The sequence below is a fragment of the Lissotriton helveticus genome, chromosome 3_1 (genome assembly GCF_964261635.1).
Source record: "Lissotriton helveticus chromosome 3_1, aLisHel1.1, whole genome shotgun sequence".
Lineage (NCBI taxonomy): Eukaryota > Metazoa > Chordata > Amphibia > Caudata > Salamandridae > Lissotriton > Lissotriton helveticus.
In genome coordinates, this window is record NC_136061.1 from 242,644,932 (window position 1) to 242,789,110 (window position 144,179).

Sequence of the window (144,179 nt, forward strand, 5' to 3'; positions counted from 1 at the left end):
TAAAAGCGCGCTGTATTGTGTGTCCTGAGTGTTTTGACCCCTTTCTGTTTATGTCTGAAATGAGCTCAATGTCTGTTCATGGTTTTTCTTGATGTTTTCAGTCTGTTAAGCAACATTTTGTAAGCATATTCTTGGGTCTGTTGCTAAATAAAATTGTCCTTTTTAGAAAAGAAAAAAAAATGGCGCAAATTTTTTTGTCATGTTTCAAGTTAGGCGTCTGTGCTTCGGCTTATAAATGAATGCATCTAAAATGATAGGCAAGGGATGAAGCTCGCTTTTATATGTGGAATTATCAAAAATAATTGGGTTGATTAAAAATAATTATTAAATTATGAAAAAGAATTATTAAAATTAAGTGCTACAAAATTCGTTTTTTACTATTCATGAAGCTTAATGCTCATACTATGACATCCTAGCATTAAAATTTAATTTAAGTTGTGCTATACCGCATAATGAGAACATTAGCATATAGAATTTCACTTAGCGCAGGCGTAAAAAACTCATTTTTCTAAAGATTTACATGGGATATGTCTGATTAAAAATCTCTGTAATTTGTAAAGAATATTCTGAGGATGATTAATATACTGGAAATCAGATAGGAAGGATGCACAACTATGGATTACTCAGAGGTAGTCACCCACTGGCGGTGATATTTAGAATAGGTTTGCTGGTGCTCCGCAAGGAGACGTCGAGTGCCTAACGGCGTCAATCATAATGCATAAAGAAGTGAGGCAAGAGGGTCTCTAGCTTCATCCCTTAGCGGGCACACATGTTCATTGTCTTTTATGCTGAAAAAAGACTTCCATACAATGATTTTGCTTTCAAATCTCTTTGTATTTCATAGTAATTTTTGATTTTTCATGATAATTTCATATGCACTTTAATAGATGATTTTCATTTCAGGCAATGTCTTTGAAAATGTCCAATGCATTTCGGGCATTAATAACATGCCCTTCATCAGGGAATTGACACTGTGAAACAACAATGTAAATGAATATTAGTGAAAATAATGTCTGTGTGACAAGCTAAGAATAAACACATCAACATGTTACTGAAGATTATAACATAATATCTAGTAAGCGGTCTGTGAATAAACAATTGAAAACTGCATGGTATTGTGTAAATACTGAGAGGTTATATCTGTCTGTCGGGGTAAGGGGCAAGGCAAACGGAGTGGTAAAAACGATGTGTCACTTACATGCCTGTTCGTGACGAATAATTTGGTTCTGTGAAAATACAGTGAAAATATGGTCAGTGCAAGCTGCTTGGAAACTGAGCGTGCGGCGCTCTGAAAATAAGCTGTGACGCATGTCTGTGACTGACCTGAGATAAGATTAGGAAGGTTTTCGATCCGTGTTGTCGTTTCTGAAAACGCCGGCACAGATGAAATCTGGTCGCGTTTAGATATTTTAAAAAGTTCCGCTCACGTGGTACATCACGTGATTTGAAAGGGTGAAAAGACTAACGCGGTCTGTTATGCGGATCGTGGTGATTCGAACCATCTTGGGGAAATGGTAAAGTGAATACATTCCTGGAGGTTAGGATAGAAGTTAGATAAAACTCCCAGAGTAAATTATCATAATAAAAAACTCAAAGAGCGGCATTGAAAAAAACGAATGTGGTAGCAGCAAAGAGGTGAGGGAGGGGTCTGTGGGGGAGTGGCATTGACGCTGGGGGTTGGACAAGGGTGTGATGCAGTTCAAATTAAATAAACTTTATGTGGTGCGTGTAAATGAACAATGTCAATATTAGGTGAACTAACACAGTAATCACAAGATACGGTGAATGAAGCAAATATTTACAGGTAACAAGAAAATTCAATTCTTTCATTCAATCCCATCGGTTTTTGGGTTGACAGTCTCTGAATCCAGAAATTCTCTCTCCTTAGGAGGTATTTGTTGTTATCTACCCCCTCAGTCTTGTGTACAGTTTCTAGAATGATGTATTTGATTTGGGAGACATTATGTTGTTGTTCAACGAAATGTGAAGATAACGCTGACTTCATGTTTTTAAGTCGAATATTGGATTTATGTTCAGTGAGTCGCACCTTGATGCGTCGCTCTGTCTTGCCGACATACATCTTGCCACATGGGCATCTTATCCCATAAATCAGGTTACTGGAGTCACAAGTGGCATTAACCCTGAGTTTGATCACATTTCCTTTCATCGGGTGATGAATGATGTTTCCTTTGATTATACTGTTGCAGTTACCGCAATTCATGCAGGGTTTCGTTCCAGAGTATGTTGTGGTTTCAATATGTTTCTCCTGCAGGATTTCTCCCAAGTTTTTAGCCATTCTCACAAATGGCCAGAATAAAAAGGATTACCTCTGATGATATAACCTTACAGGCTAGCCTCAAGGAAATGACCAATAAGTTCATCACAAGAGGTTATCCTCAAACCCTAGTGGAAGAAACCAAAACAAGGGTAACTAACATCGAGAGGACTAAGCTTCTAACCCCAAAAGTCAAACCGGAACAAACACGTACCGTGGTGGTGTCTAAATTTTCAACAGCCAGTAAAAAGTTCAAACATGCCATACTGAAACATTGGCCAATACTCAACGTTGAACCTGATTTCAAGCAATCATTTAGACAACCACCTCTATTTGCTTATACGAGGGCTAAAAACTTGGGAGAAATCCTGCAGGAGAAACATATTGAAACCACAACATACTCTGGAACGAAACCCTGCATGAATTGCGGTAACTGCAACAGTATAATCAAAGGAAACATCATTCATCACCCGATGAAAGGAAATGTGATCAAACTCAGGGTTAATGCCACTTGTGACTCCAGTAACCTGATTTATGGGATAAGATGCCCATGTGGCAAGATGTATGTCGGCAAGACAGAGCGACGCATCAAGGTGCGACTCACTGAACATAAATCCAATATTCGACTTAAAAACATGAAGTCAGCGTTATCTTCACATTTCGTTGAACAACAACATAATGTCTCCCAAATCAAATACATCATTCTAGAAACTGTACACAAGACTGAGGGGGTAGATAACAACAAATACCTCCTAAGGAGAGAGAATTTCTGGATTCAGAGACTGTCAACCCAAAAACCGATGGGATTGAATGAAAGAATTGAATTTTCTTGTTACCTGTAAATATTTGCTTCATTCACCGTATCTTGTGATTACTGTGTTAGTTCACCTAATATTGACATTGTTCATTTACACGCACCACATAAAGTTTATTTAATTTGAACTGCATCACACCCTTGTCCAACCCCCCAGCGTCAATGCCACTCCCCCACAGACCCCTCCCTCACCTCTTTGCTGCTACCACATTCGTTTTTTTCAATGCCGCTCTTTGAGTTTTTTATTATGATAATTTACTCTGGGAGTTTTATCTAACTTCTATCCTAACCTCCAGGAATGTATTCACTTTACCATTTCCCCAAGATGGTTCGAATCACCACGATCCACATAACAGACCGCGTTAGTCTTTTCACCCTTTCAAATCACGTGATGTACCACGTGAGCGGAACTTTTTTAAATATCTAAACGCGACCAGATTTCATCTGTGCCGGCGTTTTCAGAAACGACAACACGGATCGAAAACCTTCCTAATCTTATCTCAGGTCAGTCACAGACATGCGTCACAGCTTATTTTCAGAGCGCCGCACGCTCAGTTTCCAAGCAGCTTGCACTGACCATATTTTCACTGTATTTTCACAGAACCGAATTATTCGTCACGAACAGGCATGTAAGTGACACATCGTTTTTACCACTCCGTTTGCCTTGCCCCTTACCCCGACAGACAGATATAACCTCTCAGTATTTACACAATACCATGCAGTTTTCAATTGTTTATTCACAGACCGCTTACTAGATATTATGTTATAATCTTCAGTAACATGTTGATGTGTTTATTCTTAGCTTGTCACACAGACATTATTTTCACTAATATTCATTTACATTGTTGTTTCACAGTGTCAATTCCCTGATGAAGGGCATGTTATTAATGCCCGAAATGCATTGGACATTTTCAAAGACATTGCCTGAAATGAAAATCATCTATTAAAGTGCATATGAAATTATCATGAAAAATCAAAAATTACTATGAAATACAAAGAGATTTGAAAGCAAAATCATTGTATGGAAGTCTTTTTTCAGCATAAAAGACAATGAACATGTGTGCCCGCTAAGGGATGATTAATATACAACATAATTTTAGGATATTTATTTTTAAGTGCCCCTAATATCAAAGTCGAATTTGGGTAAAATAGACCATTTAAAACAGCATTCTTGCAATTTTTAATAGCTTTAAAGTGCTTTAGGCTTCAGTAAATGCATAAATTTAGGTATAATACAAATTTGCAGGTTGTCCCCATTTGGGTTTACTTTTAAATGACCCAGTGAGATCCAATTAAAGTTGCTGAAATGAGTACCATTGCAACAAGCATTTGTTCTAAAAACTGGTATGTGTGTTATTAGGTTTTGTGAATCATTCACAGTAAATGCAGTAGGCCTTTTGCCTTTGTCAGCCTCAGAATGAGCAGAGAGTGGGGGCTAGAAGAAGCTGTGGGCTAGGAGAACAGGCTGCTCAAGTTGCGCTAAGATGCTATCTTTTAGTTTTCCTGTAAACAATGGAAGGAGGCTGTCATGTTGACATTTGCGACCTTTTAAATTAGGGCTTGGTCTCTGTGAAATGCAGAATGACCTTGCTAAACAGGCCTCTAAAAGGAAAGGTTTCTGGTTTCTCCACAAAATTAAAGAACTTAATTCCAAAGGGAAAAATGGGAAAAAGGTTTCTTTGAAAGTCCCAACACATGCTAAATGCTCTGCAGAAATGATACATTTGTATTTCTGCTCTAAAAAATGATGTCCGCTAGTTGCTTTTATTTGACAGAAAATGAGGCATTGCATTAAGTTTTAGACAAAAAATAAGAGGAAGCTCTTTATTCAAATGTTAAAGGCTACATGCCCAAGTGAGAATGAATTGTGGGGCAAGGCTAACATGGAGTGTCAGTGAAAGAATTGTACTTTTGGAAAGTTAAAAGGGCTTCATGTTGCAAGGTGACCGACAAGATGGTAACAGTTAAGTAATGGAAATTTATTTTTGTGTCTGTTCATATGTATTATGTTTTGTCTTCTGATTAAAAGTTATAATTAATGTCTGTTTGCTATGAGAAATGTCTCTCTTTTGTGTGTTGTGTATTTTTCTGCTTCTGCTTACAGATCATCCATGGGTTGCTCTGGGGGATTTTAAGGAAGTCAAGACACGTGAGTTTGGTTGGTTGAAATGAGATGTGTTTTTTTTGTGCGTAACTCCTTTGGAAAGAAATGTCCATGCGTTTTTCATATTTGTGTATTTGGTTCTATCATGAATTGTTCTTGCTGGTTCTGTGCGTCTGAAAGTGGTATTTGACAGCAGATATCCACTAATTGGTGATCTACTGTCAAAAAGGAGGGTAAGGATTTTAAACCTGACACGGTATTATGCGTCACCACTCATTTATATATGCTATTGTTTTACAGCGAGTATATCTGATGGCTTGACATGTCCGTTTTGTGCATTTTTTGCATGTTTTATGTTTTATGTTGCTGCTTATGATACTATTACAAGTTTACCTGTGTTGTGAAGGGATATACATGACGATGTGTATCCTGCAAACAGTTGGGTAGATTTGCTTTGACACTAAATTTCACAGAAAGACAGACAACACTTCATCAGTGTATGTCAAATTTGGCTTTAATGGTATTTGAAGGAAAATAAAAAAGATATACAGGAAACAAGGTTTCACCTACAGTCACATTACTGCCCCCTTTCCTGTAAGGAACAGGCAGCCCTAAAATTATGTATCCTGATTGGACGTAAGGATAAATTATAGATTTGTGACTCTTGTACATGGTGACCTAATTTCTATATTACATTAGTCAGTTTTATTCTGCTACCCAAGTAGTATATGGCTTTGTACCATAAAGGAAACCAGGTTTCATTTTTCCCTGAAGAAGAAACTGGAACATTAGCTGAGATTACCGTATATGGTGTAGCGGCCAGCGGTAGAGTTAAATTTGTAAACTTTTGTGATTTTTTTGTGTATCACCCATACTCTTGGTATTGTGTCACATGCCTGACTATCACCCAAGCGCATCGTGCCTAGTTATTGGGGATTTTAGCTGTGTCCTAGTCCCATTTCTCTTTTCCGTATTCCTTTCACCAGTCAGCTTTTATTATTATTAGTGTATTGTTCAGGTTCACACTTTCAGATTGCAGTAATGTACCATGGACCCCCATCTTATGTATAATTCCCTTTTGCATAACCAGACTGTTTTCCCTGATAATCTGCATTATGCGATTTTTCTTTTGAGATGTTCTACATAAGGAATTTAGGAACACCTATATGTAATCATTGAGATAAAATGTGTTTGCCCCATTAGACATGCCACTATGTGTGAGGACATCCATTCAGATAGAATTCCCATGTCGCTATTTACCCTTAGATGGTGAAGGATATGCTCTCACACGGAAACCCAATTGAAGAGACTAGAGGCACTTTTTTGCCTACTGCCTTTGTTTTTGTATTGCCTTTGAGAATGACAGTGTATTTCAACGCAGAATTGTCCCATGGCGTATGGCCACTCCTTTGAAGATTGCAGGCCACCTGTTTTCAGTCCTTTTGTTATACAATGAACTGTTTAAAGCATCGTACTTGCTACATCAGACGGCATTGGACATCACAGAACCAGAATTTCAGTGCAAAAGAGCGCCTGTCATGTACTGGTAACCTCTGACAGTGTGCAGTCCCTTGAGCCCCTTGGCCTGAGTTTTTGCCACACACACCCCCCTTTTCCTTTGCTTCAACGGAAGTGCAGTGCACCGGAGGATCCAAAATTGGCAAAAGGCACTCCATTCTGGTGCCCATGAAAGAGCAGCCGGAGCGTCCTCTGACACTGAATGATGAGTGTTGGAGTCTGAGAATGGTCCCGGGTCTGCACGAGATGATTTGTGCCCATGATCAATGAAGATCATGCTATCTGTAGTGTCTGTCGCAGAGGAGAAATACTGGTGCACTGCATTGAGACATTGAGACTTTTAAGTGAGCATTGAGTGTTTGCCAGGAAGGCACTCCAACGGATACTGAGAAGCACCATTTACATGAAAGGCTTGAATGAAGAGGCCCATGCGGAAGAAAACAACAAAAGAAGATTTGATGGACAATAGAAGCCTGCCAGAGAGGCTTTTTGAACGGACTCTGGGCATAGTTGGTTTCACAAGTGGTTTCCGTGCGATTGCATATAATAGGTGTTAGGAGACTAATTTTTGCTGCTTTGCTGGCATTGTTTTAAAGTAGTATTCTGTTTAGTAAAAGCAGAATAAAGTCCATTCTCTGTGGAAGAGTATCCCTTTTTATCTGAGAGCATTGATAAGGATCACCACTGTTTCACCTGAACATATGATAAATTACTGAAATGCATAGGAGCCATAAAAATGTTATTAGATAATTCAAGGATTTGCTTTCTGCTTAGGGTTGTGAAAAATTATAATTTCGTTTGTAATAGTGGTCACTACTTTCTCCTGTTGTCTATATGTTCTTAACAACGTGTGTTCTAGTGTTTTTAAACATGACATTGTCTTTTATGGGTGGGATTGTTTTTTGCTACCCAATTGACATCTGTACCCACCTCCCAACCTATGTCTCTTCCTACTACTACTTCTTTGCATTCTTTCCATACTTTACCTGAACATGAACTGGTTAGGAGGTCAGAGTTTACTAATAATTCCTTTTGTACAGTTTCTACATCAACACCAGTTAGTAGTGAACATCACTAATTGTTGGGTGTGGTCTTATGCCACATACTACAGATAGAGGTATTCCCTATTTGGTCCTGCCATATGCGGCCTTTGTGCTACTACGTGTGTAAGGAGACCTGTCCCGAGAGAGTTACTAAGTAATAGGATTATGCTCCAGCAACATCTTGATGATCTGATGAATATAGACCTGGATTCAGATTGACGTGAGTTTAGGTTATTGCCTATGTAAGGGCAAAAGGAGGGTTTGAGGTTCCGTGAATTCTGAACCTGGGTCATAAAGGTCGTGGTTCTGTTACGATTTTGGTAACAGCGAACCGGAAACAGTGAGCTCAGCAAGTATGAGTGTTTTCATCATGTTACACCGATGGATTCACTGTGTATTTGAAGATTTCGTTCTGAATCCTTGGGTTCCATTTTGTGCATGGCAGCTATTTTGTAGTTGCCCTCACATAGGCCGATGACTTTAGCTGACTCTTAGATGACCTGAGTGAACTGACCCTGTTGCCTGAAGCTGACCTTGCCAAACCAGTTTTTGCCCTTTAGCTGATCAAGATAGAGATCAAAGAGCAGGACATTGCTGAGTTTATGGTACATGCACACACCCTTCTATCTTGCTTCTCATCTGTTTCTGTTCCTTCTTTTTATGACCTGTTTACGATATGGGTTGTGGTCTTTTATTATGGGTTTGTTCAGCTTGTGTAAGAAGGAATGTTGGGTTTTTTGCATGCTTGCAAAAGTTAGGACTGCCCCTTACTTTTGTGCTGAGTCATGTAACCCTAAAACATATAAAAGGCCTCTGTCCTCTGTATTCCTCAGACTGCCTCATTCAGTTGCTAAGGCAGCTGGGTGACGTAGCCTCACTTATTAAAATGTAATAAAGATGTCTTTTCATATTTTCAGCTTCTGTGCCAAGTTCTTTTTTATTAGTAAGTATTCCCTGAGAATGAAGATTTTCTTTTCTTCAGCCCACCCCATCCCTGGCCTGAAACCTGCTGGCATCTTATCCTTTATTCTGAATGGTGCTCAAGCCACTTCTGTTGGCCACTCCTAGAAAAGCACCTCAAAGTTGTAGTGCCATCAAATTACACTATACAAACCTGGAGATAACTGGAATCGACACATCAGCTCGGTATATGAGACGCTGCAAACAGGAAAAGGACTCCTGATGCCTTCATTCTGTAGAGGCCAGTGCTTACTTTGAGCCGGTGGGGGACTACGGGCACTTATTTTTCTGCATCAGATATTTACCAAGAGTAAGAGAGGGAAACACACACAGATCGGAAAGACAAAGGAAGAGAAAGACAGCAAAAATGTTACAAAGGGAGGAAGCGGGAACCTGCAAGTCAGAAAGACAAAGGGGCAGGGAGTGTCTGGCAGTAGAATAAAGAGGCTTGGGGTGCGTTCAAGACTACCAGTCTTCATATTGGGCTCCGAGATGTTTAATTGCACCCGCCATGGGCTTCTGAGCAAAGCTTTGGGCACCGGCCATGACTCTATTACAAATTAAGGACTGGTAAATGCCACATATGACCTACACCAGGGCCAAGAACTTCCAAAGATGCCCCCTCCTGAGTGCCTCTTGTCGAACTTTGCAACAGACACCAGAAGTTGTCCTGTGTCAATTGTGAGCAGGACAGTCAGTGTGAGACACTCGCACCTGACAGGGCACAGCTGGAGGTCTCTCAGCTGTGGGGCTACTCCCACCTAATACTAGGCAGGTTCTGATCTCAGGGAACTGGTGAACTTCTCACACCGGATACTGGACAGTCTATGATCTCAGGGGACCACATGAGCTATTCACACCTGACACTGGACAGTTTATGATCTCAGGGGACCAGATGAGCTATTCACACCTGACACTGGACAGTTTATGATCTCAGGGGACCGGGTGAGCTATTCACACCTGACACTGGACAATTTATGATCTCGGGGGACCGGGTGAGCTATTTACACCTGACACTAGACAGGTTATGATCTCAGGGGACCGGGTGATCTATTCACACCTGACACTGGACAGTTTATGATCTCAGGGGACCAGGTGAGCTATTCACACCTGACACTGGACAGGTTATGATCTCAGGGGACCGGGTGAGCTATTCACACCTGACACTGGACAATTTATGATCTCGGGGGACCGGGTGAGCTATTCACACCTGACACTGAACAGTTTATGATCTCAGGGGACCGGGTTAGCTGTTCACACCTGACACTGGACAATTTATGATCTCAGGGGACCGGGTGAGCTGTTCACACCTGACACAGGACAGGTTATGATCTCAGGGGACCAGGTGAGCTATTCACACCTGACACTGGACAATTTATGATCTCGGGGGACCGGGTGAGCTGTTCACACCTGACACTGGACTGGTTATGATCTCAGGGGACCGGGTGAGCTGTTCACACCTGACACTGGACTGGTTATGATCTCAGGGGACCGGATGAGCTGTTCACACCTGACACTGGACAGGTTATGATCTCAGGGAACCGGGTGAATTACTCACATCTGAAATTGGACAGGTTATGATCTCAGGGAACCGGGTGAATTACTCACATCTGAAATTGGACAGGTTATGATCTCAGGTTTCAGGGTGTCAGGCTGAGCTACTCACACCTGACATCTCATGGGGTTGGATGCCTACAGGGGGTTGGCTGCAGGCCAGGCACTGCAGCCAAGCCCTGCAGTGCACGGCCAGAGGCTGTGCGTGGCGCAAGGATGGATGCCTGCGGGCACGGTGCATTTCTTTTTAAAAACGTAGAAATACATTGAAAAAAAACAGTTACAGGGTCTTTTTAGCTAGGTTGTGAATTTACACATACATACCATAGAAATTCAGCTGTTATAGTTAGAAATATTTCAAGTAACCATATCCCGTGCGCTAGGGTACTAAAACTCGTACCCTCGCCAAACACAGCCATTTACCCTACATATAACATCACTGATGACATCTTCTATGGCATCATTGATATTATCACTGCAACATTTGCAAAAACATTATAGATGAGAAAACTGTGCATAACGGTGGCGCGAGTTATAATTACCTTAGGGCACAAGTTGTTTTTTCAGTGAATATTTATATGCTTTCAGTAAACCCTCCCTTCTTCATCTGTTGATTGTTTCAAGTGTCATTCACATGTTGCTTTTGACCACTACCTTATACAGTATGGGGCAATGGGTCAGTCCACTTCAGTCATTGACTCTTTTCATTACCAGCAATGGTAGTTTGTTCCTGCACATGTGCACATCTAAATAAAAAGTAATCCACTTCAATGCCTTGGGTAGTACGTCACTGTCTGTTGAGATTTCATTTGTTTTTATTATTTATGTTTTTGCAATGGGTCTTTTTTCACGTATTTTAAAAAAACATATGTGTGTCACCTTTACATAGTTGCATTTATACTTTTTATACTTTTACATATGTCTAATGTCTATTTCACATCGTCGTGAAACATAAAACTACTTTTAAAAGAACATTGCAGGCATTCCTTGTCCAGCCCTACTGGCTTTGCCAATTCTTTCTAAGATTGATAGTTTCAAAATGGGAAATAGCGGCACCTCTTGTTTCAGTATACGAACGGGTGAAACAATATGGCTTGGAAAATTCCTCTCACTTTTTGGTGATGGTATCCTTTGCAGATTGGAAATCAATGTGTATCGTACATCTAAAGTAGGATGCGCATAGATGATCTCCAAGGAAACGAAGCCATCTTTGCACTACACTATAAATGTAAATGCGATGTGTTTAGTACATACCTTCAAATGTCCTATGATATCCCATAACAATGATTTTTATCCACCAATGTTTATGTACCAATATGTCGTTTTCTGTTAGTGTTCCCCATTTCCTATTACTAAATAGGACCTGATTATTTCCATCTATTTTCTCCATTTAAATTATCATTCTTTAAAATAGTTTGTTAGGTTTTCATTCTGTCGCCCCCCTCCAAGTTGCCTACTCTCACCAGCTGTGTCACAAGTGAATGATAGTGCCAGGCACTAAATCTGGAGAATAAAACAAGCGAGCAAATAAAAACGCCCAACACAAGCACTTGCCCATGATCCCGGTGCTTTCTTTAAGACTATAGCCCTGGATGTACTGAAGGTGGGAGTTTAATCAATCAATCAATCAATCAGTCAGGGGGTTATATAGCGTGCTACTCACCTGTGAGGGTCTCAAGGTGCTGGGGGGAGGAGGGGCTTTGAATCAGCCAAAGAGCCAGGTCTTGAGGTCCTTCCTGAATGTGTGCAGGGTCGGGGAGCGTCTGATGTTCACCTGGAGCTCGTTCCAGGTTTTTGCTGCGATGTAGGTGAAAGCTCGCCCGCCAGTTCTGTTTCTGCGGATGCGGGGGACGTCTGCCAGGGCAAGGTCGGCGGAGCGGAGGTTCCTCTCGGGTACGTGGAAGGATACTCTCTCGTTGAGGTATTTGGATCCGATGTTACTGAGGGGTTTGCTGGTGTGGGTGAGGAGTTTGAAGGTGACCCTCTTCTCGACGGGGAGCCAGTGGAGGCCTCGTAGGTGTTGTGTCATGTGTTCGTGGCGCAGTGTCCCGAGGACGAGTATGGCAGCGGCGTTCTGGATGGTTTGGAGTTGTGTAGAAGAGTGTTGTTTATTCTGGCACAGAGGGTGTTGCCGTTGTCCAGTCTGTTGGTAATGAGTGCGTGGGTGACGGTCCTTCTGCAGTCGGGCGGATCCATTTAAAGCTCTTACGAAGACAGTTGAAACTAGTGGAGGCAACGGCGTTGATCTGGCGGTTCATGGAGAGGGAGGTGTCAAGGATGATGCCAAGGTTCCGAGCGTGGTCTGTAGGAGTGGGTGGACTCCCGAGGGCAGAGGGTCACCAGGTGTTGTCCCAGGCGGAGGTGCAGTGGCCGATGATGAGGACCTCGGTCTTCTCTGAGTTTAGCTTCAAGCAGCGGTCCTTCATCCAGGTTGCCACGTTCTTCATTCCTTCCTGGAAACAGAGTGTGGTGTCTTTGGGATTCATCATGAGCGAGAGGATGAGCTGGGTATAGTCGGCGTAGGATAGGATGCTGAGCCCATGCTGTCTGACGATGGCAGCGAGGGGAGCCATGTAGATGTTGAAGAGCGTGGGGCTGAGTGATGATCCTTGAGGTACTCCGCTGTTGATTTCTGTTGGTTCGGAGAGGAAGGGAGGGTGTCGGATCCTCTGTGTTCTGCCAGAGAGAAAGGATTGGATCCAGTCGAGGGCGGCTCCTTGTATTACTGCGTCGTGTAGTCTGGCTGCAAGCGTGCAGTGTGTGACTGTGTCGAAGGCTGTGGAGAGGTCTAGAAGGATGAGGGCCGCGGTGTGTCCCCGATCTAGCAGCAAGCGGAAGTCGGCGGTGGCAGTGAGGTGGGCGGTCTCGGTGCTGTGGTTGCTGCGGAATTCAAACTGGGAGGCGTCCAGGATGGAGTTCTCTTTTATGAATGTGGTCAGCTGAACGTTTACGAGTCTCTCTGTGACTTTGGCAGCAAAGGGGAGGAGAGAGATGGGCGGGTAGTTCTTCAGGTCTGTTGGGTCGGCCGTTGGTTTCTTGAGGAGGGGTTTCACCTCTGCCTGTTTCCAACCGTCTGGGCAGATGCCTGATCTAAGGGAGGCATTGATCGTGCATCCTAGATCGGGCGCGATGACGGTGGCGGCCCTGTGGAAGATGTGCAGAGGGAAGGGGTCCGTGGGGGATCCTGAGTGGGTTTTCTTCATGGTCGCGTTGATGAGTTTGACGGTAGCGGGATCCCAGGACGTGATGGTCGGCCTTTCGGCGGCGGTGGGTAGGGTTGGGGTGTTCATAGTTGGTTCGCTGGAGTTGTCGTACAGGGCCTTGATCTTCAGATGGAAGTAGGAGCTGAGCTTGTCAGAGAGTTCCTGAGAAGGTGTGACGTCCGTGCCTTCGCAGGGGGGCTTTGCGAACTGCTGTATGACATTGAACAGTTCCTTGGCATTGGTCGCGTTGGTCTGGACTTTGTCTCTTATGAAGGTTTGTTTGGTGTCCCTTATGCGCAGGTGGTATTCCTTCAGGGCGCTCTTGTGGTTGTTCCGTGCTTCCGTAGTTTTCAGGTTTCGCCAGGTTTTCTCTGGGCGTCTGCAGGAGCGTCTGGCTTCTTGAAGTTCTGTGGTGAACCAGGTGGCTTTTAGCGGACGTTGTTTGGCGGGGCGGAGCGGTGCAAGCTTGTCGGCGCAGCAGGAGACCCAGCGGTGAAATTCCCTGGCTGTGGAGTTGGCGTCGGTCGTGGCGATGGGGGTTTTGACGGAGGGTGGTGTTGAGGTGCTCCTCTGTGACCTTGCTCCAGTTCCGTTGTGGCAGGCGCAGGGAGGGTTTGGGTGCGGTAGTGATGTTGAAGGTGAAGTGGATGCAGTGGTGGTCAGTCCAGAGGGACTGGGTGGTGTGGGAGAAGCGGATGTTTGTTCCTCCTGCAAAGATGGGGTCGAGGGCTTGGCCCGCTCTGTGGGTTGGCATTTTGACCAGCTGCTTCAACCCTAGGTTGGCGAGGAGAGTGGTGTAGTCGGGTCGTTGCCATTGCCAAAGTGGAAGTTCAGGTCCCCAGGTAGAATGTAGTCCGTGGAGGTGATGGCGTGGGGTGCGGTGAGCTCGGCGATGGTAGATGGGTGCGAGGTCCTGGTGGTCTGTAGGTGAGTGTGCAGCGTAGCGTGGTCCTTGGGCTTTTCTGGATCTGGAAGTGGAGGTGTTCTGTGTTGGAGGGGGTCACTCGTGCTGAATGTGGAGAGTCGGAGGGGGGTCTTGTGTACGATGGCGAGTCCTCCTCCTGGGCGGTGCGGATGGTCCTTTATCTGGATCTTGGCGATGTTGGGACCGGAGGTGGCGTTGGTCCAGATTTCCATGAAGAAGGTAACGTCGGGCAAGAGCGTGTCGATCAGGTCCCAGATCTCTACGGCGTGTCGGTGCAGGGAGCACACGTTGAGAAGGATGCAAGTCAGGGTTTCGGTGGTGTGTGCATCGGGCGTTCCCTCAGCGGTCGTGGGAGCTTTGTCGATGGTGAAGGATCTGCGGCAAGGTCTGCACAAGAACTGGCCGTGGGTGGAGCTCGGAGAGGATCTTGCGCAGTCTGCATGTTTTCTGGGGTTGAGTGCATGGAGGGCGGTTGCGTTATAGCGGTGCGATCTACGAGAACCAGGGGTCCTGGCGCTGGTCGTGGCCGGGTCGGTTAAAATCAGATCTTGCTAAGTTAAGGTGTGGTTATTCTTTTCAGTGACGATGCCTCCCTAATATGAGGGTCAGCTAGGTCATGATGATTCTTTAAATGTGTAGGTTCCAGCAGTAGCGTTGGAAAAGTAAAGTACGCCTAAACCGCTGGACACATCATAGTGTATTTGTTTTGGCTTATTCCAGGTTTTTTCTTGACATCAAGAAGGTACAACATGTATTCTGAAATGTCTGGCTAAAGTTTGGGAAGCAGACAGTCTGTTCAGAGGACTAGGTCAGACTGTTCCCAGCACTATTTCTGTATCCCCGTACTGTACACATGTAGACAGGCTGTGCCAGGAGGTGCACCATGCTTAGAGGTCCCGGTGGGAGTGAGCAGGCCTGGTCGATGCTGGAGGAACGAGGTAATATTTACCAGGTAAACACAGATAAATCATGAAGTCTTTCATGTCACCAGATTCCATATTCAGTGGTAATCCAATGATGCGGTGCAGCTGACATGCAAGACTACTGAAATTTTTTAGCAGAGCTTTTTGAGATATGATTAGTGTTCCTGGATTGGGAATGTGCTACAGGGGTGTCCTGATTTATCCATCAAGGTAGAAATGCAGCACTTCAGGATCATTCTGCGGGATACACTCCATACCAGACAATCAGGACCAACTCAAGGTGACTTCCATCCTACGGGCTGCAGTTTTGGGGATTCTGCTTGGAGACCCCCTTGTGGTGCTGTGTAGTTCCACTGATCCTTCACAACTAATCATGTTAGGTGGGATTGATTATCCATGCTGCCGCTCTCTGGTTTGTGGTGTCGGCTGTCTCAGCTAAGCCAATTGAAAGGGCGATTTTGGCCCAACACTAAAATGATCACATGTAAGTGCTATCAAACTACTCATAAATGGGTCAGGGTAACACAACAGACAGAAACAAGTGAGAATGAGAGCTTAGAAAGTTGACATCCCCTGCAGCCAGCAGCCACGTCACACCACTGCTCTGGAATCATCCAAAGTGCTTTGCCCTTAGCCTTACTAGTCTAGCACTGGGCAATGAGGCTTCTCCAAGTGTCGATCAAATGACCCATGTAACAACCAAATGGGAGAGTAAGGGAATTATTCACCAAAAGTGAATGGGGATTACTCCTGTTAGGTATGTAGCAAACAAAGAAGGAGTACCACCATACAGATTCAAAGAATCTTAATGGGAAGTGTGTTGGATAAAAGGAAAAAATTCTTCCTTTTATAAAAAACCCTCACTCACCAACCTAGTGGTGACATGCTTCATCATCGGGGTCCACCCTCCATGGTGTCGTAAGGATGGCGCTATGAAAAGTGTCTCATCACTGTTTTCCCAGAGTGATGCGACACTTTTCATAAATGAGGCCCACAATATCTTGCCAATTAACAGGTGTTATTGTCTCCCGACTGAATGGGAGGCGTTGACTTGACTTCGGAAGGGGTGTACAACCTACGACCAGCAGTTTACCCACATTTCCTACTTAAATCTTCAAACAAAAACACGTATCCCACTTGAAGGAGTTTCCTCCTCTTTATAGACTGGTGACTGGTCGAACACTTTATCTTATTTTGTATACTTGCTGCCACTTATGTATGAATGATGCACTCACTGTTCACCGCCTCAGAGAGGGGCAGAGGGCTGCTTCACTGCACGTCTCTAGCCTGATCTTGGCACGCACTGACCCCGCGTTAACCCCGTGAAGAAGCTAACGTAGTTTGCTGCCACACTTTGTTAGTGTAAGGCCTAGCTCTGTTTGCACGGGGATTTTAATCACAGCAAGACTAGCGAGGTCTCTGTGGATTCTGGAGATTGTGTCTAATTGGATAGCTTACTTACATTGTACTGCCATGAAAAACATTACAATGCCCCCCTCAAGTGCGTCAAACGGCTGCAACTTTAACAATCAAATGATAGGACGTGTTATCGACCTCAGAAGAATGAAACCGTGAGTGCACCTGCTTGGATTGGAACACGTGACCTTGAAGTCAAGTACAGATACCTGGTGTGATTGGATTAGTCGTACAATGGGCTATCGGATCCCCTGGGGTCAATATAATATCCACACCAAGAAATAAATCCATTATCCACGGTTCCAAAGACAGGGATAACCCACCTCCTGCCCCCACCCCAGATATCCAAATGTCCTTTGTCTGCGCCTCTCTTTACACTTCCAATCTCATTTCCAGAGTTGAAGTTCCTCTTTCATGATTGGCTAAGGCCAGCCCTGGCGTCTCGCTGACTATTGTATTCCGGCTAGGCTCTGCTGCTTGAGCGCGCTCCAGCCCTCGTGTTGTTGACATGGGGGGCTTGGGGGAGGGCAGCCGACCTCCGGGAGGTCTCCTCCCCCGGGCGGTTTGGGAGATCCGGGTGGGGTATTCTTTCTAGCAGGTTCTTTTTGGGCGTTTTTGGGCTGGTTTTAGTTGTTTTGTGCGCTCCCCTATGAATGGGCGGGGCTCCTCGCTCCGGGCACCATTTTGGGCTTGGTGACCTGGTGGCCGGTTGAGCTTAGAATTTTTTGTGTCATATTTTGGTATTTCGTTTAGTTTCCTTGGCTAGTCTGATCCGATATCATGTCTGGTGAAGATTATCGTGTATTGGAAGCTATTCGCCTGCTTAGCGAGGCGGGGCGTTTGGACCTGGTCATTGGCGACCGGGGTCGGGCCGAGACCCCGCGCCCCCAGCGGGAGGCCTCTGCGAGGGTGTCGGCTGTGGTGGCAGCATGTTACTCCCCGAAACGTCGGAGGCAGGATGGGGTAAGTGAGCGGGGTCGTTCTAGGTCCCGTCGGGCGGGTTCCAGGGCCCGGCGGGGGAGTGATGCTAGTTCTTCTGATCCGGCCGTTTCTTTGGATTCCTCGTTGTTGGAGGAGGCTGGGGTTGGGGGTTTTCCTCTCGGGGAGGGAGTGGTTTCTGAGATTGGTCTGCGGGAAAGAGCGGCCTCTGCTCCTGTTTTGCGGGGCCGTCGTGCTTCCAGGCAACGTGGTTGCACGCGGCGTTCGGCTTCTGCCTCCACGGGGGTGGGGACTGAAGTCACTCAGGCGGGGCGGGCGGAGGCCATTTTGGATGTGGTTTCTGTGGCGCAGCAACCGTTACAGAGTGCCCCAGATCGGGACATTGAGGAGGTGGTCGCTCCCCTGAGCGTTATACGCCGCCATGTTTTTCAGGTCCCGGTGACGGTTGACGGTGGTGCGGTTGGGGAGCACATTGCGCGTCCTTTGGTATCTACTGCGGTTGTCGGAGGGCCTGAGGGCCGTGGCGTTCTTGTTCGCTCTGCGGGGAGGGATGTGCAGAGCCCGTTATTGTTTTCCCCATCTGGGTCGGTTGTGGGGGGGGAGGCCGTGTCTGGGGGTTGCAGCTCCTTGGGGGAGGGGGAATGGGCCCAAATGGGTCTGGGAGTGGGTGTGGGGCGGCCGGACTTGCTGATCCCTGGTGGGGAGCTGGACTGCGCGGGTGGGTCGGTGGGAGACTCCCGCCAGTTTCGGGTGGTGGGCGACCTTCCCACCGGACGGGTTGAGAGTGGTGAGGATGTTGCTCAGCGAGGTGTGGGGGGGGAAGGGGCTTTTTATAGGCTGTCGGGGGATTTTCAATGGCATAGTGGGTTGGTGGGTTCAGGGCCTGCTTCGCGGGGTGCTCTTTCAGTCAGGGGGGTTCAGGATTGGGACCCTAAGGGGACGGCTTCTAGAATTATTCAGGCTGTGTTGGATGTTAGCTCGGATGAGGAGGTCTGTCCGCCGTCTCCGCGACTTTGCGATGCTTTGAAGAGAAAGAGTGTTGTTAGTTCTGGAAGTTTTAGGGTGTCTGGTAGGGGGGGCGGTGTTAATGTTGGCGGTTTGTCTTCCGCACATAGAGTTGGTTTTTGTGAGGGACCCGGCACACCAGTCCGGCCTTTTTCTTTCCAGGAAGAAGCTCGATCTACGGCAGCAGACTTGGCAGGGCGGCAGGCAGCCCGGGTACGCCGAGGAGAAGTGCGGGTGGAGCCTAGCGCGGCACGTCCCATACCTTCGAGGGATCCCGCTGTGGCCATCACACGCAGGTTTAATACGACCTCGATGGTCCCAACGAGGGATTTCTACATGGGCGGTGCCTCCGGGTCCAGTACGACCTTCCCGGCCTCGGCGGGGGATTCCAGCGTTGCTCATGGGAGCGGGTTACATACGACCTCTCCCGTGCCACGTGGTGTTTTGACTACTGGTTTATCCTTTTCTGGAAGTCAACAGGTTGTCAGTAGTTCTGGTGGGGGGGTGTATAGACGAGTTCAGTCGTCCTCCCCACCTAGGTCCAGAGTGCGGGCAGGTAAGGCCCATGTTCGTTCAAATACGGTGGAGTCAAGACAGACTTCGGTGGTGGTCCCTCCCCCTCAGTTGGAGGACTCCCTGATCTTAGATTATGATGAGGATAGCCCTGAAGAGGGCGAGGTTCGTGATTTTGGGTCTAGGGGGGGGCATGTTAATGTTTCTCGTGACATGTTTCAGGACCAAGTGGTTCGGAGTCGTGTGGAATCGTCACAGCCACGAGTGCTCGGCCCCGCGGTGAGGGCTCCTCGAAGGGCAGATGAAGGTGCACGGACGGCATGGAGGACGGAAACCAGTCAACCGCCTCTTTTAAATCCAGGTGAGAATGTGGTTCAGGCCGTGCGGCCCAATATGGTCTCTATTGGTGTTGGTGTCGATTTAATTTCGACGGAAAAGGATGGTAAACTGTATAAAGGACGTGTGGTACGAGATCAAGGTGTTGGTACTAATGGTGATGAGGTTAATACAAGTCACATGGTGGATAGTGGCACGTCCACTGTTGGTGTGGGTACTACGACAAAGGTGCTTCACAGTAAAGAACTCAAAATCAAAAAGTTGCCGTACATGGGTGTGACAAAGCCTTTGGGGGCTCATTTGATGCTTAGTACGAAAGAAAAGATATGGAATGGTGAGTATGTGGAACTGTTAAAATTGCTCCACAGGGAAGTCCGTGCTAAGGAAGGTTCTAAAGAAGAAGAGTTCGAGTTAGCTAAACGCCCTAAAGTTCCCCTGAATATAGAAAATTGGACGGCGGCCTTTTTAATTTTTGCCAGCGTCTATTGTGAGAAATTCCCTGAGCGCTGCGTGTCCCTGTTTAAATACATGGATGTTGTCCGTAAGGCTCAGCTAACCAGGAATGATTATGCATGGGCTCAATATGATGAGGAGTTCAGGGCACGAATGGCTTGGGATCCTGAGGCGAAATGGGGGGAGTTGGACTCTGACCTTTGGCAGCAAACGATGGGATCGTCGGCCTCTGGTAAAACCATTTTTACGGCCAGTGGTCTTCCTATATTGTATCGTCCCTTTCAGTCTCGTCCCACCCGGGGAGGGGTGGGGGCCGTCTCTTCCGCCCAGTCGCCCATCGGTACATGCTGGGATTTTAATACCGGGACCTGTACTAGACAGTTTTGTAAATTCCGCCATGAATGTTCCCAATGTGGGAGGAAGAGTCATCCGTTGTCCCGCTGCTGGGGTCCTAGGACCCCAGGGCCCCAGGGTTCCCAACAGAGTTCAGGAACTTTCGTGCCACCACAACAACCCCCAGCTCCCAGGGGAGGGAGAGGTTCATCTGGGGCTGGGCCCAAAGGCTCGTACTCCGGTTAACGTAACCAGATTGGCCGCGGCTTTGCGGGACTATGAGCCTGCGGAGCTGCGGTCGGTCTTGTTGTTGGGTTTTCAGGTGGGGTTTCGCTTGGGGTATAAGGGACCGCGTCTCAGACGTTGGTCCAAGAATTTAAAGTCAGCGAGCGAACACCCAGACATTGTACAGTTGAAATTGGACAAAGAAGTGAGTGAGGGTCGGATGGCGGGCCCGTTTGATGACTGGCCTCTGGCGAACCTTATCGTGTCCCCAATTGGTGTAGTCCCCAAGAAGGAGCCGGGTCAGTTCCGGCTCATTCAACACCTGTCATGGCCGGACGGTGAGTCAGTAAATGATTTCATTGACCCGGAAGCGGCATCGGTGTCCTATTCCTCTGTGGATGTAGCCATGCAGCTGGTTGTCTCGGCGGGCCCTCACGCCCTGATGGCAAAATGCGACATTAAGTCCGCATTTCGGCTCCTTCCAGTCCATCCTGAGGACTGGTGTCTTCTGGGCATCCATTTCCTTGGGAAATGGTACGTGGATAAGGCGTTGCCAATGGGCTGTTCTATGTCCTGTGCTTTGTTCGAAACTTTCAGCACCTTTCTTCAATGGTGGTTTACTACACAGAGTGGCCATGACCTTGTCACTCATTATTTGGACGACTTCTTTTTTGTAGGTGCTGCCAATTCCTTAGCCTGCCATGCGGCTCTCACATCTTTTCAATCACTGATGAGTTACTTGGGTGTGCCATTGGCTCCAGAGAAGACCATGGGTCCTTGCGCGACCATGTCTTTTTTGGGGATCGAGCTTGACTCTCATTTGTTGCAGGCTCGTCTTCCATTGGACAAGAAACAGAAAATGCTTCAGCTGGTTGGAACTATGTTGGGGAAGGAGAAGGTGTTTGTGAGAGAGATACAGGTTTTGCTGGGACACCTGAATTTTGCCTGCAGAGTGGTTCGGGCGGGTAGGACTTTTTGTAGGAGGTTAGGCAGAGCCTTGTCTGGTCATTCCCTTCCACATCATAGGGTGAGACTGTCTGCGGGGGTGAAGGAGGACTTACGTATATGGGTCTTTTTCTTACATTCCTTCAATGGTGTGCCTTTGTGTTGGGAGGTGGATTGGTGTTGGGAGGTACAGATCTTTTCTGATGCCGCCGGTAGTGAGGGTTTTGGTCTCTACTGGCAAGGACGGTGGTGTGCTCAACAGTGGCCCATGCAATGGAAGAATGGTGGTAGAAGTATTGCCTTTCTGGAACTTTTTCCTGTGGTTGTGGCGGTCACGCTGTGGGGGGCGGAGTTGGCCCACAAAAAGGTCCTTTTTCGGATCGATAATATGGCTGTGGTTCAGGTGATTAATAAACAGTCGGCCAGAGATCCCCAGATGTTGAAACTTTTGAGAGTGTTTGTGTTGGGTTGCCTGAAACATGATATTGGTTTTCGGGCCCTTCACGTGCCTGGCGTGGACAATGACATTGCGGATGCTTTGTCTCGTTCACAGTGGGAGAGATTCCGTGGGCTTGCTTTGGAGGCAGACGAGGAGCCGACTCCCATGCCGGAACACCTTTGGACGATAGGAGACACCGGGTCCTTCACTTGGTTTTAGGTTCCCTGGCCCCTTCCACGAGGACGGCGTATGAGTTAGCCTGGAAGGAATTTTTGGAGTCAGGCGCTTGTCGGAGGGATCTGGATTGGCAAAGGTCGGAAGATGTGGTACAGTTTATTTTGGTGTTAATGGATAAGAAGTTGTCTAGAATTACTATATCTGGCAAATTAGCTGGAGTTTCTTTCATGGGTAAGCTTTTGTGGGGTTACTCTCCGTCGGCTGGGGAGTTGGGTAGGAGAATGTTGGAGGGATGGTCTAGAGACAGTGGTGCTATTCGCACTTTGCGATCTCCTTTGTCGTGGCAAAAGCTGTTTCAGGTTGTTTCTGTCCTTCCGGTTGTGTGTACTGACCGAGTGGAAGCGTGTTTGTTTGCCACGTTGATGGTGTGGATGTTTTTTGGGGCTTTTCGTGTGTCTGAATTGCTTGGCAACAGATCCTCTCCTGGCCTCCTGTGGGGGGATGTTCAGATCACGGAGCGGGGGGTCCACATTTGGCTCTCACACTCCAAAACGGATCAGAGAAGTGTGGGCAAGGGTGTCTGGTTAGAATCGGTTTCACCTCAGGAAACGTGCCCTTTACGTTGGGCCCTTTGTTGGAGGAAACTGTCGGGTGGGCTGGTGGATTTCCGAGTTTTTCAACATGCCAATGGGTCTAGTGTGACGAACTATCAACTGCGCATGGTACTGCGTAAAGCGCTGCGACATATTGGTTTGGATGGGTCTTCATACGGTACTCATTCTTTTCGGATTGGGGCAGCCACAGAGGCCTTCCACAGGGGTTGGTCGAGGGAGGACATCATGGGTCTGGGGCGCTGGACTTCTAACTGTTTTCGGCGCTATGTTCGTAATGAGCCTACTGGAGCGCTGGCGTCCTCCTCTGTTTTGCCTGTCTGACTCTGTTTTCTTTTTCAGGTTCTGTGGCTGGTCCTCGGGCTGCTTACGTTACAGTTTGGATCGTGGGCCATTCGTTCATTAAGAGAGCTCAAGAGTTATTTTGGTTCCTCGTTGGGGTTCAATGACAGTTTGTTTAATGTGGTTTGGAAGGGAAAGGGGGGTATGTTGTGGAAAGAACTTATACCTGCCTTGAATTCTTGGTTGGTAGGGGGGGTTTGCCCGGACGTCCTGGTGCTTCATTTGGGCGAGAATGACATGGGCTCTGTCAAAGGGGTTGTCCTGCTCCGGGCGATAAAAAAGGACTTGGCCTTGCTACACAGTCAGTGGTCGGGTTGTCATGTCATCTGGACGGAGATGGTGCCGCGGAGGGTTTGGAGGTATGCGGTGAAACCGAAGGCGGTGGACAAATCCCGGAGGAAGGTGAATTTGGAGGTTTCCCGTTTTTGTAGAGACCTGGGTTTCGGGCGCATAGTCCATAGTGACATTAAATATGATGCGGTGGAATTTTTTCGGGGGGATGGTGTACACCTGTCCCGTATGGGTATGGACCTGTACCTTCTGGAGTTGCGGGAGGTTCTATCTCGCTGTTTGACGGTTCGTCAGCTGTTTGGTGAGTAAGTGTTAGTCGTTTTTGTATTCTGGTTTTTCCCTTCCTTTTCTTACTGGGTCTCCCTCGTACCCCCCCCCCCCCCCGGTTTGCGGCGGTTGGGGGGGGCAGAAAGGTGGGGCTCTCTCCGTATCAGTCTTTCACCCCACGGCTTTCTGGTTGGCGGTTTTGCTATGTGATCGTCAGTTTTGGGCCAAGTTGGACCAGTTAGTTGTATCGGTTATTGTTTGGGGATTGTTCAGTTTGATTGACGTGGGGTTCGGAGAATATGGATCGGGGGATATGTTCTGTTGGTTTATAGTCAGAGATGTAAGATTATATTTATTAGGTGATGTTATAATGTTATAAGGTTATTGGGGTTTGTATGGTTTTGTGTTGGGTATGTACGGGTGGGGGTGGGTGTGATGGAGGGTGTGGGGTGGGGGCGGGGTTTTGGGTGTGAAATAAAAACGAACAAAAACTTGGGTTGTGGTTTAGATTGTGAGGCGGTTGCCGAGTTTGTGTATTTTGTAAATGTGCACCTGTTCCAATAAAGCGGCCTTTTTCACACTTAAAGGGTTTTTTGAGTCTGCTCACTCTCCCCCCACCCCTCTCTCCCAAGGGGGGCTTGGGGGAGGGCAGCCGACCTCCGGGAGGTCTCCTCCCCCGGGCGGTTTGGGAGATCCGGGTGGGGTATTCTTTCTAGCAGGTTCTTTTTGGGCGTTTTTGGGCTGGTTTTAGTTGTTTTGTGCGCTCCCCTATGAATGGGCGGGGCTCCTCGCTCCGGGCACCATTTTGGGCTTGGTGACCTGGTGGCCGGTTGAGCTTAGAATTTTTTGTCCCCCCCCTCCTCTCCCCTTTTTAAGGGATTTTATTTATTTATTTCTTTCGTTTGGCTGCGGTTTGAAACATGTGTTCATGGGTTTTACGTTGTGCTTTGTCGCTGGGGACAGGTGCGTGGCGGTTTTGCTATGTGATCGTCAGTTTTGGGCCAAGTTGGACCAGTTAGTTGTATCGGTTATTGTTTGGGGATTGTTCAGTTTGATTGACGTGGGGTTCGGAGAATATGGATCGGGGGATATGTTCTGTTGGTTTATAGTCAGAGATGTAAGATTATATTTATTAGGTGATGTTATAATGTTATAAGGTTATTGGGGTTTGTATGGTTTTGTGTTGGGTATGTACGGGTGGGGGTGGGTGTGATGGAGGGTGTGGGGTGGGGGCGGGGTTTTGGGTGTGAAATAAAAACGAACAAAAACTTGGGTTGTGGTTTAGATTGTGAGGCGGTTGCCGAGTTTGTGTATTTTGTAAATGTGCACCTGTTCCAATAAAGCGGCCTTTTTCACACTTAAAGGGTTTTTTGAGTCTGCTCACTCTCCCCCCACCCCTCTCTCCCAATGTTCATTGTACCGTGTCTGTTTCTGCTCCGTAGATTTCTTGGCAGGTGTCTCCCACGGCGCAAGCGGCCCACTCTCCGACCCGAGCTCTTTCGCGGTTTCACCTTTCATTCATGCCGCTGCGATTAGCGGGCGGCAGATTAAACTCTTCTGGCAGGTGATGGGAGCTCAGCCCTGACACCAGCCACGCTCCGGCTGCCGCGAGAGCAGGGCTCCTTGGAACCGACACGACATCTCAGACAAGCGGCAGCAGACGTGCCAAACCAGACGCCTAGTCAGTGTCCATTGCAATAAAAGCAATCTGTTTTTGTATAGCGCTTCAACACTGCAGGGCTATTTCAATGATATAAAAAAAAGAGTGGCCTCTGACTATTCAAACTTGCGACCTATTCGCGTTGCGTGCACATTAACCCACAGAGCAACCCTGCACCCTGTGCTGTGTGGTCGGTGGGTTGAAGAAGAGATGGGTAGTTCTGGAAGTCAAAAATCCGCAATAATCTCTCAATTCCGAAAAAAAACGAGAAAATCACGACTGCAGCATTGGGACCACAGCACAAGTTTTACAAAAAGAAGTGGGGGGACTAACTAAGTTAGGCAGTATTCATCTGACATCATGGCTCGTGTCATCAGGGAGTGTGGCATCACATATGGCATCACAGGAAGTGGTATCATTATCCATGATCTCACAGGAAGTGACATCACAAAATGTGACATCAGATTAGGTCCTCAAATGTGTTTCGCAGGTTTTTCATGAGTGCATTTGAATGCATTACAATATTTACAAAGTAGATTTTGGGTCAGAGTTGTGCCAAAAAGTGACACAACCCCAATGTAAAATCTGGGCCTCAATTTATACATTTATTTTTAAAACGCTGCCACAAAAAAACTGGCAATGTGGAGAAAGGTGGTGGTAATTCTGTTCTGCTTAATTGGTTGCAAAATCTGCATTTTAAATTATCTTATGAGGTTAAGGAACCTGCTTCACAAAAAGTGATAGGAGGCTGCTTACAAAATATCTAACCACTGGCAATAGCTTGGAGTACGATTGCAAACCGTGGATGTTTTGCTTACCATACCACCTCGGTTTGGACCCAGCTAAATGCAAATTAGTCTTGACCCTGCTCCTTATAGGAACAGTCCAGCCCCTATTGCCAAGCCAGGTCGTCCCTGGACTGGAAGTCAAGCAACCCAGAACTGGTTTCACCCTAGTTATGGGCTCATCAGCTGGGAACAGCTTGGTTCCAGTGGCACAGTGAGCACGGGACCCACATCACCTTTTGTATATTTTATGTACTGCCCTAAGTGTCATGGGTATGCCCAGACGTGGATCCCGTGCTCACTGTGTCACTGGAACCAAGCTGGACTTGGCTGATAAGCCCATAACTAGCAAAAAACTTGTCCTGGGTTGCTTGTTTTCTGGTTCAGGAAGGACCTGTCTTGGCAGTGCGGGCTGGAGTGTTCCCATAAGGATCAGAGTCAAGAATGATTTGCATACAGCTGGGTCTAAACTGAGGTGGCATGGTGAGCAAAAGAACAATTTCTGTGAGGCTCAACTTCTTGGCAGGGTAGATGGCGTCCACCCTCTGAAAAAAGTGGGTTGATGCTGCCTACTGTACCCTCGACTTGTGCCCTGACTGCGACCGACTGCACTTTTGAATAGAGCCTCTGTATGTCATGTTGCAATTCTAGCAGTCTTTTAGTGCTGTAATACCACACCTGGGAAATACTGACACAGCGCCTAGAGACCCTTACGGGTGATTGTTTGCGCTTTACAAATGTGGATTATTATTAGTGTGGTATTACCGGATCTTTTCAAAATCCACTGCTCTCGAGGCAAGTATAGTGCAATTATATTGCGTATTTCCCCTTTCTGAGGTGCAATAACTTACACCAATGCAGTTTTTCCACACAGGAGTTCTCCAGGGTATACCTACCGGAAACTGCCTGTGGAAACATAATTCATTTGAGCAAGTACCATGAAACTCAGAATCTCGATACGGACTCTAATTCAGATTGTTGCATTAATCCATCTTCCCACAAGAATTGTAATGAGGGCCTGTATGTTTAGACACATTTCAACTGGATAACTCGGTCCAAAAATCTGAACAGCTGCTAAGCAGCTTTCTAAACAGGATGGTTTAACAACCCTGAGGGTAGCAACTACACAGCATGGCTTCACACAGCAACCGAAAGGCTGATCTTCACAGGTTTAGGAGAAAACAGCATTTATTAATGTGCTATTCTTGGATCTGACACACCACTGCTGCGTTCCCCAGTGTCTACTGAAAACTCTAACAACGATGACGGAAGGATCAAAATGGCCGCAGCCCCACTGAACAGAGCAGAAAAAAAACATTCCAAGCCCTGCAATAGGAACAAGATGTTTTTCACTAGTAGTGTAAAAAAACAAATTGATAGAAAACCAGAAAACTGTAGCCCCAACTAACATCCATAAGAAGAAGCCGTCCCTGTGATCCTGACACCGATTTTGTCACCTCTGAGACCAGGGGTTGCAAAGGAAGTGACAAGGGTTGTAAGGGGCAAGCCAGGGATCACAGATGCAACCCCTGGTGACCCCTAAATGAAGTCCATGGTGAAGAATGAGGCTTCATTCAATGGATTCTGTTAATTCGTCTGTCGCCTTGGGGCAAGAGGCAGGGGGAAAAGGCCTGCAGACTTATTTGGCAAATAAGGTGCACAGAATACAAAAACGTATGGACAAATTCGACAGGTGAAGCTTAGTGCTTATAGTAAAACGAAGCTGGACGTCATTTAGACTTTGGCCGAGCAGGACTTCTGGCGTAAAGTGGTGGATGTCCCGCTGCCCGTAGTAAAATGCAATTGACAATAACGCAAGCTTAATATCTGAATGGGACATTGGCCACTTTTTGGCGGATGTCCTGAATCTGCCCAAAACTAAATTCTCGTTGAGTGTTGAGCAGGAAGATGTGTTCTGATGGCGGAAGAATCTGATTCTGCATGGAATACATTTGTAAATCGTATCGAAGAAGTGGTTGTGCAACACAATGAACACGCGCACACGACTTGTTAGTAATTCTGGCAAGACACATTCTATTTCTAAAGACGATGGCAAAAGCTTCTGAAGGTAGTCAGAGCATGCAAGAGCAAAGGTAGGCTTACTGCACAAGTCCAAGACTCTGCGCTTCATGAATACATTTCACAGCCCAAAACTCTGGGATCCCACCCCTCAATTCACAGTGTCAAAGGCTGAGACGCCCATAAACGAAATGAAAAGCCCTTCGTCGAGTGTGGATATTGGTTGGAGAAGAATATATCAGGCATGTTAGGGTCAGTACTTATTTTGTAAAGAAATAAGTGCCAGGGCCCTTGTCAGGAGACCACAGCAGCTTGCACTACTAAAAGCAATTCAGACTAAAAGCAATAATGTTATACATTAAAAATGACTAATACCTGCCACCCCAGCTATTTGTATAGCTTCGGTAGCAGGTATTAGTCATATTAAATGTATAGAGAATTATTAAACAACTGTTGTGTTTATCACAAAATTAGCAAACAGCGCCACCATGTGGCTGGCTGTCATAAACCCTAGTGTGACAATTAAGTGCCGGTGCCGAGCAACGGAAACCACCAGCTCAAATTAAGGACTGATTAGGGTCCATGTCATCTCACTGCAATTCCTGGACAAATAAAAGACATACTGCTAATAAACCAACATACATGTATAAACAATGAAACACAAACCTTAAAATACCCCACAATCCTGGGTCAGCTCCAACTTTAAGTCTAAGGGTTTACTGACTGTGCTGTCTGTATGCATGAATATTGTACCTTGATAGCATTCTTCATATCACTGCAGGCTGACTGCTGATAATCATATTCCCACACTTTTCAAAACCCACAAACAGCTACAGTGCAGTAATGTGCACCTAAACACCCAGCAATGTACCACAATGTGGACCACATCAGAAAGAAGGACGTTTACATGATGCAAGGGAAAATACTAACAGAATAGTTTCTGAGTCCCGAGTTCTTCACTCCCTTCAGCATGCTTCTGATCAGCTGACACTCCACCTCACATGCTCAACGAACTGTAAACAGACAGCAGCCAGTTTAAAGCCTGCCCAAACACAATCTTTCTTTCAAATGAACTTCTGTTCTTCTAGGCCTGCTTGCTCTTCCTTGCCATCATTCTGCATGCCGCTTTGGTGACACTGTCATTTGGCCTTAAATTCAGGCAACCAATAGGACTCAATTGCATCATTAATGCGGCTTGTGTTTGAAACACCGCTCGACCATGCAATACACCTTCCAGATGGGGCACAATCCTCTCGGCACCTCCAAGTATTGTATCATTGACTCCTCTCCCTTTTCACAACCTTTTTACCTTCATAAATGGGGCTTCCTATAGCTCCTTCTTTCTCTATATTTGTGACTCCTGAAACCAAGTGTCTAGAAGCCCATGTTCCCCTTACAGAGCACCACGCCTCCGGCACTCAAAGCCCTTATTTTCCAGCCTCCAAACTCTTGAATTCCGAGCCCTCATTTCAGTGCCGAGAGACACTAAAGCCCCGTGCCCCAAATATCACAGTTCAAGGGCCCTGGAACTCTAGTTCCTCATCCAAAGGCACTAAACTCAGAAGCTCCATGCCCCATTTCACAGCCTCAAGACTCCGAAACTCCATGGCCCCCTTTCAGAGTTCTAATACCAGAGCCATTCCTGATCCAGTTTTAGAGTTCAAATACCAACACACTCCATGTCTCCATTTAAAAGTTCCAGCACTACAGCTCTCTATGTCCACATATCAGAGCTCTAATGCCACAGCGCTCAATGTCCCCATTTCAGAGCTCTAATGCCACAGCACTCAATGTCCACATTTCAAAGCTCTGATACCACAGCGCTCAATGTCCCCATTTCAGAGCTCTAATGCCACAGCACTCAATGTCCACATTTCAAAGCTCTAATACCATAGCACTTCATGTCTACATTTCAGAGCTCTAATACCACAGTACTCCTCCTTGTCCACATTTCAGAGCTCTGATACCACAGCACTCAATGTCCCCATTTCAGAGCTCTGATACCACAGCACTCAATGTCCCCATTTCAGAGCTCGAATGCTACAGCACTTCATGTACACATTTCAGAGCTCTAATGCTTCAGCACTCCATGCCCCCTTCGGAGCTCTAACACCAACGCACTCCAAGTCTATTTCAGAGTTCTAACACCAGAGCCATACCTGATCAAGTTTGAAAATTCAAATACCAACACACTCCATGTTCCCATGTAAAAGTTCCAACACCACAGCACTTTATGTACCTATTTCAAATGTTTATCCTGACTGCAGTCAATGTCCACATTTCAAATATCTAACACCACAGCGCTCAATGTCCACATTTGAAACGTTCCATCAGTACAACATGTCCCCATATCATAGCTACAGTACTTCTTGACCCTGATTCAGCGCTCCAACACCACAGCACTGCCGAATCCAAATTTCATAGCTCTCCTGCTACAGCACTTCATGTTCCAATTTTTAGATCTCTAATACCACAGTACTCTATCAGCCTGATTCATGAAGCGAAATAGCGCCCGCAATGGCTGCGAAAACGCAATTGCGGGTGCAAAACACGGAATCGGCATTCAAGTACGAAATAGCGAAATCGCAAAAAAATAATAGCGAGCGGAATAGCGATTACGCTGTAATAGTCGCAGACTCCGGGAAGTCGAGCATTAGCGATACTGAAATAGCGACCAACCACGGAATCTGCGAATTGAATAGCGAAACGCAATATTGTCTCAATCGGCATTCATGAAAGAAATACATTAGCGAAAAAGCGCTAAATCGCACATTTGCGCGGCGCAATTTAAGGACAACTCAAAGCAGGTGGTAACCATAAAAGCCATGATTAACCAAAATTTGAAAAACTGTTAGCCAATCACCAACAGGTCCAGGCCTGACCAATCACACATAAGGACATTCAGCAGCAGCAATAGGCGTTCCACAATGCCTGGGATGTACATGGTGGTGAGGCGGCGAAGGCTACAGCGAGCAGCACGGAGGAGACGCATGAGGCAGGCAAGGATTTACCGGCAGCGGGTCACCTTGCTGGGGCAAACCAGAGAACAGATTTATGCTAAATACAGGCTGAATGGGGAAATGATCACCTGGCTGATACAAGAACTCGACCCCATCATACAGCACCCAACAAGGCGAAACAATTCTGTGCCCACACATGTGCAGGTATTGTGCAGCCTGCACCTCCTGGCATCCGGCAGTTTCCAGGGCATAGTAGCCGCTGCTGGGGGGATATCCCAGCCCACCATGTCACGCTGCCTCCACACTTTTGTTGACGCCATGCTCAGCCAGCTCCACCGGCACATCACATTTCCCACGAGCCAACAGGATTTGGACCTCACAAAACTACAATTTTATAATGTTGCCCATTTTCCCCATGTCCTTGGCTGCATAGACTGTACCCACGTCGCCATCTGCCCACCAGCTGGCACGGAGTACATGTACCGCAACAGGAAGTCGTACCACTCCCTCAACATACAGATGGTCTGCAATGCCAAGACCATCATCACTGACATTGTGGCCCAGTACCCAGGGAGTACCCATGACTCCTTTATCTTCAGGCACAGCGGACTCCACACACGACTGATCAGGGGAGAGTTTGGGGAAGGACACCTACTTGGTAAGTACACTTTGTCGACAATGTCACATTGCTATGAAGTAACTGCGCTGCACAGGCAATCAACATCTGCTCCTCTCATTCAGGTGACAGTGGCTACGCCCTACGGGAATACCTCCTGACCCCTTACCTCAACCCTGCCACACCTCAGCAACGCCGCTACAATGTTGCGCACATCCGGACAAGGAACTGTATTGAAAGGACATTCGGCCTGCTCAAGAGCAGGTTCCGTATACTGCACAAGACAGGTGGGGCCATGTATTACAGTCCTGCAGCGTGCTGCCGCATTGTGGCTGTCTGTGCAATGCTTCATAACATTGCAACCAAGCGCCGGATACCAGTTGACATCTCAGGCAGTGAATCTGAGGGGGACGACCGGCCACCAGCACATGCGCACCATGCACGCGGGGAGAACCCAGCTGAAGGCCACAGACGTCGCAACCACATCACAGCTAACAATTTCTAGCCCACCCCCTTCCCCCACCCCACATATCACAATTGCATGCAAACTGTAATGATTACACAAGGCGTACGTGTGCAGCAAAATAAATGTATTTGTTTGAATCACAAAAAAAAAGGGTCATGGTAACAACTATTTACAAAATGCAGTATTCATGCATACTGCATGAGACGGTTCATGGCAGGCTTAGCTTCAGCCTGCGCCTGTGTCCCTGACACAATGTCATTAGCGCCTCCGGCGCACAATTCCCAGGCGCCTGTGAGGCTCTTCCTCATCCTGGGCAGCTGTACCAGGCGTAGCCCTGGTGCTGCGCCTAGGTGGGGGGGCCTGCGTGGCAGAGTGGCTGCTGACACTGGAGGCACCCTCACTCACATCATCTCCCCCCACAATGGCCGGTAGCACAGGTGCGTGCAGTGCGGTGACGGCGGTGGTCAAGTGCTCCAGCACCCGGGTAATGTCCTCGCAGCACTGGACCAGTTGGTGCTGCTGGGTCAGGGAGCGCCGCGCAAGCTGGGTGGTGGCATTTGCCGAGACATAATTGGAGCGACTATAGGTGGACAGCCGGCTCAGCAGCTGGTGGTGGCGCCTGCTTGCAACACTGCGGTGCTTCACCAGCGCTGCAGTGTTGTCCTCCATAGCCGCCGTCATGCGGTCCATGGCCGCCGTCATGCGGTCCATCCTCTCGCCGACTCCCGCCACATTGCGGCCTATCTTATGCAGCTGGAGCTGGATGGCTCCTTGCTGCTGGGACTGGCGCTGGTGTATGCGGAGCATGCGCCGCTCCACGCTCATGCAGGCATGGAGATGCCCATTGCCCCGCCTGCTGTTGGGCCGCTGTGTAGCGGATGTGGCTGGCCCAGATCTTATTGGCCGTGCTGCAGGTGTTGTAGCAGCTGGTGTTGCAGGTGCGGCAGGCACTGGAGGCACATTGGTGGGGTGCCTGGCTCTGGCAGCCGGTGGGCCTGCAGATGTTGCAGCAGCAGAGGCGGGGGGCCTGGCCTTCGCAGCCGGTGGGCCTGCAGATGTTGCAGCAGCAGAGGCGGGGGGCCTGGCCTTGGCAGCCGGTGGGCCTGCAGGTGTTGCAGCAGGTAAGGTGGGGGGCCTGGCTGCTGGTGTTGGCGCTGCCGCAGGGGCTGGTGGCTGGGTATCAGGTAGGGATTCCTCCTCCTGGGCCTCCTCATCGATCAGCAGCCTCTCGCTGTCACTGCTATCACCCGCACCTGTGAGGGTAAGTGGATACTCATTAGGTGCATGTGACTGTCAGACGTGCAGATGTTACATGCATGCTGGGTGTCATTCCCTGGGTGGCTGTGTATTTGCGCACTTTGGAACCTTTCTGGCCGCATTGTGGTACTACTACATTGTGGACATACTACGTCTCCCACAATGCTTCAGGGCATTTCCTGATGCACAACATAGGCATGACTAAGGGCCAATGAGTGAGCCTATTTGGTCAGGGGCGGTCATAGGGGACAGGGTCGCAGTCGCATGCCACTTACCTTGGGTGTCTTGGGTGGGGCGGGAGGAGTCCAGAGGGGTCACGCCAACACACACCTCCCTCTCCAAGGTGTCCTCTACCTGGTCCTCCAGGGGGGTGTTGGGTGGGACAGTCGGTCCACCACCTCCGGTGCCTGATGCCTCACCAAGGCGCTCCGCCACCCTCTCCTTGGCACGCCCTCGGAGGTCGTACCACCGCTTTTTAAGCTCCTCCAGAGACCTGTCCGCAACGCCAACAGAGTTGACGCTGGAGGCAATCCCCACCCAGATCCTCCTCTTCTCCTGCTCTGGGACCCTCCGGGAGTTGGCACCAAACAGCTGGTCGTGGTTGGCCACCACCCCTTCTATGAGGTTCTCCAGCTCCTGTTCGGAGAATTTCAGTTTGCGCTTGCGGCCAGCGCTGTTGCTGGGGCCTGGCTGGGGTTCGTCCGACATGGCGGTCGCTATTTCGGCGGGGTTGGGAGTCGCTAACGGCGGTTTAGCGGCAGCTTTCGGTCGTGAACACTCGACTGATAGCGTCACTGTGTTGTTTGGGGGTGGGATTTGGCTGCTTCCTGGTTGTGATGTCATCACGGTGCTCGTAATGCGTCTTCCCGTTTTCCAGATCCCGCGAGATTGCGACTCGCATTACCGATCGCACGGGATTGCGAGTCGCTATCCCGTGCGATCAGGATTGCGAGTCGCTATCCCGTGCGATAGGGATTGCGAGTCGCTATCCCGATCGCTGGTAGCCGGAAATAGCGATTTTTCTGCGTTTTTTGTAGGTCGCTAACGGCTTTAGCGCCCGCGTGCGAGTCGCTATTTTTTCCCCGAAAAGTACATGAATGCCGTTTTGCGTTTCCTCAATAGCGAGTCGCTATTAATCGCTATTAGGGACACGCAAAACGGCCCGTACGTGAATCAGGCTGTTAGTCTCTATTTCAATGTTCTAATGCTACAGCACTCAATGTCCACGATTCAGAGCTCTAATGCTACAGCACTACGTGTCTCCATTTAAGTTCTCTTACACACAACACCGTATCCCCATTTCAGAGCTAACACGACAGCACTCATTGTCCCATATTTTATCTCTAACGCTACACCATTGTCCCCATTTCGGAGTTCTAGAACCACAGTGCTCTATGTCCACATTTCAGAGCTCTAACACCACCCTACCATTCATGGCCAGATTTCAAAGATCCAGCATCACAATACTTAGTGTTCCCTTTTGAAGTCCCCAAGAATTCTAAAGTATAAGGTCCCATTTATAAACACCATGACTGTAACTGCAGCACTGAGTAAATAAAACTGAAGGCCTCGATTTTATATTCATCGTGATCTCCTTGTCACATTTCAGGGTCCCAAGCTGTGAATCTCCATGAGCCAATGCCCCGTTTTGTAAAGACTCTGGAACCTCACTCCCTAATTGGACAGCCCCAGAACTCTGGGCCTTCATGCCACCATGCCACAGCTCCACACCCCGGCGCCTCAATGCCCAGTGCTTAATTTAAGCCTGTGGTTGCCAGTGATGCCCTCCACTGGCACTTATTTTTGGGGACCGGCACTTATTTTTGTGCATCAGACATTTACCAAGAGCAATCAATCAATCAATCAATCAATCAGAGTACTTGTAAAGTGCGCTACTTACCTGTGAGGGTCTCAAGGCGCTATGGGGAGGGGGTGCCGCTACTGCTCGAAGAGCCAGGTCTTGAGGAGTCTTCTGGGGGAACAGCGTTTACAACGCAATTTTTACCACGCAGTACCTTTACCACGCAACTTTTACAACGCAAGTCGTTAGAACGACTTGCCCTGGGGCGCTGTAGGATAGGAAATAGTTGAATTTACTATCCAAAACCTTCCCTACTATCCACGGGGGCTGGAGTTGGAATAGTAAATTAAACTATTCACTATCCAGCGCCCCCCAACGCAAGTCGTTGTAACGACTTGCGTTGTAAAACCTGTGTGGTAAAGACATGCGTTGTAAAATCATGCGTAGTAACAACATACATCCGTCTTCTGAAGGCGAGTAGGTCTTGGGTCTGCCGTAGGTGGGTCGGGAGAGTGTTCCAGGTCTTGGTGGCGAGGTAGGAGAAGGATCTGCCACCGCAGGTTGTTCGTTGGATGCGGGGAACAACGGCGAGGGCGAGGCTGGCGGAGCGGAGCTGGCGGGTGGGGGTGTAGAAGCTGAGTCTGCTGTTCAGGTAGGCTGGTCCGGCGTTGTGGAGTGCTTTGTGTGCGTGGGTGAGGGGCTTGAAGGTGATCCTCTTGTTGACGGGGAGCCAGTGTAGGTCTCTCAGGTGGGGGGTGATGTGGCTGCGGCAGGGGACGTTGAGGATCAGTCAGGCGGAGGCGTTTTGGATGCGTTGTAGTCGTCGTAGGTGTTTGGCTGGGATTCCTGCGTAGAGTGCATTGCCATAGTCCAGTCTGCTGCTGACGAGGGCCTGTGTCACCGTTCTTCTTGTTTCGGTCGGGATCCACTTGTAGATCCTGCGGAGCATTGCGGAGGGTGTTGTAGCAGGAGGAGACGGCGTTGACCTGTTTAGACATGGAGAGGGAGGAGTCGAGGATGAATCCTAGGTTGCGTGCATGGTTGGTGGGTGTCGGTGTTGTTCCCAGTGTGGTCGGCCACCAGGAGTCGGGTCCGAGGATCAGTACCTCCGTCTTGTCCGAGTTCAGCTTCAGACGGCTGTTCCTCATCCAGTCGGCGACGGCCTTCATTTCCTCGTGGAGGTTGGTTTTGGCGGTGTGCGGTTCCTTGGTGAGGGAGATATTGAGGACATGTTGGCAGGCCACTTGTGCAAGGGGGGGCCATGTAGACGTTGAACAGCGCCTCGCTGAGGGATGAGCCCAGGGGGATGCCGCAGATGATGTCGGTGACTCGTATCGGAAGGGGGGGAGGCGGACGCTCTGGGTTCTGCCGGAGAGGAAGGACAAGGTCCAGTCAAGGGTCTCTCTTGGATTCCGGCTTCTAGGAGGCGTATCTTTAGAGTGCGATGGCAGACCGCGTCGAAGGCGGCTGACAGGTCGAGGAGGATGAGGGTTGATGTTTCGCCGTTGTCTAGTTGGCGCCTGATGTCGTCTGTGGCAGCGATGAGGGCTGTCTCGGTGCTGTGGTTTCATCTGAACCCGGACTGGGACGGGTCCAAGATGTTGTTATCTTCCAGGTGGCGGGCCAGTTGCATGTTGATGATTTTCTCACTGACCTTCGCCGGGAACGGGAGCAGGGAGATGGGCCGGAAGTTCTTGAAGTCCTTGGGGTCCGCCTTGCGCTTCTTGAGGAGGGCGTTGATTTCGACGTGTTTCCAGCTTTCCGGGAATGTCGCTGTTTTGAAGGAGATGTTGATGAAATTCTGTAGTTGGGGTGTGATGGCAGCATCTGCTTTGTTGAATACGTGGTGTGGGCACGGGTCTGACAGAGATCCTGAGTGGATGGAGTTCATGACCTTGCGTGTCTCGTCGTTGTTGACGTTGGACCAGGTGGTCAGGCGGTTGGCGCTGTTCACAGGGGAGGTGGGGTCTGGCGTAGTCGGGCGGTCATGGTGTTGAAGCTTTCATGGATGTCAACGATCTTGCGGTGGAAGAAGATGGCCAGTGAGTTGCACAGTTCTTGTGAAGGCGGTATGTCGTTGGTGTTGGGGTTGAAAAGCTCTTTGCTGTCGTGTGCGTTGTTATCCAGGCGGTCTTTGAAGGAGGATCTCTTGGCTAATCTGATGAGGTGGTAATGTCTGCGGGTGGCGTCCTTGTGGGCTGCGTGGTTGTCCTGAGTGCTTTCGTGGAGCCATATCTTCTCCAGTTTCCGGCATGCACGTTTGGAGGTCTGCAGCTCGTTGGTAAACCAGGTGGCTCTCTTGCTGGCGTGGTTGTTGGAGGGTTTCTTGAGTGAGGCGAGGGTGTTGGCGCAGTCGTCCATCCACTGTCTGAGGTTGTGGGCTGCAGTGTCTGGGTTCGTGGGGTCGGTGGGTGGGTTTTGGGCGAGGGTGGTGATCAGCTGGTCTTTGGTGACTTTCTCCAGCAGCGGCGAGGTAGCTGTTGGGTGCAGTGGTGCGTGGTTGGTTTATTTAAGGTGAAATGGATGCAGCGGTGGTTGGTCCAGTGGAGTTCGGTGGTGTGGTTCGAAGGTGACGTGGGTGCCTGTGGAGAAGACGGGGTCCAGCATGTGGCCAGCGGTGTGGGTGGGTGCGGTGATGAGTTGTCTGAGTCCGAGGTTGGCGAGGTTGGCGATCAGTGTGGCGGAATTGGCGTTGTTGTTGTTCTCGAGGTGGAAATTCAGGTCCCCGAGGAGGATTTAGTCCATGGAGGCGAGTGCGTGTGTGCTGGCGAGGTCGGTGATGGTGTCGCTGAATTGAGATCGGGGTCCGGGAGGTCTGTAGATGAGTGTTCCTCTGAGGGTGGTGTTGGGGTCGGTGTGGATCCGGAAGTTCAGGTGTTCGGCGGCGGCGGTGTGATCTCACCCGCAGGGACCACGCCAATGGAATCGGAGGAGGAATAGTCATCATCCACAAGTCCACCCTCAAGGTCGCCACCCACGCTGACGACACCCTCAACACCGCCGAACACCTGAACTTCCGGATCCACACCGACCCCTGCGGGTGATCTTGTAGACGTCCGGGATGGCTATGGCGATGTCGGGCGCCGAGGAGTCGTTCCACCAGGTCTCGGTCAGGAAGGCCACGTCTGGGGCAGAGGTGTCTAGCAGATCCCAGAGCTCGACTGCGTGTTTGCGTGCGGAGCGGGTGTTGAGGAGTATGCAGCGGAGGTGGTTGGGTCCAGTCCTTGGAGGTTTGGTGGCTCTGTCGCAGGTGAAGCTGCAGGTATGGCAGGAGAAAGGTCCGTGAGTCCGTTTCGGGCGGCTTGGAAGCAGGTGTGGTTTCGACCAACGTTGAGTGCGTAGAGGGTGCTGGCATCATAGCGGAGTCTGGTGTTGTTGCGTTCGTGGGGTCCAGGGGTTCTGGCACTGGGCGTGGTCCAGGCACGGACGGGCGCAGACGGGCTTGCCTTTGGCGTGCTGTGCGGCAGTTGCGTGTTGGGAATTAGCCCCCCGTCCTGCAATATTGTAGTTCGCCTGGGTTTGGCAAAGATGATCACCTTACCTTATTGGTTATTTCCTCCTCCCTCTTTCTGGTGTAGGTTCTGCATGCTTGATGGAGGCGGGTTTTCTGTAGATATAAGGCGCTGGCATTGTGCAACCAGCGCTTGGTTTCTCTCCCAGTCCTGTGACCTGGAAGGTCATTTCCTGTTGTGGTTCCGCCAGATGTCCCAGGTCTTCCTGTTTCTCTTTGCCTGACTTCCGGTTTTGAAAGTCGGCGTTTTTCCTCGTTGAGGACATCGTTTCATCGAAAAAGACCACTTAGATTGGTAAAGAGCTGTATTTTGCTCTTTTAGTTCATGGGGGGTTTTTACCTATTGTAGTGTTTTTTTCCCCTTTCTGGTGTCTGCGATTTGTTCATTTTTGCTCCGGTGAATATGGGTGAAAAAGGAGTCTGTTTCCAGGATATTATAATATAAGAAAGGATTATCGGACATAGTATATATGGACTCAGATGAGGAACATTTGATGGAGACCTCCGTATGACGTTTAAAGACTTAATTGTTTATAAGGAACTGTCGACCCCTTTCAAGAGGGTAAACACGTTTTTCTTTTGGTATTTTGTACAGAGATAGCCTGTCACCATCAAGCACGTATGAATGAATGATTGTATTTAATTCTTCTTTTTTCTTCTATCCTGTCTGTTCTAGAATCCTGGGGTTACCAGTCCTTGAGTGAGGTCCAGTGATATCCACACCTTTTTGATTTGATTCCCCCACCATTTTCTGTTGTACTGGCCTGCCATCACTGAGATCCTCTGATTGTGTTGGTGACTAGTCTGATAGTAGAAGAGTGGGGATAGTCACAGCTCCTGCAGTATATAGGCCTTAGGTTTGGATCAGAATACTGCGCGGCCTCCATTAGAGGGTGATAGGGAGGGAGGAGCAGCAGGGAAGTGGGAGCGGGGTGGCCAATGGGGAGCAGGGGGGCGGGGCCGCAGGGACGCAGCGGCGGGAAGGAGCGGGAAACGGCAGGAAAACAGGCGGGCGGCAGGGAGCAGGTACGAGGCAGCTGGCGGCCGTGTGGTGGCGTAGGGAGCTAACTGCCCGTGAGCAGAGGGGGAAAAATGAACAAAGTTTAAAGATGAGAAAAAACAATCACAATGGGTGAAACCAGGAACCTGCACGACTGAGATACGGCGGCTGGTAGTGGATTGGAGAGAACGGAAATGAATTCAAGTCTACCAGCCAAGTATTCTGGACGCTCTACATGGGGGGTTTGGGTAGTAGCCAACTACAGAGAGGTCTTCCACCCGGGCAGATTGGGAGAGGTGGGGACAGTCTGGGGGACTGTCATTTTGTGAACATTGGGCTGTTTTTGGGCATAGTCTAATTGCAGCCCAAGGGCTATATAGTTTGCAAGGGTTTTGCTCCCAGCCATCATTTTAGGTTTGGTGACCTGGTGGCTGGGAGCAGGGTGTGTGGCAGTAAAAAGCTTTCCCCGTCCTCCCGTACCCATTTATTCCGGAATATATATATATTTTATAATTGAAGATTACTTTTGGGCTTGCTTCCATTGGGCCAGGTGTGCAGGGGGAACCATTTCGTAGTTGGCGCTTGGAACAGGTGCTTGGTGGGGGTTTGCAAAGTTTGCTGGGGTTTGCAGAAGTTTGTTTGACGTTGAAAGTTGGGAACATGGGCAGGGAAAGGGTAGGCAACTAGTTGTAGACGTTTGGTTATTTAAAGTTTCAGAAGCGCTGGCCTAGTATATAGGTTTAACCGAATTGTTGATTTTTAATTATGTATTTTTAATTGCAATACATTGTAATGTTTGTAATATGTTAATGGCAGGGTGGGGGCATGTTGAGGGGATTATAGGGGTGGGGGTCCCCAGGAGCAAGGGGTTAGGTATCAGATGTGTAGCGAGGTTTTAGTTTTGAACGGCAGTTGGCAGGTACATTATTGTAGTGTCCACCTGTTTCAATAAAGCAGCTGTTAACGCGGGATTTCTAGTCTATAGTTATAGATCTAGATTCCAACTCAGGTCGACTGAACCGTTGGTACCTGTCATTGAGTAAAAGGCAATCCACTACTAGGTTAATCAGTCAAAGACTTTCTCCACTCTAAAGAACCACTGAAACTTAAAAGTTTAAAAGTTTATTATAAAGCCAAACTTAACTGGAGATACAAACATCTCAAAATAAGATTCAAAAGATATACGGGTATCAATACGAACATGAATTTTCTAAATGCTCTTAGTCGGCAAAAGAATATCACCAAAACCAATTCTAGAATTAGCAAAGTTACAAGGATGAACACAAGCTGTAGCTTATGAGTCATTTACAGAAAGGAAAGAAATCAGGTTAGACTGTCCCTACACTAGACTAAATGACATCCCTACTTGGCAAGATCTTAACCTAAAAAGGTGTCAGCAGTGGTGACTTCCAAAGAAGATCACACACTTCCCTTAGTCTTTGTTTCAAAGTCGATGTCTCGCAGTTCCCTATCTGCCTACCCATCCGCTCTCTTAGGTTCCTCAGATCATCTGCCTTGCCTCCACCCAGGGGTGCTGTCCCTAATACAAAATCACATTTACATTAGAAATGCCCCTAGAGACGCCCCTCACGTGGTGTTGGTTCTGGCGGCAACTTCCATGCTGGTACTCCTTCTAGGCCCATCGTTAGCGTTGACCTTGCTTCCCAGGCTCCTCTCCGGCAAGACGGTACCCCCAGGAAATTCCTGAAGACTCCTCCAGGCCTGTGCCAGGCTCTCTTGAACAAAAGTCTATTCATCACTTTCCTGATAAAACCCCCTCGCACCTGCAAACAGACACTTTCTCTATAGGCCCCAAATTCCGGCCTCCACCATATCTCTAAGTCGTAAACCATTTGAACAGGCTCTACAGTTTGTGCCTAACACTGTGATGTATTCCTATAGGTACTGTATCGATTCCCCTATTCCTGACCCTGGTTTGGTTAATAATTAACTAGCAGCCATCCAACGGTGCAAAAACCATTATCTGATTAAGCCACACCACGGCACAGAAGCGCGTTATCTGATTAGGTCATAACGCATGCCATCTAATTAGACAAGCGATATTCCTCCAGCCCCTGATAAGGCATACGGAGTTCTCAAAACAAATCAAACCTACAGCGACCTGGGAAATTCCCATAGCCATTGTTTTGATTTCACCGAGAACTTCAGCAAAAGAATGTGCGAACGAGCCCGTTCGTATGACATCCTTATTGACGTATATGTCCATCCTTACGTCAATCTCGGCACCTTTCAGGTATAAATATTACCGACATTGCCTTAAGCAAACACATGCGGTGGTGACGAGATTGGAGCAGCGAGACTTGCCGAGGAGCCCAGCAGAGAGCGAAGCCCACAGGCGCTGCCCCGCCTTCCTGACGCGCTGAGAACGAGACGCTGCCTTTCTCCTGCTGAGAAATCCAGCTCCGGTGCTTCCAAGCAGCCCTCGCAGGCAGCTGGAATATCAAGACCTGGGATAAGAGATACCAGCCCTCCACCATTCTAGATCTCAGGTACAGAACTGAATAACCCCTTGCAGAGAATTCTCGAGTCAGTCCCTTGGCAAAACAAACTTAACTTAAACTGCTACTTATCTACTCCCGCCCACGTATTAGGCTTAGGTCAGGTACACTGGGGTAGGCGTGGTTAGAAGCACCAGTTGAGCATGATTAGTCAAATGTATATATGTATGTATCTATTTTATCCATTTTAAAGTATCATATGGCTCAGAAACCATATCAATGCTTTTACAGTATTATTTTATAATTCTGTCTTTACTGTATGCACTTTACTTAACTGTAAGTATTACAATAATAGCGATTCATTTCTCTTGTATGAGAAAGGAGACTGATCAATAAATAACATCTTTTTATTGAACACGCCCGTCTCTTCCTTTTCTCTACAATCTGGTGAAACTAAGAATGCACTGAACTGACTGAGTAAAATAAGTTGTCTTTTGTTTTCACACGACTCTAGAGATACACTCTTGATTAGGGGAGAGCAAAGTTGTCATGTTCTATGGTTGTCAGAAACTAAATCCCTTCTTGTCTATCCAGGGAGGTTAAAATCCTCCTTGCCTATTCGAGAAAGTTTCTAGTGAACTCTGAGCTAGCTGGCAAACACAAAACTTTAAGTCTAATATCGACAATAGAAGACATAGTTAACGTCTGGTCTAGGTCTATACTATTGAAGATATTATTCCAATGCGCAGAGCCTATTGGGATAATAGGAACTACACTACATGGCGCCCAACGTTTAGATAGGCGATAAAACTAACGCAAGACATTAGAGTAACTCAGTCGTGCTTTTTCACACAGACCCCTTTTTTTCCCATAATACTCCAAAGACGTCTGGAGTGGGTGAAAGGTCATATCCGCCAAACCTCGCAGGAGGAGACTCCTATGTATGGTTCTTGGTTTATTCAACGTTGAAGGATACACTGTTCCAAAATATTGTGCATCTAATCTTTGTTTCCATAAAAACCTGATCTGCAAACAAACAGAATAACCTTCCTGTCAGTAAAATTACAGAAAGTGAAGAAGAAAGGGAGACAGTTAGAATAAGCAGCTGAACTCCTAGTAGCAGACAATACTCTGCTGCAAAATGACCCGGATGCAATACTCATCCCGGTCAACATAAGAAAATCTATAACTTTAAAACGTATAGAAAATGGGCTGACACCGAGAGGTGGTACAGTCATATTCGTAATCGAGGCACACGAATATCGGCAGACAGAGGTATTCTATTCATGGATAAACTTTCCAGCAGCAAACGCTGTAACAAAGGACTTCCACTATTACAAAATAGAGGAACCTCCTAATGAGTACATTCCTTTCGAGGAGGTGGAAATACCACTCAAATTCCAAGAGCACCTGCTCTTGTTTCATGGCGCCCTAAAACATAATAATCACATCACCAGGCTCGGTCCACTAGGTAGACCAGGAGCAACGTGGCCGGTCCTAGCCGGATACACACCACATCCAGAGATTGAAGAAATGCCTGCACCAGAGCTTTTAGCACAGCTAAAACAATTAATAAAAATACATAGACAATTAGTCCAATATGTAATGCGGACTTCAACAATCCAACCAGCAATTAAAATTCCACAGCTGATCACTCATCAGGGGAACACAAATAAAATGACACCACAGAACATACAGTCCTGTCTAGGTAAAGTACCTGCAAAACGGGAACAAATTCCTTTCTGGCTAGCACAAAAAATCACTCAAATAGAGGCGGTGTTTCCAGATACCACCCCTGTTGAGAAACATAGGATTCTGACTATCTGTCTTCCAATGGGAATCGCACCACATGTGGAGGACTGTGACACTTGGGGAACAGTCTTTGCTTCCATTTACACAAAAATACATGGTGTACCATCCATGTCAGTAATACCAGATGTGCTAAAACAGATTCAGGATGAATCCGGTCCAGAACCCGCTTTAACTCTCGGTATGAAATTACTGAAAGACTTCAAGCAGGTCTCTGCAATATTATTAGCCAACATAAAGCGAGAAGCAGCAAATGTGGCGATTCGCCAGAGGTTGAAAGAGACAAATATAGCAGACCAACCATCTGAAATTGCCAGAATCATAGAAAAATCCTATGAAGAACTAGGAAGAGATAGTTTGGGTGGAATACCAGTGAAACCCCAACTAGTTGAAAGTCCTGAAAAGGTATTTATTAAAAATAATTTAAACACTCACAAAAAGAGCTGGGATGGAAATAAACAATCCAATCCTAAAGAAAAAAGATTCCAGTCCAGAGGAAGGTCTCCTCGGCGGAGAGAAAGATCTCCTGACCAAGGACGCAAGTCTCCCCAAAGGGAGCCCTCTGTGAAAAACTACAACCTTAGAAATAGGGATAATATAAAAAAAACCTGATAGATATCAAGATATTGATACACGTCCCTCTCAATCTTTTCAGACTTCCTCGCAGAAATCGGAAAGAAGAGGACGATCAGAACACAGGGAAGAGCACGTCAAGTCCAAAGACAAAGAACCTGCTTATCTGAATAAAAAATTACAATTTCCAAAAAAGAAGGTAGCCAGTATTAAAGTAATTAACAATGCCAAGAATACTGAGGACACAGCTGAAAAACGGAGAATGGGCTCAGACAATGCTAGACAGCGCAGCAGAAGTGAGCATAGCTCGCAAAGTCCTTATGAATCATCTGGAGACAGTGGACACGAATGAATACATTCAGTTGGAAACTGCAGATACCAGAGTTAGCAAACTTCATAAAATATATGAAATAACATTGCGTATAGAGGGGGATAAGACTAGAAAAATAAGGGGTCTATTTTGGGATAATCTCTCCAAGGGCTATGACATCCTTCTAGCTGAACGAGACTGGCCTCCAGAGTTTGTCAGGGAGTGCCCACATGGCGAAGAAATAATTATGCCTGCCTTCTCAAACCATATTCCAATTGATAAAAAATATACACTTGCAAGAAAGTGGGCAGTAGCTCAAGCCCCTGCCTTATATAAAAATCATGTGGGATGGGATGAGGACTCTCCTCCTCACAAAATCCAGCTAAAATCACAACCTACTGCACAGAGGCAGTACCCGATTAAGCAAGAAGCTAAAAAACAGGTAAAAGAGATCCTAGATCAACTTGAATACCAGGGGGTGATTGAAACTTGCACCTCACAAATGAACAACCCTTTGTTTCCTGTCTCCAAGCCAGACAATTCATATCGTCTTGTTTTGGACTACAGACACCTTAACTCATGTTGCAAAACATTTGCAGTACAAAACTCGCATAGTGCTGCACTAATGAATAACATAGTGCGCAAAAAATACAAAACCACATTAGACATTTCTAATGGATTCTTTTGTCAAAATATAGCACCAGAGAGCAGATATTTGACGGCGTTCTCAATAAATGGCACGCAAAAAAATTTCTGTCGTTTGCCCCAGGGGTTCAAGAACAGCCCAGGATTATTCTCAGCGAGAGTAACAGAATTACTACAAACATATGATGACGAGGCATTATCTTATGTCGACGACATCTATCTAACAGATGATGACTTGGATACTCACTTGAAAAGAGTGAACACCATAATACTTGGGTTCGCAGCAGAGGGTTACAAATTCAACTTTAAAAAGTCAAGAATTGCCCATCTAACAGTGCTGTTTTTAGGATATGAACTATCAAGTGAAGGCAAAAGCCTGACTGACAATTTCCTAGAGAAATGTGCTGTAATCCAAGCACCTAGAACACTGAAAAACTTACAATCAATTCTAGGCTTCCTAAATTTCGGAAGAACTTACATTATAAATTATGCAGAGAGAATTAAACCTCTCTATGATCTAATAAAACCAGATTTTCAAAGAATCAATTGGACTCAAAAACAGACAGAAATTTTGAGATCTCTACAAACAGATATGTTAGTTAAAACAAAATTACAAACACGTGACAACACACGCAACCTTGTGATTCGAGTCATCCCAGGAAGATGCGGATTCACATACCTGACCTCTAATGAGGGAGAGAAGGTACCAATAGCATACAAATCACATTTGTACACAGAAGCTGAAAAAAGGTTCAGCATTAAGGAAAGCATTGTTCATGCGGTTCAAACAGCTGTAGCAAAGGAAAAATGCCAAGCAGACGGTAGACAGGTTACAGTCAGAACAGCAGAATCAGCTTTTGAGGCATTAACAACACCATGTAATTTACCGACAACTGCACTAAATCCAGAATGGATACAATGGGTAAATTCTGTTGCTACAGACAAAGTAAAATACTATTTTGACCCGGAAATGAAAGAATTAAAATATCTAGAATATGAGAGAGAATACCCTCTGCCAATCGACATTCTGCCTTTAAGACAGTACGCCTGTGTAATATATACAGACGGACATGCTCAACCCTCAGTTTGGGGAGAGCTGGCTTACAACGCCACGTGCGAAATTGTAAAAGAAGTGTGGCGCGGAGGTAAATTAAGACCTCTACTTACAAAAACACACTCAGTGGAAAATAATTCAGAACTACAAACTGAAATAATAGCATTGAAAATGGCGCTAGATAATGCCAATCGCGAATTCCCGACACTTATAGTGTGCGATTCGTATTACTGCGTCAAATCATACAATAACGACTTACAGAAATGGATTAAAAACGGTTACAAAGATGACACAGGTGCAACAATAAAGCAAAAAGTGCTCTGGGAACAAGTAGTTCTTTTACAGAAAGAACTACCAAAAACTCACGTGATACATTCACTGAGTCATCAGCGTGATGGCGTTCACGTTGCAGGGAATTCATTGGCTGAGACAGCCACAGCGGTAGCAAGTAAATCGGCTTCCGTAGCTACAAAAAAGCGTGCAGTAAAACACATTGACGGTGAAACTGTGCTGGCGGTGAAAACGTCATCAAAAGGCGACTGCTCAGCGCTACCGATCAATTATCCACTCAATTATACATACATAATCGATGCAAACTCAGTCCCTTTTGCTCGAATCCCTGGAGTGGGGGATAGAGTAATTCCAAACACGGACAGGAGAGGCTTGTTAATAGCAGACGCACATATGGGTGAGGGTCTCAGACACCTTAAGCTAAAAGATTCTCTGGAAGAATTACAATCAGTGTACTGGTGGCCAGGCATGAGCCTGCATCATCACATTTTTGTAAAAAACTGCCCAGACTGCAATAGAGATCGCAGTAGCGAGCGAGGAGGACTATTGCCATGGCACTTCGCTCCAGAAAAACAACAATAAGAAAGTACCTATCACGAAAAATCGTTATATTAACATAAAAAGACTAATTTTCACTTATAATGTAGACCCCAGCGCTCGGCTGACGTCTGGACTGTTATACAAAGATTTGCGAGTCTATAATGGCATATACGCTAGGAGCATGCTATGTTTTGAATAATGTATTCCCTTTAGCCCCCAAGCTTATAGGGAAGCATGGCCAAATGAGCATTGCATAGCGGGACTCTTCTCACTTCCTTCCTGAGGGATACGGGATGGTGTAAAGAAAAAACCAAAGACATAAAGCAATCTATAACGGAAAAGGTATTAGGTTCAGGAGCTGGGTGGGTCAAACATTTAATAAGTGTCCAACGTAGTCTAAATAACCTGCCAAGGAATTCTCTGAAAGGGTTCAGTCCGTACGAACTATTGTTCGGGACTAGAATGATGATCCAAGATCTTGATAGTCAGACTTCAGTGGTTAAAGACAAAAGCTTTGATATCAAAGATCGTTTGGCTATTTTGCAGGACTTAAATGAAACAAGAAAAGACCTGAGCAACATAAAGTTGAAACAACAGCCAACAACCACTGAAGAAAAACCACCTGTCCCAGCAAGGCCTGTCTGGATTCCAAAAGTCGGGGATCTGGTCAGAGAAAAGATCGCGGTAAAGAAGGAATTTGGGCCTTCTTACAGAAAAGCAGTTCCTGTCTTGTCTATCAACGGGACAAGATCAGTAGTACTACCGCCCCTTGCTGGTAAAAAGGAGAACCGAGTCATATCCATCGACCTGGTTAAACCATAATCATGTGGCCGATAACAAATAGTAGGCCAAGTGGACTCCCAAGGAGTAGCAGAACACCAATGTTTGCTACCAATACAGAGGCTCAAACTGGAAGACTGATCACATTTGGAAAATCTACAGTGAATCAACAAGGACTATGCAACAAAGCAATGGAACTTGAACCTCTTAAAACCCAAATCAAAGCTTTTCATCAAGAAACAACAACCTATGATGATGTAACTGCAGACTTTGCCAATGAAACAAAGCAAAATCCAAAAGCAATTGGAACAATTGACAGAACAGCATCCGGCTACTTCATCAACTTCGATGATTCATCTGAAGACCTGAGTGAAGCAAAGAAACAGCCATCAACAAAAACTTTTAAAGATAAAGCTAAGGAACTTCTTCAACAGCTGAAAGAAACCTATCTGATTTCTCCATGGATTGAATTTTGGGTGGCCTTAGGTGCATTTATCCTCATTCTTTGGCTCATCATGGTACTATGCTTGGGACATTTCATTGAAGGAAAATATGCTAAAATGGACACAGCAAGCCAGAAAATCAACTTGGTCCTTAAACCACACACATCTTCACACATCGAGAAAAGAGAACTTTCTTCAGTGAACTTCACAGCCAATCCTATACCAGGCGGTGTAGCATGGGACAAAACTGATTATGAAATCTATGGTCCGGTTGAAATCCTGAAGTATCCACACCAATTCAAGATCTCATTGAGTGACTTTGTAAAACCAAGCACATTTGCTGATGATTGGGACTTTGAAAGTATTAATGATATGATGTCTGATCTTGTGATGTCTGCTAAATTTACAGAACATGATTATTTGCAGGGTTCGTCTAATTATGATCAAACGTTCTGCTATAACCACTATGGTAACCATTATCTCCATAAATCTGCACAACCTAGAAATGTTTTAAATTATAACCAATGGGAACATTGTGCTACTCCTCCAAAAGATAGCTCGAAAACATTTTATGATAAATATTCATACTTTTCAGGGTTTAACACAAGTAATGCAGAAACATTTTATTTCAAATTGTCAAATAAGACAGGTATGAAGACCATGCTTACCAACACAAAATTGATATATTCAGATTCATTTTTTGAGCAAATGAATACATTTGGTTTTGATTTCTGGAACAGTAACATTGAAACAAAAACTGTTTGGGGTACAAAAGATTGGCAAGTACAAGGTATAGAATCATTGTTCAGAGCCTGCATAATCCCAGAACAAATTATATTTTTGAATGACACTATTCAACAAACTACCTGTCTTGGCTTAGCCAAAATCAAAGATTTGAACAAACCGTCTATTCCAAAACCAACAGTCAGCAGTAATAGCTCTATAGATGATGAGATAGACGTAAACCATATATTAAACCAAAACAGAACACATCCTGAAAGGGAACAATGGTTGATCTGGCCCACAGACACAAATAACTGTCAAGACAGATTCCTGAACAAAATACAGGGGTTCAAATTGACCAGGCCAGACCCTAGATATTCCCAAAGACAACATCCAGGGATAGTAACCACCTACAGCGTGGGCAAGCTCTGCCTTCAATGGCTACACACGTCCACACTGGCTGAAATTAAGCAACACCTAACTTTACTTACAGAAGGTGCTGACTTGCGTGATTTCATATTGGGACCACGCAAACAGCGTCAAAAACGTTTCATAGCGGCCTCTATATATGCAGCTTATAACGAAGTTTGGAAAGTAACTCAAATTGAGACAGCAGAAAAAATACGGGAAATTGACCGTATTAATTTGGAAAAATCACTTTCTGTGGTGGACAATGGGTTAATGACTCTGTCCTCCAGAATATTTTCTCTGGACAGCATTGTGTCTTCAGCAATCGATATAATATCGCAAGACTTACTGATGTTACAACACGGTCAGTCCCAATTGCGTTCTATTGTACAGCTTGGCTGGACGTTACAAAATCTGCATTCTGGCTATGTGCCTTGGCGTTTAATCAACACAACGTCATTATTTAATATCTTTAACCTTACTGATAAACAAATCAGTTTGGCACAGAAGGGTGCTGACTATACAATTCTGAGCATTGAAAGACTTGAGAGATTACCATTGACAATGTAAGAACGACCTGTCATTGAATGGATAATACATGGAATAATAAATATTCCGATAACTACTTTCCAGTTTCAATTCTGCCAAAAATATATACAGGCAGGCCAGTATGAAAGGTTGGGTAAAGGATACATTAAGTCAATATGGAATTTGCCCTATACACACGAATGTGTCAGTAATAAAGGCCAGAAAGTGTTTCTCAGTGGCAATAATTGTGCAAAATCACTAAGCGGTACACTTCTGTGTCAGGGTATTAGCTTGCATGGAGCCTGTGAAGGGACTTCAAATAACCTTTCATGTTACCAGCTAGGCACACCTGCAACACAAATAGAACCATTCTTTAGGAGACTCTCGAACGGGAGTTACATTCTAATAGTAGATCGCAGATGTTGTAGTTTGCTGCCCGGAAAACCTTATCTCATAACCGTGACTAGGAAGGTCATGTGCTGTGAACGAGTATTGTTCCCGAACGATTCTCCAGACAGGGAGGCAAGGTCATGGCCCGATTTGAAAATTGCTTCTATTCGAATAGATACTTTAAGCAGAATGAAGACTGTGCTCCTACAGACGCCGACTAGGCTCACGTCATCAAAAGAAACATATGATCTCCAAGTTGCAAGGACAACAGAAGAGATTCATTCATTATTATCAACTAATTCCCCCATACATTTCGCAGAAATACTGAACGAAATCTTAAATATTTCTGATACCACTGGTGTCTCCAGTGTATTTAAAGCAGTGTTTTCGGGTGCTTTAACTCCATTCAAAGCCATCCTGGGTATTTTTCCAGACTTTGTCCATTCAATTTTTGGCGGACTTCCTCTCCTTTTGGGACTAGTGGCAGGCTTCCTCTTTTTGATCCTGTTATTTCGCTATGGCAAACCATGTCACAGACAAAACACCTGCGACAAGGGAAGAAATGATCCTAGCCATTGGCTACCGGGACCGCATAACTAAAGTCCTTGGACTAGCACGGCTTCGGGACCTGAACATGACTTGGTCTCTTTCATTTAGACCAATGTGGCAAAGTTGTGTTATGCCTGTATTAAGGTGCTTGCTATGCGGCGAAGAATGCGTGTTGGACACCTGTCTGGCACTACAATCGGATGTGCCAATGGACGCAGATACCTTGTTGGGTCCGGTAACGACTCATGCATTGTGCTGTCCCCAGCGGCTACCAATCCTGATGACGGCATTCGTGGAGACTTCACCACTACGATTGAGGGGTAGTGAAGTACAAGATGAAAGCAGCATCGATCAGGTACGACCTTCAGTCAGCTATGCTGATCAAAACATCAATGGAGGCAATCATGCTCAGGCTCATGAATGCATGGTAACAACTTTTTCCGAGTTAGTGGAACTTACGCAAGAAGCTGTTGACAGTTTTTTCAACAGTCTAAATGATATGATGTTTTCACCAGAGCAGCAGGAATAACTTTGAGCAAACTAGCACTTGGAGTTCCCCACATGCTGAATTTGGCCTTCAACTTTTAAAAAGCGATATGAAAAAAAAAAAAAATTCTCATCATTTTCTCAGACTGCAAGAGCTTTTTCCCAAATTCAATAATATTTACGATTTTTTGGGACACTTATCTTCTGCTTAAAGTAGACATTATTCTTAGAGAACTACATTTCTATTTTAGGTAGTCACGAGACATTCGCTATCCTCTAGCACTCTCATACAGACCTTTATGATTGTGATGAAATGGTCTCGCATTTTTTTTCTGTATTAAGAGCCATTTCATGTGTATTTTTCGCATTTTTTTTATGATGAATTTAAAATATGCGTTATATGTTTAGCATTATTAGACTGCTTGTGCATATAGTACACGTGATAGTACATGTGATTGTGTTTCGTATATTTCATAATCCCAATTTTTCAGGATACATATGAATGTATTTTGGGGTGGTACGGTATACACAAACGCTACTGGTTTCACTATGCCTAGATTTGTAAATATGGACATAGTCTACGTGGAGTGGGTGTGATGTATTCCTATAGGTACTGTATCGATTCCCCTATTCCTGACCCTGGTTTGGTTAATAATTAACTAGCAGCCATCCAACGGTGCAAAAACCATTATCTGATTAAGCCACACCACGGCACAGAAGCGCGTTATCTGATTAGGTCATAACGCATGCCATCTAATTAGACAAGCGATATTCCTCCAGCCCCTGATAAGGCATACGGAGTTCTCAAAACAAATCAAACCTACAGCGACCTGGGAAATTCCCATAGCCATTGTTTTGATTTCACCGAGAACTTCAGCAAAAGAATGTGCGAACGAGCCCGTTCGTATGACATCCTTATTGACGTATATATGTCCATCCTTACGTCAATCTCGGCACCTTTCAGGTATAAATATTACCGACATTGCCTTAAGCAAACACATGCGGTGGTGACGAGATTGGAGCAGCGAGACGTGCCGAGGAGCCCAGCAGAGAGCGAAGCCCACAGGCGCTGCCCCGCCTTCCTGACGCGCTGAGAACGAGACGCTACCTTTCTCCTGCTGAGAAATCCAGCTCCGGCGCTTCCAAGCAGCCCTCTCAGGCAGCTGGAATATCAAGACCTGGGATAAGAGATACCAGCCCTCCACCATTCTAGATCTCAGGTACAGAACTGAATAACCCCTTGCAGAGAATTCTCGAGTCAGTCCCTTGGCAAAACAAACTTAACTGAAACTGCTACTTATCTACTCCCGCCCACGTATTAGGCTTAGGTCAGGTACACTGGGGTAGGCGTGGTTAGAAGCACCAGTTGAGTATGATTAGTCAAATGTATATATGTATGTATCTATTTTATCCATTTTAAAGTATCATATGGCTCAGAAACCATATCAATGCTTTTACAGTATTATTTTATAATTCTGTCTTTACTGTATGCACTTTACTTAACTATAAGTATTACAATAATAGCGATTCATTTCTCTTGTATGAGAAAGGAGACTGATCAATAAATAACATCTTTTTATTGAACACGCCCGTCTCTTCCTTTTCTCTACAATCTGGTGAAACTAAGAATGCACTGAACTGACTGAGTAAAATAAGTTGTCTTTTGTTTTCACACGACTCTAGAGATACACTCTTGATTAGGGGAGAGCAAAGTTGTCATGTTCTATGGTTGTCAGAAACTAAATCCCTTCTTGTCTATCCAGGGAGGTTAAAATCCTCCTTGCCTATTCGAGAAAGTTTCTAGTGAACTCTGAGCTAGCTGGCAAACACAAAACTTTAAGTCTAATATCGTCGGTAGAAGACCTAGTTAACCTCTGCCCTAGGTCTATACTATTGAAGATATTATTCCAATGCGCAGAGCCTATTGGGATAATAGGAACTACACTACAACACGACTTTTCTATAACGAGCACATGCAGATCAAAAGGAATGACTTTATCTATTCAGGCCTGACAGGGCTCCATGAGACGGGCCTATGCACTCTGTAAAACATTAAATCTCTTTAGTTTAAACAATATTCTAACTTACTACACACACAAATTATATGGAAACACTTCTATACAATATATTTCAATTCCATGATCAATAATACTTGAACCACAATAACATTAAAATCCAGATTATGTGGAAATGCATCAGCTTCATGTACTCTTTGTGAACTGCCATGTGGCCTACACATTTCTACGTTTAGCAGAATTACATTTTCCCTTTCCACAGCCACATAACGTAGGATTCCAACCTCATCTTATTATTTCTACACAATTCTACATTAGTTCTCACACGGATATATGCATTCTACATTTAGTTAAACACTCTTATGTATTTTCACTCTCTTAAATTGACACTCATATAACATGTTTACTAGACTAATATGACGTGCTTGTAAATATGGTGCACTTCTACAGTTTTTCTTAACTTGCGCTCTCTCAATCCCCCCTTTGATGACTTTCAGTAGTCATCACCCTCAAAACACCATCCCTGAGGTATGGACTGAGTCAGACTGAAGTTGTTTCAGTTCCCCCTCGTTTCATTGTCTCTAGAGCCTTTAGACTCCGGTACTGGTTATCCTGCATTGCAGTCAATCTCCTCTCTTGCCTTCTCATGGTTCTTTGCAACCTGTTTGATTTATACCATTGATACAGCCGCACCAATCCCCACAAAGTGATCATACAAATCACTATTACGATGATAGGTTTCAGTATATACCAAATGATATTCTTCCCTAGGTTGGCAAACCAACCTCCAACTTTACCCATTCCTTGACCTACTTTTTCCCACACTGTTACCTTTGTCAAATCCTCTATTTCATGGTGTATTTCAGTAATGTTTCGAATGTACTTCTCTAACGGTTTTGAATTGTCTGGAATGTAAGTGCAACATTCCTGGACCTTCAAAGCCTTACAGACTCCTCCCTCTTTGGCTAACAGAACATCTAGAGCAAGTCGGTTCTGAAGAACCATTGCCCTTATCGATTGCATCTCTCCTTCCACCAGCATTAGTGATCTAGCAGTACTGGCGGACAACCTATCTACAACTGTTGCCAGTCTTCTTATTTTAACATCATTTAGTGCTATCCCTAAGATAGGAAACATAGCACCAAATATGTCTCCAACTACCTCCTCAGCGCTTACATCCCTTCTTCCGCTAGCTGGTGTTCCTCCCTCTATGATTTTCAAATCCTCAGCATGGTATATTTTGGGAAAGACAATTGCCAAATAACATGATCCATACCAATTATCTGGTAGTTTCACGTATGCATTTCTCACACAGACAAAATATACATTTGGGATCACCTGCATTTCTTTCAAGAAATCTTTAGAATAGTACTCTAATTGGAAAGCATGTTCACAACTGACTTTTCCTACAAACACATTCTCGTAATAAGTTTCACTTCTGTGTATGCACAGTTTCCCCCTTTTTTCTCTATCCAGAGCTATTGGACCTTTGCTACCCTTTCTTTGATGTGCCCTTTCTTCCTCGGTCCAATCTGTTTTCCATTGACCTGAAGATTTTAAAATCTTTTGTCTCCTGTATCGATCATCCACCTGCCCTATAAACTTTTTCTCAATTTCTGACACTTTACAAGTCAAATTATTTCTTCGGGCATGTGAAGTATCTAAAGTTTTCCATGGAAGGAAAAATTTCTGTAATCTCTCTTCACTCTTATAATAATCCCATTTATTTAAATGTTTGTAGTTCGGCACTTCTGGTAACACTGAGTCAAAGTTCGAAAAATAGTATTCGAACCCATCCCTTTCATAAAATATGCTCAGCAACAAACTACATGTGATTCCATAAGTCAATGGAAGATGATGGTATCTGATACCTTCGTCTACAGAGGCTGGTAGCCTCATACAGACGTAGCAATTTTTAGCCTCCATAGCATCAACATATTCGTATAGCAATTTGGCATATGCATTCGATCTAAAATTCCCCTGTGACTCATCTATATGTAACCTACGAGTCTCTGCTGCTAGTAAGGCTTTATCTTTCTCTGCCTTGTCCCCCTTTTTACTAGCAATAGTAGGTTTCTGTGTCGCTATAATTTTTGTCTTTGTTGTTGCTTTCTCTTTATTTTCATATCCCACTACATATGATATAGTAACTACTAAAGCTATAAGAAAAATCACTCCCACTAAAAGTGTGCCTATTATACATTTGGCCCTGCGGTTCGGGTTGCCAACTTCCATGACCTCAAACAGTGTAGTTCCAAATTTCTTTCACCGCACAATGTCTCTTGTCGAACCACACCTGGAAGCTGGAAATCTTCTCCCCAAGATCAGTCTTTGTGTTCTATAGCAACAGACAACCCTAGCCCTTCTCCTTCCACTAAATGGAAGCCCCTAGTTTCTTCTTTCACTTGGCGCTAGGTTATCTCTTCATTAATTTATTTACAAAGTCTTTAGCAATCTGGAATTATACGTGTTCCAACGACTCTCATCACACCTTCTAGTATTTCTAAACGAAGAAGGAGCTCCTCGAGTATTGGACTCCTTGAACAACAAACCGGAAATTCTACTGTGTTTAAGACCAAGTCTCTGATTCCACTCAGGAGAGGAGGAGAGACAATATTGAGAGTCAGCAATCCTTCAACCTCCAATCCTGTTATCAGCAACTCTATTTCCACTGTTATGATGGGGTCAACTCTGGTCAGGGTCACTTGCCTCACCCTCCCAGTTCTGCGTGCTTCGGACATCTGTAGCGAGGTAGGTCCACTCAGGAGTAGAGTATCTTCTACAAGGCACTCGCACCCTCCTTGATCTCCTTGGACCTTCCTGTTCCTGTCCTTGTACACCTTCGTCCAGATCCGAGTCTTCAGATATAGGAGCAAGAGTTTCCTCTCGAGCTGGCTTCAAGCTTGACCTTTTTTTTCTTTCAGGCCAAGTAGCTGCTCCACGCCTTGTCCTCCTATTTCTTGTCCATTCACTCTGTTCTTGATCACTCTGAACTTGTTCTGTGTCTGAGTTGTTTTCACAGCAGCTTTCTCCTTCTGTGGCAACTTCAGTTTCACTGCCGTTCTGTCCTCCTTCTTCTGGTTCTGTAGCGCTCCCAACTTCTTCAGACACCCCCACAGCTTGACTGATCCTCTCTAGTGGCTCACCGTCCACAGCTGAATCTCCATCTGCGAGAGGAGCTGTTTCTTCTAGGGGTGCTGGAACTCTTTGAGTATGGGAAGCATGGATCCAGTTTGGCAGCCCTCCGCACTTCACAGCGGTATTCGTGGTAAGGATGACCTGGTAGGGCCCCTTCCAGCGCACGTCTAGGCAGTTCTTCCGGACATGCTTCTTCAACAGCACCCAATCTCCTGGGCACAGATCATGACACAGGTCTCTGGAAGATGGAACCTCAGCAGCCTGCACCTGGAGGGACACAGAATGAATGGCGTCAGACAGTCCCTTGCAGTAATCCAGGATTAGGTCATCTGTAATGTTCAACAAAGCAGTGGTTGGGACAGTTGGAAGTCTCATTGCCCTCCCCGTCAGGATCTCATGCGGAGAGAGGCCTGTCCTCCTGTCTGGTGTGCTACGCATACTCATGAGTACCAAGGGCAGAGCATCAGGCCAACTTAAGGAAGTCGATGAACATACTTTGGCTATTCGGGACTTCAGCGTGCCGTTGATCTGCTCCACGATACCTGAAGCCTCTGGTCGATAGCTACAGTGCAACTTCTGATCAATGTTCAATGCAGAGCAAAGCATTTTCACAACTTCACTGTTAAAATGAGTTCCTCGATCTGATTCCAGGGAGTTTGGCACCCCGTAGCGCGGGATCAACTCTCTAAGCAACAACTTTGCTACTGTGAGTGTGTCGCACCTGCGTGTAGGGTATGCTTCGACCCATCTGGAAAATATGCATACAACCACCAGAACATACCTGAGGTGGTTGCTTTTTGGCATTTCAATAAAATCTAATTGCATTCTGTTGAAAGGCCCCCCAGACCTCCCAATGTGACTCATTGTAACCGGTGTTCTTTTCCCTACGTTCAGTTGCTGACATGTGACACATCTCCTACACACTGCTTCTGCTGCAATCCTAAACTTAGGGCAATACCAAGTCTGCCTAAATACCCTCAGCATGGCATCCCTTCCTAAGTGTACTGGACCATGTATCTGTCGTGCCATTGGACTCACTAATTCCTCAGGTAACACTGCTCTTCCATCTGCTGAAACCCAGAAATCCATTTCACTTTTCACACATCCTGCTGTTTCCCATGCCTTTTTCTCAGAATCAGGTGCATTTTCTTGCATGTTTTTCAAATCCTCCCAAGTATCCACTGTTTCTAGCATCATGTTTAATTCGGTCTTTTCCTGAACCCCACCTACTTCCACCTCCGTGAAAGAATATCCTTGCTCCGCACAATAGCGGGCAACTTCATCTGCATATCTATTACCTTGTGACACAAAATCAGTATTTTTGGTGTGGGCTACACATTTAACTATTGCGATTTCAGCCGGACCTTGTAATGCTTCTAACAGTAAGCGCACAAATTCTCCATTTCGAATAGGCGAACCAGAGGAGGTCATGTAACCTCTCTGAGACCACAACTGCCCAAAATCATGAACTACACCGAAACCATATTGGCTATCCGTATAGATGGTGACTCTAATTTTGTTTCCTGCTATACAGGCACGTGTCAATGCAATGATTTCTGCTACCTGAGCGGAGTGTACTCCTTCCAGGCAAGCGGCTTCCACAACTCCAGTAATGGTGCAAACAGCATAAGCTGCTCTCAACCGACCAGTATCGTCTCTTAAACATGAGCCATCTACAAAGAAAATTTCATCGGGGTCGATCAATGGCTCATCCACGATATCTGGTCTTGGTTTCGTGCATAGTTCAGTCACATCAAGGCAATCGTGATCTTCACATTCCTCGCCTTCTATATCGTTAGGAAGTGGCATCAGAGTAGCAGGATTCAAAACAGAGCACCTCTTAAGGGTCACGTTCTCCGCAGCAAGAATCACTTGCTCGTAGCGCGTGAGCCTACTGTTGGTCATGTGCTGTGTCTTGGTCCTGTTCATCAACAATTCTACAGAATGCGGTACATACACCACTAACTGGTGTCCCATTACGATATTTTCACACTGTTCAATGCTGACACCTGTTGCAGCAACGGATTTGAGACATCCGGGCAACGCTGCGGCTACTGGATCTAAGGTAGCCGAAAAGTAAGCAACTGGTCTACGGGCATTTCCATGAATTTGCACTAAAACTGATAAAGCACAACCCTCCCTTTCACAACAGAAAAGTGCAAATGGTTTCTCATAATCTGGCATTCCCAAAGCCGGAGCACGACACAAGTCTTCTCTCAGCTGGAGGAACGCCATCAAACAATCATTGTCCCATGGTACCGGATCACTCACCTCCTTGTGCGTCAGTTTTTGTAAGGGTTTTGCTTTCAGTGAAAAGTTAGCTATCCACTGTCGGCAGTAACCAACCATTCCTAGGAACATCCTGACTTCTCTCTGCGTCGTAGGCGCATTCATTTTCATTATCGCCTCTACCCTATCTGGTGACACCTTGCTCTTTCCTTTTTCTATCCGGTGCCCCAAGTACTGTACTTCTGTCAGACAGTACTGCAATTTGTTCGGAGATACCTTGTGTCCATTTTCAGCTAAATGGTTCAGCAAGGCAATGGTATCTGTCTTACAAGCCTCTTCTGTTTCTGACGCAACAAGTAGGTCGTCTATGTACTGGACCAGAACCGAGTTCTGGGGCAGTACCAGACTTTCAAGATTTTTCTTCAACAACTGGTTGAAAATTGATGGGCTATCTGTAAACTCGTGGGGGATTCGACACCATGTTAAAACGCCATTTTCCATTTTAAAAGCGAAAAGGTACTGGCTCTCTTCATCCAATGGGATTGAAAAGAAAGCCTGACAAAGATCTATCACTGTGAACCACTCAGCTTGGAATGGTATCTGAAACAATATCACTGATAGATTCGGTACCACTGGACAACACGAAACAACTATGTTGTTAATTTTTCGAAGATCTTGCACTATTCTAAATTTCCCACTAGGTTTCTGCAAACCCATAATCGGGGAGTTGCATGGACTTCCCACGATTTCCTTCAGTATTCCCTGTTGAATCATAGAGTCGATTACGGGTTTTATTCCTGCAATCGTCTCCGGGGTCAGTTTGTATTGGGGCGTTCTTGGATACTCAGCATTTGGTTTAACCATAATCTTCACTGGCTCTACTCCTTTGATCAGTCCTATCTCTTCCCCAGTAAAATCCCATACTTCGGATGACACTGCACCTCTTAAATCCCCTGGGAGCTCCTCCACCGTCAGTGTAGGATACAATTCTATGCATGTTCCCGAATTTACAACCTTGAAGGTAGCGTCATCATCTATCGTCTCTACCTCTACTCCCTGAGGTGTGCAGTATATGGTGCAGTTCAGTTTGCACAATAAGTCCCTTCCTAACAGACACACAGGACTAGAATCACATACTACAAATTGATGTTCATCCGAGTAGTTTCCTATTTTCACTGACACTGGTTCCGTCAAAGGGCTATTCATTCTCTTATTTGCGACTCCTACCACCTGGATCGTTTCCCCCGACATTGGTAGACCTGGAACCACTGCCGATCTCAAAGTTGATCGAGTAGCTCCAGTATCCACCAAGAATGTTGTAGGACACCCTGCCACTTCAGCCTCAACAAACGGTCCCCTTTGATCCACTTCTAGAACTGCCCCGAGGGTACAGTCCTCCTCTCTACTTACACGTCGTCCCGTCAATGGATCAACGTAGTAACCCTCTTCCTTACCTGTGAACAAAGGCATTTGTCTATAGACCTTTCCTCCAGTCGTAATCTGTGGTGGCTGAGGGAACTGAGCTCGTGGAGCCGAAGTCCCCCCTTTGGCCACATTACTTTTTGTCAATGTCACCCTTTGAACTGGAACTTCCTGAACTTCCTCCTCTACTTCTATCTCTCCATTTTCAGGGTTATAGGGACACTCGCGTCTCCAATGCCCCACCTGGTGACACTGATGACACTTTGTCGTTTTCTTCAACGTATTCTAGGTCTCGGGTTTTCCTCGCTGTCTCTATTCTGTCCGTTTGGTTTTCGTCCCATTGTCCCTGTTCCCAGTTGGCGCTGTCCACCCTTTCCAGCTGACTGCATCTGCACTACCATCAATTTTTCCTTTAATTTCTTTGCTTTGGACTCTATCTCATCACTACAGTATCTTGCGTATCTCAAAATCTCATCCAATGGTTTGTTTTACCAACAGATTAAATGCAGCTGAATCATTTTATTTATTTTGAAAGTTTTATATAGCGCGAACAAGATCTTCGCAGATATCAGAGCGCTTTACAGAGGAGGGGAGCATGTATACGCAGATACATCAATCATGTTAACAGTACATTGAAGTGATATCATAAAACAGTACATTGAAGTGATATCATAAAACAATCAAGTAAGTCAATTTCAAAGTCAAAAAATAAAAATACAAGGGTTCGAACAAGTAGTACAGATGAGTATCGAGTCTTTGTAGTTTTTCCCCAGTAGTCGTTCAAGTGTATTTAGACATGAGGATCGCTTTTACTTCTCTCTTGAAAAGTATGGTAGAGGTGATGAGCCTTGTTTCAGGGAGGAGCGAGTTCCAAATCCTGGGAGCCATTCCTGAGAAAGAGCGTTTATAGGTTTTTTCCTTGCGGAATCTTTTAGGCTTTAGCAAAAGATTGTTTGTGCCTCTAGTGTTTCTGGAGCCTCCAGAAATCGTCAGCTTCTGAGCGAGGTATCTAGGTGAGCTCAGGTGGACAGCCTTGTGGGTCAAACAAGCGATTTTCAGGTGTATTCTGGCTTCAAACGGCAGCCAGTTCAGAGATTTGAAGTCAGGGGAAATATGTGAGTGTTTTTTTGATCCAGTGATAAGTCTCGCTGCGGCGTTTAGAGAGGCTCTTATGGGTGCCGTAGTAGCTAGGGGGAGACCGCAGAGGGCGGTGCTGCCGTATTCTATTCGAGGTATGACTAGTGATTGTACCGCAGACTGGAAGTCTTTGGCTGGAAGGAAAGGTTTAAGTTTCCTAAGGGTGTTGATTTGGTAGTTTGCTCCCTTAGTTGCTTTGTTGATGTGTTCCTGCATGCTGAGATTGGTGTCAAGTTTTATGCCCAAAGATTTCGCTGAGTCCACGATGGTGGGTTGAACATTGAGTGCCGTTAGATCTTTAAGCCACATTTGTGCGGTAGTGATCTTCGCTGGAGGTGAGATCAGAAGGAACTCTGTTTTAAGGGCATTGAGTTTGAGATGATTAGCGGCCAACCAAGATTGGGTGCTTCTGATCGTTGAGTTCAAGAGCGTGATGTCTTTGGGTGATTGTAGTTTGAGATAAAGTTGGGTGTCATCAGCATACATGTGGAAGTGAACATTGGATTCTTGCAGCAAGGTGGTGAGAGGTTCCATAACTAGGTTGAACAAAGTTGGGGATAGGGAGGATCCTTGTGGTACGCCTAGCGATACGGGTCTTGGTGCGGACATCAAGTTGTTGCTCTTGAATTTCTGCGACCTGTTTTGCAAAAAGGAAGTGAACCATTTGAGCACAGTTCCAGATAGGCCCATTCTTGTGTTTAATAGTTCGAGTAAGCTCTCATGTTTGACGGTGTCAAATGCGGAGGAGAGATCAAGGAGGATGAGGAGGCAGGTATCGTTATGATCTAGGATTTGGAGGGCGTCGTCGATTATGTGAATCATGGCAGTTTCCGTACTGTGATTAGCTCGGAAGCCTGATTGATGAGAGCTGAGGAGATCAAATTGAGTAATGTGTTTAGTCAATTGTATTTGTGCGCATTTTTCCAGCAGTTTGGCAAGAGTCGGAATGTTGGTAATGGGACGGTAGTTGTTTAGGTCAGAGGGGTCGGCTGTGGGTTTCTTTAGCAAAGGTGTTACTTGTCCAACTTTGAGGGAGTCGGGAATGATCCCTTGTTGAAGTGAGCTGTTGATAATTTTGGTCCAGAGTGGAAGGAGCGACGGGGTAAGGACTTTGACAGGGTTAGCAGGAAGGGGGTCCGTGAGGTGATTGGATGGTTTCAGAGTGCTGAGCAGTTTGCCAATTTCTTCTTCCGTGTAGGTGACAAAGGTTGACCAGGTTGCATTGTTTTTTGGTTTAGTGGGTGTTATGCGGTGGGGTTTGGGATAGAGGCTTGCGTCCAAGAGGAGATCATTCCTTATGTTGTCAGTTTTTTGGTTAAAGAAAGAGGCGAAGTCTTCGCAGGAGGGAGCTTCGCACATAGTGTTGAGAGGTTGGGGTTGTTCTTTGGTTTGTGTTCGGATAAGCTCAAACAGCTTTCTCGGACGATTTTTGGCTTGGTCGAGCTGACGGCTGAAGAAGTCTGATTTTGATCGTTTTATTTTCCTGAAGTAGGCATTTCTCTTTTTCTTCAGGTTTTTTAAGTTCAGTGCAGAGGGAGCTGATCTCCAGGAACGCTCTGCCATTCGCATGGCGCGTCTGTCGTCATTGAGACTCCCGTCGTACCAGGGATTGGAGATTTTTGTGGCGGCTTTTTTTAGCTGCAAGGGTGCGACTTCATTAATTATTGCGGTCATATTGTTAAGATAGTGATCAGTCAAGGATTGGACGTCCTTAACGCCAGCCGGAGGAAGTAGTAAGTTGCAGCTGTTGGGGGGCAGAGAGTTTGAGTTTAGTTTTTTCATGTCTCTTTTCCAGACTTTGGGCCTGGCGGATTGAATAGGGTTAAATTTAACTTTTTCATTGATGAAGAACGTGATAATATGATGGTCCGACCAGTCACAGGGTTGGATAGATTCGAGTTGGATAGAGGCCTCTTTGGAGATGATAAGGTCGAGGGTAGAGCCTTTCTTGTGTGTTGGACTGTTGCAAATTTGTGTAAGGTCAAGGGCGTTAATGAAATTCTTCAGACCTTTTACCACCGCATCATTATGATCGTTCCAGTGGAGGTTGAAGTCCCCAAGGTATATTTGTGTGAGTTGCCGCCCTGAGTTGGTTGAGATCATGTCCATGATTTGTTGGGAGAAGGTGAGGTTGTCACCGGCTGGGTGGTAGATGCCGTGAAGAGTGCAGATCGGTTTGCCCTCACTGATAATATCTAGGCTGATGTATTCACAGGACGTTGGGGAGGGTATGGAAGGGGAAGGTACTTTCAAGACAGAGAGGTTGCTCCTGTATATACATGCGATTCCGCCACCTTTTTTATTGCCAGACCTGTCAAGTCTAGTGATGTGGTAGTTGGGGGGAACCAGAATGTCCATTATAGGTGTAGAAGATTCTGTTAGCCATGTTTCAGTCATGATGATTAAGTCAAGATCCAATTTTAGGATGAGATCGGCGATAGCGGCGGAGTGTCTAGCGGCTGATCTGCAGTTTATGAGAGTGCATTTGAGACGGGGTGTGTCGAGGGTGGAAGGGTGTTCTAGAGCGAGGGGGACTTTACTCAGGTTACTATGGATAGCGACTCTGTTGTTCAGTGTGGGGGGTCTAAGGGGATTGGAGTGAATCGTAGGTATGGCAGTGAGAGTGTCAGGTGTGTTGCTAAGGGGAGCTGAGTCATAGGAGCGGAGGAGGATGATTGTGTCTAGGTCCGAGAGAGGGTTGCAGGAGCGATGGGGGCGGTTTTCACGATTGAGAGCAGGGATTGAGGTCCAGTGCGGTGGGGGTCGAGTGCGTGAGTTCGCCGCCCGGGTGGAGGACCAGTTGGGAGGGGAGGTGATGGTGGAGGCGCGTGAGTGGTGTCTGGGGTGTGTGCTGAGTAGTTGTTTGATGATGTGAATGTCTTGTTTGATCTGGTGGAGGGTGTTGGGTGGGGGGTGACTGGAGTGTGATAGACAGAGTAGTTGTTGTTTGATGATGTACATGTCTTCTTTGAGTTGGAGGAGTGAGGCCGTAATGTGGTCCACAGTGGGACATGTGTTGGAGGTGGGGATGGGAGGGTCAGGCGAGGATGACATAGGGGAGAGGTTGGTGGTGCGGATGAGAGTATTGGTGGTGGGCGTAGAGTGCAGGGTGGAGGATGGGCGTTTATTAGTGGTGGCGGGGGTGGAGGTTGGGTAATGGGGGGTGAGACTGGGGGGGTAGTGGGATTGTAGATGGGGTCGAGTTGAGTTGATGGAGGTGGCGTGTTCTGTGTGATTAGTTAGTGGGAGGAAGTGGGGGCTGAGAATGGGTGGGGGTAAAGGGTGGGGTTTGCCTTTGTGTGTGTCGGTCTGATGTTGATGATCTAGGATAGGCCGGTTGCGGGTGGGAGCTGTGGCATCAGGGGTGAGAGGAACGGGGATGAGAGAAACGGGGATGAGGGCTGGTGTGTAGGTGGAAGGGGTGGGGTGGTTGTTGTAAGAGGGAGAGAGATCTATGTCTGTGCTTGAGGGATGTGGGGTAGCTACGGTAGGTGGGAGAATGACTAAGGTGCCGGGAGTAAAGGGGTGGTGCATGTCTTTTTGGGTGGGGGCTGTGGTATCAGGGGTGGGGAAGGGGATGGGGGCTGGTGTGTGGGGGGAAGGGGTGAGGTGGTTGGTGTAAGAGGGTAAGTAATCAATGTCTGTGCTCGACGGGAGGAAGGTAGTTACAGTAGGTGGGTGAGTGACTGGGGTGTCGGGAGTAAAGGAGAGGTGCATGTTGTTTTGGGGTTGGGCTGGGTTAGAATGAGTGTGGTTTGAGGCTGTGGTGTCAGGGGTGACGGGAATGGGTGTGGTATGGGAGGGTGACAAGGTGAGGTTGTAGGGAGGGGAGAGGGTGCCGCTGGAATGTGTGGGTGAGGGATCTATGTCTGTAAATGTGGAGTGCGAGGTAGCTACATTAGGTGGGTGAATGTCTAAGGTGCAGGGGGTGGAGAGAAGGTGCGTGTCGTTTTGTGGTTGAGCTAGGTTAGAAGTGTTGTGGTTGGGGGCTGTGAATTCAGGGGTGATAGGCCTGCGGGAGCTATGAGTGGGGGTCCGATGAATGGCGAGGTGCTGTTTGAACGTGGGGAACAGGTTGTCTAGTAGTTCCAGGTTCTTGTCTGTGGATTGAATTAGGATAATCCCGTTATTGTATATAGTGATGGTTGTTCTGCCCGGGAAGAGTTGTGATGGAGTGATGGAGAGTTTTAGGCCATATGCGAAATTCCTGGAGGTGGAGACGGTGAGTAGGGTGCGGAACGTGTTTCTCCATTGGGCTCTGCGTGTGGTGTGGAAGATAATATCAATGTTCAGCGAACCATTGACTGGTGAGAAGTAGGTGTCTGCACAAGGTGTTTCAGGGTGGGACCTCAGGAAGTTGTGTTTAAAACGTTTAGCGGCTTTTTTAGTGAGTGAGGGTGGGTAGTTGATTTTGTATGTGTGGTTGCCGACGGGTTCCATGATGGGAGGACAATCTAGGTAGGTGTAGGAGGGTAGGTGTAGGAGGGAGGGTGTAGGGAGGGTGCACTGTCCTAAACAGTTGCGAGGGCCTAAAGTGATATTAGTGCGTGCACAGTAATGCTATGCGCAGAGTACCGCTGCAGACAATAATAGTGAGATAATTGGGAGTGACACTAGTGAGCTGCCAAGGTATTTGAGGTAGTAATTGGTGCATACAAGATTAACTGACACTAGTGAGTTGCCAAGGTATTTGAGGTAGTACTCGGTGCATACAAGATTAACACTTGAGATGGGTGCGAGTTGCACAAGTATAGGGTGCGCAATAAGGATATAAGGGTGCAGAAAAATGCAAGCAGTTAACACATATGCGGTAGTAATCAGTGTATACGGGAAGGGACCATGTAAGTGCGGGTTACATCAGTGACAGGTCTATGTGAGAAAATCGACAATACATTTTAGGAATAGGAGTGAGGAGTGACAATAGTGAGTAGTCAAAATGCGTAGGTACAGGAGTCTGTGGCAGAGTACCATTGCACACACAACTTATATGAACCAACAAGTGACATTAGTGTGCAGCAACGAAAAATATATGAGGTATAAAATATGAAATATAGCACTGAGAAAAATGCTTGAATAAAATAAGCTAACTGTGCAGACCATAAAGAATATCTAAATCGAAGGAGCCAATAGTGAGTAGTCAAAAATATGAAGGTACAGTGAGTCTGTGACAGAATACCATTGCACACACAACCTATATGAACCAGCAAGTGACATTAGTGAGCAGCAACGAAAAATATATGAGGTATAAAATATGATATATAGCACTGAGAAAAACACTTGAATAAAATAAACTAACTGTGCAGACCATAAAGAATAGCTAAATCGAAGGTGCCAATAGTGAGTAGTCAAAAATATGTAAGGTACAGTGACAGAATACAATTGCACACATAGATTAGATGACACAGATTAAATGGCACAACAAGTAGCATTAGCGAGCAGCAAAAGAAAAATGTATGAGGTAGCAAACGGTGCATTACCGCTGACGATAAAGTGGGACGTGCAAGATACAGTTAGAAATATATAGAATATAATGCTACTGTACGAGGCAGTAATATATGGGTAGCAATTGCAATTGGTGCAGAAAAAGTGAATATAATAATACATATCACTGTGAAAAAGCAGACTATCTAAATCCGACGTGAAAAACGCCCAGCTGTGTAAATTGTGCAACCGATAAAAGTAGTCTGAGAGTCTAAGAGGCCTTAGGTCTTTAAGGTCGATGGTAGAAATGACTAGACCATGATGGTCTCCCCAAGATAGACCAGCTAAGATGGCCGAACCGATGGGGGAGATAGAAAATTATTGGTCCTTTGTCTGTTGTTGTTACTTTGGGCTCAGAGCAGGACCATTTCACTTTCTATTCAGGCAGGCATTGCTCATAGCTTGCTGGTATGGAAAAGTGGGGGAGTTAGAGCTGTAGAGCCTCGCGGACATCAAAGGTACTAGCGAGGATTTATTTCTACAGATTTATGGCCCCATGTTGCTCAAGGAGGTAGCTTGCGAATGTGAGCAGTTTTATGGCCCCAGCCATTTTGTACAAAGGAGGTAGTCTAAGAAATGTGTGCAGGCGGGTGGGGGGAGATAAATACCTTATGCCTCCCTAAGCGTGTTGGTTTTGCCATCAGGTTTTGTTGTACTGCTTTGATCCAGGTGTGGCGCAGATAGATCGGACTGTAGTTATGTGTTCGCCTCGATGATCCAAACCTGTATTTCCCTGGGAGGTGGGGGGCTCACTGACACATATCCATTCCCGGATGGGGGCGGCTCATGTCGGTCCTTCAGCTCTTGTTTGGCCCCAGAGCCCAGATCAGCAGTTCCCCAGCCTCTATACCTTCCATCCGTTTCCCGGTGCTTCCAGGAGCCGACACAACTCACCCGGCGTCCTTCCTGGTTCCGAATCCAACCTCCTATGCTGTGGTGCGGGCGGGAGGGGGTGTCCGCCGACGTCCTCCAGCCAGTCCAGGCACCGGCCAGTCCAGGCACCCCAATCAGCAGCCTGCGCCTTGGAGCGGGTGGGAGGGGGGCCACTCTCCGTACACGGCGGTAGTCAGAACTCCCCACGGGGTCATCAGAGATGGTGGTGGTGTCCCGGCTTCAGAGTCAGGGTTATGCGTTCCACTGCGGCGGCCATTTTTGGAATTGCGCGATTCGGTGGAACGCACGCCGGGTTTGATGCTATTCTTCTTTGTTTGTCAAGAAGCCGGCGCTGGTCACCAACTACAAACTCCAGGGCTTCTGGGCGGCGATCCTCCAGAGGCTCGAGGCTCGACCAGCGCTGGGGCCCATCGATCTGTAGATCTACTGCTCCGATGCAGGGGTGGGGGAGGGAGGTCAGCTTCAGGTCGCTCCACATCAGACAAATATCAGGCCTCAACCCCAAAACAAACTTTGATACAAATTGTCCTATATCCTTGGGGTCCATTACATCTAGTCCACTGTATTGTTTGAATGCTTTCAGCAATCGCTCATAATACTCATGGACTGTCTCCTTTGGTTCTTGTCTTGTTCGGTCTATTTTTACCCAATCTATGTCTTGTGGTGGCACCTTTTCCTTCAGCCATGTCATTACCCTATCGTATTTCAACATTACTGTTTCTGACGGTCCATTAGTACGGGGATTCCTTTCTGGTTCTGCATTTGGCCACTCGACACTAACCTTGCATGTCATCCACAAGTCTCCTGGGACCACAATGTCAAACAAGGTGTTCAAATCAATCCACAATACTTTCGAGATCTTCACAAACCTCTCTACCTGCTTGTACCACTCGACCGGGTTCTCCCTTAATTTCGGAAATGAGTTGGTAAACGCAGCCAAATCTCCCCTACTCCAGGGCACATGTACATAATTCCCATTCGATATTTCCCGCAAAGGGAATGCCTCCATCTGCATTAGCCTTCCCTCTGGAGACATCACATTCATACTCCGCCTAACAGTTCCCTTTTTGGACCACCTCTCTTCCCATTTGTCCAGGTCTCTCCATGCTCTTATTCCTGTGATCAGTTCCCTTATGTGTGTTTTTAATTGAGTTGTCCTCCTCTCATCCAAGTCCTGATCCGAATACTGCAACCTGTGGTTACCCTGTAATGACTTGGTTCTGGACAAATCTACCATATACTTGTCTGCCAGTTCAGACAGTTTCTCATGAGTTGCTCTAGCCTTTCGGGTGATGTCCTTTGCTATAAACAACAACTCATCTTGTTCGTACATCTCAATCCTTTCTAAGGCCAATGTACCATCTATTATATCTTCCAGATCAGATCTTAAACTGAACACGTCAAGTCTTTTGGCTTTTATCACAGCTTTTAGTACGCCATCTCTAGAGAGTCTATTTACATCTCTCCCATCACAGCTCTGAGTCCTACGTCTAGGCTCAGGCGAGTTGTGGGGAGTCCTCCCATGTTCCCATCTCTCCAGGTCCCATGCAGTTCCATCCTCTCTGGGTGTATGGTGAAACACTTTCCCATTTCTCATAGTCCCACAATTCTCATCCTGCATGGTTTCCCTAGATGCATGATAAGACATTCCGTTATTCCCCATTTCTTCAGCATTTGCCGGTGGTCTCTGATCTCTCGACCCATGGCAAGATCCTTCACTGTTATCTATGCTCCCACGACTCCAATGCTGCACGTTATCATTAGGTGCATGGTGAGTGCACCTAAACCTATCCCTGTATTCTTGTGTCCTTCGGTCCCCCTCACTTTGAATGAAACGAGATGTTTCCCCCCACTCCATACTTCTGCCTCTTTGCTCCTGCTCATTTCCTCTGTCTGTATGACGTATGACTCCTCTACTCTGCTGACTTTTACCGTCCCACTCCTGACTGCTTGCGCTAGCCCCGCAGTGAGACAATGTTCCATTGCCTCGACTTCCCCATTCTGCTTCTGCTCCTGGCCTGTTGCTCTGTGCTCCTGTTGACGCATCCCATTCTCGTAAGTCAGCCCTCAGCTCTCTGTAAGATTTCGGCCGTGGTCCCCTCAGATCCATCGGTCCTCTCTGACCACCCTGTTCTACTACGGGACCCACTGCTGAATCCAATGGGGTGCTCCAAGTTACTGGTCCTGGTAATTGCCTCCAGGCATTGGTCGTGTTATTCCTTCCTTCCATCTCAACTCTTTCTCTGTCTATCTGTACCTGTTTTTCCTCCCTCGCTTTCTCTGGGTTATAAATCGACCGTATAGGACCTATGGTAACAGGTACTTGAAGAGCATCTGGAAATCCATGAGACTCAACCCTCCCTGTTTCTGGCACTTTTTGCACCACAAACCTTCCGACCACACTCTGTACAGGACCCTGTTGAGGTGTCTCCTCACCTTTGGTAGGTAACCAATCCGCTATAGGGAGTGGCCTATACCCTTCTATGTCAACCCTGGTTTCCTTCGGGAGCCCCGTACCTTCTGTCTCCCTCTTGTCTGGAGGTGGTCTATCTATCAACAACCTATTTATGAGGCCGTCCTCCGACTCGCTCTCATCATCCTCTTCCATGGGTTTCTTTTCACCTGTAACCTCTCTCATGGGGTACAACTTGTCTACTTCAATCGTCCGTACCCTCCATTTCTTGGCTTCCTCATCCCATTTAGCATCTTGCACTGCCCTTACTGATCGCCTTACCCTCTCTTGGCGTCTGTTTGATTCCTGTCGTGCGCCGCCCTAATCCACGCATAAAGGGCCTCAAACTGTGTTGGTCTAGGCAAAGGTCTCAGTGAGGACATGACTGCTTTCAACTGATGCAACACCTCTAGTCTAAAAGTTCCGTATTTCAGAAAGGTCAATTCCTCATTCCCTTCTGTAATCTTACTCCAAGTCCCAAGCCACAGTATAGTATGCAACCCAACATTCGTCGCCATATAGTGAGCTGGCGTACCCTCCGGCGGGGCCTCTTCCCCGTCTAAAGGTTCTCTTCTTTCTCTCTTAAAAATCCCTCTCAAACATTTAAAACACTTCATGCTCGAAAATCTGCAAAAGTCCTATTTTCTCCGCGTTTGTTTACTTCCTGATGACAATCCACCAATCACAGCGCTGTTTTCGCTAACTGGCCTATCCCTGCGCGGCTCTAGCGTCGTCACGCCAACCGCCCTATCACAGCACGGCTCTAGCCGTTGTCACGCCAACCGCCCTATCACAGCGCGGCTCTCGCTGACGTTTCTCGTCCCAGCGCAGCTTCACACTGACCGACCTATCTCAGCGCGGCTCTCGCTGACGTCACTCGTCCCCCTTTGCAGCAGTTCCCCTCCTTTCTCCGCTCGTCTCCCGGTCATGCATGCATCCCATTCATACTCTGAAAAATGATTACTTCCGACCAAGCAATCACCTTTCTCTGACTGTACGTCCACAGTCTAACTGTAATTGTCACCTTGACTAACGAAATGTCTTTTCTTGCACGTCCAGACAATCGCCCTCTCTGATAGGTTACTTGCACACGGTAACTTACGACCTGCGTCCGTCACCCACACACGCACTCTTGCATTCCCCCTATCTCGGTCCTGCGGGGGTCAATGGTACCTCATGACCTCCTTGCTCTGGTCGACAATTACTCTGGATGTTCGATACACCCGAACCACTTAAGCTCTACCCCGAACTTAAGATTTTACCAGGTTGCGCGCGCTCACAACCTTCTCACAATCACACTACAGGCATTCAACTCCGCATGACATTACAATACAAATACAACACAAAACACCGCAATCTGTTCACGCATGACCCTTGTTATACTCACTCTCGTCCGATACTGCTGCTTTTCTCTCGCGCCGTCAGCACCTTCTTCGGCAGGCCACCTCTCGAGCTCTAGGGACCTTGGGGTAAACTAACCTAGTCTAGATCACCTTCCTCAAGAAGGTAACCATCCTACTCTGCTACCAACTGTTAACGCGGGATTTCTAGTCTATAGTTATAGATCTAGATTCCAACTCAGGTCGACTGAACCGTTGGTACCTGTCATTGAGTAAAAGGCAATCCACTACGAGGTTAATCAGTCAAAGACTTTCTCCACTCTAAAGAACCACTGAAACTTAAAAGTTTAAAAGTTTATTATAAAGCCAAACTTAACTGGAGATACAAACATCTCAAAATAAGATTCAAAAGATATACGGGTATCAATACGAACATGAATTTTCTAAATGCTCTTAGTCGGCAAAAGAATATCACCAAAACCAATTCTAGAATTAGCAAAGTTACAAGGATGAACACAAGCTGTAGCTTATGAGTCATTTACAGAAAGGAAAGAAATCAGGTTAGACTGTCCCTACACTAGACTAAATGACATCCCTACTTGGCAAGATCTTAACCTAAAAAGGTGTCAGCAGTGGTGACTTCCAAAGAAGATCACACACTTCCCTTAGTCTTTGTTTCAAAGTCGATGTCTCGCAGTTCCCTATCTGCCTACCCATCCGCTCTCTTAGGTTCCTCAGATCATCTGCCTTGCCTCCACCCAGGGGTGCTGTCCCTAATACAAAATCACATTTACATTAGAAACGCCCCTAGAGACGCCCCTCACGTGGTGTTGGTTCTGGCGGCAACTTCCATGCTGGTACTCCTTCTAGGCCCATCGTTAGCGTTGACCTTGCTTCCCAGGCTCCTCTCCGGCAAGACGGTACCCCCGGGAAATTCCTGAAGACTCCTCCAGGCCTGTGCCAGGCTCTCTTGAACAAAAGTCTATTCATCACTTTCCTGATAAAACCCCCTCGCACCTGCAAACAGACACTTTCTCTATAGGCCCCAAATTCCGGCCTCCACCATATCTCTAAGTCGTAAACCATTTGAACAGGCTCTACAGTTTGTGCCTAACACGACTTTTCTATAACGAGCACATGCAGATCAAAAGGAATGACTTTATCTATTCAGGCCTGACAGGGCTCCATGAGACGGGCCTATGCACTCTGTAAAACATTAAATCTCTTTAGTTTAAACAATATTCCAACTTACTACACACACGAATTATATGGAAACACTTCTATAAAATATATTTCAATTCCATGATCAATAATACTTGAACCACAATAACATTAAAATCCAGATTATGTGGAAATGCATCAGCTTCATGTACTCTTTGTGAACTGCCATGTGGCCTACACATTTCTACGTTTAGCAGAATTACATTTTCCCTTTCCACAGCCACATAACGTAGGATTCCAACCTCATCTTATTATTTCTACACAATTCTACATTAGTTCTCACACAGATATATGCATTCTACATTTAGTTAAACACTCTTATGTATTTTCACTCTCTTAAATTGACACTCATATAACATGTTTACTAGACTAATATGACGTGCTTGTAAATATGGTGCACTTCTACAGTTTTTCTTAACTTGCGCTCTCTCACAGCCGTTTTCACACACAAAAGCAGCTTTGTGTCTGAGTGTCCCCTACTCCCTCCCCCCCACCAATTAACTTCACTGAACGCTGCCTTCTGAGCAGAGCTTTGGGCACCACTCTTTCGTTTACAAATTAACTAATGAAGCACTACCAATGCCCCCATTTCAAAGCCACACTCAGTTTCATTATTCTGTAGCTGTTTCACGCCCAAGCCTCACTAGCCCATTCTCCTAAGTAAACATGACCTTGAGACTGCTGCTCGTGGGCGTACTTCCGTCGAGGCCCGCTCCACACATCACAGTAATGAGAGATAAACGGAACTGTCGAAGACGGAAGCTGAAGTAATGGTGCAGAGTGTTTTAGTCGCAGCAAATAGTTGTTTCTAATGTTGCACTGCCCTCTACTGTACAGACTTCCACTTTGTCATGAAACTGATGTCAAATATTATCTGATAACAAAAATATATTTAACAGTAACAAGTATAAGGAAACAGCTACCAAAGATTTGCCTGCTGTTTTGCACGAGGATCTTACTGGGTCATTTCATTTAAATTAAGATGAATTTACCTAATTTTGTAACATGCACTTAATATTAGTACGTGTTGAAAGATCAAAAATATATTTTTTTCTAAAAACGTCCTAGGATACAATAGAGCACTTGAGGTAAAAATTAAATAGCTATCTAGAGAATGATATAATTTTTTGATTATTACACTCATTTTTCAGGTATCAACTACAGACAGTTTTAGCTACGGTATAGCAGTCTATTTATCTCTAATGAATTAAAATAGGTGCATGACAACAGTGGGACTCCATATCCCGCCTTGCATCGTTGCTTGCTTGGAGGAGGAAAGGGTGTCTGCACCTGTGAGCTACCATGAGCCACCGTGCAGCGCTATAACCAGTGCCGCCTGAACCCGCAGCGTGGGACGGGCCCGGCGTGCACTTGGGCAAAGACCGGGCCAAGACAGGGCCCGTCTTCGGCCGTTATCAACTGGAAGAGGCTGGCTGGGTCACCCCTTTTTCTTCCGCTTCACTGCAAGGGAAAGGCTAATGTTTCCTTGGACCTATGATGTTTAAAGGCTAGTCTAACGTGGGTCTCGGACTCTTTTGCGTCACTTTTTGTGTTGTACCGGTGGCGCATTTTACTGCTCTATATTTACAAGGACAGGAAAAGCCACCCTGCATGGCTTTTCCTGTCCTTTTAAATATGGCCCCTTTTGCATGCAGAACTTTGCGTGAAAGGGGTGTTCCATGGGTGTTTCTGTGGGTGTTCCCACGGTACACCCATGGAACCAGACACATTTACAGATGTATGAGGAATTGTAAATCTGGAAATGCGTGTGAATTATTATTATTATAATTATATAGTCATTTATATAGCGCACAGCTACCTCCAACCGAAGTGTCCCGGCGCTAGTCACAACTGTAGAGACCAAAGACCCATAAAGAGCGGGAAAAAACAACCTAATCCAAACAAAACAACCATGTTTTCAGAGCTTTTCTAAAGGTCGATTCCAGAGGAATATTCCTTAGCTCTTCAGCCATCGAGTTCCAGAGAGAAGGGCCACGTACTAAAAAAGCCCGCCCACCCATCATAACTTTTGAGAATCTGGGGACCTTCAGGAAGTTCTGATGATTGGAAGGTAGTGTCCTTGGTTGCATGTGCCTCTGAATTCTAGCTTTCAAATACTTTGGGCCGACTTCGTGCAAAGCCCGATGAACCAAGATCAGTGTCTTAAAAAGGACTCTTTTCTTTATCGTCAGCCAATGCAAACTCACCAAATGAGGGGAGATGCTATGTCTTATCTGAACATTTCTAATAAGTCTGGCTGCCGCATTTTGGATAATCTGAAGCCTGGTCATCAAATATTCCGGTTGTCCAATAAATAGACTATTAACATAGTCTAAGCGTGATGTTATAACTGCATGGATGACTGTTTTCCGGCAGTCTACAGGAAGAAAATGTAAGAATCTGCGCAGGGTCTTGAGTTTCCAAAAACACACTGCTGACACCTGCGCAAAATGCACCTTCCCTGAGAGTGCGGTATCTAGTTTAAAATCTAAGTTCCGGGCAGTCCTGACCGGTGTTGGGGGAGGATTAAGTTTGGTCGGCCACCACAGAGCCGATTGCAGGGAGGACTTGTTGTTGAAGAAAAGAACCTCAGTTTTCTCTGTATTCAGCTTCAAACAATTGTCTGTCATCCATGCAACAAGGTTTAGCAGACAAGACTTGAAGCTGGCTAAATCCACACCCTCCTTTCCCTTAAACAAAAACATCAGTTGCGTATCGTCTGCATAACTAATGATCTTCAGACCACAATTCTCCACCACCGCAGCTAAAGGGGCCAGATAAATATTAAAAAGAGTGGGGCTTAGCGCCGAGCCCTGAGGTACTCTGCAGGAGAGCCACCTGGTTTCCGAGGTAAAAGGGTGAAGAATCACATGTTGTGACCGACCTTCAAGGAAAGTATGATACTAAGATAACACCTTGCCTGACACTCCCAGACTTTCCAATCTGTGCAGCATGATTTTATGGGACTCAGTGTCAAATGCTGCCGAGAGATCTAATAACACCAGCATTGCACAGTGTCCCTGATCCAAGGTTTCCCGCAGTCTCAGTAACTTCTAGCAAAGCTGTCTCCGTACTGAAACCCGCTCTGAATTTTTGTGGGGGCTGAGAGCAAGGAAATTTTTCAAGACTGCAGGATCAGCACCTTCTTTTTTTAGAATAGGCTGAACCGCTGCTATTTTCCAGTCTGCCAGGTAAATACTTGTCTCCATCGACTGATTCCAAATAGCATTAAGAGCTGGATTCAGCCCTGAGGCCAGGATCCTAAAAAACCTGGCCGGACATGGGTCCGCTGGAGAAACCTGATTTTACATTATGTAGATCTATCAAAGATTGATTGCTCTCAAAAAATGTAAAGGATGTCCACACTTGGGTAGGGCCCACCATGGCAGAGTCCAAGACATGCTCTTTTGGAGGAGGGAAGGCAGCATAAATATTTGTAATTTTATCATGAAAGAAAGTAGCTAAGCTATTACAAAGGAATTCCGAGGGCTGAATGGGAGTTTGGGAAGCCTTCGGGTTAGTAAAACTTTTCACAATTTTAAAAATCTCTTTCATAGAGTTGTTAGAGGACTTAATCTGCACAGTATAATGCTCCCTAATGTTGCGACGTTTGGCGCGCTGGAAGGACCGAAGTGCAGACTTATAAATTAGTTTAGCTTCTGGAGCATAACTCTATCGCCAAGCCCTTTCCAATCTTTTACAGGCACTTTTAGCCATACGCAATTCATCCGTAAACCAAGGTGCGGAGGGATGTGACCTCCCTGCATGCCTCCTTTCTACTGGGGCAATTATATCCAGAGCAGAAGAGACGCATGTATTGAATGCAGCAACATCGTGACTATGGTCACCCGTTAATACAAAAAGGTATTCTAGCCAATTCCCTTTCAAATTTAGTCAGAGTGATGTTACTCCACTTTCTAGTCTCCTTTACTCGGGGCAGAGAACGTCCTATGGAGGGGCACCTTTCTAACGTAAAGGGGACAAGGAAGTGGTCGGACCAGGTGACTTGACGAGGGACATCTGTACTAAGTGTACAATCATTGCTAAAAATAAGATCTAACATATGCCCCCCTCTATGCAAGCTGCATGGATTTTCTGAGCGAGAGGCGTAGGGAGGCGCACCGAGGAGAAATGTATTAATTTCTCCTAGTTTTCTTTTCCTCTTTCTATGCGTGCTGCATTCTGTAGCACACATAGAAAGAGGAAATCACCTCTAATGATTGTTTATGTACAGGAAGGGTTCCCTTCCTTCACATAAACAACCATAGAAACCATGACGCTTTTCAACTTCTATGTGTGCTAATGCAGCACACATAGGAGTTTAAAAACTGAATTTTAGAATATTTTTGAGCAGGAAGGGAACCCTTCCTAAACAAAAGCAATCTCCCCACGACACAGGCATCCTTGCACCACGGTGCAAAGGTGCCTCTGCCGGCGCATGGCAGCAGTTTGTGCTCCAGCGCAGGGGGAAACACAGAGATGCGACATATTGTTGTAAATATGTTGCATCCCTGTGCTTTAACAGTGACTCAGTGCGGCGCAGCCAAATGGCTTGCGTTCTGAACTGAGTCACTTTCTTGTAAATCTGCCCCGCTGTCTGTAATATACGATGAGGAAACACAGGGTTACAGCTGCCAAAGCTTTTTACAGAGAGCAGTGGGAGTAATCAGTACAGAGATAGACCTCACTCAACGGCGCCTGTCATTATCTTTTTCTTGGGATAAAGAACAGGTACCCACGCCTGCGATGGTGACAGCTGACCCCTACCATCACTGCCACTCCTGCGCAATCATCTGCATATTCAGCTGCAGCTGGGGTCCATTCTAGTCTATCTTTTCCAAGTCCTACTATTACCACAGAGACTAGGCGGAGAATAGGGAACCCCATGATGGGTCTCCACGCTAAACCAATGCTAGTGACGGGGGAAGGCAAAAAGTGCTGGGACAAAGAGAAAGAGAACGGAGGAAGGTACTACGGCTAAGTGACAGTGCCCAGGACCTTCCTTGGCCTCACCCAGCACAACATCTGTGCCTAACTCGGACTCTGACAGCCATCCGATCAGCAATACTGGTCAAATCATCTCTGGTAGTTTGGATCAAATTTGCAAGAGGATCGTGCTATCCCTCACAGGTGTGTTGAGCCCGATATTGGACAGACTGGGGAAAGTGGAAGTATTCTTAGGAGACTTGAGAAGTGCTTTGCCACTACAGTATACTGCCAGGGCCCCCCATTGGGCACGACAAGGGGTTGTTTTGCAGATACTCAGTCTAAGCACCCTATTTATTTATTTATTTATTTATTTGTGCATTTTTATATAGCGCGGACTTTACCCGAAGGTGTCAGAGCGCTTCACAATAGGAACAGAACTGATACATGAGAACATTACAAGTGTATGGCTCAAGGGGCTTCAGTGACCACTAAATCGGAAAGACCCAACGAATTGAATGAGGACCCCCTGATTGAGAGGGGATCAGCGACATCACCTCAACTCGCTAGCAGCCTTGGGGTGACATCAGTGGGGGTTAAGAAAGCTTTGAACTACTCTTCCCAACACTAATCATTCTATACTTCAATTACGCCCACTCCCAGGCTGTCCCATACGTTGTTATCTTGAAAAATGTGCCCCAGCTGAGACACGATTTAAAAGAGGAGCACAACCAATTGATCAATAAAGAGGTTCACTGGATTAAGGGCGGGCTGGGCTGGCGGCAGCTAGCACATTACCAGGTTAATCTTGTTCACAGGGTTACCTAGGTTGGCAGTTCACTAAAGCTTGATGGGAATGATTGCATGGTGATCAATTTCAAAGATACACGAGTAGCCAAAGAGGTATTGATGAAGACAAACTCTGCAACTCCATACCCTTCAGTCAAGTTCAAGTTCAAAAAGCTTTTATTCGGTTTGTTTTACACAACCATATAAGCTGAACATTTTTAAAAAACACAAGAATAAAAATATCGATACATATTTGCAAAATAAGCAACACAAGCACAGGTATATTACGATCCGCTTACAAGACAGTTTATAAGGAATTATTCCACGAGCCGACTCTCATAGTGACTTTAGCACCGAAAGGGAGAACACTATTATATAAATACTTAAGAACAGTTGCAATAAATACTCCATATTAAAGTGCGTAGTGCAAGAAAGTAACATATGCGAGAGTCCAAATGTGCAAAATCGTAATCAACAAATGGCTGTCTTTACCAAGAGTTTAACTTATACTCCTAGAATTGATATATGCATAAATTCAACATTGCAAAATAAACTTCAGAATGGTACAAAAAAAGGGCTGTTATTCTCTTGCTCTATGTTTCATTTCATTACAGTTTCTCCAACATAGTAAACAATGACAAAATAATTTACAGTACATACAGATAATCTTAACCTGGAGTAAAGTGACTTGTGCATAAATACAAATTTAACCCTAAAACAAGATGTTCGCATAAAGTGGATTTCTTAATAGCAGCTCTGACGTGTTCCTTCACACTATTAGCAGCACGATATAAAGTGACATATGCGTAAGTACAAAAATGCAAATATAACCAAACAGTGAGTGCAATATCACAATATTATCAATTTTCTAGCTGCCCTACATTTCAATAAATAGAGTGCGACATGAAAACAGATGTCTGGGCTCTCAAGAGAGCATAATAAGTTCATAGCATCTACTGTTAAACGAGTATTATATTTTAAAAGGATAGGCTTCAAATAAAATGTCCTCATAGATACATAAAATTTACAGAATAGTAGGAAATGGCAACAACTCTGCTTGCATATATCATCGCAGGGGCATTTCATGGTAGAGCCTTCCCCCATTACGGGGAAGGATACAAGATGGTGGACAATGCCTAACCTTAAACGTATTAAAACGAATCGATGTGAAGGTCTGGACACATCCGCCAAATATGCCTGAAACCCACTTTTCAGTTCCAGTTGCCTATAGAAAACAGAAGTCTTTGAAGTCCTAGTCAGTCTAGTTCGTTCTTCCCTCTTGTATAACAAAAACTAATCTTTTATTTCTTTCTTAGAGAAAGGTATTAAAAATTCAGATTCCTTAAGAATATTAAAATCAAATAATGTGCTATACCAATGAATTATATAGCTCAACCATGAGATGCGTGAACAATGACCTAATTTAAGACAATCTCTAATAATGGACTGTGTGAACTCAGTTTCGCTCTTATGCCAGATGGATCGCCATAAGAGTACGGGGCTGCCAAATCCGATATATAATTGAGGCCAGTTTCCTGATGGATTAAATCAGTGGAAGCTGAGGCCGGGGCACACAGCAACGGTTTAAGGAAACTGTTTTCATCCCTTTGAAGTTGAGCTGTAGATGAATAACCCCATAGTCCAGCTCCATACAGAGCTGAAGAAACACATCTTGCGTTGTATATGGCAACCATGTCCCTTATTCTGCGGTCTCCCAATTTAGTGGCAAAGCGGAAAATTCCATTAGTGTTCCTGATCCATTTATATCTGATATTGTCTTGCTCACCCACCCATTTACCATTACCTTCAAAAGTGATACCTAAATAACAGAAGGTATTAACAGTTTGTATTGTAGAGCCGTCCAAAAAAAAAGACCTCGATGACTTCATTTTCTTCCCACATATCATGGTGTATGTCTTTGATTTATTTATTAGAAGTTTCCTACCCATGATAAAAACAGTAAATTCATCAATAAGTCGTTGGAGGCCTATTGGGGTACGGGAAATTTAAACAGCATCATCGGCATATAGTAATACCGATACAACCGCACCACCAATTTTAGGTGCATCTGCCGGAATATTGTTTAAAACCATAGCTATTTGATTAATAAAGAGGGAAAATAAAAGAGGGGCCAATACGCACCCTTGCCTGATGCCTCTTTGTACAGCAAAAAATGGGATCCGCTCGCCAGTTGGCCCATATCGTACACTACAGGATAATTTCTCATAGACCCGAGCTAAAAAGAACACTATCTCATTTGGGGCCCCAGATTCCAACAGCACTGTCCAAAGAAGGGATTGATCCACTAAGTCGAATGCGATGCTCAAATCAGCGAAGCATAAAAACAAATTACCTTCTTTAGCTACTGTATATTTATTGATGAGTAGATCCAGATTTATACATTGTTCAATAGGGCGGTAATTACAAGCTTCGGAACGCGAGCCCTTTTTAGGTTTCGCCTCACCGAAAGCTGCGCAGCAGACTTTCGCGCAGGCAAAAAACATTTGTTTTGCAGTATGTGGGTTTGTCCCGCCTCTGTTTTCCATTGGCTAGCTCCATAAATGGAGGCTAGCCATTGGAAAACAGAGGCGTCCGTCATTCTGCGAGGCAACTCGTGGGCGTTCCTGAGATTTTTTCTCATCCAGCCCCTTTTAGGACGTCAGTGCGGCGGTGGGCGGGGTTTATTTTTTTGGTCGTCCATGTTTCTTTTGGTCATTCCGCGGCCGACCGCCGCCGGAGGAAGTCCAGGTCCAGGTGACTGCTTTTGATTGTGGCCGTTCCCGCCGCCCCCCCTCCCGCTGTCCGTGTGCCCGTTCCCACACCCCCTCCCGCTGTCCGTGCCTTTCCAGCATCTGTTTCAATAGAAGTGAAAGGGGTAAATCCATGCTCCCGATTGTGTTTTTAGACTCTGCCACCTCTAAAATGTTGGCCTGTATGCACAGAGTGACTGTCACTGTAGCAATGCACATGGTGGCACTGACTCAGTGCAGCACTGCAGACTATGCCCTCACTGCATCACTCGACAGGGATCTCACTGCAGCATTAGAGAGACCTCACTGCAGCACTGTAGAGCCTGGCCCTCACTGCAGGGCTGAACAGCGTCCCTCCAGTATACCAAGACACCCTCACAGCAGCACTGCACAGAGTGACAGTCATTATTACTGCACTGGAGAGGCCTCACTGCAGAATTGTAGAGTCTGACCCTCACTGCAGGGCTGCACAGCGTCCCTCGAGTATACCAAGACACCCTCACCGCAGCACTGCACAGAGTGACCGCCATTATTACTGCACTGGAGAGACCTCACTGTAGAGCGTGACCCTCACTGCAGGGCTGCACAGAACAGCCCTCCGTGCAGTTCTACACAAAGAAGCGCTTAATGGAGAAATGCACAGAATAATCCTCATTACCACACTACAAACAGTACCCCCCTCAGCAGCACTGCACTAGAGGGCAACACCGCAAGGTGATAATCATTACATCACTGCCCAGACCGACTCTAATTACAGCACTGCACACTGTGGCCTCCTCTGCAGCACTGCACACTGTGGCCTCCTCTGCAGCACTGCACACTGTCTCCTCCTCTGCAGCACTGCACACTGTGGCCTCCTCTGCAGCACTGCACACTGTCTCCTCCTCTGCAGCACTGCACACTGTGGCCTCCTCTGCAGCACTGCACACTGTCTCCTCCTCTGCAGCACTGCACACTGTCTCCTCCTCTGCAGCACTGCACACTGTGGCCTCCTCTGCAGCACTGCACACTGTCTCCTCCTCTGCAGCACTGCACACTGTGGCCTCCTCTGCAGCACTGCACACTGACTTCTCCTCTGCAGCACTGTACACTGTGGCCTCCTCTGCAGCACTGCATATTCACCCTCACTGCGGAAATGTGTGTGTGTGGCTGGCTCTGGGTGTGTGTGTGTGGCTGACTCTGGGTGTGTTTGTGTGGCTCTGGGTGTGTGTGTGTGTGTGCTAGTAATTGCTGTCTGCTGAGCTCGTCCGTAGGGTACAATAGGTCTCACATTTGCGAGATATTAAGCTAATGGCAATGTAAATGACAATGCCATTTATTTATCTGTTTTCAAAACCAACACATAAATACAAATTTTGTCATTTACAATGCCAATAGCTCAAACTTTTCCAAAGGCGAAACCATTGCATTGTAAATGCTTGTTATATAATGCGGCGATTAGTGATTGGGCCCGTGATGTTGGGAAATTCCCCATGGCTGCAGTGTTAAAAATCCTTGTGAGAATCGGTGCCCATAAATCCATTAAATCCTTATATAAATCGATCGGGACACCGTCAGGGCCCGGTGCCTTTCCCCCTTTACTATTTAACAACCCTTCCTCCACCTCTTCGACATCAATTAACAATGGTAAAATAGGCCATGTAAAATCATCAGTTAAAAAAAAGTTCAACGCAACATATCCGGGTTAAAAATATTAGAAAAGTGTTCAATCCATTCGGTACAATTCACATAAGACGTCAATTCAGGTGTACAATTATCCTTTAAAAAGGGGCTATTAACAGTTTCCCAAAAGAGTTTACTATTGTTTGTATCAGCGGCCATACTAGTTTATCCCAGGCATCTGATCTCAACTCTTTTTTATGTGTCAACATAGCTTGCTTATATTCAACTCGAAGCTCATGAACTAGCAATGGTTACGAGGCTTAGTCCCCAGTGCCAATTTCAATTTATGTAATGTCTGGGTACATTTAGAGTCAAACCACCTCGTGCCAGCCTGTTTCATACCTTTGGTATTCCTAGTTAAAACATTCTTAGTTATATTATTTATATCAGAAAATGTAGTTAATAAAATATCAGGGGTGACCTCTTCACTAAGACAGTAATCAATAGCTTTCCTGCCTCTAGTGACCACTTCCGTTTGGATCTTAGGGGGGTCTACGCCACCCCACTTTATTCTCATCCCGTTAGGCCTAACAGGGATAATATCCAAAAGTTTGCCCACCGTATTAGTTAGTTTATTACCCCAAACTAGTAATACCATGGAAATGCTGTTGTGGTCACTAACCACCTGCTCTGATATCCAAAGGTCAGAATAGGAACTATCCTTCGAGATTACATTTTGATCTATGTTGCTGTTCGCATTTCTCCCAGTGAAAGTCGGACATTTGAAGTGGCCCTGTTTCATGGAACAATCTAACAGATCAAGGTCAAATTTTGCCATTAATATATTTAGAGCCATGCCGTATCCACAATGTGGGAAATGTAAAAAATCATCATCAGTCCCATTGGTAGTAATGTGGGCCGTCATGTATCCACATGAATTGGTTAGGGGCGCTGGGCAGACCCGGACATTGAAATCCCCAGCCCACAGGATAGCTGCAAGTTTACTAGATAATTTCAATACCCTGTCTATCTCCTTTTCTAATAAGTCTAGCGGTGCATCCCTATCCTCATTAAAATTGTTATTATAATAATTAATTAAAACCAAATCCTTACCCTTTGGGAGCGTTAACCTCAGAATTTGGCTATGGTCGCCTATAGATGAATAGCTAGTGATTTTACACCCAATTAATTTGGTGGATATAAGCAACAATAATCCACCCTTTGCTCTACCTGATGAAGAAGGTACAGCATTTAAGCAATGGGATGTATAATCTGGATGTATGACGTTACAACTCGTACTTTTACAACGCATACCATTACAACGAATTTTTTACAACGCAAAAACTTTTACAACGCATGTATTTACAACGCATGTTTTTACAACGCAGGTACCTTTACAACGCATACCATTACAACGTAAGTTTTGGTAAGTATATATTATTTTTTTTAATTAAAAATAATTGAAAATAATATAATTTAATTTAATTTAATTTAATTTAATTTAATTTAATTTAATTTAATTTAATTTAATTTAATTTATTTGATTTAATTTAAATTTAATTTTATTTTATTTTTACCCTGTACCCCTGTACTCCAAAAACCCAAAACTGACCCTGAACCCTAAAAATACCCCTGTACCCCAAAAACCCAAAACTGACCCTGAACCCTAAAAATACCCCTTTACCCCAAAAACCCAAAACTGACCCTGAACCCTAAAAATACCCCTGTACCCCAAAAACCCAAAACTGACCCTGAACCCTAAAAATACCCCTTTACCCAAAAACCCAAAACTGACCCTGAACCCCAAAAATACCCTTTTACCCAAAAAACCCAAAACTGACCCTGAACCCTAAAAATACCCCTTTACCCAAAAACCCAAAACTGACCCTGAACCCTAAAAATACCCCTTTACCCAAAACCCCAAAACTGACCCTGAACCCTAAAAATATCCCTTATCCAAAAACTGAAAACTGACCCTGAACCCTAAAAATACCCTTTTACCCAAAAACTGAAAACTGACCCTGAACCCTAAAAATACCCCTTTACCCAAAAACTGAAAACTGACCCTGAACCCTAAAAATACCCCTTTACCCAAAAACGAAAACTGACCCTGAACCCTAAAAATACCCCTTTACCCAAAAACTGAAAACTGACCCTGAACCCTAAAAATACCCCTTTACCCAAAAACTGAAAACTGACCCTGAACCCTAAAAATACCCTTTTACCCAAAAACTGAAAACTGACCCTGAACCCTAAAAATACCCCTTTACCCAAAAACTGACCCTGAACCCTAAAAATACCCTTTTACCCAAAAACTGAAAACTGACCCTGAACCCTAAAAATACCCCTTTACCCAAAAACTGAAAACTGACCCTGAACCCTAAAAATACCCCTTTACCCAAAAACTGAAAACTGACCCTGAACCCTAAAAATACCCTTTTACCCAAAAACCCAAAACTGACCCTGAACCCTAAAAATACCCCTTAACCCAAAAACCCAAAACTGACCCATAACCCTAAAAATACCCCTTAAAAAAACCCAAACATATAAAATTTAAAATATAATTATATACTTACCAATACTTACGTTGTAATGGTATGCGTTGTAAAGGTACCTGCGTTGTAAAAACATGCGTTGTAAATACATGCGTTGTAATGGTTTTTGCGTTGTAAAAATTTCGTTGTAATGGTAGTGCGTTGTAAAAGTTGCGTTGTAATGGTTGTTTCCCGTATAATCTTCCACTGCAACCACATCTGTACTCCAAGTTTCCTGAATACAGATAATGTCACTTCCATGAGTGATAAAATCCTGCCAAAAAGGCGTATCTAATTTTTTCCCAAGGCCTGCTACATTCCAGGTAGTTAATGTATACCCTTCCTGCATTATAATTTCTGTTCCTTGGTTATCATTTGGATTTAAATTTGGTGGGTCTACTACATCCATTAAAACCACAGGTTTCATTATAATTAGATTATCTATCTCATTGTTTCCAGCACTCTCATACACCATATTGGGTTCTCTATGTTGGGATTAGATATTACTTAGTTTATCTCCCCTACTAGTTGGTCAATGAATTACCATCTGCTCTAACTCATGTGTAGAGGGCACCCCTTCTGGTTTGATATGTCAATCATTGTCCTCCATCCTAGTCAAGCACTGAAATCTATTATACAAAGGGATGGAAAATCGCATTGGGCGTACTGCTGATGGTATGGGCATCCAGTTAATATTAGGATGGAAGGTCGTATGTCAGTAAATGTTTATAGAAAAACCCCAATGGTAATAAAGTTGTATTAAATTCCCAACTTGAGAGTGGGGGGGACGCTAAGTAAAGTTTCATGTGCCCAATTCGGTGACCTAAAATTAATTATCACACAGTCCCCATCAAATATTTTTGGTGCATCCCATCATCCCACCCTTTGTGTAAGTATTATCTGATCTGCACTTGATGTTGGGTAACCACAATTTTTTGTTAACCAGTACAGGGTTATGTTTTTTAGGGTTTCGTGGGTTTCTAGTTGCCCCTCCCGCAACTTAGGTACATTACATTGAACTGTGACATAAGCACCACATGCTGGTGGTAAATTTATAACTGGCGGTATGTCATTAGCCCTATTGGTTTCTGGAAGACATAGACCCTTCGTCTGTTCAATTATGGACCCCCCTGGTTTCTCATTTCCTGCCAATAAAGTTACACTATTATCCTTTGATGATTTATCTTGTATTTCCGGTGTCACTACTTTACTATGGCTATGAGTGTTATCCCTGATGTTAAATCGGTTATTTGCAACAGTACCCCCCGAATAAATAGGGTTTGACTTATCCCTTGCCTTCTTAGTTTTATGTTGGTCAGATTTGGGCACGGCCCCATTTGAGGTAGATGCAAGTGGGGGTGCACGTATCTCGGTGCAAGGTATTTTGGTCAGATGGGTAATTTTTGTAATTTGGTCCTCAATCGAGCCTACCCTAACTTCAATATTAGAAATCTTCAGAGCGATAGGCCCCAGTAATGTAGAAAACAAGGTCTCCATTCTTCCCCAGAAACCTGTTTCCCCACCTCGATCTTCCCCTCGCTGAGGTTTGTACCAGTGTCCCTTGACTGACCCTCGCACTTATCCCCTTTATGTCCTGATGGATTGGGTACCGTTTTCCGATGTAGGCGACTACCTTTCCCCTTGTATTTATTTGTAGGCTGCTCTTTGAGAGTATGATTTTGTTTACTTTTGGCTTTTTGCCCTCGTGTTCTTACTGAGGGGCTTTCTGCAATTACCCCATCTGTTGATTCCAGGTCAATAATTGAAGGGGCATCAGGTCCCTCTAACTCTATCGAATCATTGATTAGGAGAGGAGGGTCCTCACTTATATGTGGCAAATGCATGGTTGCTGTTAGTGAAAGCCTACTAACCAAAGGAGGAAATTCGGAAGGCAGATTTTGCTGTATTGGGATAGTCTCATAGCTCTCTGCACCAGGGAACCCCGCATATGAGGCCAGGAGCATTGAGTCAAAAGAATTAGCCAGAGATATAGATGTATTTTCAGGCTGTAGGGGTAGGGACGTACCTAAGGGGAGCGAGAGACGTCTCTCGGTGTTCTCTATGGCTGTAACAACTACCCCTATGGTCTTCTGCAGCACCTTGTCTATGGCAGTCAAGCTTGGAAGAGGGGTAGTAGAAACTATTTTCTGTCTGGTGATAGGACGAGATTGTACAGAGGTATTTTTACCCATATTTCTAGGCGCAACTATAATCACAAAATATATAAAATATACAAATGTAACCACCCAGAGTAACTTACTATGCACCAAGAGACAAGTACCCAAACACGAACACTGTTAGTGCAAAATTCAAAGCCTAATAGGTAACCACATGTATAGGTCTTCTGGCGAAAAATAACTAGTGTCCAGCCAAGAGTAATGGCCCAGCCTCGGCCAGCCCCCGGACGGGCACAGACGGCCCGCCCTTTGCCCGGGCTTAGCCCGGCGCCGCCCGCGATGTTGATGCTGGCCTTGGTTTTGATGCGCCTCCAGACACGGAAGTCTGGTGGAGCGGCTTCCTGCCACAAAGCCCCCTGGGAGTTGAAGTATCCCCCTCACAGCGGCCCCGCAGGGATGGTAGAGGCTGTGGCGGCGGGGGGAGACCGATGCCGGAAGCTGGGAGCACGGCTGGCAGCAACCTGGTAGGTAGGTGAAAAGCTGAGAAGGGCTGCGTGCAAAATGTCCCCGAAAACTTAGAGGCACAACCACTCCCCCGGGGCTGGCCTTGGTTTTGAAGCGCCTCCAGGCGCGGAAGTCTGGTGGAGCGGCTTCCTGCCGCAAAGCCCCCTGGGAGTAGAAGTCTCCCCCTCACAGCGGCCACGCAGGGATGGTAGAGGCTGTGGCAGTGGGAGGGAGACCGACGCCGGGAGCTGGGAGCGCGGCTGGCGGCAACCTGGTAGGTAGGTGAAGAGCTGGGAAGGGCTGCGTGCAAAATGTCCCCGAAAACATAGAGGCACACCCGCTCCCCCGGGGCTGGCCTTGGTTTTTAAGCGCCTCCAGGCGCGGAAGTCTGGTGGAGCGGCTTCCTGCCGCAAAGCCCCCTGGGAGTTGAAGTCTCCCCCTCACAGCGGCCACGCAGGGATGGTAGAGGCTGTGGCGGTGGGGGGAGACCGACGCCTGGAGCTGGGAGCACGGCTGGCGGCAACCTGGTAGGTAGGTGAAGAGCTGAGAAGGGCTGCATGCAAAATGCCCCCGAAAACTTAGAGGCACACCCGCTCCCCCGGGGCTGGCTTTGGTTTTGAAGCGCCTCCAGGCGCGGAAGTCTGGTGGAGCGGCTTCCTGCCGCAAAACCCCTGGGAGTTGAAGTATCCCCCTCACATCGGCCACGCAGGGATGGTAGAGGCTGTGGCGGAGGGGGGAGACCGACGCCGGAAGCTGGGAGCGCGGCTGGCGGCAACCTGGTAGGTAGGTGAAAAGCTGAGAAGGGATGCGTGCAAAATGTCCCCGAAAACTTAGAGGCACAACCGCTCCCCCGGGGCTGGTCTTGGTTTTGAAGCGCCTCCAGGCGCGGAAGTCTGGTGGAGCGGCTTCCTGCCGCAAAGCCCCCTGGGAGTAGAAGTCTCCCCTCACAGCGGCCACGCAGGGATGGAAGAGGCTGTGGCAGTGGGGGGGAGACCGACGCCGGGAGCTGGGAGCGCGGCTGGCGGCAACCTGGTAGGTAGGTGAAGAGCTGAGAAGGGCTGCGTGCAAAATGTCCCCGAAAACTTAGAGGCACACCCGCTCCCCCGGGGCTGGCCTTGGTTTTGAAGCGCCTCCAGGCGCGGAAGTCTGGTGGAGCGGCTTCCTGCCGCAAAGCCCCCTGGGAGTAGAAGTCTCCCCCTCACAGCGGCCACGCAGGGATGGTAGAGGCTGTGGCAGTGGGGGGGAGACCGACGCCGGGAGCTGGGAGCGCGGCTGGCGGCAACCTGGTAGGTAGGTGAAGAGCTGAGAAGGGCTGCGTGCAAAATGTCCCCGAAAACATAGAGGCACACCCGCTCCCCCGGGGCTGGCCTTGGTTTTTAAGCGCCTCCAGGCGCGGAAGTCTGGTGGAGCGGCTTCCTGCCGCAAAGCCCCCTGGGAGTTGAAGTCTCCCCCTCACAGCGGCCACGCAGGGATGGTAGAGGCTGTGGCGGTGGGGGGAGACCGACGCCTGGAGCTGGGAGCACGGCTGGCGGCAACCTGGTAGGTAGGTGAAGAGCTGAGAAGGGCTGCATGCAAAATGCCCCCGAAAACTTAGAGGCACACCCGCTCCCCCGGGGCTGGCTTTGGTTTTGAAGCGCCTCCAGGCGCGGAAGTCTGGTGGAGCGGCTTCCTGCCGCAAAGCCCCCTGGGAGTAGAAGTCTCCCCTCACAGCGGCCACGCAGGGATGGAAGAGGCTGTGGCAGTGGGGGGGAGACCGACGCCGGGAGCTGGGAGCGCGGCTGGCGGCAACCTGGTAGGTAGGTGAAGAGCTGAGAAGGGCTGCGTGCAAAATGTCCCCGAAAACTTAGAGGCACACCCGTTCCCCCGGGGCTGGCCTTGGTTTTGATGCGCCTCCAGGCGCGGAAGTCTGGTGGAGCGGCTGCCTGCCGCAAAGCCCCCTGGGAGTTGAAGTCTCCCCCTCACAGCGACCATGCAGGGATGGTAGAGGCTGTGGCGGTGGAGGGAGACCGACGCCGGGAGCTGGGAGCACGGCTGGCGGCAACCTGGTAGGTAGGTGAAGAGCTGAGAAGGGCTGCGTGCAAAATGTCCCTGAAAACTTAGAGGCACACCCTTCAGTCATTGAAGCTGTCCTACTTGGGTACTGCTGTAGGCCACAGAGCAGTCTGATCGCCCCACCATCGCTGGCCTAACCTATTTCCACCTTCTACAGATTTGCGCCCATTGCTCATTTCGACCAGTTGGATTGACTACCCCCTGCTTCGATGATCTCTGCCCAGCCCGTGTGCACAGTTTAACTAGGGGTGACTTTGTGGGAAAATTCACTCACTCTATTACCACTGACACTATTTTGTAGGAGCGGTCTAGATTATGGCAATTTAGTGGAGATGTCATAACGTCTCAAAACAGTATGCTTAGTAATGACAATGCAATCTTACCCCGATTAGTATGCCTGTTAATCCTCAGGTTGGGGAATGCTGTAGCGAGGACATATACACAAAACTCTGGCCTCATGGAATGTGGCAGGCTTGGCCAGTAAGTGGGGCAGAGACATGTGGAATAATTTCATTAATTCTCAAGGGGTTATCCGCGTTTAAAAGACTTGGCTCACTGAACCGGTTTTTATGGATCGTTATGCCACACATTTTATTTCTGCTCTCCCGAGTTCTGTGGGCAGGACAGTAGGTGAGCTTTTGACTTTTCCCTCCCTTGAATTTCCCACCCAGATCACATGACTGAATCTTAATACCCGCACTACCAATGTATACTTTTACAGCGCCTCTCAGCTCAGCTGCTTCTAATTAATCTTTATAACATTTTCTATGATACCTCCAAGATAGACTTGCCTAGGTCATTTTTTAAAGATCTGGATGATTGCATAAGTAACGTACGGGGACATTTTGTGATGGTGCTCATGGAGTACTTTCATTTGAGATCTTGCAAGCCCTCCACGTCTACTGCTTGTAGGTTGCTGAAGGATGCGGAGGACCCACTTACTCACTTAAGTAGGAAGCTGGGTTTCTGTTGAAGTAAAACCACTCGCCCACACTTTTTGCCAGATGTCTGACGCACTTTGACTCGATGTGCCCTGGGCCCCTGCCAATCAGATTCCCAGGGCCTGTTTTCCTTCTCAAAACTGTACCTTTGTACCCCCAATTGGCAACTTTCTGGACCCAGGTAAGTCCCTTGTAATAGGTACCATGGGTACCAATGGCACTGTGACCAGGGAAGGTCTCCAAATGCTGCATCACATATTGTGCCACCCTTAGAGGTCCTGTACCTTAAAACACACACACACTGCCATTGCAAGCTGCACGTTTTGGTGCAGAGAAAAGTGAAGAGTCGACATGGCACTGTGTGCCATGCCTGAAACTCACCGCCTATGGTATAGGTAAGACCTCTCTAGCTGGGTACACTATACCACTGGTGAGGGTACAGTTGCATGGGCACTGTACCCCTACAGTGTCTAAGTCCATTCTTAGAAATTGTAAGTGCAGTAAAGCCATAAAACAGTATATGATTTAGTAGTTTGTCATTGTGAACTCAACAGCACCATAATGGCTATACTGCATTCTGGGAAGTTTGGTATCAAACTTCTCAGCATAATAAACCCACACTAATGCTAGTGTGGGATTTATTAGACAATGCGCTCAGAAGACATCTTAGAGCTGCCCCTGAAAAACGACCAGCCTCCGGTGGGTTCCCTGACTGTTGTGCACCTGCCTGCCACCACTAGACATGTTTCTGGACCCCTGGGGTGGGAGCCTTCGCTCCCCGAGCCCAGAAACAAAGCCTTTCCTGGGCAGAGGTGGTCACACCTCCCCCTGGCCAGGAAGAGCCATCTGTGGCAGGGGAGCTTCAAAGGCCTTGCCGCCTTTGTAACGTGACCCCACAACCTCTCCTGCTATCAAGAGCAGGCCCCCTTCCTGGCCCCCTTCCTGTCACCTAGTCCTGTCTTACCTGGCCAGCTGTTGGTTCCTCCCGGAAGCCTTCCTGGTCCAAGCCTGCAGCCAAAATCCAAAACCGGCAAACCCCATTGAATACAACAGGGTACCCCGACACCAAATGAGCATCGTGCACCCGGCTGCCCCTGTGTAATTTAAACTGTTTTTATAAACAAATGACTTACCTGTAACCAATCCATTTGCATTCAACTGCATTCAAACCGTATTTAACTGCAATATTCTTGCAAAGTATTATTACACTTACCTGTACCAGGCCTGACTTGGTTCTAGAAAAATAAAATATAACAAAATAATATTTTTATACAAAACAAATTAGTCTGAGTTCAATCTTTGAGATTGTGACATCATTTTTTACCTGAGTGTGTACAATAAATGCTTAACACTACCCTCTGATAAAGCCTTACTGCTCACCCACACTGCCACAAATAGAGAGTAACGGCCCGATTCATCAATGTCCCGTTTTGCGAGTCCTTAATAGCGATTATTAAGGAATCGCTATTAAAGACTCGCAAAACGGGATTCATGTAGAAATCGCAAAAATAATTGCGATTTCTACAGCTTCCTTATTTGCGATTAGCAAATTGCTAATTGCAAATAAGGAATGACTCCCCATTCATTCCTATGGGCCCATAGGAATGAATGGAGAGTCATTCCTTATTTGCGATTAGCAATTTGCTAATTGCAAATAAGGATGCGATTTCAAGGGTGCCAGGGGTGTCCAAAGGACACTCTGTAGCACCCCTGAAATGGTGATTTACACTGGTGTTGCGCACACACATGTCCAAAGGACATGTGTGTGTGTAACATACAACTTAGAAAAATGCACTAAAGTGCATTTTTCTAAGTTTTCGCTATTTACCACGAAGTCAGACTTCGCGGTGAATAGCGGCCAAAAATTGCGATTTCGCAATTCTGAAATGGTTCATGAATTGCATTTAAGGAATCTCAAATAGAGATTCCATAAATGCAATTCCTCGCAATTTAGCGATTTCGCATTTTGCGATTTTTGCATTTGGGATGATGAATTCCAAATGCAAAAATTGCGCTCGCAAAGGGCCAGATTCTCAGAATCTGGCCCTTTGCGAGCCGAATTGCCGTTGATGAATCTGGCTGTAAGGTATTATCTACATTTACCTCTGCCTACCTTTGGGGTTCCACTGGACTCTGTGCACACTATACCGTACTTTGGTATAGTATACACAGAGCCAGCTTCCTACAACTTTGTTCACTGTTTGTCTGGGGATCAGTTTAACCGAATGATTATGAAATATAACTTTTTGCTGTCCTATGACTCACTGATGCTGAAGTACTCCTAGCCAGATTGGCTTGATCCTCTTCTCTCTGTTTCTGAGGAACTGGGTAATGGATTACAGTTTAAGGGACTCGTCACTCAGTGATCATAGGCTTTTGGTCCTCTCCTTGCATGCTTCTTTTTTGGTTAAAGTTGCAATAAAAACGACCACACAAGTCGTTACAATGGCTTGCTTTAGTGGGCGCATGGTTGGACTGGTGTTGGATTTTAAGTCTAAGACCTTCCCTACTGATACACTGATTGGAGTTGGAATAATAAATTATACTATTCCAAAATCCAGCGCCTCCTAAGGCAAGCCATTGTAGTGACTTGCATGGTAAAGTAACGCTTGGTAACATCACTGCCGAGGTCTTGACTGTGGAGTAAAGGCATGCGTGGGAAATGCATGCGGGGTTCTCTCATACATCCAGGATCCACGTCGATCTGTTCAAAGCCAGTACCGAGTTGTGGGCCCACTCTTGACAAATGTTTTTAATGTGTTTCTAGCTACAGGCCTACCCAAATCCTGGGCCCATGCCATTATCGTGCCTATATTTAACAAGCATTGGCATAGCCAATAGGTCTCGCCTTTGTGACCTTATAATGTATTTATTTATTTATTTAAAGAGTTTTATATAGCGCTGGCTAGACCCGAAGGTATCAGAGCGCTTTACATGAGAATCAACAATGTAACAGAAAAAGATCAACAATTACACAATACATCAAAAAATAGGCAATACAATTAGGAGAGGAGAGAAAGGAGAGAGAAAAGTAGTGGAGGGGACAGGGGAGGTGAGAAAGGGGGGATAAGGGAAGAGACAACAAGGAGAGACGAAAGGAAGTCTGTCTTAAGACAGACTGGGTAGGTGACGACCAAGGAGGTAATCCACGGCCCATCTCCCCTATAGCTAAACCAGGTATCTCAATCGGGCATCAGACAAAATAGTTCAGTCTCAATATATTGAGAGAGGAGAGAAGGAAAGACATAAATAGAGGGAGGATGCTGGAGGAGAGACGAAAGGAAGTCTGTGTAAAGACCGACTGGGTAGGTGACGTCCAAGGAGAGAATCCCCGGCATTTCTCCTCTATAGCTAAACGAGGTAGCTCCATCGGGTATCAGACAAAATAGCTAGATCTCAATTGACGAGAGAAAATTCACAGATAAACAGGGTGGGGACTAAGGGTCAGGACAGGTGAGGGCAAAGGCCAGTAGCAGCAAAGTGGAGAAGAGTAGAGCGTAGAGGGGTAGGGTGTAGGGGGTAGGGGAGGAGGGAGATAAGGTCAGGAGAGAAGCAGGAGGGTTTGTTGCGCCCGTCATTTTAGGCAGGTACAGGCAGTATTTACATGAGGATCAGAGTTACAGGTTACAAGTTACATTTGTTCCAAGAGCAAAATAAACATAGGAAAAAAGAAAGCAAAGTTACGGAAATTTGTCAGGGGAGGGATGTGAGAAAAACAGGGAGACGGGGAGAAACTGTGCCCAATGTCTGGCTGGGTAGGTGACGGCCGAGGGGATGAACCCGGGCCAGACTCCTCTATAGCTGAACCGAGCAGCTCCACCGGGCATCGGACATAGTGCTCGGACTCCACTGTCAGGATAATGATCAGGTGCAATCAGAGAATGTCATAATGAAGCGGTGGAGTTGGAGAGATGAGATACCGCAGTCCGAACAAAAACCAGATACCATCTTGAGGTCAGGCACTGTCCTGAGAGAGCATTGTAAGGAATATTTCGGCTTAGACTAAAGATATGTGTTAGGCTATATCAAACCCAAAATGTATCCACTTATTAAAAAAATAAAAAATAAACTGTACACAAAATGTTAAGTTGTTTCCAAATTGCAAGCACATGACTTGTGAAGCAAACTAAACAATCCAGAGATTAACGTGGCTTCAGCTCCCTGGAGACTTGATATCTGCCATTTGGCCCCACCTCACTATCACTCTCATATCTGTACAAGTCTGCAAGGAAGGTATCGAAAACCTGCTATCAATACCGTCACTTATGGCACGTTTTAACAGATTTGTCGATTCCACCCTATTCTAAATGACCCATTATTCACAAGACAAAAACTAAAGTACTCTGGGCCCCAAGCAGTAAAAGAACACCATATTTGAGGGTTGTGTTTCAAATTCTTCAATTCATCCTCTCTAATAATCTTCAATAAAAAAGCACAAGTATATTAAGGGTTGTGCTTGCACGTATTTTCATTTTAACCCCATAGGACATATACAGATTGAGAATACAGTACAATTTTTGTATGAACACACCCTGGGAGTGCACAGGGGCTAAATATCGCTATTTAACTGATATAACAAATCACTGAGGCCATTAACGCTATTCAAAGGCACACAATAATTGAGTTAGCCAAGCATTACAGATACATTGCAAATTCACAGCTACTAAAAGGTACACATAAATCCCAAAGAACAAATCGAAGAGCATTTGCAATGCAATTCAATCGGTTTCACCTTTGGGACTTAAGTATTTAGCCATGCAGCAAACTGTCGCGCTTTCAGTTAAAGTGTAAGGCAGCAGCTGCAGCCTAGTGCTAGAATACACTACTATTGTCTGTTAGGGCGGATGACGCACTTTGGGCAAGTTTCAGTCTTATAAGTGACATTAATGTACTTGAAGGAGGCTGCTGCCCAACTCCGGTAAGTACATAATTCCTACAGCTCTGGAGTCTGTTGTGGGGGAATGGTACTCGGTGCCTGTACAGCAAGGTCTCATCTACACATCGTAATTGATACCTTTTCTGCAGCTTTATACAGCACAAACTCAACCCGCCAGCACCAAAGCGCTCCACACCAGAAGCACAACTCCCACATAAAATCATACTTTCATGCCTTCTGCAGCACGGGAAGGTCAAATCCCAGCGCCGGGTCAACTTCCTGTGACTCCGGACAAATCACGTAATCCCCCCGTGCCAAAAAAACAGAAGAAAATGCTCTCAAGTGCAAAACCTGCACTCACCCTGGGCGTAGTAGCGCTACGCGTAGCTACGCGAAATGCACTTCGCACTACGCGAGCTACGCCAAGCTACGCGAACTGCGTAGTGCACTGTGCAAAATGCTGTTCACACTAATTGCACAGTGCCGGATGTTTGTCCGCACTGTGCAATCAGTGCAAAACGCATCTTGCACAGTGCAAGCGGTAGTTTTCTGCCGCTCCAGCAGATTTCTACTCGAGCAGCAGCTTTCTCAACTCGGACTGATAGTTTCTCATCGCGAGGAGTCGCGAATATACATGACCACTCGCAATGAGAAACCGGACCTCCACGCGTTGAGAATCTCGCCGGGAGGTTTATTTTCCTCGCTCGCGATCGGCATCTTGATGTTGCTGATCGCGAACAAGGAAAAAGTCTCGCCTGGATGTCATTTTGCTTGCTCGCGGTCGCCAACTTGACGTTGAGGACCACGAGCGAGCAACAAATGGTAGAATAAAATGCCTTCTCGGTTGAAAAAATGCAAAGTAATGTTGACATTAAGAAAATAGATACTGATTTTTTTTTACAGGTGGGCTACACAAATGTTTTCGTTAAGGCTGTCTGTACCTAGTCAGGTGAAGTGCATTGCGGAGTTTGTAGTCCCAGATATTTCGAGATGTCACACTCCATTGTTAGAAGCTAGCTCGCCCATAATTCCGTTCTAGTTGATACCTGTAGCCTCATTGGGGCGGGGTAGGGGAGGTCGTAGTGTGGGGAGGTGGTGGGCGTACGAGATTGCACTGATGGATCAGAGTTTATTCTGGCGGGGGTCATGTCATCCGGGAAAGTTCCAGTCTTCCTGCTGCAAACCCATTAGTCGTCTCATTGTATTCTTGTGTTTATTGTACAGCATTGTTAAAAAAATCACCCCAGCAAGTGAAACAAGGCTGCAAGGGTCACGGGGGAAGAGATGTTTATTTGTGCCGCGCGCCCCCGAAGTGGGGATGGTCCAGTGCTAATGAATAGGCCGTTAAGAGGCTGACAGCACCGTGATTAGAGCTCAAGGGCACCAAGGCCAGTGTTAGTACATAAGGCACAGAGGCCGCGCCAGAGCCGTAAGGCGCCGAGATAGCCCCACATTTGTTTATGGAACTGAAATCAAGCGCGGCTACGAAAGTGAAAGCGACTGCACTGGTTATTGAGTAACACGATCCAGGAATGCAGCTGGCACCCCGTGCGCCGCTGCTCGCTCACAAGACCCAAAGGCCATGGGAGTGAACCTTTAGAGAAAAGGCAGGACATGCACCCACCTTTGGCCAGTTGCGTGCTTTCTTTTTTGAAAGCCACACTCAATGGCCAATAAAATGTGTGGGAGTTAACTAAATCACACAGAGAAGTCTCTGGGAAGTTTGGAGTACTTATAAGAAGCCTCCTCATAGAGCAGCGCACGTGCGCTGCGCAGCGCTAGGCTCGACCTAAAAAGGGCTCCAAGAGCAATCCACACTGCTAACGCCCAATATCCTTGATTAATTCCACTGTTAAAGTCATGGTGAGAATTCTTCTGAAACGATTGCAGGCATGGGCTGGGGAACATAAGGTGTTATCTGATCTGCAGTTCAGTTCTAGGCCAGGCTTGGGAACAGCAGTGCATGCCCTAAATTTGTATCTGTTAACACCTTCGCCGCGGGGATAATTCCCCCACGGTGCTGGGGGAGGGGGCGCGCGCAGCACCACGGTGCTTGTGACAAGCTTGGCTCGTCACGCTGAAGCCATTGTGTAATCTTATGATGTGATGAAATGTTTGTAACCTTTTGTGTGCAATGTGTTTTTACTGTCTCTTTTATGATTATTGATGTGATCGAATAAAGAATTTAATTGAGGTGCTTCTAGTGGGCTTTCGGTCCGTCCCTTGCTCTTGATTGGATTACTTTCTTCTCTGTCTCATTTCCACGCTTCTTAATTGACAGTTTTCATCTCTATTCTTTGCTTATCTCACCTGTGAAGCATTTTGTGTTTACCGTGTAGAGATTAGATGGCCAATGGTCTTCCATTGGTTGCATTCACACAGCTGATTTTGTCTTTTTCTTCTAGCACTCCATAATAATCCATGTTTTCTTGAACTCTTCTTCCTAGTATGCTGCTTCTGTCCTCAAATCCCTCCCCCACACTCCATATTGATCCCTACTGCCTACAAATATTCAATTGGTTACTCCACAGCCATTATTGTGTTTTTTTAATTTATAGCCCCTTGCTCTTACATTGCTCCCCCATTCCCCAATGCTCATTCCCTTCTTTCCTTTGCTGCCAGGTCGTATATTTCTTAACAAGTGAATTCATACACAATTTCATTTTTTTGTTTTTATTTACCACTTCACGATAGGCATGTACTACATTAGAACAGTAAATCTATTGTACAGATGTACGCTGGTATATTGGTGCACACACACAAACGTAATTATGCAGGGCAGCAGTCGCATCATTACGCATATGCCTACAAGCGTGATGATGAATGCGCCCATACACATACATTTCTTTTTGCAATGTTCCACATCGTCAATCAAGCATTTTCTTTTTCTTTTTGATGATGCAAGACAGAACAGGTAAAAAGAATTCACAAAGCCAAGATCTGCATAGCTTTTAAAAGGCAGGACCGATTGGCCTTGCCAATGCTTATTAAGAACTTTTTTAACCAGGATTCTGCAAAAATGCATGTATATTATACCATCTGGAGTTAGTAGTTAATGGAACATTAGTGGGTGCACATTAATGAAAGATTACCCATTGAAAGGAGTTCAAACTCGTGGCCACAACCTACCACGATCAGTTTGACATATGACATATTGCGGGTATACAAATACTTTTATTTATTGTTTGGCTGTTTGGGAGAGGTGTGGCACAGCGGCCAGAGCGGCTTACTCCGTAGCTCCGGCCTCACAGTTCGATCCCCGGTGCCGGCGGCAGCCAGGTCAGCTCAGTACCATGTGACTCTGGGCAATAGCTCAATTAATCTCCCCAACGGCCCGCAGCGCCTTGATACCCTTAGGTTGATATGTTTGCTCTTTACAAATGTGGAAATGTGAATATGTGGGACGCATAATCAGAGTTCTACATTGTGGATGTCAAATCCTAAATGTAGTCATTGCCCACAAGTGACAGCTCACACACTTTTCCTAAGGAGACAATTGAAACTTGTTCAATCAATTGTTAATTTTGTGAATTCCATTTTTATTTATAAGGTCAATTATTTACAATTGTGTAGTAAGGAGTCACTACAATTGACGTGGTAATAGTAACGTCGAGTTTATTCACAGCAACACAGGATCAGACAAAACTGTCACTGGCCAACACAAAGGTAAGTTCTAAGTTTCTAAATTCTACATGGAACACACACGCGTAGGGGAACCCTCATCAGTGAGCATTCCACACGTTACAAACAACACCAGCGCAAACCACTACATTACCCTCCTCCTCTTGTTGTTGTTTTTAATAAATAACATAAAAGCAGCAAACATAAGAAAAAACAAGATATAAATGTAGCCATGGAAAAGAAAAGGGGAGAAATAGGAAAAGGAAAACAAGAGAGGACATGGAAGAAAGAGAACTTGGAGAAAAGAACTTGGAGAAAAGGAAAGAGAAGGAAAAGACCACCAAAGAACAAAATGATGAAACAAGGTTTCGAGGGAACTAACGAAACCTCACAGGAACTGAACTTCTACTCAACTCTGTTGGAACATGAATGTCAGAACCCTTATCATTAAGCAATTTAGTTGAATTGTCACAAGATGGTTTGCCATCAGCATGGCTCCTTAATTTAACAATTCTAGACATGTTCCACCAATGTTTGTTGTTTACCCTAATAGCATTCCCACAAACCGTGTCCATAACCATGGGCTCAGAGAATTTTATATCACCCTTCTTGCAATGGACGGGAATCTTCAGGCGTACCACGTCACCAATAGCAAATCTGTGGCACAGTTCTTGTCCTTGCATCAAAGTAACTCTTTTGACGTTGCTGTGCTTTACTAGCATGTTCCCTTACAAGCTCATCCACACCCTCAATGGCATTCATCTTCACCCATTTTGACATCTAACCAGGACACACCAGGGCCTCAGGAGATCATATGATTGCAATTTCTCTCATACTTCATAAAAAGTATGTCAGTCCTTGTGTGATGGGAGGACACAATGATTTTTTTTTAATGGAGAAATAATACGATGTTGAAAGGAGGCAGAACTACTTACTGCTGACCAGAGGCGGTTATGAAGACCAAGTATCTTCTGGCATGGGTTCTTCACAGGTGAGATTATCGAGTCATTACCAAACTTATCAGCTCCCAACTTTCAGATCTGACAGCGACTGGGAATAACTTTTTGATGGAACAAACCAAGAAAGGGAAAGGGGGGGAGGGAAAATGACCAAGAAGGGGGATGGCCAAGAAACTAGATACGGTTTGGTGTAGTCTGAATAGTTATGTCATAAAAGTGCCACAAGCAACAAGTGCAGGTAAAAGACAGGTAGGATCAGAACACATAGAGCCTGATCTACTAAGATTGCATTTGGAAAAAGTGATCGCAAATTGCACACTCACTTTCTTGAAATAGAATGTACATTTTGTGAACCAGCCTATGTACTGCTAGGTCAGTACAAATAATTCATCATTCACTGGGGTAACAGAACAACCTGCTGAATACATATTTATTAGACAAGTCGCATTTAACAACCTGATTGGCTGCAAACGGGGATGGAGGCCTTCAAGAGACAGCAGTGTTTGCATTCTGAAATGGAAAACTTTTTTTTTTAAGCAGCCCGATTTCCTTAAAGGAACCATTGTTGCTTTTAACCCTCGCATATTACAAACTGGTTGCCTCATCTGTATCTAAAAGGGCTTCTAGTTCAGCAGTGCGCCAACACGGCCACATTCTCGGAGGACTCAGTGGGACCTCCAGTATCCTGCTTTGATTCTACAATTAAACTAAATGGAAATAATTGCTCGGAACACAATAGGGTGTCCACAGTAGGGTGGAAACTCAACCACAGAGGTCAACTGCACCCTGACTCATTGCCTTCCATTCACTTCCTGCCTCACCAGATCCCTTGGGCGGGGGATCAGGCATTATCAGAATGTCACTACATCTGATTGGAGTATGGGCAGAACTGGGGCTAATCATGGTGGCCTATACATGTGTGCTACTACGTGCTGTTTCTGAGTTATCAGTGCTCGATGGGTTGTTTTCACAGTGATTACATCTTTGCCCGAGGCTTCCCTGTGTCTTTCTCTGTGTGAATAATGGGGATGGTTTTTACACCCTGAGGTTGGAATAGCCAGCAATCACTGGAATAGCACTGGCCATTGAGCTCTCTGTCACTCAAAGAAAGGGTGGAGAGAGAATGGGTGGAGCTGGGTTAAACCTCAATTCTGTCACCTAAGCACACATTTTGAACTCCACTCCACTACCTTGTATCTGTTCCTTCTGGGTAATGAACTGCACTGGCGGTGCCCAATATTTTGAACAGGTGCAGCACCATGGCTGGGATTGCACAGCCCATGGAACGTGCATTTGAACCCTTTTTGAAGAGGTTGCCACCTGTGTGACTGTGTGGAGCATGGTTACTTAGGTTGTGGTTCCAAATAACAATCACCTATGATGTGACAGCTACTTCTCAATATGTGGAAATTGTGGGACTTTCAGGATGCTGACGTGGCATTTAACCTAAATGACAATCATGTGAGTACTCACAGATCCACTCACACATCCGCCTATAGATTCCCCTCAATGCGGCAAGCACCCACTCCATATTTATTTGTTTATTTATTTATTTGCTTCTATAGCACTGGACTCGACCCCCTGAGGGGTATCTCCGCGCTTCGCACGCTGTAGATATCAGAGAAAGGTGTCTTGGATACTGAAAGGGGTAGGTGTCTAAGCTTCCCTAAAGAGGTACGTTTTTAGTGCCCTCCTGAAGGAGAGAAGATTGGTGTTCTGACGCATGTCCAAAGGGAGTTTGTTCCAAAGGGAGGGTCCTACATAAGAGAGAGCACGACCACCCTGCCTTGCCTTTTTAATAGATGGAATTTTTAGTAAGAGTTGGCTGTTGGACCGCAAAAGACGTTCCGATTTATGAATTTGAAATTTCTGAGCCAGGTAGTAGGGTCCTGATCCATAGAGACTTTTATGAATGATACAACAGATTTTAAATTTGATTCGCTGGCTTACAGGCAGCCAGTGAAGTTCTTCCAAAAGAGGTCTAGATGGAGTTCTTGAGGGAACATTGAGAACCAGTCTGGCCGCGGTGTTTTGGGCCACTTGGAGTGGGTTGATTACATGTTCATTTGCCGAAATTAAGAGGCCATTGCAGTAATCCAACCGACTTATTACAAGCGCCTGGACTAAGGTCTTTCTATAGATATCCGATAAGTAGGGAAAACCCCTTCTCAGAAGGCCAATTGTCCGGAAGCAGGATCTGGTCACCAGATTCACATGTTCTTTTAGGACCAGGTTCTTGTCTAGTCTGACTCCCAAGTTCTTAACTAATTGTTTTGGACAAGGAATAGGTCCCAATTCCAGAGGCCCCCAATCTGGAGACCACAAGAGATGTGCGTTCCCAAATAGCATGACTTCTGTCTTGCCTACGTTACACTGAAGTCAATTTGAGGCCATCCAGTGTGATACTGCTCTCATGCCTTCAGCAAAGGAGTTCTTTATTTCTGAAGTTAAAGTTTGAAAGGGGAACATGAGCTGAGTGTCGTCAGCATACGACACGGGGGAAACCCATATTGTCTCAGAATGTCGGCAAGGGGGGCCACATACACATTAAATAATGTGGGGCTTAGGCATGAGCCCTGCGGGACCCCCTTAGTGAGCTCCCTAGAGATGGAATGATAGGAGCCTAAGCTGACACTTTGTGAGCGGCCTTTGAGAAAGCTCTCTAGCCAGGACAGAGCTACGCCTTCAATCCCCACCTGCTGCAACCGGCCGAGAAGAATCTCATGTGACACTGTGTCAAAGGCTGCAGACAGGTCTAACAGCACCAGAATCATGGAGCCTCCTCTATCCAGTGTCATTTTGATGTTATCTGACATGGAGAGGAGTGCAGATTCGGTGCTGTAGTTGGGTCTGAACCCAGATTGAGAGTGGTCCAGACCCCCTGTAGCCTCAACAAACCGTGACATGTGGGTGTTTACATGTTTCTCGGCCAGTTTGCTTAGGAATGGAAGTAGGGAAATGGGGCGTAAGTTGGATGTGTCGGACCAAGGCAAGGCAGTGTTTTTACGTATGGGGTTTACTACCGCCTTCTTCCAGTCTTGTGGAATTTGTCCCTCTTTGAGAGATAAATTGATGATTGTCTGTATCATAGGATACAGAAGATTGCTTATTAAGGCTGTTGTTTTTGCTGGAATGAGATCTAACGGGGAGCCGGTTTTAATACTACTGATCAAGGATAAGATTTCTGTATGACTGATTTCAGGGAAATCAGTTAGCTTGGGTTGGTTATTATCAAGGGATATCAGAGTATTTTTAACACCTTAGGAGCTTCGTAAATAAACCTCCCCAGTGCTGCGCTGTCCATTATCCAGTGCTGAACTGGACGTCCAGCGGTCGCACGCAGCACTGGGGAGGTAGTGCCCGTGACGACCGTTGGCCGACGGCAGCACTTAAAGGGTTAATGCTAGTCCCGGGATTCTTAGCCATTTTGATTTTTTGATAAATGGAGTCAATTTTTTCCTCAAAAAAGAGGGAAATATCATTACATAATGAATGGGTAAATTCGTCAGGACTCTCACAAGCCAGAGGCTTTACAAAGGTTTGTAGGATCTTGAACAGCTCTCTAGAGGAGTTCCCTGCTTCTGCTAGCTGTGATGTTAAGCTGTTCTTTTTGGCTAACGAAACAGTGGTCCTTGACTATCGATCAGGGAACAAACTTTACATGAAAGGCATTTTTAAATTCTGAAAATGCGAATTAAATCAGCATACTTGGACTCAAGCTAAATGAGGGAGATATACATCTTATCTGAATTAGCTCCACATTAAATGAAAATGAGCAAGTACCCTGGCATATTAACAATTTCAATAAATTGTTACCACACTCTGAGAATGTACTTTTGAAGAATTTACATATTTATTTACAATTTTTATAAAACAATATTAGTCAAAAAACGGCGCAAGGACTATTAAGTATAGTCAGTGAGAGAGTAAAGGGTGCTCAAGTGTTTAGAGAAGAAAAAGAAGAAATTGAGTGCACAGTTCTAATATTTACAGTAGAACAAAGCGGGCAACCTTCCGCTATTAGTGTGTGCCTGTCCACACACTTAGTTGGAGGGGGTGGGGGAAGGTAAGGAACGTATTAGGTACAGGCACAGTGGTTATAAATGCGTCGACGTTTCGACCCTGATGCTCATGGGTTGTTGGGACCTCGGCGGCGGGTCTTCCTCAGGACGGGGGTGGAGAGGGGGGGAAGGGAGGTAGAAAACTGGCTTGGCCGTGGTCCAATGAATGGTCTGGATCGGGCACCAATCAAGCTGGTCAACTGAGAATTCAATTCAAGCTTGCAGGGTATAAATCACCTACTGTCTTGGGAAATAATACACCGAGTAGGTCAATCTGTTCTTAGTTACAGTACCAAAAGATGATTTTTGATAGGGCAGTCCTACCGGTGCCCCCACGGGCAATCCGGTGGCTGGGGGAAGATATCGCCATCAATACAAAAGGAAAAAATGCACTGGTGCGCCTCTCCTGAGTGCCTGCCTGAGCACATATTGCAACAGACCTGCTTCAGGAGGGAGACGAACGAATTTTTCAGCAAAAAACTGCTTTATTTTAGCAGTCTCCTAAGAATGCCTCTGCTTCAATGAAAGTCTATAGGAAACATACAGTCCCTCGATTTTGTTTTTGAAAATCTCCAACTATTTTCAAATTTTTGGCATGTATGCCGGTGATCCATCCTTGAAAATGTGCAGCATGTGTGGTGCTGGTACTGCCCTGAGAAGGCCGCTAATGTTGACTGCTTGCTGAAATTGATGAACCAGCAGAGACCGGGCGTCGTGGCCTCCATCTCAGGAGCGCAAAGTGAGTTGGTGGAAAAGCTGCGCAGCTAGAAGTGAAAGCCAGCAGCGGTTCAAAACTGCTTCATGAAAAGGATTTGCTGCCATCTGCTGGTCTTAATCGGTAAATGTACCTCTTGAAATTGCATTGCACCTTCTTTAGCCATAAAACACCGAGCGGTTATATTTGGGAAAATTATGTGTTTCTTGATTGGGACGGGTTTCAATGATGTGTAATTTTCAGTGTGAGAAGGAGATGACATGGTGAAAGGTGATAGAGCGCGCGAGGTCACCCAGCCAATGATTTCGCCGTTTCCGGCTTCAGGGCCCATATACTTTCAATTCACACTATTCATTGACCAGGCGACTTCACGGGCTACTACCAATTTGTGTGTGTTCCCTACTGTTATTACTCAGAGTACCCGACTTACCATCCACCGACACGGGTACCTATGACCTCAACGGATCAGGGGCCTAGCTGTAAAAGGAAAGGCAGCAAATGCAAATTCAAATGACATTCAATACTGTTGTAAAATGACCACGGACAACTGGAAGTTTTAAAAGCTTTATCTAAAGTTCGTTTTCGTTGAGCATTAAGTTTACAAGAATGAGGCAATCAATAATCAAGATAACGAAAAGTACATAACTATAGAGAAATAAAGTCAGGGTAATCATGGAAAATACTAATATGGGATGCAACAGGAAAACACTATGTATTCAGGGTAAGAGTGCTTTAGACAAATTAAGTAAGGCCGTTCTAGACCATATCAGGAAATGACAAACTGCAATGCAAAATATGATTTCTAAAAGGTAGGATAACATAGGAACAAGTTTAAGAAAATATGCAATTGACTTTTCGTTTCAATAGTTGCGGCAAAAAGCATGGAAAAATCAACATGTGCAAGGTGTCTCTTTATTAAAGCAAAAGACAGAAATATAGAAAGGTGCAAGTTTAAAGAATTTAGAGCAGTATTTACCTAGACTGGTGTGGAAACCAAACCCTGGCCACGGGTTCGTTAAGGACAGGAAACCCTCAAGGAAGGACACCCCTCAAAGGACAGCAGGTGCAGAATGGACACCCCGGACAGGACAGGATACCCTCAGATTAGGAATCAGGACAGCAAACCCTCAGGACAGGACCGCTCAGGACAGGACCGCACCCGCAGTTTGGAAGCAACGCCTGCGCTCCACCCTCTCTGCAGCTATCGATCAAGACCCCGATTGGGTCAGCGAACTCCCAGCAAAGTGCTTCGCCAGCACTTTAAGGTTCAGTAGAACCTTAGTCTATGGTCAATTTCGGACAGAGTGCTCGACAGCGCTCTGTATCTTCAGTCACCTATTGAGTACGATGGGTCAGTGACAGGTCAGCTAAAGCAGACAAGTCGGACAAAATCCCTAGGTGCATCCAGGGTAGATATACTCTTTTGGGTCAGTGTACCACCCCCCAATGTTGCAAAGTGTCAGAATCCCTCAATTTGGATTGGTCCTAAGGTAGGCTTTGGGTAACACACCAATCATAACACACTATTTGGATGCTTAATTTGCATCTTTGGGTACCGCCTAGCAAGATTGGGGTTCCCATGAGAAACTGCAGAGAAATACAATGATGAATGTACATTGTTGCTGAATAGGGACACATGTCTCCGTTTGCTGGGTTTGCAGGTCAGTTCTCAGGAGCATCTTGCCCATCCCTGCCAGCTGGCCAAGTTCCACCAGCCAAGGTTGTCAGTTCCCCAGACATAGGAGCATGCGTAGAAAGGCCCTCCAAGATGGCATTCGGTGCAGTCAGACCCCCATTCCCCGCAGTACATGAAAAGTAAGCGAGAACAAATTAATACATAGAAATAACATTATGAAAACACATCACAGGGTTTGTAATTTCAACTTATCACTATAAAATATACTTATGCAGTCTAAATGTTAGCTACATATAAACAGATACAAGAGCAGTGGCACGAGCAGTACCACGTTATAGGCAAAGCTATGTATTACGCATGCGCATAAATTTCCCTCCAACTCTGCAGACACGTCAGGACACGTGAGTGTGGCTGACGCATGCTCAGTAACTAAATACAAGCGGCGGCCATGTTAAATGACTCGAGTAAATTATTTTAGTAAAACACATATGCAAGCGTCAAGGAACCTCGTTTAAACATAAAGGAAACGTTAGTAAAACGTACACATTATTACCTTGTTACACATAGACGAGGTTCATGAATACGGCAAGTCGCAAAATATGCGAAGCTTTGCTTCATCAATCCCCTCTTTGATGATATTTACTATCATCACAAATTAAATGGAACCAGATGCCAACTTATCACACCTTGTACATCTCTATCTCTTCCAGCAATTTGCTCAATTTTTCTCTTTCAGTTTTGGTAGGGTGAGAATTCTTCACCTTTTTATAGATCTGATTATTCATCTCTTCTAATTCGAGCTCATCCACACTTCGTTTCACCCTTCTCGCATTCACTTCATGCTTTCTGGTGTGCTTCCGACATTCGCAACAGACAAATATGAAAAATAGGATGAGACCTATAATTCCAATTGGCATCAGTACCTTGAACAATAAGCCTTTACCTACGCCAGCAAGCCAATGACCTACATTTGAGAGACCATCTACCAGTCTCTTCCAGGCACTATCAACCTCGAGTGGTCTGAGTTCCTTTGCCAAATTAGTAATGTTTTTCACATATCTTTTGAGCTGTACACTTTTATCCGGAATATAAGTGCAACAATGTTGCGCCTTCAACATCCGGCAAACTCCGCCCTCTTTCGCCAATAAGGTATCAAGAGCAAGTCTGTTCTGCAAAACCATTGATCTGATCGCAACCATTTCGGTATTGACCAGCAGAAATCCATGAGCTGTCTCAGTAGACAACACATCCACTATAGTGGACAATTTGCAAATTCTGTGAGTGTTCAGAACCACTCCCACTCCAGGTATCAGTGCACTGAAAATACTACCCATAATTTCACCTATACTTTCTCTTTTACTACGCACTAAGCCATTAGTATTTTCACTGCTTCCAGCAACTCCATTCACATGGTATATTTTCTGGAAGACAATGCCAAAATAGCAGCTTCCATACCAGTGATCCGGCAATTTGAAATAAGCCTTGTCCCCACAAATATAATAAATTCCAGGAAACACAGGCTCTGACCCATTTTTGAAACCCCAACCTCCAATTACCTTGTAATTATGTTCGCATTCACTGGAACCAATGAAAATGTTATTATAATAGCTAGTCTTCTCGCGGTGAAGACATAGCTTGCCTTTCTTTTCAAAATCCAGCAACAGAGCAGGACCCGCCCCACCAGTTGAGGTGCCTTCCATGTTCTCTGCCCATCTTGGCCTTTTCTGACTTTCGTCATTAGCCTTCTTTTGTATTTTAATTCTCCTTTTCTCTGCCATGTTCAGGAACATCTTTTCCTGCTCACGCAAAGAACAAGTCAAGTTATCTCTGTGTGCGTCAGCTATGTCGATATTACCTATAGTCAGGAAGTAGTCTCCCATATATCGTATTACGTCACTTTTGGTATGTACAGGATTCAAGTTCCCACGTATAGGAAGTTCAGAAAAGATCACGTCATTGTTAGAGTAATAGTACTGTAACGGTCCTCTTTTGTAAAATAAACTAGCTAAAATACTACAGGAAATTCCGTATGTCAGCGGCAAGTGATGGTATGTCACGCCTTCAGCTACAGAGGTAGGTAGCTTCATGCAGACATAACAATCTTCAATTTCCATGGTCTCTACATAGTGTATTAACAAATTTGCAAAAACATTTAAGTGTGTCCTGTTCTTAACTCCATGAAAATGTAGTCCTCCCTCATCTGATGCTTCTAAGTCTTGTTTTGTTTGTCTCAGTGCTCTCTCATGTCTTGCTACACTCTGTGTTGTCAGCTCCTCACTGTCAGTATTTACAATTTCAGTAGGGACAATATTAGTATCTTTACTTACAGCAAAGGGAATGAAAATTGTTAGTCCTATCCAAAGTAATATCAGGACAACTATACTACAGACACATACCTTGCAGCATGTTTTTGCAACAGCTGCGACTAGGTCTACCATTCACGTTTGAATCAGACATTTTGGCTCAGAAGAAGTTTTTCGACCCCTCTTTTTGACTTTACACGAGTAGCTTACTTTGTGCAAATTCACGGTGGCTCATCTTCTTCTTCGTCAGAGTACTCAGGGACGGGCTCTCCGTCGCTTACGTCAGTTATATCGAGATCTTCAAGTTCTTCCAACACAAGTGTCCATTCAGGTGACTTGTACTTTTTGTTTTGTCTTTTTATTCGATCACTCCTTCTTTTGGAAGTACTTTCTTGTTGCTCTGCTATGCGAGCACTTCTCCTTTCTTCTGCACGTTTTTCTTCCACCGTCTTTATCCTTAGTCTCAATTTCTTTACGAATCTAGGCTCTATGTGCTTTCTTTTCTTAAGTCTTTTAGTTGGCACTTGGACTTCGTTTTCTTCTCTTGCCCTCTTATTTTCGTTAGCTTGTGGCAATTCTGCTTCAGTTTCTTCTTCTTCTATCTGACTAATTCCAGGGCTAGCAGCTATTTCTTCTGCCTGGTTACTAATCTGGCCTTGTTCAGGTAAATTATGTGTTTGCTCTTCAAATGTCTCTGTTTCTGTTTCCTGAACACGTTCTTCTAATCCTACCTGATCCTGTTCAAGCACTTCGATCTCTGGACTTTCTTCTGCTCGAACTATTACACTATGTCTAGTCTGTCCCTTCCCGACATCTGGAGTCAGTGGAGGAGTATCAAACACTTGCTCTGTATCCTTCACCTGTTCAGTATCGGGCACTGGCTCTGTATCATTCACTTGTTCTGTATCAATCACGTGCTCTGTCCCTGTCTGACCTTCTCCTTCCTCAGTTTTGATGTGAATCTCAAGATTCTGAGGTTCTTCGCCTGTGCCTTGCTTTTCCTCTCTAGTCCACTCTCTACCTTCCCGAAGTCGCTCACTTGTTCGAATGGGGTCTTCAGTGAGATCAATCAATGGAATCCACTCTTCTGGCCATATGCTTGGCAGCTCGTCTTCAGCTACTTCTGGCTCAGCTTCTTGGACCCCTTCAGCAGGCTGGACTCTTGGTAGTTCGTTTTCAACTATTCTTGGGCCAACGTCTGCTGATTCTGCAGCTCGACTGGTACTGGGCTGTACGTCGTCAGCTACTTCTGGTCTGGCTCCTGCAGAGTCCTCTGCTGGACGCCCTTCTTCAGGCTCCTCGTCTGGTAATACCTTCTGGGTGTGGCTAGCGTGTACCCAGCGTGGAACCCCTGCACACTTTACTGCTGTGGTAGTTACCAGGATCACCTGACGTTTCTCTCCCCACCTTGGCTCCAGGCAGCTCTTCTGAGTATGTTTCTTTATCTTCACCCAGTCCCCTGGGACCAGTTTGTGGAGGGGAGTTGTTGGATTGAGGATGGCGTCTTCTCGATCTGGCGAGAGATAGAACGCACTTGGTCACCCAATCTCTTGCAGTATTCAAGCACCAAATCATCAGTAATACTCAACAGTTTGCTTCCTGGCACCCATGCTTGTCTCATCACTCTTCCCATAATGATTTCATGGGGACTTAGGCCTGTCTTGCGGTCAGGAACACTTCTGAGTCCCATCAGGACCAGGGGCAGGGCCTTCACCCAAGTCAATTTAGATGCATCACACAGTTTTGCTAGTCTGTTTTTGATAGTTCCATTTATTTGTTCCACTACTCCAGAAGCCTCTGGACGGTAGGCACAGTGAAGCTTTTGTGAAATTCCAAAGGCCTTACAGAGTTCGTCGATCACTTCATTATGAAAATGTGAGCCTTGATCTGATTCAATAGTGACTGGAACCCCGAACCTAGGTATCAGTTCTTTCAATAAACACTTAGCTACTGTTTTTGCGTCATTTTGGGGAGTAGGGAAAGCTTCCACCCACTTTGAAAATAAACAGACCATTACAAGGACATACCGCTTCCCTTCACAACGGGGCATGGTGATGAAATCAACCTGTATTCTCACAAAGGGACCCCCGGACCTCCCAATTTTCCCCAGTTCCACCACAGTTTTCTTCCCTGCGTTCATCCTTTGACATGGCAGGCACCTCTGGCAGAGGGACTCTGCTACTTTCCTGAACTTTTTACTGTACCAAGTCTGTTGGAACACTAGAATCATGGCGTCCCTACCAATGTGTGATCCTTCATGTATCAACCTCGCCATTGTGCTAAGTAAGTGTCTAGGTAACACAGGCATACCAGTTGGACCTAAGATGACACCATCCACACGTCTTGGTCTACACCCATCCTCCTTCCACTTCTCTCTCTCTCTTGCCAAGGTGCCGCCTGCTGCCACTCTTTCACTTCATCCCATGTAGGCACTTCTTCAAACACCTGAAGTTGGCAGCTGGTTACTGGCCCCCCTCATTTTGGATTTACGATATACCGATCTCTGGCGCACCATTGGGCCACTCGATCAGCAAAATCATTTCCCAGTGATACAGTGTCCATACTCTTCTTATGAGCAACACACTTCACCACTGCCAGTTCCTTTGGTAACTGGATTGCCTCTAAAAGGTCTTGAACGACTTTTCCATTTCGAATTGGGGTACCTGAGGAAGTCAGGAACTCCCTCTGTAGCCACAACTGGCCAAAGTCATGCACAACCCCATAACATTACTGACTGTCAGTATACACTGTTATGCGTAGGTTTTTCCCAATTTGGCAAGCTTTTATCATAGCAATCAATTCGGCTACTTGTGCAGACTTTATGTGGTATAGATAACCTGCTTCTTCAATTTTCTCTAAGGAGACTACCGCATAGGCAGCACTCAGGCCTCCTTGTTCATGTCTTAGACATGAACCATCCACAAATAGTTCCTTGTCATGCACAGGCAATGGTGTTTCTTTAATGTCTCGACGTGGCTTGGTATTGAATTCTGTTAAATCAATGCAATCATGCTCATCATCCACCCCACCTTCCATATCCTTTGGGTCGGGGAGTAAGGTTGCTGGGTTCAGAATACTGCACCTAACAATGTTTACATTTGCAGCACCCACAAGAATCCTCTCGTATTTAGTCAGCCGACTAGGGGTGAGATACTGAGTTTTTGTTCTAGTCAACAAAATTACCACTCCATGTGGAACATACACAGTTACCGGATGTCCCATGACAATTGACTCACTCTGCTCTAAGCTCGCACAGGTAGCAGCTACTGCTTTCAGACAACCTGGTAATCCAGCAGCCACTGGATCCAAGGTGGCCGAGAAATATGCCACAGGCCTTCTGTTTGTGCCATGTTCTTGAGTTAGGACTGACAACGCGCAATTATCGCGAGTGTCACAGAATAGGGCAAATTCTTTGGAATAGTCTGGCATTCCTAATGCAGGTGCTGTACACAGACAATCTCGCAATTTTGTGAAGGCTGTTAAGCTTTCATCATCCCATTCTACAACATCGGGTGTTCCTCTCTTGGTCATTTTTATCAAGGGCCTAGCTAGGACTGCAAATCCCAGAATCCACTGCCTGCAGTATCCTATCACTCCCAGGAACATTCTGATCTCTTTCTGAGTACGGGGTAACTGCATCTTTTGAATTATTCTCACTCTTTCTGATGTCACTTTCCTGACACCTTTCTCTATCTGGTGCCCCAGATATTTCACTGATTTTGCACAAAACTGTAGTTTGTCAGGGGCCACTTTATGTCCCTTCTCACTCAGGTGATTCAGGAGGGCAATGGTGTCAATCACACAATCCCTATGACTTTTAGACGCCACCAAGAGGTCGTCTATGTATTGCACTAAAACAGAGTTCCCAGGTAAGACCAAAGTTTCCAAACATTTTTTCAAGATCTGGTTAAAGATAGAGGGGCTCTCTGTGTACCCTTGAGGGACCCGGTTCCAGACATACACGTGACCATTGAAGGCAAATGAGAAAATAAATTTGCTATCTGGATGCAAGGGAATGGAAAAGAATGCATGACACAGGTCTATCACAGTGAACCACTCAGCATCCCAGGGAATCTGATACAGAATCACTGCTGGGTTCGGGACAATAGGGCAGCAGGGCACTACTATCTTGTTGACTTTTCGTAGGTCCTGCACTACTCTGTACTGGCCACTAGGCTTCTTGATGCCCATAATCGGGGAGTTACATGGGCTACTCATTACCTCCTGTATGATGTTTCCTTCTAGCAATTTCTGTATTTCCAGGGTAACACCAGCTCTCACTTCTGCATTCATTCTGTAGGGTTTAGTATTGGGGTATACCGCATTGTCCTTGATTGCTATCTGTATGGGATCCACATTTTTCATTAACCCTACATCTTTCCCAGTAAAGTCCCACACCTCTGGCTTCACTGCTTCTTGGAGTTCTTTGGGCAAATCCTGCATGGTTATTCGTTTAATTTCCGAGTCAGGTCTGACTAACATTAATTTATAAATGCCGTCTTCATCTGGGGTCTGAATTTCAACACCCTTTGGTGTGCAAAAGATGGTACAATTCATTTTGCACAGCAAATCTCGTCCCAGTAAGTTCACTGGACTAGTGTCACAAACGACAAATCTATGCATTTCCTTAAAGTTTCCAATTGATATCTCCATGGGCTTGGTAACAGGAGTACTAATCAATTGATTAGATACACCCACTACTTGGATGGCTTCTCCCGAGAGGGGTAGGTTTGGAACGTCCACTGTTCTCACAGTAGAACGGGTAGCACCAGTGTCCAACAGAAAAGTGACATCATTTCCGTCAACCTTTCCTTCAATGTATGGTCCGGACTGGTCTACCGGCAAGGAGGCGCCAAGTACGCACTCCTCGTCCTCCCCTCTCAGGCCCCGTCAGTACTGGTCATCACAAAGGAAGGTATCATTCAGTAAATACTGCGAAGTTGCTGCATTTCTGTTCTCATTGCTTTCCCAGACTTCTATCTCATCTCCCTCTGCTTGTTTTCCCTTGTATACTGCTGCTCGAGGCACCTGCACTGTTTTTACCTGTGGTTGAGTCTTTCTTGGTTTTTCTTTCTGCGTCTGTGGAGTTAAATCAGGTGTTTTGGGGTTATCATCCGGCAAGTAAGGACACTCGTTATGCCAGTGTCCAATTTCGCCGCACTGATGACAGGGAAATTTCTTCATAGCCTCCTCCCTGCTCATTTTGGGCCGGGGCTTACCCCCTCCCCCACCCCCAGGACCTTGGTTCTGAGTGTTTTTGACCATGTTACTCAACTGTTTTTCCTGCTGTTCTGCGAGCTTCACCTGAGCCCACATCACCTTCTCCTTGAGAGCCTTTTTCTTTTCTGCCATCTCGTCCTCGCAGTACTTTGCGTACCGCAGGACCTTGTCTACCTTTTTGGTATGCCAACAGATTTTATTATCCTTTATCCATTGACAAATTTCGGGTCTTAAACCGTTTACAAACCTGTAAATGAAATGCGTCATATCCTTCATCTCGATGTTATCTATACCACTGTATGTTTTAAACACCTGCAACAGCCTTTTATAATAGGAGTGCACTGTCTCCTCTCTTTCCTGCGTTGTTCTATCTATCCTGGTCCAATCAGTTTCTTTCGCTGGCACCTTATTTTTCAAATGCTGAATCACTTGTTCATATTTTTTCATCACTTCAATTGACGGTTCCCCTGTGGTAGAGTCCCTCGGGTACTCCTCACTAGGCCAGCCTATGGCTATTTTACACTCGGTCCATAGATCGACCGGGACCACAATATCGAAAAACCCATCCAGGTCTTTCCACAGGCATTTTTGCACCTTTACGAACCTTTCCACTTGCCGGTACCAGTCAACTGGTTTTTCGCGCAATTTCGGGAAATCGTTAGTAAAGGACACGATATCCTGTCTGGACCATGGAACGTGCACATACCTCCCACCTGGCACTTCACGCATGGGGCATAACGTTTCAGGCTTGTCTACTTCTCTCAAAGGGAACCTAGGGGTAGCTTGTCTGGATCGAGCCTCATCTTTCTTACGTGCCCACCTGCTTCTCCATTTTTCCACGTCTCCCCATTTTTGTAAAACTGCAAGCAATTCTTTAATCTGCACCTTCTTCCCTGACACATTCAGGTTCTCTAAATCCTTGTCTGAGAATTCAGCTCTGTAAGGCTTTTGTAAGGGCTTGGATCTTGAAATATCTACCCCCATACTAGCTGCGGTGTCTGTTAGCTTTTCGTGGAGCACCCTGGTACTTCTGGTAAGGCTTTTACACATAAACAGCAATTCTTCTTCAGAATAGGTGTTTAATCTGTCTAACCCCACATTTCCTGCCATCAATTCCTCTATTTCTACCCTCAGCTTGTAGAGGTCTAAAGGTTTCGTTTGCGGAGCCTGTTTTTCTAATTCACGACTCCAATTTTCAATTTCTTCCGGGGTTACCAAAGAAACACTCCTAGTACCTGTTGTTGATTCTAATTTAATTTCTTTCGCATCAAAAGGATTATGCCTCTTCTGCACTCCCTTCCCGGTCTGTTTGTTTGGCAGGTCCAAGAACACAACTTCGGACTCGCACTCACTGGACTGATCATCTATCAGTAGGGGCTCTTGCCTCGGCGGGGCCATTATTGGGTTCATAACTGGAGGGTTCGGACTTCCTTGGTTATTCCCGTACAACTGAACTACTGGTCCGATTGTGACCGGAATAGTCAAAGCTTCAGGACTAGTATTTAACTGGGAGATCTTCTGGATTATTTCTGTTCTTTGTCTAGCTAGAACTTCTTGCTCCCTCTCCTCCAGTATCCTTCCTAATGTTCGTTCAGGTATTATCTGTGGGGTCAGGTGAGGAGTAAAACTCGGGGTAGTAGGATGCGTTTCACTTGGTCCCCCACCATAATTTGGTTTCGGGAACAAAGTTCCTGCACCAAATGACCTGCGCTCCTCCCCATATGGAGGCTGCAAAAAGGGCACTCCTGAACCTACGGGCTTTTCTTCGTTCTCATAAAGAGGTCTGGGGAAAAAGGCTCTTTCACGGGAATATTTTTCCTCCGGACTCACGGGCATACCAGGATATATATTTCGTACCTCCGCGGGTCCGGGATTCTCAAAATAGGGCAATACCTGGCCACTTCCCCCCCTACATAGGGATCTGTCCTCCTCCTTGATAGATGGACGCTGGGGATTTTCTCCTGTACTGAAAGGTCGGGCTCCTTCATTATAAGGGGGCGGACTTCTCGTAAAGATGTCATCTAATAATTCATCGTCTGACTCCCCAAGGGCTCCCCAATGCTTACTCTTTTCTGTCCTTTTCTCTCCCCCCGAAGGGTTACCTGCTGGCATCATGGGAAACAGACCCTCAACAATCATGCTCTGTCTCCACTGTTTCATCCTTTTGTCCCTAGTCTCTTGTTTCAGCCTGGGGTACCACTTGGTCAGACCTTTGTCCATTCGGGGTTTTTCTCTTTCAAAAGCCTCAATCTCCCATTCCTCTAATGCCTCATACTGCGTTAGTCTCGGTCTGGGATGCAATTCATTCATTCGGGTTCTCAAATTAAATAAAATCCTACCATTAAAAGTACCGTCTAACGGAAAAGCCAATATGCCGTCATCTTTTGTGTACTTTACCCAATTCTCCAACCACACACAGGTATTGTACCCTCGGTCAAACATCATGAATGAGGCGGGAGTATTCGGTGGCAGGACAATAACGCCCTCTCTGGACTTAATTGGTTTGTCCGTTTTGAAATAATTCTTTACCCTACTTACAAGGGACATTTTTCTCTTAGCTCCGTACATAATATCGTATCTATTAGCTTTCCACTGATCCCTTTCAAACCCTTGGTTTCTTGGATCGGGTCTAGTCTCTGGACAATACGAGTGCCACATACGATTTCTACGCTTAACTCTGTTTACAAAGTTACCTCCAATCAGAATGCGCCTTGCAATTCCGTGCGACCAATGGGGTGCACGCGTTCAAATAGTTTCGACCAATGGGTGCGCGGCCCCTTCGTGAGACAGTTCTCACTCCTCGGCGCTTCACCCCTCCTTTACAATTCCAGCCCCGCTACCCGCCCGCTGCTTCTACCAATCCCAGCGCGGCACGGAGTGACGTCAGAGACGCTTCGCGGCTGACTCCCTCCCTTCACAAGGTAACAGAAACTTTCTTTCTTTCTAAAGTGCTAGTGCTTGGTTATTTAACAACGAATACACATTCGTCACAGTGCTCAAGTGTCTAGACAGGATAGCGTTGTTTTACTGCAAGTAAACTACTTCCATTTACTTTTCACGCGCTGCGGGTAGATCTCTTCCGCCTACCCTTCACTCTAGCATCGGTGAACCTGTTATTCCCCTAAACTCATCCACTTCTCCGGGATATATCCGAGTCTAAGGTTTCCCAGCGGACCCCTCTGCTTTCACCCAAGCTCCGAGGAACCTGCTACTCTTCCGATGTGACCCTTACTAGGTTACGCCACTATGGGAATTTTGCCAATGAACCTCGTTACTGATATTTATTCACACATGTATTCAGAAAAACCCTAGTTAGTGCTTCCCGGTTATCCTAACCTGCACCTAACTTTCCTCGAGCCTGCGACCTCAGGACAATGGATTCTATTCACCACTTGCCCTTTCAATTCCCCGGGGAGTTCGGACAACACAATACGAGACGGTTTACCAATGCATGGATTAATACATATAACAATATAAGAACAAGAACAATAATGAAAAAACAGTTCATGAATTTCAGCAGCGTATTCACAAGAGAGTGATCGGGTCCCTCGGAACAGCCGCTCTTATAGCAGCATTAATGTACTAGCAGCTACCGACTTAACTAGTCTAACTAGTCCTACCTAACCTTTAGCTAGTCCCTAACCATCCTCTGATCTACCAGAAAACTGATAGAGCGCGCGAGGTCACCCAGCCAATGATTTCGCCGTTTCCGGCTTCAGGGCCCATATACTTTCAATTCACACTATTCATTGACCAGGCGACTTCACGGGCTACTACCAATTTGTGTGTGTTCCCTACTGTTATTACTCAGAGTACCCGACTTACCATCCACCGACACGGGTACCTATGACCTCAACGGATCAGGGGCCTAGCTGTAAAAGGAAAGGCAGCAAATGCAAATTCAAATGACATTCAATACTGTTGTAAAATGACCACGGACAACTGGAAGTTTTAAAAGCTTTATCTAAAGTTCGTTTTCGTTGAGCATTAAGTTTACAAGAATGAGGCAATCAATAATCAAGATAACGAAAAGTACATAACTATAGAGAAATAAAGTCAGGGTAATCATGGAAAATACTAATATGGGATGCAACAGTAAAACACTATGTATTCAGGGTAAGAGTGCTTTAGACAAATTAAGTAAGGCCGTTCTAGACCATATCAGGAAATGACAAACTGCAATGCAAAATATGATTTCTAAAAGGTAGGATAACATAGGAACAAGTTTAAGAAAATATGCAATTGACTTTTCGTTTCAATAGTTGCGGCAAAAAGCATGGAAAAATCAACATGTGCAAGGTGTCTCTATATTAAAGCAAAAGACAGAAATATAGAAAGGTGCAAGTTTAAAGAATTTAGAGCAGTATTTACCTAGACTGGTGTGGAAACCAAACCCTGGCCACGGGTTCGTTAAGGACAGGAAACCCTCAAGGAAGGACACCCCTCAAAGGACAGCAGGTGCAGAATGGACACCCCGGACAGGACAGGATACCCTCAGATTAGGAATCAGGACAGCAAACCCTCAGGACAGGACCGCTCAGGACAGGACCGCACCAGCAGTTTGGAAGCAACGCCTGCGCTCCACCCTCTCTGCAGCTATCCATCAAGACCCCGATTGGGTCAGCGAACTCCCAGCAAAGTGCTTCGCCAGCACTTTAAGGTTCAGTAGAACCTTAGTCTATGGTCAATTTCGGACAGAGTGCTCCGCAGCGCTCTGTATCTCCAGTCACCTATTGAGTATGATGGGTCAGTGACAGGTCAGCTAAACCAGACAAGTCGGACAAAATCCCTAGGTGCATCCAGGGTAGATATACTCTTTTGGGTCAGTGTACCACCCCCCAATGTTGCAAAGTGTCAGAATCCCTCGATTTGGATTGGTCCTAAGGTAGGCTTTGGGTAACACACCAATCAAAACACACTATTTGGATGCTTAATTTGCATCTTTGGGTACCGCCTAGCAAGATTGGGGTTCCCATGAGAAACTGCAGAGAAATACAATGATGAATGTACATTGTTGCTGAATAGGGACACATGTCTCCGTTTGCTGGGTTTGCAGGTCAGTTCTCAGGAGCATCTTGCCCATCCCTGCCAGCTGGCCAAGTTCCACCAGCCAAGGTTGTCAGTTCCCCAGACATAGGAGCATGCGTAGAAAAGCCCTCCAAGATGGCATTCGGTGCAGTCAGACCCCCATTCCCCGCGGTACATGAAAAGTAAGCGAGAACAAATTAATACATAGAAATAACAATATGAAAACACATCACAGGGTTTGTAATTTCAACTTATCACTATAAAATATACTTATGCAGTCTAAATGTTAGCTACATATAAACAGATACAAGAGCAGTGGCACAAGCAGTACCACGTTATAGGCAAAGCTATGTATTACGCATGCGCATAAATTTCCCTCCAACTCTGCACGTGAGTGTGGCTGACGCATGCGCAGTAACTAAATACAAGCGGCGGCCATGTTAAATGACTCGAGTAAATTATTTTAGTAAAACACATATGCAAGCGTCAAGGAACCTCGTTTAAACATAAAGGAAACATAAAGGAAACGTTAGTAAAACGTACACATTATTACCTTGTTACACATAGACGAGGTTCATGAATACGGCAAGTCGCAAAATATGCGAAGCTTTGCTTCATCAAAGGGTTGTGTTTTGCTCTTCGAAAGGTGACGGGATTCTAGCGCAAATGGACACAGTCATATTTCAAACAGTTCTGTTTCTTTTGGTGTTTTCAAAGGATACAATACAGGTTAGCAAAGTGTATATCACAACATTGTGTAAGCAAGACAAACAAACAAATGAACTGTAATGACAGGGCACGTAATGTAAAAGCGAAGATCATTCTGGCTTATCTGAGTAGGCATGGGGTGAATGTCACCCGATCACAAGGGGGCCATTTATGTAGGTCCGGAAGGTTAGTTTGCTAAACAGTGGTGCTTTCCTCGCGGGCTCATTGCTATTTTACCTCTTACTCCATCCACTCAGGCACGTGGAGTGATCAGCATCGTGCATATACCTCTCTTTACATTTCAGCTCCGGAAAAGTGAGCCTCAACCCTATTGGATGGTAGTATAATGGCTCATAGAGAAATACTCTTCCCTGCTAATCCATGCGTCGGCTCCCTGCTTGGTCTGCCCAGACTGTTCCTGTGCTGCGTTCCTAAGTTAAATATGTTATTTACTTGGGTTTACCGCTGATATGGCTCGGCTTCTAGAAAAAAAGTCATTTAGAATGTACTTCACGGGCACTCTCTAAACCTTTTGATGCGATACATCAAGTATTAGAGATGTACGATGATATATTGCTTTCTGGTATCGTATTGTAATTGCATTTACATAGCACTTACCACCCCTGACGAGGCATTGAAGCGCAGTAGTAGTGGTAGGTACACGACTCATTCTAGTACACACACTATTCATTAATAAGCAATGCTTCTTGTCTGACTGATTTGCCCCTACTATTCAATGTGCTAGAAACACACATGACCATATGTTGGCATTTGTCGTACAACACTGGCATATCACAGATCTCAACTTGTCTGTCTGAATATTCCATTGAACGGTCTTGCTACCGTCTTACTTAGACCACCTTTAAAATGTTGTTCGGTACAAAAATTAGGAGTATCTTCTTTGCAATCTAATTTCTGTTGGGTTGCCAATATATTATGGAACACACTTAAAGTCTACATTAGAGCAGCGGTTCATATACATTTGATATGTGTGGACCCTCACTGAATCACTACTGGAAGCTGGGGACCCCAATCTATTTCTAAAATGTGAATGTAGGGAAATAGGATCTGCTTTCATGGTTACCTCCACTTTTTGCTGGTGTCATTCTGTTTTCTGACTAGTCTGACTGTGATCCTGCTAATCAAGACCCCAGTCACTGTTCTCTCTTCCTAAATGTGACCATGGTAAGTACTTTGATACCTTCCCAATTGGCTACTGGTGTACCCTTCTAAGTCCCTAGTATATGATGCTAAGGTACCAAGGGTATAGGTACACCAGGGGCTCCAGAGGACTGTCCATGTACTATATCATGAAAGAGAGACCACTCACCTATGACTACAGGCATGCCATTGCAGCCTGTGTGAGCTGATGCTAGCACCACTCACCACATATATAAGTTTCCTTATATCGGAGGTAACTACACTTAAAACCTATAAGTCACCCCTAAGGCAGGCTTTTCAATCCTGAAGGCAGGGTGCTAGGTTATAAGTGTGAGGGTGTCGTGCAGGAGCAGGACACCCCCTACAAACGCTGGGGTCAATTCTCCAAGCTTTTAAGTGTGGTCAGCCATTTAATAAATATAATGGATATCAAGTCAATTACGAGATGTCTAACTATACAGTGGCTGCACCCTGACCTGTCATGTTTGGTATCAAACATGTTGGAATCTTACCCCAACACCGATTCCAGTGTTGGATGTAGGATCCCATGTATTGGGGGGCTCCCCTTGGGAACCCCCTGTATTCCCAGTCCCAGCCTTTCAGGGACTAACAGCAAGCTAGTGCTGCTGCCGACCACAGACACAATGTTTTCCTACTGCTACTGAGCTGAGATCGAGCAGGGTAATAGGTTTCCTGTCACAGGGAGTTTTTACCACCTCTTAGACAGGTTCTTTGTGTATTGGGCTGGTGTGGGGGCGCTTGACAGCATCACTAGACGGCACATTTGATGTCCTCCTTGCATACTCCAGTTGGAAACCAGTTCAGGGAGCCATTGGCTCCCACTCTGGTGCAAAACTCGACAAAAAACATGGGAGTATTCTTCCCTCTGTCCAGCCCCTCCTCTGGGAGGGATCCCTGAATCGTGCCAACCCCCTCCCTAGGGTACTTAAGGGCTTACCTGTGGGTGGCTCTTCATATTTGTCATGGGGCACGATTCAGATCCAAAACCACTTCAACTTCAACCATCGGTGCACCTTGGACTGCATTAGACTTCGGCTGGAACCTATACTGCATCAAGGAAGACTTCTGCTGCTCCTGGTCTCATCGTCCTGCCAGTCTTCTGTGTCATCTGTGCCTGTGTTTCATCCAGGTTCTTCTTCAGGCTGTGGGCATCAAAGATCTCCCTTGGAGTGAAGGAGCAATTCCCCTGCATCTGCAGGCACCTCAACGAAGCTGACCGGTCTGCTACTCCTGATGTCCCACAGACTCTGAAAAGCGCAATACAGGTGGTAGTTCTGCAACTTCCTCGTGGCCTGTATTGTCTTCTCAGTAAGTTTGAGGACAGAATCCCTCATCGGAACCGCTGGAACAGAACCCCTGTGCACCGTGTTGACTTGCCTTTGCCAAGTCTTGTTGACTCTGTACTCCAGAGATCTTTGAGCTACAGGAAACTCCAGCATGTCAAGTTTTCAAGTTTATTTCACGTTTATTCGGACCTTTGGTCCACAAACAATACATATGTTAGTAAAAAATTAATCTAAAGGAACATTTCATTAACACAGATAAATACATCCTAAAAACATGTTCAATCTAAAAACCCACTGTTACCTAAATTGCGGGTAAACTATTTGCTAAAACTCATTAAAAGGTATAAAAAAAATGCCTTCACTCTTTGAATAAATTTCCCCATAGCCACGGCAATATCTAGATGGGTCATTTCAGTCATCAGGGTCACAGCCTGGGTCCTTGTTTTAATCTCATATTTCTTAAATATTGGTTTTAAGAACATAATACGTAAGTCCAGGAAATTCAGGCAATCAAATAAAATATGTAGCAAATCTCATTGGGTGCCCAAAGAACAAGTGCATCTTCCCGTCTTATCAATCACTGCACACTTTACCAATTTGTTTATATAACAAGGGTTTACCCCAATTCTTACCATCAAAACCTCATTTCGTAATCAGCAATCCGGTAGCCCAGTGCTTCCCAAACTTTTTTGACCTGTGGCTCCCTTGACCTAATTGGCAGTTGGCCGTGGCTCCCCATTATGTCACTTATGTTTTTTTATCGCTGGGGGGGGGGTTTAGGCTCTACCTCGGGAGTACTTTGCGTGTTCTCCCTGAAATTAATTGGGATCGAGCAGATGAAGGCATTATAATCATTTGTAACAAAATACAAACATAACAGTCATTTAATCAAAACTTTAATTGGTTAAGTGAGAAACTATACAATATTAATTGCCAAATATGTTTCCATGACTTAACCTTTTTTTAACCACCAATAAGGGAGCTTGTATTCTGTTTATGGTCAGTTAATGATGAAACTTTCAGTTATGAAAAAGCTAAAGCGTCTATTCCCTCATCCTTTTCGTTCCTCCACCTCTAAGCCTTTCCTTTTCGGACATTCTTTTTCTCCCCTGATGTCCTGCTTTACTTCTCTTCCTGTTTGAATCTTTCATACTTTGTTTTACCACGTGTATTCCATCTTCCACTTGGGGGGCTTGCCCTTGTTTTCTCAGAAAACAGTGACACCAAGACTTTCTCTGAAAGTCTTGGTGTCACTTTTAGTTTCCTGTATTTCTCTCATCCGTCTGTCGCACTCCTCTTCCCATAAATAAAACATAGGTGGCCCAGTCTAGGCTAAATTAACAACCTCTCCGACGCCCAAGCTGCTGCAGTCTGAGCTAAACCTGCATATCAGCGCTGTGATGTCTTGTCCAAAGTAGTAAGCACTATATCCATACAATTACAATACAATTAGAGAGGCCTTATTTGGCCCAAGAGGAAAGTAACAGGCATGTTTGAGACTGTTCACCTTTCCAGCAGCGGTAATGTTTGAACATCTTTATTGTAACAGTAACTTGCTGTACCATTGTATCATGTTACTTTCGTAAAGTGCTCTGGCACCTACGGGCCATGTCTGCGCTATATAAAATAGCAAATAATAATGCAGAGCCACAGCTTCAACTCAAAACAGCTGGGGCGATCTGAGAGCACAATCATAGTTAATAGATTAACAGCCGTGCCCTCTTTTTTTTTGTTTTTTTTGTTTTTTTTGTTTTTTACATAAAATGTTCCTAGAGATCAATAAATGTTACCAATTCACAATGCAACCTGGTCTTTTAGTCGGCTGTGCTTCTTCACATATTGGCATTGTTCTATCTGAAATATTTGGTATCACTGATTAAAATTTAAACATATGAATTTCAAAAGCGGTTTAAGTTTATATGTCCATTAAACATTTTTTTGTATGTGTATGAAGCAGAGAATGGAATGATTGAATAATTAACAGGTGAATATGCATCGAGGGGTAAACGTGCTTGAAGAAACGCCTGCTTTTCTCTAGAGGTAACCTGCTATTTTTTAAATATCTGACTAAAAGCTGCAGGCCCAGGGTTACCAACTCTGGGCGTTAGCACCAGCTCAATTATTGGGCATTACGGGGTTTTGGGCCACAATGGGGAATAAAGTCAGTTTCAGAATCACCAGGATATTTAACTATGCAATCCTTTAAGTCCAGGTACTTCTTTGTTTATATTTCCCACTTGCTTTCAGCAAGTGAAAAATGAGAGCAGAAATTACGTGCTCCATGCCTGGCCTTGGATGAGGGTCAGACTGGGTCCAGGAAACTAATTCTGGCTGCATGCGGCCTATTTCCACAGCGAGTTTGCACAGTGGAATTTCTGTCTTGTAAATTCCGGTGCGGCGTTTACTCACACGAAAGAAGTGCAGTAATAGCAGCCTGCATATAAATAATACACAGGCTTGGGGGTCGCGAGTTGGCCTTCTTTATAGTTAAACTTAAAGCAAGGAGTATTCTACAGTGCAACTAACCTGTTACCTACTTTTAACTTGAGAAGAGGGACCCCAGAGGCGCAGCAGAACACCGGCACCAATAACGCTCAACTTTGCTGCTGCTGCTGGCTACGTGAAAGTACGTACACGTGTATGGCATCCGTGGGATCTTTGGCCAAACGATGATTCTGGATTATACAGGTGGCATTTGTAGCTTCTTTTGTGTTGCGCAGCGCCTGGGAGTCATTTGCCAAGCACGACGCTAAGAGAGTGCGCCCATAGGGCCCGGCCCCCCGGCACCCGCCCCTCCCCTCCACAGTCATTGGGCGGTCGGATTGCCCTGGAGGCCCCCGGCCGCACAAGTACTTCCGGGTGAGGTTCTGACGCACTTCCGGTGTGGGAGGGGGCGGAGACCGGGGCATATTTAGGTTCTGGTTGCTGTGGCCCCGGTCTCTTTGTCCCCCTTCCACACCGGACCGGCTGAGCTCGCTGGATGCGCGTCCCCCCCTTCCCCTAGTATATTTTCAACTAAACTCTTTGTCCCCGTGCATCGTCGAGAGTTGGAGGTGGAGACCGGCGGTCTGCATGCGTCGAGCCAGCGCAGCCGAGTCCGAGGAGCTAGGCGACAACGAGAAGAGTGGCGTCGAGGCAAGGGCCGTCCAGCTCTTCAGGTAAGGGGGCGCGTGTGCTTGGGGGGGATGTGTGCAGTCGTAGGGAGCGGGAGGAGTGTTGCGGTACGGGTGTCTGTGCCAGGGCTGACCTGGTCCTCTGCGGCTGGGGGCGGGGCCCCCGGGTGTACGGTTCTCCTTCCAGGTGACGTGGAAAGGCCGGGAGGGACCGAGGGCGGGCAGCGCTTGCAGCACGAGAGCGAAGAGCGGGCAGCATCGTGGAACAGCAGGCGGCACCTGTGTATGAATCGGGAGAGCCTGGGATCTATTAGCGAGCTCCAGAACAGCCAGAACAGCTTGGGATATAGTTTAACCACTTCCACGCTAATGACAAAGCCAGCTCGTCATGGGCGTTACCTATGCTGCGCTCATGACGAGCTGGCTTTGTCATGAACAAGCCTTTTTCTACTTCTTCAGCGCACAGCGGGAAAACGCGGTAGCACTGTAGGAGTTAAAGGGGGCATTGGACTGCAGATCAAGAAGTTCAAATCTGGGTGTCCCCTACTTTACAATCGGCTGGCGCATAGTAATTAGTGCAGATAGGGCAGTATTTTGTCGTGCTTCCTCTAACGCGGGGGGGCATTATAGTGCGGGCCGCAGAAAGTTTAACTTAACAGGCAGCTTTGTAGCGCGATAGGCGGGGGCATTAAGTACATCGCTAAAACAGCTAGGTGGGCAGTTGAACATGTCGGCTAGGAAGATGGGCTACAAATGGAAGGATAAAGATCCTGAGATTGCCCAGCTCCTTAAATTGGTGCTAGCTAAGCTGGGCAATAACAATGAGGAGAATAGCGATGAGGAGACACCAGCCCAGGATGAACCAGCGCGGGGGGGCATGGGGGATCACCCACGCAGGGAGGGAGTACCGCCCAGAGCAGCCTTCCCCCCGTTAGTGTAGAAGCCTAGGGTGCAAGGCAAGGCCAGGGGGGGGGCAACCGCAAGAAAGACAGAGCCCAGGTTACGAGGGGGTCAGGAGAAGTGGGCGAGAGACCAGTAGGTCCCGTTCTCCCTCCGCCCCAAGAGGTAGCTGCCCCCCCGCCCCCTGCACCACGGCAGAGTAGGTGAAGGACGCCCAACTCACACCGGCGAATAGGGTGGAGAGCGCACCGGTTGATCCGGTGGGGTCATTCCTGGCGGAGATTAGGGAAGCCCTGAGGGTATTAGCGCCAGCTCAGACCCCAGTAGAACAAAGCAGTACGAGTACAGGGGGGGGAGGGTGCCCGTGTTTACACCGGCAGGGGTGGTACCAATAACGGGGGCCCCCCTGCACCCCCGCCCCAACAACAACCCGAGTTTCAGGCAGGGGGTACGCAGGATCCTACAGCTAGCATTTTGGCATCAGTGGCCACCCTGGTGTGACAGCTGGCGGCTCCAGCAGTTAGCCCCAAGCCCAGTAGTGTAGCAGCGGCCCATTGGGTTCCCCCGAGGTCAGCAGAGCAGGGCGCGCTAAGCGAGATTCAAAGGGAGTTAGCCCTCTTAGTGGAGACCCGAGGCGCCGCCACTTTGGCGACAGAACTGAATTCCCCTGCGCCAGCGGCAGCACCTACAGGAGGTAAGACATGTGAGGCAGCAACCAAGGGCGCAGAAGTAGTTGCTACGGTATGGGGAGTTCATGGTAATGTGCTGTCCCAGCCAGGGATGTTAGCTACACATGTTCCCATAGAGATGAAGGAAAAAATCTGGAAGGGGGAATATGTGGACATCTTCGCGCTAATCAGACCCAAGAGGAGGGATGTTGAGTACAAGGAGAAGGAAGGGAAAGAGGGGTCCTTCAGGGATAGAAAGCCAAGGGTGGAGGAGTCCATAACAAATTGGTTATTTGGCTTTCATGTATTTACAACAGTGATGTTGGAAAAGAAGCCTGAGTTGGCGATATCATTGGTGTTCTATACAAATAAAATTTTGAAGGCACAGGCTACACATGGCGGAACCGCATGGTTGGATTATGATAGGGACTTCCGTTGGGCGAAGGTTGCGAACCCAAGCATAGGGTGGTATCAAGTTGAAATTAATGTGTGGTTGGAGAGTGTTAACTGCAGGGAACATCACACCAAGCAGCCCTTTCAGACATCACAAGGGGGGCCAGGGGAGAAGAAAGGAACGTGCTGGGCATTCAGTAAGAAGGTGTGCACCTGGCCCACGGGGCAGTGCAGATTTAGACACGCCTGTTCTTTCTGTGGCCACTCCTCTCATCCAGAGTTTAAATGCATCAAGAAATCCAAGGAGCGGGGGTGGGGGGCTGGAGGCAGGGAGAACAAGCCCCCGCAGCCTTAAGCTACCCACGCCTGTGGACATTGGGAAACTGATTTTTTGGCTCAATCAGTATCCGGACAGGGCAGCGGCCAAGGTACTCTATCAAGGTTTTTCTGAGGGGTTTCGCATCCCGGCTCAGGGCGTGTCTCCAGTCAATCAATGTAATAATCGGCTTTCAGCAAGCATGCACCCCACAGTAGTAGCACAAAAAGTAGACAAGGAGCGGGCCTTTGGGCGGGTTGCCGGCCCTTTCCCAGTCCCCCCATTGGAAGGATATGTATGTTCTCCTCTGGGGGTGGTACCTAAGAAAGAACCAGGACAGATCCACAACCTCTCGGCACCCATGGGGGCGCCAGTAAATGACGCCATTGATCCTTCTGTGTGTTCAGTGACTTACTCTTCCTTTGATGTCGCCCTACAGAAGTTAAGGGACTTAGGACCCAGGGCTATCATGGCTAAGACAGATATTGAATCAGCTTTTCGCCTTTTACCTGTACACCCCGGGGATTACCATCTGTTGGGCTTTCAGCTGAACCACCAATTCTATTATGACATGTGTATGCCAATGGGGTGTGCGGTTTCTTGCAAGACTTTGAGACTTTCAGTTCCATGCTGCAATGGGTGTATACACATAGGACTGGTTACAAGGAGGTGGTGCACTATTTGGATGATTTCATGGTAATGGGTCCGGCCGCCTCGGAGGCTTGCGCACTGACCTTAGGGAACCTAGTGGCCATGTTTATGGAGTTTAGGGTGCCCCTGGCGCCACGCAAGACAGTAGGCCCAGATACATGCATGTCCTTTTTAGGAATTGAGATTGATACTGTGGCGGGGGAGTGTAGACTGCCACACGACAAGGTTCAGGCGTTCTCCCAGGCTATTGACGCAGCGCTGGCAGGACCTAAGGTCACTCTGCATCAGCTACAGGTACTGGTGGGACAGCTCAACTTTGCTCTTAGGATCATTCCCATGGGGTGCCCATTTTCAAGGTCAATTGCCAGGGCGATGGTCGGGCTGACTCAGAAGCACCATCGCGTGCGCCTTAGGGCTGAGGTTAGGGAGGACCTCAAGGTTTGGCGCAAGTTCTTGAGTGATTTCAATGGGAAAGTAGTGTGGCCTGCCCCCCAAGTGTCTAGTGCAGAACTGGGCCTGTTTACCGACTCGGCCAGCAGCATCGGCTTTGGCGCCATTCTGGGGCCAGCCTGGTGCGGGGTGGAATGGCCAGCAGAGTGGCATGAGGTTGGCTTAACTAAGAATATAGCTTTCTTGGAACTCTTCCTAATTGTAGAGGCAGTATCAGTGTGGGTGCACCGCTTCAGGAATAGGTCAGTGGTGTTCTGGTCTGACAACATGGTAGTGGTGGAGGCCATCAACAGGCAAGGGGCTACTTGCAGACATGTTTTGAGATTGTTGAAACACTTGGTGTTGGAATGCTTGAGGCTGAATTTAACGTTCAAGGCTGCACATATACCTGGGGTTGACAATCACGCTGCTGATGCTCTGTCTCGTTCCAAGTTACAGGACTTCTGGAGATACCACCCGCAAGCAGAGGAGCAGATGACAGGGTTCCCTACATCACTGTGGACGATTAGAGCCCCGCACTTGCTGGGCTGGTAGGTGCCTCTCTGAGCGATCGCACTAGGAGATCGTACCAACAGCATTTTAATTCTTACAGGTTATTCGTGCAGGAGGCTGGTATTCCTAAATTGTTTTCTCCTGAAGCGATATATGGATTTCTGCAAGGCCTGAGAGATCAGGGCAGGGCAGTGTCTTATGCTAGGGCCCACTTGACTGCAATAGGTTTCTTTTCATAACTAGCTGGGGAGCGCGACCCAGGCGCCTCTTTTGTGGTGAGGAAGGCCTTGGCGGGGTGGGCCAAATTGGAGGGGCCCAGACGTGATTGCCGGAGGCCACTGGATATTGCAACCCTGTCTAACATCTTAGTATCCCTTTCTATGATTTGCAGTTCACACTTCGAGTGCATACTGTTTGGGGCGGTGTTTACATTGACCTTTTATGGAGCCTTCCGGCTGTGCGAAATCATAGGATCATCCAGGTCTGATCAGGGGAGGGGCTTACAATTCAGGGACACCAGATTATCTGGTGCTTGGTAGTGACTCTGAGAAGGTCCAAAACCGTCCAGGGGGTAAGGGGGCCACCGTAAAGCTAAGCCCAGCGCCCGGCATTATTGCCTGTCCAGTCACCCGAATTCGAGCATATTTGGCATGGCGCCCAGCGGGGGCGGGCCGGCCTTGTTCATACATGAAGAGGGCGACTGTCTTTCTCAATACCAATTTAAGGCGGTGTTTGGGTTGGCTCTAGCAGAGCTAGGATTAGGGGCTTCTGGGTACTCATCACACTCATTCAGGATTGGGGCCGCGACCTTAGCAGCAGGGGCGGGCTTGCCAATCAACGCGGTGAAAGGGGTCGGGCGCTGGTCGTTCGATTGTTTCAAGAGGTACATAAGGCCCGAGCTGTTGTGACTGAATGCTGATAATCTGTCAATGATTGTGTTTGACTTTTCCATTTCTCTTCTGTTCAGTAGTATGCCCGCAAAGGTGGTGTGGGTACTGGGGCACTCGTTCGTGCGGCGCGCTACGGTGCGGTTACAGCAGCTGCGAGTCGAGAAGCCGGCGGGCTTGAGTGGGACAGAATTCCTGTGGCAGGGCGTCAGGGGCTTGCGAATTCGGCACCTGCGGCAGCTTGTGGAGGAGACAAGAGATCAGGAGGGGCAGAGGTCCCCGGATTGGATCATCATCCACTTGGGAGGGAATGACATGGTGGACCGGGGACGCCTGGCGGTCAAGGAAGCACTGTTGACGGATTTTGCATGGTTAGGGCGAATCTTTCCTTTGGCCAGAATTGTTTGGTCATGCATGATACGAAGCAGGACTTTGGGCCCCGGAGTGTGGTTCTAGATCCATGAACGTTTCAGTTAGGCGGCTCAACGGGGAATTGGCCAAGTTGTGCTCAATGAAGGGCCGCTTGTGTCAGATCCCTCACAGAATGATCTCAGGAGAGGCAATGTATCATCACGATGGAGTACATTTGTGGGACTTGGGCACGGATACATGGATCAAGGGACTATGGTCTTTCGTGCAGAACGCAGGTGGGGAGGGTGACAGACCTGAGGGCCCGGGTCACCCTTGTGGCGGTAAAGAAACCCGTGAACAGTGAGATTGACTTACAGAATGGATGGGAGTCCGCCTTGCGTACTCCCTAGGCCAGCACTGAGGGGGGCCACCGGCTGGGGAGGCTAGGGCGACAGGTTACGAGCCTCCTGGGTTCCTGGACAGCCTGGTGGTCGGGGGGTGGGCCCCGGAAATGGCGGACAAGGATCGGAGTTGAGGCCCACCACTCAAGGGCGCAGGTGGGTTGCACCTTGCGTGGGAGGCTCAGCATAGGAGATGTGAGCCAGGAGGATTAGAATCTTGAAGGTCAATATTAAAAGTGTGTTGTGAATTGCTAATTATGCATGTGAATTTCCTTGTCATGTTTATGTGATGTTTATATTAAACATGGCCGTTTTACACCCACGCAAATCTCTGTGGATGATTTACCTGTGGGTTTCCGGGTACCTTGGGGGAGGCGGGGACTATGCTGAGGGATCCGGGTCCTATGCCAAGCACGACGCTAAGAGAGTGCGCCCATAGGGCCCGCCCCTCCCCTCCGCAGTCATTGGGCGGTCGGATTGCCCTGGAGGCCCTCGGCCGCACAAGTACTTCCGGGTGAGGTTCTGACGCACTTCCGGTGTGGGAGGGGGCGGAGACCGGGGCCTATATAGATTCTGGTTGCTGTGGCCCCGGTCTCTTTCTCCCCCTTCTACACCGGACCGGCTGAGCTCGCTGGATGCGCGTCCCCCCCTTGCCCTAGTATATTTTCAACTAAACTCCCACCCACCCGTCCCTTAGATCAGTGGTTGGAGGGGTTGAGTTGTGGTAAAGAAACCTGCGAACTGTGACATTGACTTACAGAATGGATGGGAGTCTGGGACTATGTTGGGGGATCCGGGTCCTATAAATAGGCTTCACTTGCTGCCTTCAGACAAACAACGGATCAGTTTTTAATTGCTCAGATGCATTCTCTCAACAGGATTACAAGCTTTTTCACACGTGTGCCGCGGCGCCCCTGGCCGCTCCTAACGGCGCACAGAGGAGCCGCGGCGCAGCCGAGAAACACTGCGGTAGCCTATCAATATAAGGGAAGCATTGATCAGTTTTACATGCAGCAGTCATAAAGCGAACCGAGGTTTTATTTGCAATATCATTTTGGTCCTGTGCATGAGATATTTTCTTCCCCAACAACCTAAGTGTCTTCTTATCAGTATTAACCACAGAGATAATGGGGCACACATTAACTCCCATCTTATTGCATAGCTTTGTCATAATCACCCTAATCTCTCTTGCCCATTTTAGTTCGCTATTCGGTATTTCGTTTTTACACCATTGAGATATTTTGGTGTTTACACCTACTTCTAGGCCTTGCCAGAAGCAAAGTAGGGCCATACCGGCTAGAATACCCCATGAGGTCAATCCTAGTTCCAGTCTTACAGCCTGAACAATTGCTGACAAGGGAAGTGTAAATAACTTTTTTAAGTTTTTACCTTCCTCGACATCCCAGTTTTCCTTGCCGCTTAAATATAACAGTGCTGCACCATACAAAAATTGCGGGGGTACGATAGCCGAATATGCTTTTAGCACTGGTCTAACGGACATTGCGTCATAGGCTTTATTAAACAATTTCAGGCCGCTGATCGATGCAGAGGTTCTTAGTTTTGATGCCTTTAGGTGAGTGTTCCATTTCAAACTTTTCTCGAACCATAGCCCCAAGTATCTGTACTCAGTAACCAATTCCACTTTCTCTGACGCTATCCACCATGAGAACCCAGTTTTCCTCCGGCCAAAGCTCAAGGTTTTGGTCTTATCCATATTAATCACAAGTTTTTTCCTGGAACAATAGTCATTAAATAAATGCAGTTTCCTTTGCAGGCCAACCTCGGTCTGGTCCATAATCACCAGATCGTCGGCATAAAGTAAACATGCAATCTGCTTGCCATTTAGTTTCGGGCTTGCCCCAATGGCATTCCCCAAGGTTGATGGCAAGTCTGCTAAGAACAAGGAAAACAGCAGGGGAGCCAATACACATCCCTGCCGCAACCCATTTCCAATTTCTATTTTCCCGGGATAGGATACCATCTATATCTAAATTATCTGGGCCCAGTTTTTAGTGTGGAGCATTTGGATCAGACGTAGCAGATCATTTGGAATTCCATATCTGGTTAGGGCCTCCCACAACAGCTCTCGATCCACCAGATCAAAGGGCGCGCGAAAGTCTACAAAACAACAAAATAAACTTTCCCGTATTTCCATCGACTTCCGTGCTGTGTCCCAAAGAGCAAAGCAATGGTCAATTGTGGAATGGCCAGCTTTAAACCCCCCCTGTTCCGGGGGGATAATCTGGTTTTCCTCTGCCCAGTCTTTTAATAAATTTAGTATAGCTTTTGCAAAGACTTTTTCCCTATATCTAGGAGATTTATCAGCCTATAATTTTTCGGTATTTTATGATCACCCTTTTTATGTATTGGCCTTATAATTGCACCTTTCCAACTTTCTGGTACAATTCCCGTTTCCAAGATTACTAGGAACATCTTTGCAAAAAGCTCCGCCCACCATTCTGGTCTCATTTTAATTATCACTTCCGGAAGGTTATCTGGGCCTGCAGCATGGGTAAGATTCAAACTAGCTATGATTTTTTTTATATATCTTGGGGTAAAGTATTCCTTTATCTCATCCCTCACCTGTGGCCAATCCTGAGTCCTTGGCACTTCATGTGTCTGAAATTTCCCATAGATTTCTCCCAGGTAGCCCACCCAGTCATCTTCGGGGACCATACAATCCAAGGAACCTGTTTTCCTACCCACACTTTCTTGGACTAATTTCCAAAAACCTCTCACATCTCTAGTTTTAATAACCTCCAACATATTTGCCCAATACTTATCTTTATACATTCTTTTTTTATTCCGAATTAATGTTTTACTTTAACCTTAGTTGCTGGAGTGCCTGCTATAGGTCTACCTTAAACATGGCCCTTAGTCTTCTCCCCTTCTGTCTTATCTGTGCCTTTGCTGCCCTGCAATCTTCGTCAAACCAGGTCTTCCTATTTTTATTAACAACATGGCTATCCAACCCTGACTTTTTTGTCTTAAATTCCTTCTTTAGGGAGTCTGCCAGCTTACCTAAGGTAGATTCAAACCAAGAAATTCCTACTTTAAGTTGAATTTCTTCAGTTGAGATCGACTTCTGGATTAGCTTTAGCTTTTCTATATGTTCATCCGTTATACAAGTTGTTAACCGTTTTGGATAGTCCACGTGTACCTGTAGAGCTCTCTCTCTATTTTTACTTCTTGGTATGTGTAGTTCTACCCTCAAGGAGAAGTAGTCACTACCTGTCATTTTCATCACCTCAAAGTTTTTAATTAAATCAAAGCACCAGGCCTGGCAAAACACATAATCTAATGGGCAAAGTTGCTGGCCTCTCACAAAGGTCCGTCCCGCTGGCCGATCTAGTTGTAGTCTCCCATTTGCACATACCATGCCCAGTGACCCCATTAACTGGGTGAAAGTCTCGTCCAGCTGTGAGATCTCCCCTCTTGGAAAGATGGCTACTTCAATATTGTGGGATTCTAAAAATCCTTTATAATCCAATCCAAAAATTCTTTATTTCGGCCACATAGGCCATAAAAGAAGCATGAAAAAACATACAGATAAAAGACAGTATATACAATAAAACCAACTGGACCTGCAGTGTACGAAAAAGACAGCTAAAAAAGATTAACCAGACATTTTCTTCCTTATTATCCATGCTGCCATTAAGAATTTGGAAACCGCAAACACAATGTGGCCCAGGGTATTAGTTTTCATCACCCTGTAGGCCTGCAGGTAGTTACTGAAGCCCAGATTCCGGCATAGAGGGGCTAGCCAGCGCCTCCTCGGGCTCCGATAAGCATGGCAACAGAACATTATGTGTAGATCATCTTCATCCTTAACTTTACAGCATGGGCAAAGCTTGTCGCCCCCTGACGACCATTTACAGGTGAAGACTTTAGTAGGGAGCGTGCCAAACCTCCATTGCAGGAACAATTTCCTCGCCAAAAGAGGATAGATAAAATCCATAAAAGGTTCAAAAGCATAAGAATTTTTGGATACTAAAAAACGTCCCGTCAGGGTGCCACTGTCACAGGCATTGTCCATATCAGCGAGGGTTTTGTTCTTGTAGAGCTGTGCCAGGGTTTTGCGCGGAATCCTTCTACAACCCTGAGCTGGGTCATCCCATAGGTCTGGCAGATTCAGGCTGGAACATTCCGACTTAATGAGTGCCAGCCACGGGATCTTACCATTAACATCCAGCCTCATAACGTGTATGAGGTCCTGCCTATAGTGATGCAGCTCCTCGGTGGACCATAACCGATGCCAGTACTTCACCGGTTTCGACCGCAGGTCCTCTGCGATTGACGGAAGGCCCAGGTCAAGTCTTAGGGGGAGGAGTGGTGTGCCTTGTGGGAGAGCAAGAAGACGTCTGAGGAAACAGTTTTCCACCCCTGCCATGACAGACCCAGCTTTATGGCCCCACAGCTCACTGCCATACAAGGCAGCTGCCTTCGCCTGGGACCTGTACATTTCCAGGGCCGGACTGACAGGCTTAAAGGTGGACTTGTTGGATACCCTCAGGAGTGCGCCCGATAACTGGGAGAGTTTCAACCTAGATCTTGCCACCTGGGAATCCCATGTGAGATTTTCTTGAAGTGAGACCCCCAGATATATAAAGGTAGAAACCCTTTCCAGACTAATTTCCCCCAGTTTTGGATTTGGTCTGGTCTTGGTCGGAGGGTTGAAGATCATGAACTTAGTTTTTTCCGTGTTCACCTCCAACCCATGTTGTCGACAGAAGTGACCAAAACCATCCACGATCCTCTGGATCCCCATAGAGGTTTTGGAAAGAAGGAGGGTATCATCGGCAAACATTATTGCCGGAACCCTCCTTCCTGCCAAAACCGGGGCGTCATTATCCCCAACAGCGTCAAGGTGTTGAATGACGCTGTTAATGTACAGACAGAACAGTGTCGGAGCCAAGACACAGCCCTGTCTGACACCTCGGCGGACCGGAAATTTACCCGAGGGCCTGCCATCCCTCCCACACCTCACTACCGCAAAGTTGTTCTCATGCAGCCTAATAATGATTCTGAGGAGGTGGGGGGGAACTCCTAGCTTCTGCAAAACCTCCCATAACTTCCCCCTCGGGACGAGGTCAAAGGCTGACCTCAGGTCCACGAAGACCATGTACAATCGGGACCATACAATCCAAGGAACCTGTTTTCCTACCCACACTTTCTTGGACTAATTTCCAAAAACCTCTCACATCTCTAGTTTTAATAACCTCCAACATATTTGCCCAATACTTATCTTTATACATTATTTTTTTATTCCGAATTAATGTTTTACTTTAACCTTAGTTGCTGGAGTGCCTGCTATAGGTCTACCTTAAACATGGCCCTTAGTCTTCTCCCCTTCTGTCTTATCTGTGCCTTTGCTGCCCTGCAATCTTCGTCAAACCAGGTCTTCCTATTTTTATTAACAACATGGCTATCCAACCCTGACTTTTTTGTCTTAAATTCCTTCTTTAGGGAGTCTGCCAGCTTACCTAAGGTAGATTCAAACCAAGAAATTCCTACTTTAAGTTGAATTTCTTCAGTTGAGATCGACTTCTGGATTAGCTTTAGCTTTTCTATATGTTCATCCGTTATACAAGTTGTTAACCGTTTTGGATAGTCCACGTGTACCTGTAGAGCTCTCTCTCTATTTTTACTTCTTGGTATGTGTAGTTCTACCCTCAAGGAGAAGTAGTCACTACCTGTCATTTTCATCACCTCAAAGTTTTTAATTAAATCAAAGCACCAGGCCTGGCAAAACACATAATCTAATGGGCAAAGTTGCTGGCCTCTCACAAAGGTCCGTCCCGCTGGCCGATCTAGTTGTAGTCTCCCATTTGCACATACCATGCCCAGTGACCCCATTAACTGGGTGAAAGTCTCGTCCAGCTGTGAGATCTCCCCTCTTGGAAAGATGGCTACTTCAATATTGTGGGATTCTAAAAATCCTTTATACCAACTATCCACTCTTCGGGGATCTAATCTATGATTGAAATCACCTACCACCAATACTATGTCCTTCTGTTGCTTAACACTAATGGACTCTGTCATCTTTCAATTTTCCCAAATTCACCTTATATTCGTGATCCTTTCCCTTCTGTATATATACATTTATGATGCATATTCCATCGTAGCGGGGGCCTACCTTCTGCAGTAGAATCCTGCAGCCTAATGCCGACTCACAAAGTAATTTTAACTTTTCAATCTTCCTAACTATCTGTGAGGAGCTCAGCGTTAGTTGACCCCCTGATGGCCTCCCCAGATTATTTTTCTTTGCTGATTTGGATTGTTGGACGAATCCTTCTGTAACTAAGGATTCTAGGGTATCGTCACACAGCCACGTCTCCTGTAGGCACACAATATTGTTACTCTTTATAATTTTATCAAACTCAATCTGTGCCGATATTTTCTTGTAACCATTTATATTCAATGATAGGATTGATAGGCTGTGTGACGACCCATGCTCCTAGTCGATTTTACTCAGAAATGCCACCTCATCATACTCCCTGAATTCTGGGGATGCTAGGGCGTTATACCTATTTCCGGCAAATATATCTTCTTCATATCCTGCAAATTCACAGTCAGTTATAGTAATTGCAAGATCCTTCTTTTTATTTCAATTTGAATTAATTAACCTTACCTGCCGTAACCCTAGGCCAGCATGGTTTGTCAGGAAATACTGTCCCTGTATTGCCTCCTTTCTTACCAATCTAATCCCCTCCTTTTGTAACTCATTTTTAGCTTTTTCCACCGCATCTTTCACCCAGGCAGAAAAAAATGTGTTTCATCCAGGTTCTTCTCCAGGCCTGTGGGCATCAAAGATCTCCCTTGGAGTGAAGGAGCCATTCCCCTGCATCTGCAGGCACCACTACGAAGCTGACCGGTCTGCTATTTCTGATGTCCCACAGGCTCTGAAAAGCTCAATACAGGTGGTAGTTTGCAACTCCCTCGAGGCATGTACTGTCTTCTCAGTAAGTTTGAGGCCAGAATCCCTCATTGGAACCGCTGGAACAGAACCCCTGTGCACCGTGTTGACTTGCCTTTGCCAAGTCTTGTTGACTCTGTACTCCAGAGATCTTTGAGCTGCAGGAAACTCCAGCCTCCAGCATGTCTTGCTACCTAGGCCTTTGTCCTCACCACATCTTCTGCACAGTGGGCCTGCATATTTGGTAAGCTGCTCGAGGTCCTCTTGCGACGCCTGTGCCTTCGGCCTGTGGGTCCTCTTAGGGTCTTCTATGGCTTCAGTGGGCTCACCTGCTTGCTCAGGCCTGTTCTGACACTCCTGCACTTAATGAGTCCCTTCGACCTTGTTGGTCCCAACACTGCACCTTCTTCATTTACCACATCTGTTGCTGCTGCCAAGGCTTGTTGGTGCCCCCGCCAGACTCCGACCCCCCACCGATTCTCGAATTCCGATGTGGAAAAGCTTATGAATGGCTCCTGGTTTTCAACAGCTTTGCCTGGTCCTCACAGCTGCAGCAACAAAGTCGCCGTCAACTCTCCTGCATCATCCATCATTGGTGGCCATTGGTCTTCCATATCACCTGGTTATTCCTGACTGGCATATACTCTGTCCCCTCTGCTTGCAGGCGCTCCTCTTCAAGAATCCATCCATGGATTCCACTGGACTCGTTCACCTTCTTCGCCAGAAGCATCTTTACTGTAGTCCTCCGTTGTGGTCTACGGCAGTTTGCGACATCACTTCGCACCTATGCACCCAGCTTCCCTGGTAAAGGTATCCTGGTTCTTGATGATATCCACAAGTGGGGTGACTCTCCAACCTTTCGTCTTCCACTGGGTTTCTTCAGGGTCCTCAGAGAAGGGTACTTCTTCTTGAAAACTGCAACTGTGACTTCCCCATTGACTTACATTGAGTGCGCGGCTGTGTTTCCGCTCTGCACACAGCCTCCATGGGGTTCCTGGGCACTTACCTCGGGTGGTTCCTTGGGTCCCCAGCTCTTCAGAGTTTTCAGGTCCAAGTCTTGACTTCAGTTGTAGTTCGCATTCCACTTTCTTAGTATATGGTTTGGTTTCCTCCTGGAGACCCCTGTGTATTTGTGCTACTTACCTGTTATACTTTTGACATATTGTGTGTATTGTGTTGATATCTCCAGGTAGGAGATATACCAATGTGTTAGTGAGTGTGTATAATAGATATACGTATTTTTATACCTACACTGTGTGGTTCTTTTTATTTTAACCTACACTATATGGGTAGTTCTGGTAAAATAAGCTGCTTAACATTTCTTCTGGACTAAGCCTGAAGTCTGCTCTCCACAGCTACCCTTAGAGAGTTTTCTGTGGATGTCTAAGACCACTAAAATCACCATAAGGGTTGCCGGAATTACTGCAAGGTGTTTCACTTAAATAAGTGTGCACCATATACTAAGCCAGCATCCTACAGTGAACTTCAACAGTAACAAAAAAAATGCACAAGCAAGTACACATCAAATTGGTGCACAATAATTAGCAAGGTGCCGTTTCCAATCCGGCTTGAGACAGTTGTACTCTCACAGGTGGACCTTATGAAGTGCCTTCCTACTTTGTAAGGGGACCATCGCTCACCAGTATATCAGACCCGATAGCAGCGAATTTCCACAGCTATAGGGAAATAAATAGCAGTTATACCAAGATATCTGAAACAATACAAGACGAATAATGTGTCAAATGTCCTTATAATACAGCGTTCCTAATAATCCATCACCCCCTGCCAGTCTTTCCAAGTGAACTACTATTCCCAGGATGCACTGCTGCTGACAATCAGTTTCATCAGCAGCAACTTCTGAGAAATGGGGATACATTTAGGTTTGCTACCACAAAATTGTAATTGTGTGCCAAGCGCAGAGTGCATGTATTTGTAAGCTTTGGCTGCTGGCCGAAAGACACAATGATTTCAAGCACCGGATAACAGTGTCTTGAAATAACAGGAGACTGAGCACTGGTGTGCACAGAAAATTGGTTACTTTGTTCTCTTTTCTGCAATAGAGGTTAATTGATAAATTGTTAGGCCTTCAGAAAATAATTTTCACTGCAAAATACCTGTCAGCTGTTGTATATGTAGCGTACTGGAATTTTGTGTATTGAACATAATCCGATTAGAGTAAAGATTTTAACATACCTTCACTTTTGATCAATACACATTAAGATGTTTCCTGCATGGAAACTATATACATCATATTGTGAATCACATTAATATTCTGCGTGGAAAGTTATTGTAAATTATGTTGAGGATTGCATTCAAATTCTGTTTGTATTAATTACATTAAATTATTTTATTTGTTAGACATTGCACTCTGCTTAAGAAATGTATTTCACTTTTCAAATTGTTAAAAGGTGCTACCCAATCAATTATAGTAACTATGGAGCAAAGCCAGGCCATAAGTAACTAGCGTGTTGCATGTGCACAGACTTCTGCTGCCCCACTTTGGGACCATATTCGTTCTTAAGAATACCTGTTCCATTGGTTGAATGATAAAACTAAGGACAGGAAAGTCCCTGGGGAGAATATACAAAAAGTGGCTGAATCTGAGTGAGCTGCTCTTTTCAAAATCAAGTCTTTCGGTTGCAGTGGTGTGAGGGCGGGTTGCATGGGGAGAGAGAACACGCAGATCCCATTTTTTCTTGTGTGTTTTGGATAGAAGGTAAATAGGTTGCTGTTCTTTATCACAACCGGCACACCTGTCTACCTGGCTGACCAGCTCACCATCTCCTCCGGATGTCAACACACCTGCAGCAACGACACCGGACACCATCTGACGGGAGACACGGAGTGCAAAAAAGAAACAACTAGGCAACAGATGTTCCCAATGTTTGCACCTAGGATTTGGAATGATGTTTGTGGATCCATCAGGACTTCCTTAGTGTCAGGAATCAAGTAAGGGACACAGCAACAAGACTCTGGAAGCTTAGACACCGCCAACACTAGACCGCTTCTTCCTGGGAATGCAACTATACTCAGTTACTGGCTTGGGATTATTTCCAGGTCGAAAGAGGTAGAGCCATATTTAGACTCCCCTAACCCTTAGTTCTGTTCCTGGCAACGAGTTGTGTGGAAGCATTAGCACTTCTGGTCCTCGCTAGTGTTATACTTCAGGAAAAACCTCAAACTATTTCTTCTCAACAAATACTTGAACTCACCTTCCCAAAATAATTGACTCTAGAGTACCTCTCCCCTCCATTGAAGAGCCTGCTCATTTCTATCTCTGAAACAGCTGTTTATTCATTCCGCTAACCCCTGCGACATCCTGCCATCATTACCTTTGAACTATATTGACCACTTAGTGCCCCTCCACTGTATACTATTTCCAGACACATACGCTGCTGTATGTAGGCAATCCATCTTTCTTGTGTATTCCTTGTAAATACTGTCTGTACATCTTGATTTGATTTTAATTTGATTTAAGTTTTATAAATCGCGAACAATTACCCTGAGGTGTCTCTGTGCTAAATGTGTAAATGCTGTCTGTCCAAACTTTGTGAGGAGCTCTGATGCCCACGGGCCAAGTTTGTGCTATATAGAACTAAAATAAAAATTAAAAAATCAGTACAGAGACTCAGCTGCTCTGGTACCCTGACAGTTTACGAGGCCAAATATGGATCCTTTGTAAAGTTCCTTTTAAATGATTGCTCAGGCTATTAATAATGTCCACAAAGAGTATGAGACTGCTCGACAAGAGCGACCCCTTGTGATGAACCACCTCAATCAATTACCTTCTGGTTCAGGCGATACTACTACACCCCAACGCGCTATGACAATCCCACTGGTGATTGTTAAAAACACAACTGACAATATGGGTGTTGGTCTTGAATAGACCAAAATGTGTTTGTTACCCCTCAGAAATTTGAAAATGTTATGGGTCAATGTCAATTGCACTTCTTAACAAAACCAGGGGGCATATTATCAACAACTAGTGATATTTATCGCTAAATGACCTTAGCCACATTTTTTTGATCGCCGTGCATCGCCGGATTTTATCGCAGAGATAACGTGCTATTAGCAATGTTTATCTCCAATGCGATAAATTATCCTGCAATAGCGGTGAAATACGTGAATATCGCAGGAAATACAGCGATATTCACGCATTATCGCTAATAGGGACTTAACCTGAATATCCACATCCCATTGGATATACAGGCTAAGAAGTGGTCTGAGCAGGCGATATTCGTGCTTAGCGCAAACTTTTTCATCACTATGCCTGCGTTGATAATAGGCTATAGCGATGTTAGCGACTGCTTTCAGTCGCTAACAGGTTGGGTACTCCCACTTTGCATGTCATTAGCGATAAATATCGCTAACATGCAAAGCGGGCCCCAAACCGCTCGCTATCGCCTACAATCTGTCACTAACTGCTGTTAGCGACAGCTTGCTAATAGGGCGATAAAATTATCGCCGCTTTGCGGTCGAAAACAGCCTCTAAAGCAGAGATAATCTCATTTTGCTCGCCTTGATAATATGCCCCCCAGTCAATAAAAAAAAAAGAGAATGCTGTAGTAAGACAGGCATGTGTTTCTACTGTAGAAAGGCTGTAAATTTGGAGAGAACCTGTGCACAGTTACAGGGAAATGATAACCTGTCCATGAGCAATGGATCCGGGACAGGCTCACAAATTACAAAAATGCCAATCATTGAATAAGCAGATTACTTACTAGAAGTTATGACCACCACTTCTCGAGGACGCTTAATGGTGCTAACCCTGGCGGATTCAAGATCATTCATATGCCTTAAAGGGGGGTGAATGTAAGACAGCATTTAACAACAGATATGGGCATTTTTAATATTTGATGATACCTTTTGGCCTCTATAATGCCCCAGCTGCTTTCCAACATTTCCTGAATTACATATCCTGAGACATTTTGGATGTGTACATGGTGGTATATCTGGATGACATTCTGGTTTACTCATATTCTCTAAAGGAATATCAATGCTAGGTCAGAGAAGTGCTATAAATGTTAACGACGTATTCCCTGTACGCCAAAGCCGAGAAGTGTTGCTTTGAGGTGACTTATTAGCACTTTGGCTGTGTCTCCAGGCCCAATGGGGGTCCTTCGGACCTTGCAACCGGTTCCAAGGTGTTCCATTGGGCCTGTAGACACAGCCAAAGTGCTAATAAGTCCCGGCCCTCCGGTGGAAGTCCAGGGAGCTTTGTCCTCTGTAGACAGGAGTAAAACTGAGAGGAAATACCTCTTACATATATCAGCACCTTAGCACGTGCTTCACATACTGTCATATAGCTACTGTATATCTTTATAATGTGTTAAGTTAGCATAGGCTCATTAAATGTTTAAACACCATTTTTCCTTTTGCTGCTTCTGCACACGACACTTAATTGTTGATTTAGCTTTCAACCTAGTAGTTCGTTGTGGTTTACATGAGAATAATATGTTATTACTCTGATATCAGCTTTGCTTAATAAACTATGTCTGCACATAGAGTGCTGAAGCCTCAGGAACAACACGATACAGAATTGTTATGAGGTCTGATTTTCGCGCCTTTATAGACATAACATAAGTGCAGCTGCCAACTTTGGGCTTGAGGCGGGTTTTTATATTGCTTTGCTGGAGGCACAAAGACACTTGATGCTGTTCGCATGCAGAGAGAGCTGGTGTATGCTGATGTGATCCCTTCATACTAGGACACTGAGGTATGGGCCCGCCCTAATTCAACCCAAAGAGACCTTCTTAGCTATTAATATAATATACGAGTTAGGGAGGGTGATAAATAAGTGTTGTTATACCCTTATTGATTTACAGCAT